The sequence below is a fragment of the Magnolia sinica genome, chromosome 4 (genome assembly GCF_029962835.1).
Source record: "Magnolia sinica isolate HGM2019 chromosome 4, MsV1, whole genome shotgun sequence".
NCBI classification, from domain to species: Eukaryota; Viridiplantae; Streptophyta; class Magnoliopsida; order Magnoliales; family Magnoliaceae; genus Magnolia; species Magnolia sinica.
Window position 1 is genome coordinate 10,561,496 of NC_080576.1, and position 125,483 is coordinate 10,686,978.

The following is a 125,483-nucleotide window of genomic DNA, read 5'->3' on the forward strand; positions in this document are numbered from 1 at the left end:
GACAGGAGCAGTTATCCAACAGGAAAAACTTTATCCACATAAGCGACACATGACATAGGTGACACATGTATAATTATGTCACAATTACTCATAATCAACAAAGGTCATAAAATCATTAGGATAAACCCTCGTTCAATTCCAATTATACCATAGCTAAAAAAGTTTGAACCATGTGTCAAAAAGATTATCTTTTTGCTCATTGCGAAGTGTGAAGTGCGCCTAATAAAGCGCCCAAGCAGCCCTACAACTCACGCCGTGCGCGCGGACGGTGCTTCTCACCGTCCTCGAGGAGATTTGAACCCTGGTTGCATAAGTAAAAACCTCTTCTTTTACCGATTAGTTATACACACTATTTATGAAAGTTTAAATAATTAATATATTTATTTACTTTTTAAAAATAACTTTTATTTTTGAAATTTATTTTTTTAATTCTTAAAAACACAACAATCCCCTACAATTTCAAAAATAAAATCATTCTTGAACGAATGACATATCAGTATAAATAGGTGCATAAGTAAATGTATCTTTTGGATTTGAACATTTACTTTAGTGTATATGTATCAAAGTTATGTCAGGTACTTAGTGACCCATTAGTCTTGAACTAAGGACCTTATATGACTCACCGGACACATAACACACATCTATTCATGTATAACTGGAGATCTTAAAAGTTCGCACATTTCTGACCTTGTGCGTATCCTTATTTCATGAGTATTCTAAAGACGATCTCAATTTCTTCGAAAGCGGCCTCACTTCTCTACTCATATAGGTAGATCTATCAAAGATGATTCTGCTTCATCTCAGCAAAGTCTGCTTATAGATTTATTAAGAGTTAGTACTCAGCCTATAATAAAATGCAGAAACCAAATACTAGACTTTTAGGAATGTGGCTCAAATTTTCTTTTTTTAGTGTATATTTCAGTCATATACTTGACTTGTTTGTCCTTTTGAACCTAGCCTATATTTCAAAACATAGGTAGGATTGCCATCAAGAGTGAAAGTTACATCTTTATGGATCTTAGTCCCATTCCTTTAGTGATTCTTCTTATTTGATATCTTAATAAACCTTTTGTTAAGGGATCTGCTAAGTTCAGGATGGATTTAACATATTTCACTGTGATTACTCCATCTCTGAGCAATCCTTTAACAAAGTTATGCCTTAGACCTACATTTCTAGACTTACCATTATAAGTCTTACTCATTGCACGACAAAGAGTAGCCTGACTATCACAAAAGATAGAAATGACAGGAGTAGGTTTTGGCCAATACGAGATTTTCAACAGTAGGTATCTTAGCCATTCACCTTCTTTACAAGCAGCACCGAGTGCAATAAACTCACTTTCCATTGCATAGTGAGATATTCACGTTTGTTTCTTAGATGCCCATGATATTGCTCCTCCTCCAAGAGTGAATATCCAGCCACTTGTAGATTTAGATTCTATGCTATCTGCATTCTAGCTTGCATCACTGTAGCCTTCAAGTACAGCGGGATATGATTTATAATGTAGTCCATAGTCTATGGTTCCTCTTAAATACTTTAAAACTCTTGAAATCGCATTCCAGTGTACTTATCCTGGATTACTGGTATACGTGCTTAGCATTCCTACTGTGAATGCTATATCGGATTTAGTGCAATTCATTACATACATTAAACTCCCAATAGCACTCGCACATTCTTGTTGTGCTTTACATCTACCAGTATTTTTATCTAATTTAATACTTGGATCAAATGGGGTTGAAACCGGTTTACTATCATAATGATTAAACTTCTTTAACACTTTCTCTAGGTAATGAGATTGTGTTAAGGCTATTCCATCATTAAGATTATAAATCTTAATACCTAATATTACATCGGCTTTGCCCATATCTTTCATGTCGAAGTTGGTACTTAGAAACTTTTTAGTTTCTTTCACACAGTCCTCATTTAGTCCAAATATTAGTATATCCTCTACGTATAGGCAGATAATGATTTGACCTTTAATATATATGCACTTATCTACTTGGTTTACTCCAAAACCATTAGATTGTACTACTTGATCAAACTTCTCATGTCATTCTTTAGGAGCTTGCTTGAGCCCATAGAGAGATTTGACTAGTTTACACACTTTCTTCTCTTGTCCGGATTGAACAAATCCTTCAGGTTGTTCCATATAGACTTCCTCATCTAGATTACCATTTAAGAATGCCGTTTTGACATCCATTTGATAGATTACTAGGTGGTGAATTACTGTAAGAACAATTAAAGTCCTAATGGTAGATATTCGAGCAACAGGAGCATATGTATCGAAAAAATCGATACCTTCCTTTTGTCTAAATCCTTTGGCTACCAATCGAGCTTTAAACTTATTTATGGTTCCATCAGGATTGAACTTTCTTTTAAAAATCCACTTACATCCTATAGGCTTTGAACCTGGTGGAAAATCGGCCAAACACCAAGTGTTATTTGAGACTATGTAATTCATTTCATCGTCTATGCCTTCCCTTCAAAACTGTGCATCAGGAGATGAGAGAGCTTCACTAAGCGTTATTGATCACTTTCAATACTTAGTGGTAGAGTAATCTCCTTTCATATTTCATTTTTATCGCCTTCTATAAGGAACATATAGAAATCTGGGCCAAAAGATGTTTCTTTTCTTGCCCTTTTCAATCTCCTTGGTTCATTTCCTTCTAGATGAGTATTAGATTTATCATGAAAGTTTTTAGGCTATTCGTTCATTGGTTCTATTATATTTTCATCAACATGTCTTTTTGTATGATTATTCATATAGTCTTTGTATACTGTATTTTCAAAAAATATAGCATTCCTAGACTTTATAATCATGTTTTTGTTAGCAAAAGAAGTTTGTTCTATAACCAGGAATCTATATACGAGACTATGAATCCCATAACCCACAAAAGCACACCTGATTCCTCTAGGACCTAACTTTACTCTCTTAAAATCAATAATCCTGACTTCTGTTATACTTCCCCACACTTTGAAGTAATGAAGATATGGTTTCTTCTTTTTCTATAATTCATATGGGGAGATATCTAATATCTTGTGTGCGATAGCATTTAGAATACGGTTTGCTGTTAATAATGCTTCCCCCCACAAATTCAGTGGTAATCCAGAATTTAATATCATACAGTTGATCATCTCAACTAATGTCCTATTTTTGCGTTCCGCTAGGCCATTTTGCTGAGGTGTGTAAGGTGCCGTAAATTCATGGATTATACCATTTGATTCACAGAATTCGTAAAATTCATTAGAAGAGTATTCACCCCCTCTATCACTTCTGAGGGCTTTAATCTTTATATTCAACTGATTTTCCACTTCGGCCTTATAAAGCTTAAACTTTTCAAAGGCTTCATCTTTAAATTTTATCAAGTATACATAGAAAAATCTAGTGAAGTCATCGATAAATGTGATAAAATACATTTTTCCTCCACGAGTTAAGGTATTATTTAAATCACAGATATCGGAATGAATTAACTCCAAGGGTTGTGATTTTCTCATGCCAATCCCAAATGATTTTCTGGTTATTTTAAAATGGGCACACACATCACATTTCCCTTCCTGTTATATTTCATATTTTGGTATAAGTCTCAGGATCATCATTCTTTTCATTGAATGATAATTAACATGACCTAGTCTAGCATGCCATAAAGATACTGAATCCACTATATAAACGGAAATATCATTATTATTATTAATATTTAGTTTAATCATACCATTACATGAATATCCTTTGCCAACAAACATACCATTCTTGGTGATAACCAACTTATCAGACTCAATCACTATTTTGAATCCTCTCTTATTGAGAAGATCGCCTGACACTAGATTTTTAGCCATGTCAAGTACATGCAATACATTTGTTAGTGTCAGTCTTTTGCCTGATGTAAACTAAAGCTCAACTGTTCCTTTTCCAACAATGTTCGCACGAACGTTATTACATATCTTCACTTCTTGTCCAGTTGTAATACCTTCATAGGTCTTAAAGATGTTTCGGTCCTTCGATATGTGAATGGTTGCACCAGTATCTAGCCACCATCCACCATCGGATATTACTGTGTTAGCTTCAGTAACCATTGCTACAAGTTGGTCTTCTGTCATGTTAGCCTGAGCTTTCAGTTGCTTCTTCCTGTGTCGACATTCCTTTATGTAGTGTCCTGGCTTATTGCAGAAGTGACACTTGCCTTTTTTTTTTCCCTTTTTCTTAAACTCTGTATCTTTCTTTGGGGGAATAGATTTGGAGTTCTGAATTTTTGGCTTGTCGTCTTCTACTATATTTGTTTTGGAATGATTTTCCGAAGCACTTTCTTTCTTGTCTCGATTTCTGAACTCTTTTTTTATACGAAGATGTCGTTGAAGCCCTTCAAGATTGTACTTCCTCTCATCATGTTTCAGTTTCTTTTTATAATCAACCCATGATGAGGGTAATTTTGCAATTACTACACCGACTAGGAATTCTTCAGAAAGATTTATACCACCAATCTTCAATTCATCAACCAAGTTCTGTAGTTCGGTTACTTGGGAAAGAATTGGCTGATCATTTTTAAACTTGAAGTGGACATAATTGTCGATCAGAAATTTTTTAATACTGATCTCTTCAGTTTTATATTTTTCATCTAATTTTGTCCACAGATCTTTAGCAGAGAATATTTTACGGTATGAGTTATAGATGGAATTAGAGAGGGCGTTTAAGATATGACCTTTGCATAGAAAATCGTCTTCCTTCCTTTTCTTCCGTTCTGCCTTCACTTGTTCTGAGTCATCGTCTTTTGGCTCGGTCAGAGAAGGCAGATCATCATTTAGGATGTACGATAACTTCAGAGTTGTCAGAAAGAAAAACATCTTCTGCTACCATCTTGAGAAGAATTGACCGTCGAAACAATCCAGTTGTACAAAGTCTTGGTTCATAATTTGAATGGAATGAATTGCCTCCATTGTGACTAGAGTTAAAATCTGTCTTGAATGTTAGAAATTCAATACACAACGGAGGATAGAAGAAAACAATCAGATATATCGAGTTCAAGGCTCGACTTGAATAGTCGATTTCTCAAGACAGATTTGCTGCCCTTTTTCTAAAAATTCCAGCAAGTGCAAACGAAGGAAATCTGCAAATTGTCTTCAGGATACAATGAACTCTCAATCCGTTTTTCAACACGAAAATTTGCACATTTAAGTGTTGACCATATATCTAGTTTTGACACTGATATGCCTTAAGACGTTAAGAAAATATTCAGCAAGAGATTAGATTGAGAGAAATTGCACAGAAGATGATATAATATCAATGATTAAGAGTGTCTTCTTCTGGATTATAGTATATAGGATTTATATCAATTGAAAGGTTATGGATTTCTTCCTTAAGAGGTGCTAAAGTGCCTCTTCATGAAATCCATACTCATTCACAGCAAATAATTGCTTTTTCATGAAAGGATATGACTCTTTGTCCTATGACAGTTATTTCTGTACCCATTCAGACAGGAGCAGTTATCCAACAGGAAAAATTGTATCCACATAAGCGACACATGGCATAAGTAACACATGTACAATTATGTCACAATTACTCTTAATCAACAAATGTCATAAAATCATTAGGATAAACCCTCGTTCAATTCCAATTGTACCATGACCAAAAAAGTTTGAATCATGTGCCAAAAAGACTATCTTTTTGCTCCTTGTGAAGTGCTAAGTGCGCCTAATAAAGTGCCAAAAAGCGCCCAAGCAGCCCTATAGCCTACGCCACGCGCGCGCGTGCTCGAAGAGATTTGAACCCTGGTTGCATAAGCAAAAACCCCTTCTCTTACTGACTGACTATACACACTATTTATGAAAAGTTTAAATAATTAATATATTTATTTACTTTTTAAAAATAACTTTTATTTTTGAAATTTATTTTTTTTATTCTTAAAAACACAACAATTCATTAATTTTTTCAAAGCATTTCAAGTCATGGGTCAAAAAATGAGGTTGATCCAAAACTTTTATAGCCCTTGAAAAGTTTTCAATGATAAACATTCAATCCTCATTGTTTTCTCTAGTGTGGTCTACTTAAGATTGGATTTACGTAATTATAAGTCTCATGAGCTAAAATTATATGAAAAAAATGAATATATATATCGCGGTGAGCCTACTTATTACATTGTTGAGTTTTGCTTGATTTTTAAGGTGAAATTTTTGTGCTAAACTAAGCATGGAGCGTTAGCCATCATCACTTGTTTACCACCACTTATATAGAGAGAAATTATTTAACTTGCATCTTTGCATGGCATATACAAATTTTCGATTTTGCCATTGAATCCATGGTGGATGAAGCATGCCCCAAAACTCTCTTGAAGTTTGAGGATTTAGGCAGCCCCTTTTATATCCCATTTATTTTTTAAAAATCAAGTTTAGGCTGATATTATATTTCTCTTCCTGACTGTCTATCCATAGTCTACGAATTTAACACTTTAGATTCACAAACTAAGGCGAACTTTTATGCAGAGTAGGCCACAGGCCTTGCTTGTCACCGTTGAAAACCCATGTATGCGGTCCAAAGACATGGGCCACATGTCACACAATCCCTCATCAGCAGAGCCGTCTAATTGCCATCTCCTCAACTGAAAATGTATAGGTCATCTACGATACATTGTATGTATGCTGATACACTGAAGCTAGCTAGCAGCATTTATGTGCAGATATGGCCCACTCGATGATCTTAATGTTCAGTCCAAATGCACTGCAGGATTAATGCCATGAACATGTAAGGGGTGGATTCCAAAATTTCTATCTGTCACAAACAGAAAAATCCTGAATCTAATCAGCCACCTTATCATACACCACATTTAATGTATGATAACAACATTAGTGATGATGTGGACCAATCACGATGCAAAAGAATATAATTTTCTTGCTCGTGGCAAGCTGATGATCCGAATTCTCCAGGTGTTCGGGAATGGTATTAGATGGGATTAGGTGGGATGGAATTGCATTTGGTCCCATGCCAGTTCCACTCAATGTTTGGGAAGATTTGGAAAAGCTTGGAATTGGATTAGATGGAATTGCATTGGGTCTTGCACCAATTCCACTCAATGTTAGCAAATTGTGTAGGTCCCACTATGATGTGTGGGCTATTTCCACACCATCACCTGTTTTTCGAGATCAATTTAGAGCATGGGCCAAAAAATCAGGTAGATCTAAAGCTGAAGTGGACCCCGCCATAGAAAGCAGCGGGGATTGTATACACACGGTTGAAAACTTCTTTGGGGCCACATAAGTTTTGGATTTGCCTCATTTTTAGGCTCATGCCATAAAATGAGGTTATAAAACAGATGAACGGTTCAGATATAATACATAAGTGTTATTCTCAATAGTTTCAAATGATGGTGGGTGGGTATATTCATTCAATGTACTATCTTATTACAAACATAACATGAAATTAAGCTTACCGCATGGTAAGAGGGGACAATCCCTTACTATATGTAATAATTATATTTTTTGAATCCCAACCCACCTAATCCTTCCCAATACCATGCGCCAAACACCCCCTAAGGGTGGCAACGGGCTTGGCTAGTGCAAGGCCAAGGTTGACCCATAACTTAGCCATAGCCACTCAAGCCATTTGGCCCCAAAGCAGCCACTTTCTCTAAGGACTTGTTTGGCCTGACCAATCTCATGGGATTAGGATTGGTAGAAGTGTTTTTAAGGTAATGAAGGTGGTGTCAGTGAATGTCGGCTAATCCTAAGGGATGGAACAAATTCTAAGATGGATGGCCAGCACATTTGGAATGGCAGTAGGATTTGATATACACCATTGATTTCCAGGCGGGCGTGTTTGGGTATGGCATTAGACTACCATCATATCTAACGCCCGCTTACTTTTCGTACAGTACGAGGGAAACGGACTGGCTCGTTGCTATGTGGCCCGACCATGATGTATGTGTTTCTTCCATGCCGTCCATCTATTTTCAAAGATCATTTTATAGGATGAGACCAAAGAAGAGGTATATCACAATCTTAAGTGGACCACGTTACAGGAAACAGTGTTGAATGAGCGTCGATTTTTAGAGGGACCATTTCAGGCACAGCCATAAATAGCATCACCCTTAAAAATCTCTATGGTGGTTAGAGCTGGGCAAAAGAGACCCGATCCGGTGGATCCGACCCGATCAGACCTGTTCCGACCCGATCAGAACCGAACCGACAGTCTGGATCGGTGCTGATCGGGTAGCTCCATTCAGATCCAAAATCTTTCGGGTCGACTTTGGATAGCCGCTGATCCAACCCGACCCGACTCGAAAACCCGATCCGAATGGATCCGATCAGATCCGAACCTATCCGATCCGGAGTAGCTCTTATTGATACTTCTACTTTTCCCTGTGGTATGGTCCGCTTGAGCTTTGAATATGCATTGATTTTGGGTTCAACGACTAAAATAATTTTCAAAAACGAATGGATGGCGTGGATAAACCACATGCATTCAAGGTGGGCCCCAACAATACTTACTGTGTACAATAAGAAAGTGTTCGTTGGTGTACCGCACAGAGCTATGTACAGTTGTCTTACCAAGAAGAGTGGTTGGAAAGTGAAAACGAATTCGCTACTCCCCTGCCACCAGCTAATGGCTGGCGTCGATGCTCTGTGGGCCCCCCACTATGATGTATTTGTTTCATCAACGCCGTTTAATTATATTTCTAGATACTTATATGGTATTACACAAAAAATGAGGTATATCCCAATCTCAAGTGGACCACATTATAGGAAACAGTGTTGAACGTATGTCAACCATTAAAAAAATTTTGGGGCCCATAAAAGTATTGGATCAAGCTAATCTTTGGTTTTTCCCGTCATCTGGGTCTTTATGACCTAATCAACAGATTGTATGTCAAATAAACAGTACAGTGGGCCTTAGTATGATTTCAATGATGGATATCCAATCACTATTGTTTCCCTGTGGTGTGGTCCACCCGAGATTTATCTCCCTATGATAATTTAGTTAAAGCACTAAAATCATCTTTAAAAAAGGATGAACGGAAGGGATGAGATACATACATCATGATGGGCCCCACAGATCACCGACCATTGGCCACGGTGCCGGTGTCAGGGGGAGTAGCCAATACGTCCCGTCTTCAGCGCGCTGGCGCTCCTCGAGCTGCGAGTTGTACGAACGGTTCAAAGGTGATCAAAGTTATATGGCCCTACAGTGATGTATTTATTATATCTACACCGTTGATACATATTTAGAGATCATTTTAGAGCATTATCCAAAAAAATGGATCATATCCAAAGATCATCTGGACCACACCACAAATAGCAACAGATAATGATTTTCAGTGTGGTCCCACTACTTTTTCCAGTGTGGTCCACTTGATGGTCGAATCTATCTTATTTTTTGTCTCAAGCCTTAATACTAGCTCGCCAAATGGATGGACGGTTTGGATATAACACATATTCCATGATCAGACCTACATAACTAAAGATATATTTTTGTGGGCAACAAGTTGCCGCAGCTGCCGTGCAAAAGCACGTTCGCCGCTGCAGAGCCTCGTGCTCCGAGACGTACGAACGGCTCAACTGGTATCAATCTCATATGGGCCCCACAATGATGTATTTATTATATCCATACCGTTTATCCATTTTGCATGATCATTTTAAATCATTTGAAAAAAAACAAAAAACATATTTAAAACTAAAATAACCACACCGAAAATAGCAATGGGATAATGATTTTCACCGTTTTTAACCATTCGAATCGCACCCAACCCGACTCGGTTTTTCTGAACGAGTCGAACGCGGTTCGGGTCAGACCAACCGTGTGTCGGGTCGGATTGAGTCCTATGTTCCGGACTCGGTCCCAGATCGGAACGGATTCGGGTCAGCCCAGTTAGATTTCAGACAGGATCGGGTTAGCCCTAATCCGATCCGACTCGGTCCGATGCCCACCTCTAGCGACTCGTCTACCATATACGTAGCATACTTGTGCAACGATATCCACCGTCCAAAATGTTAACAGGCGTATGAGTAACTTTAAAACGACCTTCCTCAACCCTAGTATTGTTCTCGTTTCAATGCTCTCGGAGATAAAACCATTAATACTCGGGCAGTGTGATGGATGATACGCAGGTCCTTAGAAATTACTTAAAAGTTACAAATTGCGCAGTCTCAATTATCGATCTTAGACCAGATGCATCGTAAACCCAAAAATTATGCTGATTTGATTTGCTTAATACCGGATTGGTCGACATTCGTTGGACGGTCAGGAATAAAAAATATCCGGTGGTCCTGTTCAACAAACAGGTGTCCACGAGCCAGAGGTTCGGGCCTTTGTTTCGCTAGGTCGGGCCTCATCCCGGATATGTTGGTATAAGATCTCCGAACACGAAGCTCACGGTATCTGATATTGGCTCATTATGGTCACGATCCTATCTCAGTGATACGAGAGAAGATCCCGCGCTCAATATCAGGAGGACCCTAGCAGCTATAACGAGAAGACCCAGCAGCTATAAAAGGAGGACCCTTGTCACCTTGAGAGGTACGAAACAAATCCCTCCTAAAAACCTTCCAATACTTTGAGACCCCGAGTCCAGGACGGCATCGGAGGGTCCCCCGCTCGAGCCAGGGTCTCCTTTGTTTTCTTTCTGGCATACAAGGGTCTAGGAGGACGAACCAGATAACCGCATCAACAGTAGCGTCTGGGGGAACGTGCAAAAAGCCATCTCGTATCTCTATACCGAGTCCAATGGTGATGACTAGAAGGACGGTCCAAGAAGATTTGAATGAGAACGCGAAAGGCCACCAGTCGCGGTCCCCGCAGCCCATAACCCACCTAACAACCGCCGACGAGGGCGACCGGAACAAGCAACAAACAGCGGGGTCGCGACGATGGGCGGTTGGACAAGGAGGTTCAAGAAATCCGCTCCGATATGAATATGATGAAGCAGATGCTGGAACAAATGTATCAGCAACAAGTGCAGCCCCGAAGGCGGCGGTTGATCCTCAACCTTCAGCGCCGCTTTCCGGCCAAGCCAACCTCAAGGCGGGTCAGAACCATCGCATTCAGCCAACGCCTCCCTCCCCCCGACTGATCTTCTGCACGAAATAGAACGAAGAAGGCGCAATCGCCCTTCCATGGAAGGCACCGCAGAGAACCTTGGAAAGCCGACATTCAAAATTTCAAAAAGAAGTGCGGGAAGAGATGGCAAAGAGATGGCGGACATAAAGCATGGAACGTATATTCAACCGGGTCCGGCGAAAGCATCCCCCTTTGTGGACTCGGGATTGAAAGCCCGATTGCCCGAGAGGTTTCGATTACCTCAAATCGCTCCTTTCACCAGAAAACCGACCCGACCGAGCATATTGAGTGCTTAACCTATATGGAACTCCATGATGCCTCGGATGCGTAATGTGTCGGGCCTTTTCTCTTACATTTACCGATGTAGCTCGGTTTCAACAACAGAAGCCAAAGTCCATCAGTTCATTCGTTGAGGGACGCCTTCCTCACCAACTTCATCGGCGGAAAGAAAAATTAAAGCCCCCGCACATCCGAATAACTTAGTCCAAGGGGAGAGCTATTAAAGATTACATCAAGTGTTTTAATTTCGAATCCCTTCAAGTTCTAAAACATCGTAAGAAACGGCCCTCAATGCACTCATGCAAGGAGTTAGGGATAAGCCATTCCTGGCATCTCTAGACAAAACTCCGCCCGATACTTTGGCAGAATTTATGTCACGGTCCGATAAATATGCCAACGCTGAGGAAGCGCGATCCTGTGTGAAACTAAAACCTCGGCCAAAGAGTCGGCCAAAAAAGAAGCCGACTCGGCCGGGGGAAGGAAACGCAAAGAGGATCAAGCACGTGACGAGCGAAGGTCCGGAAAACGGCCGGATCGAAAATTTTCCATATACACTTGAATAAGACTCGGGAAGAGGTACTGATGAAATAAAAAATGAAGGCTTTGTTAGCTGGCCGAAGCTCAGGAGTAATCCTAATCGGCGGGATAAGGATAATTACTGCCATTATCACCGCGATCACGGGCATAACACCAGTGAGTGCCGTCCCTTACAAGCAGAACTCGACCGACTCATAAACGCCGGCCGACTCCGAGACCATCTGGTCAAAGCTGGGGCATCCGAGGCGCGCCCGACCGAGAGTCAGCCTATGGAAGAAATCCGGACGATTATCGGCGGTCCACAATGTGGGGGCGACTCAAACAACGCGCGAAGGAATCACGCACGAAAACTCAATTATTATAGATCGGCCATCAAAGGAAAAGAAAAGAGAAAGGTATTGCATATCGTTCACTCGAAGAAGACGCCCGAGGTATCCATCACTCCCACGATGATGCGCTGATCGTCTCCTTGGCGATCGCTAACCGAAAAGTGTTTCGGATACTCGTCGGGGTCATCTGCAGACGTGTTATTTACTCAAGCGTTCGACAAAATGGGGATCGAACGATCCGCGTTACGCCCGGTTCGGACCCCATTGATCGGTTTTTCCGGAGGACAAGTATTGCCCGAGGGGACTGTCTCATTACCACTCACTGCTGGCACTGCCCCACATCAGACGACAATGATGGTTGACTTCCTGGTCGTCGATCAACCCTCGGTATACAACGCGATACTCGGCCGACCTTCATGAGTCTCCTCCCGGCCGTGGTATCCACATACCATCTTACAATGAAATTCCCGATGGAGTCGGAATTGTTAAAGGAGACCAACAAGACGCGAGGCTTACATGATAGCTGTAAAAGGAGCCGCCGACAAGAATCCGACCAACATATTAACAATCGAATCGTTGGACCCTCGGGGCGAGAATTATGAACGAGGACAGCCGGTCGAAGATCTTGTCTCAATCGCCTTAGTCGAAACAGATGGATCCAAGACAGTGCGAATTGGCTCATCTCTGCAGTCCCCTTTGAGAGAAAAGCTGATCGCCTTGCCGACGTATTCGCTTGGAATCATGAAGATATGCAAGGGATCGACCCCTCCGTGGTGACTCACCGACTTAACGTCGATCCGTCATATCGACCGATCCGACAGAAGCGACGACCGCTCGGCCCTGAACGATACACCATCATCGAGAAAGAAGTCAACAAACTACTCCAAGCTAGTTTCATAGAAGAAATACACTATCCAGAGTGGGTCGCGAATGTCGTGCTTGTAAAGAAGTCCAACGGGAAGTGGCGAGTCTGTATTGATTATACCGACTTGAATAAAGCCTGCCCCAAAGATAACTTTCCGCTTCCGAGGATAGACCAGCTAGTGGATAGTACAGCCGGACATGAGCTCCTTAGCTTCATGGATGCTTATTCGGGATATAATCAAATTGTAATGCATCAAACAGATAAATCAAAAACTACCTTTGTCACCGACAAAGGCCTTTATTGTTACCGAGTGATGCCTTTGGTCTGAAGACCGGCGCAACTTATCAAAGGTTAGTTAACAAAATCTTTGCTCGACTTATAGGGAACCATGAAAGTATACATCGACGACATGCTTGTCAAGAGCATACACGGCGGATCATGCGAATGATTTGGAAGAAATGTTTCTAATCCTCCGGATCGGATGAAGTTAAATCCAAGTAAATGTGCTTTTGGAGTAGGCTAAAATTCCTCGGTTTCTTAGTCAGAGGAATAGAGGCAAACCCTAAGAAGATAAAGGCTCGATTGATATGGAATCCCCAAAACCATTAAGGCGTCCAAAGATTGGCCACGAGTCGCAGACTCAATCGGTTCGCCCGAGCAACGGATAAGTGTCTCCCTTCTTCAAACAATTGAAAGGAAGACAAGCGATGGGTTGGACGGAAGAATGTGAAGCAACATTCCAGCAATTAAAATTATATCTCGGTTCTGCACCTCTCTTATCAAAACCTGAACCGGGGGAGTCGTTGCTCCTCTATCTAGCTGTATCCGAGGCAGCTGGGTTTATTACGTAAGCAAAGCGTTATTGCCAGCAGAAACGAGATACCCAAGCTTGGAAAAAGTGGCCTTGGCTTTAATAACTTCCTCTCGGCGACTTAGGCCGTATTTCCATGCCCACACCATCATTGTAATGACCGACCTTCCGCTTCGCCAGGTACTATCCGGCCGACTCACCAAATGGGCTATCGAGCTGAGTGAGTTTGATATTCAATACCGACCAAAGGCAGCAATCAAAGGGCAAGCCGTAGCTGATTTTATCGCCGAGGGAACGTCTTCAGCCGAACTCTCAGTGAACGATACGCCGAAGGTCGATGCAGTGCCCACCTCGACCGCTTCCCCTTGCCCTATTCCATGGAATCTGTATGTCGACGGTTCTTCCAACTCGAAGGCCAGTGGGGCTGGGGTAGTGCTGGAAACCCCCGATCACACCTATATACAGTATGCCTTACGACTTGGATTTCAAGCGTCGAACAATACGGCGGAATATGAAGCGTTGCTACTCGGCCTCCGACTCGCGCATGGAGGTCACGCACCTAAGCGTTTTCAGCGACTCTCATTTGAAGTTACCGGTGTATACCAGACAAGGAAAGACCGGCTAAGAGCTTACATGGGGAAAGCGAAAGAACTTATCAAAGGATTTCAACTGTGTAACTCGGATACCTCGGACGGAAAACAGCAAAGCCGATTTTCTAGCAAAGCTCGCCTCGGTAAAGAAGACGATATACCGGTCCGTCCTCGAATACGCCGATAAACCAAGTATAAGGCCAATTAGCGAGGCCGTAATACAATCGACTTAACCATCCTGGATTGATCCAATCCGCCAATTCCTCGACGAAGGAAAGTTGCCCGAGGATCGCACCGAGGCCCGACGAATTAAGATCCGAGCTTCCTGCTACACCATACTCAACGGGACCCTTTATAAGAAAGGATACTACGCCCCGTTGCTGCTCAAACCCACCGAGGCAAACTATGTGTTACGGGAAATTCATGAAGGAATCTGAGGAAACCACTCTGGAGGCCGAGCCAGGTCTTACGACAGGGATACTACTTGCCCACTATCCAACACGACGCTCGTGAGCTGTTCAAAAATGCGACAGATGCCAACGGTTTGCGGCAATTCCGAGGCAAGCACCCGAGGCACGACGCCGATGACTGGTCCTTGGCCTTTCGCACAATGGGGCATCGACCTCATAGGACCGCTCCTTATGGGAAAAGGTCAGTTTGCTGTGGTAGCAGTGGACTATTTTACGAAGTGGGCCGAGGGAACCATTAGCCAAAATAACCGAGCGTAAGATCACCGAGTTTGTATGGAAAAACATTATCTGCCGATTCGGAGTACCGCGCAGTACAGAAAATGGAAGGCAATTTGATAATAGGAGCTTTCGTGAGATGTGCAAGAACCTCGGATGAATATTTATTCATCACCGCATCACCCTCAAACCAACGGACAAGTCGAGGCGGTTAACAAGATTATCAAGCAACATCTTCGAACCAAGCTTGGCCGGGCCAAAGGAGCAGGCCGAAGAGCTCCCCAAAATTCTTTGGGCTTACCAAACTACACCGAACCGCCACAGGAGAAACTCCGTTTTGTGCAGGATTGACGGCCCCTCTTGGTTCGTCTCTTCCCCTCGGGAGGCCGCCTCGCCTCTTCCTCCCTGGAGGACGCGGCCCCGGCCTCTTCTTCCCGACTGGCCGCGACCTCAACGCTGCCGAGGCCCTGCAGCGCCGACACTGTGCAAGAACCGCCGTCTCTTCCGCCTTTCGTCCGGGTCGGGAATCACGACGACGAAAGGAGCAGAGCTGCTGGCTCTTTCTCCTTCCGCGGCACCCTTTGCCTCTTCGGTGGCCGAGGCTCAAAGAAGAACTGACCGCGGAGGAGCCTTCAACTTCGTGACTGGTCTAGGGCAGGACGAGCTCCCGTCATCTCCGGTTCGGGGACAATCCTTAGGTTGGGACGAGCTTCGGGCAGATCTGCAAAAACAAAAAAAGGAGGGGGAGAGTAAGGCGAAGTAAGTCGGTGGAAATTTGGAAAATTAAGATTCGCTCTTAATTACCTCGTAACTCCGAGTCCAGACTGCAAGGTGAAGGCGCTCCTGCTGACACCTTCCAAGACCTGTCCCTCGGATCCAACGACTTCAACTCTTTGATCCGAGCCGAGGCAGTGTTGCCGAGCTTCGGCTTCTTCTTCGGAATATCTGTCAAACATAAGTTCGTCAGCTTCAGGGTATTATAAATAAAATAAAAATAATAATAAAAAAAAAACCCAAGTCACCTGCTCTTTGGCCTCGTGGGACCGGACTCATCCGTCTCCCAGCGACCACATGCCCAAAACCAACGCTCTCTCAAGTGTTTGTTGGAAGTGGGAGGGTCGGTTATCGTGAACCGCCTCCGCCTCGCCAAGCCGCGAAGACGTAGAAGCCGGGGTAGTTCGGATTTACCCGCACTGAAGTGGAGAAATTGCGAGTAAGTGGTGGTCGCTCCATCTCACCACAACACCGCACATCCGAGTAAGTTCCTCCACCCATTCGGGACTATCTGCGCCCCGGGGCAATCTTTATGTGAGACAAAACTCCCCGGACTATGGTCTGAAGCGCAAGCCGCATTGCATCGACACTTGGTAAATCGCGATCGCCCCAGCAGGAGGACCGGTAAATCATTTGGACGGGGAAGATAGGTGATGACCGACTGGGAATATGGTACCCGACTGATTCCGTCCAAGTCCGTCTCCCAAGACTCGAGGGAACCGACCGCTTAAATCTTCCCCGATCCTTCTTCTTGATTCGGCGCCGACTCACTAACAGGAGCAAGATCAGGGGTCCTTCGGCGATTAAAACTTCATCTTCTTCCTCCTCATCCTCCTCCATATCCCTTGGCAAGTTAGGCCTTCCCGGGTGGGTTAATAGAGACGACCCGCCCCGAGAAGGAACGACGGAAGCTGGACGCTCCGCCGGAGCTTCGGTGACTCTCTCCCGGTGGCGTCCACTGCTATCTCCGTCAGTAAGGAAGGCGATTCCGCAACGTTCCAAAAACGTTGCGCTTCGCCTTCGTCTCCGGAAGCTCCCCCCTGGGGACTTTGAGAACTCCTATCCGCCATTATTACCAAATAAAGAGGAAGGAGAAACTCACCGGAGGGAGAAAGGAAAACGGAGATGGCGGAAAGAGGCACCGACGGTAAAGAAAAAGAAAAGGAAGGAGACGAAAGGCTATGTAAACCCTAAAGAAAATGCGGAGCGGGAATGGCAAGAGCAGAAAAGTTTAAAGTGCGGGGCCCCTGACGTTATATAAGGTCACCATACGGCGGAGACAATTAATGAGGAAATGATTCGACGCCTGCATCGATTCCCTCGCTCGACACGTGGCGCACGTCAACTGGCAATAATAATACCTTCGCTACGTGTCCAATCCTCATTGGCGGGATGTGTGATTTGACGGCTGACGGCGCATGGTCAGAAGCTGAACCGGCCCCCATCAAAGGCCTCATGGAATGCATTTAATGATCACGACTCATCTCGGACTGAGTTACGAACCGACTCCAAACTCGCTACTCCTCAGTGTCATATGAAACACACGGAGTAGGGGGGCTTACTGTTGGGGGCAAAAATACAAGTCCGAAGACTCGGACTTAATGCCTCGGGACTCGGACTTGATACCTCGGGTCGCCGAAGGATGCGTCAAATCCGAGGCATGGTTCGCTAAACCGAGACAATGGTTGAGTCGGTTCGAACGACTTATCAGCGTTCCGGGCGTGTGTCGGGCGGACCGCCTTGCAAGACCGACCGTCGCTAGGTCAGATCTCATCCCGGATATCTTGGGATAAGATCTCCGACCCCGAAGCTCACGGGATCGGATGATGGCTCAAGATGGGCACGATCCTATCTCCGTGATACCAGGAGAAGATCCCGCGCTCAATATCAGGAGGACCCCAGCAGCTATAAAAGGAGGACCCTTGTCACCTTGAGAGGTACGAAACAAATCCCTCCTAAAAACCTTCCAATACTTTGAGACCCCGAGTCCAGGCCTAACTTTGGCATCGGAGGGTCCCCTGCTCGAGCCAGGGTCTCCTTTGTTTTCTTTCTGTGCAGGCATACAAGGGTCTAGGAGGACGAACCAGATAACCGCATCAACAGTTTGCATTAATGTATGCCACGTGTACATTTCCGGAGTGCCTGCGTATCAAGCGTCATACGCTGTCAGAGTATCAAATAGCTCCCCACAACGAGACCCTTTTCCCTCCGGACCCAAACCCTCTTCTCTCGTTCTCGCGTTCGAATGAAACGCCTCTCTTCTCCTCCTTTCAGGATCTTTCCTGCTTCCAAAACCACACCACAAATCGCCCAAAACACGATCCAAAAGAATCCAAATAGCGCCAATCCAACCTTCCAAACAGCCTCAAATCGCTCCCATGCCGCAGTTTCATCTACAGGTAAGTCCACTTCAAACCCTTCAAAAAGATCCAATCTGTTTCCATCTTTCGAAACATCTCACCATCTTTCCAATGCAAAAGAACCCATCTGCAATAATCATGACCTGAAAACCATAAATTCGGTTGATCTTGTCCACATTTCTGAGATATTACTAGGAAATGACTGGTTTTTACTGCTAAATCACGCTTTCCGTCCCCATAAAACCAGCTTGAATCCACAGCTCGTCGTTCGAATCTTGCAAAACCAAGAAAACCAATTATTCTCCCTTAAATTCTACATATGGGTTTCAAATGCCGACCTTGAACTTTCGAAGAATGAATCCGTAAAGAGAGTTTTGTCTGATATCCTATTTAGAAAAGGCCCAGTCGTTTTATCCGTTGAATTGATACGAGAGATTCGAGCTGCTGGGTGTCGATTCACAGAGGAGTTGTTCTGCATTTTAATCGGTAGTTGGGGGCGTTTGGGGCTGGCGAAGTATTGCAATGACATTTTTGGGCAATTGTCATTCTTGGGCCTTAGGCCGACCACCCGAATTTACAATTCTGTCATTGATGCATTGGTGAAATCCAATTCGCTCGATTTGGCTTATTTCAAATTCCAACAGATGGCCGCTGATAACTGCTACCCAGATCGATTCACCTACAACACTCTAATCCATGGTGTATGCAAGAACGGGATTGTCGACGAGGCGCTTCGGCTTTTGAAGCAGATGGAGAGCTTGGGGTGGTCTCCTAATGTGTTCACATACACAATGCTGATCGATGGGTTTTTTAATGCGGGAAAGGCAGATGAAGCATTCCAGGTGTTGGAGACAATGAGGAAGAGGAACGTGGGCCCCACCGAGGCTACTTTTAGAGCATTGGTTCATGGGGCCTTTCGATGTTTGAATCCACGGCGGGCCTATGAGTTGTTGACTAGCTTTGTAGAACGCAAATCAGTTTTGCATGAAAGTGCTTGTAGTACCATATTGTACTGTCTTTCGAAGAATTGTATGCCAAGAGAGGCTTGCGAGTTTTTGAGCAAGATCAGCCAAAGGGGTTATTTTCCCGATGCCCCTACGTTTAATATTGTGATGGCTTGTTTGATGAAAGGTTTAGATCTTAGAAAAACATGTGAGATATTTGATGGTTTTATTGGCCGAGGTGGGAAACCGGGATTTAATACATATATTACACTAGTAGCTGCTTTGTACAGGGCAGGAATGTTTCAGGAGGGAGATCGATATGTGAATCATATGTTCTTGGACGGGCTTGTCTGCAATGTGGTTTCGTATAACATGTTGATTGACTGCTTTTCTAAAGCAGAAATGATGGAGAAGGCATCAGAGACTTTCAAAGTAATGCTTGCAAGGGGCATCGCCCCGAGCCTCGTAACTTTTAATACGCTTATAAGTGGGCATTGCAAGACTGGCGAGGTGAAAAAGACACGTGAATTGTTGAAGATGCTCTTAGAACATGGATTTGAACCCAATGTTTTCACATTTAGTTCGATAATAGATGGTCTTTGCCGGGCCCACCAGATGGAGGATGCTTTCAATTGTTTTGGTGAGATGGTTGAATGGGGTGTTGCGCCAAATGCCATTACATACAATATATTGATACGGTCTCTTTGTGTAGTAGGGGAAGTCGGTAAGTCAATGAAACTTTTTAAAAGGATGAAAGCCAAAGGGATAAACCCAGATGTGTTTTCTTTCAATGCTCTCATTTCAAGCCTTTGTAAGATGGAAAGGATCGAGAGCGCACGGAACGTTTTTGATTCCATGTTGAAGGCTGGAGCAACTCCAGATACTTATACTTATAATGCCTTTATAAAAGCTTTATGTGACTCAGAGAGAATTGATGAGGCCAAAGAAACTGTGCTCATGATGGGAGCCAATGGCTGTACCCCAAATTCATATTCATATAACCCCATCATAGATGCCCTTTCCCATGTGGGCCGCTTAGAAGAGGCCCAAGAACTAGTCAGCATATGTAAAAGGAAAGGTATTCACATAAACGATCTTCCAAATTTGAAGACTGCTTCTGAGCTTACAGATGGAGTTGTTAACATCTGAGTAGGTTAGGTTTCACATGCTTCGTTGATGTTTGTGGAATGTAACTAAGGTCATTGTAAAGCATGCAAAAGGGGAACTCTGTGCAAGCAAAAGAGGAGTTTGATTACCAAAGAAGCTTTGGGTTATTTGCATTTGCATGCAATAAATGGACCCATGTTTGTACTTTTCCCCTGAATTTGGCTGAGATTCCCAGTTCCGAAAGCCATCCTTGCCTCTTTATGACACTGAAATTAGTTTTTTGCGAAGGAAAATCTACATGCACACTATCATTTGCCAGTAGACTGTGGGGATGGGGAAGCCGTCTTTCACTTTGTGTAGCTTTCCATAGCTTTTGGAGCAGCAGGGAGAGCATATGGAGCACCCACCTGGTGTTCCGTCTATTGCACATTTTGAAGTGATTAAAATGAAGGTATTGCATGGATGCAACTTATTTTAATTATTTACCAAGTATGCCTTTTATGTTTATAATGGAAGGTATAGAACGAGCTTTACTCAAGGCATATTGGGTGCTATGTTGCACTGATTGAAAATCATGTTTTTGACTAATCATTATCTTGCAGCAAAACTCTCAAATGTCTTCAGACGAGATGCTCATGTTTCATTGCAATGAAATTCTTATCTGTAATTATGGAGTTGAGCTTGGTTATAAGATTGGCCATGTGATTCAGCACATCGTTCTTAGACAGGTATTTTTTTTATTTTTTATTTTTTAATTTTTATTTAAAAGCCACGAAATAAGCTTTTAATGCTTTTGCTGTTTTCTTAAATTAGACTGACCATTTGAATGATAAAGGGGAAGAGTAGGGATGCTCTATTCTTTTTATTCTTTTGCTTAAGAGTGCTTCAAGTTGGAGTTCATATGACAGAAACAAACCATAAGCAATTGGATTTTACATTCGTGGTTTACTTTGAATGTTCTTGAAATCATAATCTACATTGATTCTTCATTATTTATATTTCTTTTTGGAATTTTCCGTCATAATGGGGTACAGAACTGAATTACAGGCATGAATATCGAGAAGATTATCGCTAAATTTTTGCAGTCCTTTTTCTTATGCGTTTCTTGATTATTATCTTATGCTTAAATTTTTTGTCCAAACCAGAACTCACTAACACTGAACTAACAAAAAAAAAACTGCCACTAAGATTAAACTAGATTTTATCTATAAATTGGTCCTGGTACATTCTTTAGCGGCTTCCTTGAAAATTCTTTGCTTGAGTACTGATAAGTGATAACCCACAATCAAAATTAACTCCAAGGTACCCCATGTTCATTAAACTTCAAATTAAAGTGTCGGACATAGCTGTGGCACCTATTTCATTGTGTGGATGTGTTGCTTTCTGACCGCTGATATTCTATGGAAAAACACAGGATGTGTTATTGAATTGAATTGCAATAGGTTCAGTGAAGTGGAAATCACCAAATTGCAGCTACCTTCGTTAGTATTCATAATTTCATAATGAGGCGCTAAGCTCCAAATCACAATTAGATTACTTTCAAGTTGGACTTGAAGGGCATGCAAATGCAATTTGATGGCCTCCTTGTTATTCAATACTAAGGAATATCATCGAGACTTGTCGGACCTGTTTGGTTACCATCAATGTTGTGTTCAGATAGAACTTCTTGAACACATCTGCCCAACCAAGGGTGTTTAAACAGGCTTGTATGAATGGACTAGTTTGTTGTATTGTCTTCTGTTTGTCAAACACCCTATCTAGATGGACACATGTAGCTCTCATATAGATTAGGCACATTGGCACGTGTGGACATGTGGCATACTTGTAGATTAATAATGACATGTGACATATGCAGTTTACTTGTAGATGCATGGTAGCACATGTCGATCTCCTGAACATGCATAGTGGCACATATGGCATATGTGCACATGGGTATTAGAACGTGGCACATGTGGGGTGGTGGAAAATTTGTGGTCTCACTTATGACACATTCACACATGTGGGTTATGTGGTAAATCTGTCACATTTGCCATGCATGCATACAAAAGATTTCCATTCCTTCATTTATTTTATGGAAAGTGGTCAAAAACCAACTTCGCGTATAAATTCCCATTCCAAACTAATGGCTAGTTTTTTGGACAACCCTGCCTTTGTTTTTATTGAAATTAGTGTCACTGTCAGAATAATGATTGTTGACAAGTCATCGACATATGCGTTGTCCGAACAACTGTCCAAATGGAACTTTTTCAGTAACCAATCAGCCCTTTAAGATTGCACACTTCCAAGTTTCAAGCTTTAGTGGAAGTTCCATAAATAAATAAAAAAAGTGCATTTACAATATTCTAGGCCTATATGCAACTAGTATAGGGGTTAGTAAAATGTTGCTTTATTTTTTTTCCCCTTTTGAAATCTGGCACCAAATAATTTATGACAACCGAGTGAACTGAAGTTTCATTCTTTTGGAGATCTTTTGATCACCATGTAGGATGATACTGCCCAATGTTAAATACTGTAGACTGTTATAGATGCAAGATATTATTTGTCTTTACGAATAGTTTGCATCAGAGATCATGTGGTCATGAACGATGATACTGGTCTTACTCCATTTGTGTCCTCTGATTTACTAGAAGAAGCTATAGATCAGAGCTGTTCTCTAACTTTTTGTTCTTCACCTTGAAGCGATCATTTTCTTTCTTACATCACGAGCATACGATTTGAAAGTTTGCTTTTGTTTTGCTTCACAGAAAACGGTAGCCCTGATGGGTGCACAGCTTTTGAAGCCTTTGATAGCATCTGAAGCGACTCATCTTATTTGCCAAAAATCTGAGGGTGCATTTCTCTATCCTACAAAAGAATCAGATTTGGAAGGATTTGTCTTTGTTCATTCATCAAAGAAAAAAAAGACAAAGGATAAATGGTGTGTTAGTTTGACACCTGATCCCTGTTTCCATTTTTTCCTTTATTATTGTTTTATTCTTTTAATCCGATTCTTTAAATGTTTTATAACATGGAATTTCATCATCGTAGTTCTCTTTTTTGTTATATGAGCGATGCATGGTTGTTCCTACATTGTATTGGTTTTAACTTTATGTGAAAAACTCTCTACTTTCTGAATTATTATCAGTTGATTTATACTCACATTAGTAGAAGTAGCATAAGACTAACCCACAAGAAGGCATCATACGAAGATCCATGGCCCATACACCAAGCGGGAAAAAACTCATCTACACTGACCAATAGGATACACAGTTGCCAGTTTGCCTGTGTTGATTTTGCTTCTCCATGAACATGACGATCCTGCCAATTTGGAACACTAGAAGTGAGTTAAAAATCACAAGTATGGTTGAAATAATACATTGTGGATTTGGAGCTGTATTTGTCGAAAGGATGCTGATAAAAGAACATTATCGAGTCTGCAAGGAAGCTGGTTTGCAGTGAGCGTGTGGCTGGGGGACAAGTGAATATATGATCAATATTGAGCGATATTGCTCGAGGTTTCTAGTTTGAATATGTAGACTCCAAGACTGCCAGTATCCAGAAGCCCGTCCCAAAGCACAACGGAGCACAGTGCATCTTGGAAGCTGCTATTAGATTTAAAACAAAATAAGCGTTGGCTTTCCTCAACTATTCTCCAAAAAAAAAGAAAGAGAGGAGAGGCTTGTAAAAAGATGGAAACCACTGATCAGAATAACATGCTTAGCCACCTCCAAGCAGGGTAATTTGAGCTCATCCAGAACCCACGCTTGTTGGACACCCTACCTTGCCCGCTACTAGATTTCTTCAAATGGGGCAATAAGATTAACTAAACAACATCTAAAACAGGTTCGCCATTATGGTCTGGGCTTCATCACCGAAGACGGACCTTGTTCAACACTCAATTCATATGAATAAGGGGAGACATAAAATGTGTTGATGCTTTAATGGGACATCTTTAATTAAAATGCATGTTTCAATGTGTTGCATGTAGACTTTATTCATCAACACCACATTGTCAAAATAAGGGTCTTTTCATATGGTTTTAAAGCATAATAGACATTGGGCATTGTTGGGGATAATTCTTTTTGCAGGGTAGGTTCCAGAATCCAGACTCCATAGGTACTGTATCACCGTAAGCTTACTCGTCCCTTGCATCGGCTCATCTATCGTGTTGTTTGACAAACAAAAAAGGAGATTGCTATTTCTTTTCAATCGGTGAAAAGCATGAGCTTAGCACCAGAAATGAAAATAAAGAATGCTTGTCAATCATGAGGTTGGTACCATCTAAATTCCATTCCCTTTCTGCCAAAATATATTCTTGATTTAGGACTTAAGTCTCCATTCTCTTCACTTCTCCTGGTAAGCCATTCCTCAGTGAAGAACATGGTCTCCAAAACATACACAGAATCTTTCTCCAGAGAGGGGATCTTTCTCTAGAGAGAAATGGCTACCACCTATTTTTCTCAGGAATTGACCACATATACACTTTGTTAGTAGAACAATTGTGGATCCTGAATGATGGATATAATCACAGGTGGGCCCCCAATATGGATGGTTTAGATAATGAATAAAACTTTGTCAGAAGATTTCAACCATCTGTTTTGTTGGATGCTAATTGGGTGGTTAGATGGCAGTGATTCTTGAGAGGAAAAGTGAATCGAAGGGCTGGCCACATGATAAACTGTCCAGATCCATGATCATGTATTCATAAATGATCTGAACTTTCCATTTTGTTTTGCCATGGATGGGATCGCTAGCACCATCAGACCTGGGATTCTTGAGAGGAAGGTGAAGTGGAGGCAGGTCCCACAAGATGGACGGCCGAGATCCATGAATTAGGTGGTTTTTTGTCATCACGATCTAGGCCCTCCACTTTCTGACCATTTATCAGACGGTTAAGATCGCCAAATGAAAGGGATTCTTGAGAGGGATGAGGAATCGAAGGTGGGATCCACAAGATTGACAGTCTAGATCCATAACCAAATGGTTTTTGTTCATAAATGTTCTAGATCGTCCGTTTTAATTTGGCATTTATGGCATGGTAAGATCATGAAATCATAGTTATTCTTGAGAGTAATTGGTATATCAGATGTGGGGCCACAAGATTAGTGATCTAGATCCATGTTTAGATCCTGTTTCATAAATGATTTGGACCATTCATGTTATTTGCCATTTATCTAATGGCTAGGAGCATCAGATTAAAGTGATCCTTGAGAGGAATAGGGAAGTAGAGGTGGGGAACACAAGATTGATGGTTAGGTCAATGATTAGAGTACTTTCATGAATGCTCTGGACTGTCCATTCTGCTTGGCTCTGGTTAGATTGCTAGGATCATCAGATCAAAGTGATTGTCCAGAGAAATGGGGAACTATAGGTTGGGCAGATTGGACCCTTTTTCTAATCATGGATGGCTTGGAATATCTTTTTTTTTTAATTTTTTTTTTGTGTGTGTGGAAATTGATCAGTGGCTAGCATAATGGAATCAAAGTGATGCTTTAGAGGCATGCAGAGTCAAAGGTGGGACCACCTTGTGGACGGTCCACAAATGGTCAGACTTTTTTTGCCACAAATGATCTAGACTGTTCATTTTTGTTAGCTGTTGATCAGATGGATAGGATCATCACATCAAAGTGATTGTTGAGATGTAGGAAGAAGGAGAGTTGGAACCGACATGATGGACCGTCTAGATCCATGATTGGACCTTTTTCTTTTTGTCAAAATTTGACCATCTTTATTAACCATTGATCAATGGTTAGGATCATTTGATCAAAATAATTTTTAGAGCTTACAAGCAACAAAATTAAGTGTCCCACAAAATGCATAATCCAGATTGATGGTTGGACCTTTTATCTTAATCAATTTTAAAGCAAGCCTAGAATTTATTCTTCCATAGCATTTACATCCAATACCATTCTTTCCTACCCCTTTAAAAAAAGAAAAAAAGATGACCATGAGAATGTCATTCTGCCTAGAATATTTTCTAAGCTGAAGCCCGTCACCACACACTGCTGGCCACTTTGATTAAAAAAAGGTCAGAACGAATCCCTGATCTGACTGTCCAAATATAAAATGTGGCTGTCAAACAGGCTCTTGGTCATTTGATGGACAGAAGATAAGCAAAATGGTCGATTTGGCTGTCCCAATTCAAGACATTGACCGTCTAACATCCTCGCGGTTCCTTGATGCACAGATCCATACTTAGAAATGCTAGATCTGACCATCTATATCAAATATCTGTCCTCTGCATGTAAAACCTAGCCCCTGATGATTGGGTCTGGATGATCAGATGCTCAAGCTGATGGTCCGCATACAGACTATCTATTTGTGCAATCTTCTTCAAGTGAGGAAGAGGCATTCGTTTTTACTGTACTTGAATGGAATCTCCACTTGTATGCAACGCCAGCAGTGTCTGGTCAATTTTATCCCTATATTTAAGTCATGGTTAGGTTGTAAACTTTTAAAAAATGTCATGTGCGTGGCCCTTCAACCAAGGGCATTTTTGTCATTTCGGTTTTCACACGAGTAGCTGGCCTCCTTCCCTCTTTCTGTGCCGTGCAGGCGAGGGGCAGTGCTATAGAGCCCATGCAATAAAGCTGGTATGAAACTATCATGATGACGGTGTGATATCCATTCCATATATTTGTTATGCTGGGATGTTTTGCCACAAATGAAAAGGGGGATTGCCTGCCACTGAAATTATTCTTATACTTTTCTCTCTCTTCGTGTAACCTGAACTGCACACGCAAACACACATAATTACTCTCTCTCTCTCTCTCTCTCTCTCTCTCTCCACTAACATGTGCCACACACCTAGTTTCATTCATGTCTATTAGGCATGTGGAATGATATAGGTATAGAAAGAGAAGGGAGAGAAAAAAGGAGAGAGGCCGATGAACCATAGTCCACTGCAACCATCCCACCTACCATAAGAAACACCTAAGTTTGTAGGGCGCCCCATGTTTTAAATTAAAATCCACTGTATTCATTAGGTTCTATACTCAATGGTAAGTCTCGATATAAAAAATCAGCTATATTCACAGCTCAGATACGGCCACACCGCATGGAGGAATAATGAGATGAGATGGCAACCATAGGTTTGTGTGTAGGCTGTTATGTGGTGTATCTTTTCCCTAAAATCATCAACTAAGTCTAAATCACCAAGATGAAGAGAAGATACAAATATCACCCTAGTAAAATACTCAGATGGACCACGTCATGTGAACTTAGCTGCTTTGGGAGCGATTGTACATTGTCCATTGGTGCGATTCATCTGAGTTTTTAATGATATAATATCTTGTGTAAAGTTCAAATAATGGTTCTCACTTGATGGATGGATTGAAGTTTGTTAGTACAATATGATGGACCATACAATCATAGTCCCATTTCCTTTTTGTGCAAGCTACATGCAATGCCAACTCCGTGTTAAAAAAGTGAAGGAAGCAAATTGAATCTAAGCCATCCATTTTGTGGTAAATTCTCAACCATTTCTTGCCAACTGACTACATCTTTATGACAAATTTACACCCTTACCCAATGTTGCGTAGACTAATTGCAAGGGCAAAAATGTCCAAAACTGCCGTAAGTAGAGAGAGACTACAAATGTACTTCTCTAGGAAAATGATAAAACCTTTCCGTAGGAGAGGTTTATATATAAAGGTTTCCATACAAATCCCAACTTAACAGGACAAGATACATCATGATTTTAGCATTGTATTTGGGCCGTCTTCAATGTAATAAACCGTGGACTCGATAGAACTTCCCTTCGTCCTGAAAAGAAGAAGAAGAAGAAAAAAAAAAAAACTCTTAAGATTGAATGTTTCAACTAAATCATTCTACAAAGGTTACAGTGCTCATGTTCCAAGCAAAAGAGCCAGACTATCAAGTGTTTAAAAAAAAAAAACCCATCAAGAGCTTTATTTGTTTTCTACCGTACAAAGTGAGACATGTTATAGGAGGTCTGGTTCATGCAAAGATGACCCAGATTCAAAGGCTAAAGTCTGATTAATGTACACCGGGATGTGATGTATTCGAGCAAAACTCTCCACGCAAAGGGAAGTCTAGTATCGATGGATGTTTAGATGTGTGAGTCATGCATATCAATCAACGGACCAGAATTCATCTGCTCGTTAATTTTTGCAGTGATGGTGACACATGCAGACCTTGTATAGACACCAATCATCGCACATCAATAGATAATAGAAGGGCTCGTATTTGGAAGTAATTGGAAGTAAATGGAGGAATTGAGAGTAAATAGACATAAATGCTTTTTGAGGTGTCTAAACGGAGTAAATGCATGGAAATAAAATGAAATGGAAGTAAGTAGGCCGGTAAGTGAATGGAGTGAAATGCGGTCCTTTGGAGACTCACACTAAGTACACAAAGGTGCTGCTGCACACGTTTACCAGACACGTGGCACACTGATGATATTTTGAGATGATCCAATTATTAAGTATATCACTAAAATCACACCAATATAATGATCCAAATTGTCCAAATATTGACCATCTCAATGAATAATTAAAAAATGTTAGCAAGCTACTTGTTTGTAATCCTCATGTTTATAGCTCACCCTAGGCTCAAAATTTTCTTATTTTTGACAAAAATATATATTTCAATGCGCTTATTACAATTATTTTATTAAATGTCACATATGTACACTAAAATATTAAAGTTGATTTGGGATATCACATACATTCCTACTAATAGATCCATTTAAACATAGTACATGGATTTCAAATGCATTTCATTTACTCTCATCCAAACACAACTAAGCTATTTACTTCTAATTTATTTACCTCCAATTTCATTTTCCATTTACCTTTATTTACTAGCTCCCAAATGAGGCTCGACTGTCTTTTAAATTTTTTTTTTTTTTTTGAACTTGGTGTGAGTGTGTTACAGTTAGGTGATGCAGGATGGTCCTTGTTAGTTAGCCAATGGCCCAAATTTCTTCCGTGCAAAACAACCTAACCCTTCTAAATTTATTGGCCTTGTGTAAACTGCGGTTGTTGAAAGAAATACAGCCATAGTCTACGTTCGGCTGAGAAGGTCCAAACATGGATGGTTGAGATCCTCCAACGAAGAGCATTTCTGGCGCATGGTCCATTCATGATCTATGTCATCAGATCACAGTGGCCTAAACAACTGAAGCTAAACGACAACCTTCTTTTTACCTGCAATTTGGATGATGGAACCATGGCCCTACATATAAATAGAATATTGTAAGAAATCATTGATGTGGTTGTACAAACTAAGATAGTATACATGACCCAAACCAAACATGCAGAAATTGTTCACTCACGTGGGGCATGTGGCATGCCTTGCTTCCACAAGTTTCACGTGCAAATGCTTCCTTCCGGAGTTAGAACCTACAACACTTTCTACATTTTTCCAATGACTTCCGTACCAGTGGCTAAGATTCAAAAGGCCTGTCCTGGGTTGGTTTGGGTCCTACACATGAGAGCCCATCCATGTAATTAACAAATACAGGTGTTGGTCTGGACCTTGTGGTCAGGGCATGTTCATTCTGGGCCCACCTTGTTCCTGCCCCAGACTGTTGCACACGTGTGCCTCAAGCGGCCCTTTGGATCCATCTTTGATCAATGGTTTAAACGGGCCAGACAGGCCTGCGATAATCATAATCTTGAATGTGCCCAGTTAAACAAGCTTCTCAAGATCAACATCCAAAACAACTAGAGTTGGGTACGGGACGACTCGACTCACCTGACTTAACTTGTCCGACTCGTTCAGACCCGACTCGATCTGAACCGAATGGGTAAGTTGGTCCGAACTAAGTAGGCTTCGCCCAATCCAAACTCAAACGGAGCCGAGTCCAAGTTACCTAGTAATTCAATCTGATCAAACTTGACTCAATTCGAAACCCGACTCGACTTGGATTCAAGTATGTATATAATAAAAAACCATACTTTCTAAGCATGTATATAAAAAATACCATAATTTCAAATTTTTCCCCCCCCCCCACCCCCCCCCCCCCCCCATCTCAATGCCAACTTGACCCGACTTGGTACTTTTGACCGAGTCAGACTCGGTCTGGGTTAGTCCAGACTAGACCCGGACTCGGATCGGGTCAGGCATGCTGGACTCGGTATTGAGTTGGGTCAAGTTTGGTGAGGCCTATTTCAAAATCAAATCGAGTCGGATCAGTCCTAACTTGGTCCGACTCAACTCGATGCCCATCTCTATAAACAACCCAGCCCCGCAGGCGCGACATTGGTGGATCCCAAATCCACCGAGGTGGGTGGGATCCTTGATCGTGGGGCCCACCTTGATGCATGTTCCTTATATCCATGCCGTCCATCCATTTTTAAAACTCGTTTTAGGGCATGATCCCAAAAATAAGCAGATCTAAATCTCGGTGGAATAATACAGGAAACAGCGGTAATCGAAAATTAAAAACTTCTAGTGTGCCATAAAATTTTTAGATCGAGGTGATATTTTCTGTGGTCTCTTCATCCAGGCCTTTGTGTCATTATCAACGGCTTGGATGGCAAATAAACACTATGTGGCCCAATGAAGTTTTTAATGATGGGGATTCAATCATGACTGTTTCCTGTGGTGTGGTCAAACTAAGCTTTTGATATGCTTCAATTTTTTGGTAGATATCTCTAAAATGATCTGTCAAAACGGATGGACGGTGTAGATGTAAGGCATATACATCACAGTGGGCCCCACAATTAGGGATCCACCCAGGCCCCGCCCATTCACAACTCTATTTTAGAGATTGAGGTTGGGCCCCAAAGTTCACGTCCAAACAAAGTGACTTCAGAAACAACCCCTTCCGAGAAAATTCCAATTTTGCCAAAAAAAATACTTATAAATCTTGAAAATTTCTGCACCCACACGAGAGATTATTATCATCTTTACGTCACATCCATGTGGATCTCTAGCATGAGAAATCTGCGGTACTTGCATGAGATCGCTGTGATATCATCTAAAACAGTGGGCCCGCGTCTTCTTGTTCAGTCTCGCCTCAGCTTCGGTAAAGCCAGCAAAAGCTGAGAGCGACGTGAAAACGTGGAAACCAGAAGGAAATGCAGATATTTCGTGGGGGCACGTAACGATTGTTGCTAGCAACAGAAAGTTAGAAGCACAAGAGCTTTGCACGTGTGTTAGCACGCATGAGAAGTAATACCATCTACTCGCCGTCAATGCTCGAGCGTGACGGGTAGGTTCAATGATCTTAGAGAGATAGTTTGCGTAAGAGAACTTCGGCAGGGTTTTTCTAGAAGCACATTTGTTTGGTAAAACTATGGGTCGCCCTAGTATCCAGCCATTAGGTGGGCCACGCCATAAAAAATAATGGACAGCCACCTAAAAACCTGCAATTGATGTGAGGCCCACCTGATGGTCAGGTCTATATGGTTTTTTGACTTGTCCATTTTTTCATGGCCAACGCGCGCGCACACACAAAGTGGCTGTATAAAAATTAAAATTTTTCTTAAAAAAAAAAAAAAACAGAGAGAGAGGGGGGTAAAAGCTGCAGTACAGTTGCTTGCGAGGCACTCTCATTCAAGAGTAGAAGTAGAGAAGTTAGGGCCCGGGGGATTAGGTGAGAATAGGTGGAATGAAACTATGTAAATTTCATCTTATGTTTGGAAAAGATGGAAAGAATTAGATTAATTTAGGTATCATATCATTTAGTCCAAGATAAATATATAATGGAAATTTTTTATTTTTTATTTTTTGGATTTTCAAAATCCATTACATCTATGAACCCCCCACATTGATGCACACCTTTTATCCATGCTAGCCACCAATACCTGCCATTTACACCTGACAATTGAGTTGTATATGCATATATGGGCTAGCATCAGTTGTGAAATTCGGTCCATTAATTACAATTCATGCAATTGGACGGTCAAAATACCATGGTATTTTCAAACATATAATCATTATACAATATGGATGTTAATTCCACCTAATGCTATTCAATAACATTTAATCTTCCATTCCAAGTAGGCCTTTGGAACATGAAACACACAGACAAGGATAGCTGGTAAGATTAAAAAAGGAGAGATGGAGGGAAATTGTGCAACTAAACACTATATGAAGATAGATGGAGAAATATTCTCAACTGTGGATAACCCATCTTCACCTTTATTGTTGTGGCCCACTTAAGTTTTATATTTTTCTTGTCTGGAATTATGTCTAAGCATGAAGTGGTACAGTGGATATAGTAAATGTCATATGTACACTCATTTTAATGGGTCTTTTACAACCTTTAGTGCTCGGCTCTTCATCAGTACCGTAGGGGCGAGTTACACACGAGGAAGAGGAGAGTGGGCCTCTCTTGTAAAAGAATAGTTACTTTATGTGTCAAAACTAAGTTACTTAAATGTTTATTTTAGATTAAATTTAGTCCGCTCAGTGGATACCAGTCATATTTTCTAGTTTCCAAAACACCACTAACTTGATTTAAAATGTCTTTCCATACCCTCACTTAATTAGGGAGGAGAATGATTACCTGCGATTTGCTATAGCTTTCTCACGTGACTAATTTATTTTTTTACTAATTTTAGAAACATGTCGTGGTTTCAAGGGGTAAATGCGGATTATTTGATTGGTGCAATTTTGAGCCACATATGACTTACTAGCCATCCCTTTTAAGGGGCATTTAGATTGTATAAGTTACTTAAGATAACCTACATATGCCTAAAGTATTTTATCTTGATTTTTACTTATTAAACTGGAGTGATTAAGTAACTTTAAATAAAAAAGCTACTTATAAGTGAACATAAACCAAACTTACTTATCTCAAATAACTTACTTATCTAATGCTTGTAAGTAGAAAAGGTAGCTTATTTTGTGGTATCTAAACAGGCCCTTAATGACAATTGGTGTTTTCTACTTCTACGGATGTGCATATTATGTCATGCATGCAATTCAATCTTAACCGTCCAAATGTAATTGTCACCGACAAAAGTATAATTCAAAAACAGTCAGAACGGGAAATAATGATACCATATGATCCACAGCCTTTGAGCGAATAGTTGAAAGAAAAACAAGTTACATGTTCAAATTAAGAAGAAAAGGTTCATTAGGTTCTAGTTATGAGAGAAGGCATGACTGGTAGAACACAAGTATAATAGATCCCTTTCCCTTCACAATACACACGCCTAATCCATCACCTTTCTTTTTCACTTACCCACGCCGAGTGTTTGGCCATTATATTGAATATGAGAAATCTACAAGAAATTAATGAAAACCTATTGGATTTTCCCTATATTTAATGTCTATGGATGTTTGGATTGGAAAAAAGAATCACTGATTCTACACATGTAGTCATTATACTTACCTAAACGAACCCAAGCTATTAGATTACCGTTCAGTGCTAAGAAATAGATTTTCCACTTGCTATCGAAACATACCACCATTTTAAGAGTCCACTAGTGAACAATACTGAAAAATGTAATTATTATAGCTGTCAATGTAAGACACAGTAGGAGACAACCGTTTAACTTGTTGTAGCAGCATAGTGGCCTTTTAACCTGGATCCAGATTGCATATAGTGCTCTGTAGACCCACCATGATGTATGTGTTTTATCCATGCTATCTATCTATTTTGCCAGATGATATTATGACATGAGCCTGAAAATGACGCAGATCCATTAAAAGCTTCTCGGGGCCACAAAAGTTTTGGATGAAGTTGTACCTATGTTTTCCCTTCATCCTGGACTGTGTGACCTAATTAACAGGTTGGATGGAAAAAAAACATTATGGTGGGCCATAGAAAGTTTTTAATGGTGAGTGTTCAATTACCACTATTTCCTATGGTGTGGTCCACCTGGGATTTGGATTCCCTCATTTTTTGGGCTCATGCCCTAAAATGATCTCGAAAAATGGATGGACAACGTGGACAAAACACATACATCATGGTGGGGCGCACATGGCATTGATTGGTAGCTAAATCGAGAATAACTTTCGGATTTGTTTTAAAAATATAATTACGTCCAGGAACCTTTTTTATTTTCTTAAGCAATCTCACTAATTAGTAAGCATTTTTGTCATTTAGAAAAAAATATATACCAAAAATTAAGGAAAACAGAAGGCATACCTTTGACAATAACTTGATTAATGAGGTAGTTTGATGAAAACATAAATTAAAAAGGCATCCAGATATAAACACCATATTAATGAGGTACTAGTTTGTTAATTTCCTCTATAGATATCCATGTCGACCGTGTGGGTCTCTTATATTCAATGCCAAGTATTATTTCTACTTTTGAGTTAAAGGCCACGAATGAGATGATCAATCCTTGTATTTTGAGCCATTTGCTATTTCCTATTTAGAAAGAAGATGGACGGTCCTTAATTATAATGCCTCTACCGTATAAAGGAACTGTGCATGCTAGACTATATCTTCACCCTAGGATCATGCATTGTAATTTTTAAAATTTGTTGTTTAATGTCTTGAATTTGTCCGTAACTGAGCCTGTTGATTTTTAGCCTTTATTTGCCAAATAGTTTCTAGGTCCAAATTAATATAATCAAAAGTGGCTTTAATCATATCAACAGACATCGATGACACTTGATATGATTGAAGCTCCCATTGACTGACTTGAGCAATTTTGCGAAATTATGGAATTTATTAATTTCCCATTTTAAATTTAACTTCTTAAAATGGTTTATAATTGAGGATTTATGTGTAAAAAATTGTGTTTAGGGCTTCTAGGGAGCAAGCGGTGAAGAAAAGCTAGGGTTTTCTCTTAGGGCTTTGATTTGTTATGGTTTCATTTTTTGTAACTATGTTATTTATAGTGAATTTCGATGTCCTTTTGTGTTGTGATTTTTTTTCCACAATGATTTTTCTATATAAATTTGGAGTGTTCTTTGTTGGATTTGCTTGTGCGATTACAATTACTTTGTTTAATTCCTCTCCGTGTGCTTTCGCGAGTCTCAACAAAATCCTTAGTGGCGAGTCTCATAAATTAAAGATTTGAATTAAGGTACATATGTGCTATAAACGATGCACGCAATATGTTGAATAAATGAAATTGAGTGGTGGGGCTGAAATTTGGGGTAGCCACTCCCGTCAATTCAAGTCATAATAATAAATCAATTGGTTCATCCATATAAGTTGTCCCTACCTTGGATGTATAGTATTTCCATATGCTGAAATGTATATAGTTCATTGCACTTTGAATCAAACCATAAATGATCAGCTATCTATTCCATCTTCAAGATGAAAATTTTTAATGCCCAAACATTCATTAAAGTAAATTAGAGAAATGTAAAGGCATCCATAATAGAGCCCACCGGACGGGTGGCCTTAATTGATACATCTCTTTGGCATGTGTAGTGTGAAGAGATAGCTCTACCAATCTTCCGCCTCCACCGTGTCATCTGTGTCAAGCCCATTACCCTTGTTCTTGGGGGACTTGGTGACCGTGCCACCATGGACATATGTGGTGACTCTGATCTAGCGGTATTTGATTGAGCAACATGCAACTATCAAAAATAGCCCTGGACGAGTGCATACTCCCGATGATAACTTTCAAAAATACCTTGTATGGCTCCATTTTTCACAGCAACATGTGGCCCAATCAAATACTACCATATCAGGTTACCAAAGATTGGGTCACTATATAACCTACCTTCAATTCTTCTGCCTCTAATATGGATGTAAATTAGGTACTATTATTTATAATGATCATCCTTCTGAATTGATGTGGTGGAATTTAATTGGACAGTATGTCACTCTAAAAAATAGAGCCTATATAAAACATTCTTTTTTAAATTTGGATTGCATTTTCTAATAACTACTTGGCGCCCAATAAACCCCACCACTTCAGGTTAGAAGAGAGGTGTCCGATGGCTCTAACAATACCCAATCTATTATCAGGGTCATGCCACATTGCGTGTTGCTAGGGACACAGATTGAGTACTACGCCGCTCGCAAAGGCAGGAGCTCTGTGATGCATGGGCTTTGCTACATCATTTTAAGATATAAATCCAAAAATAAGGCAGACACAAGGATAAAGTGGATCATATGGCGGAGATTAAATGCTGACCATTGAAAACTTCTCACAGGTTAGAAAAGCTTTGGATCAAGCTGGTATTTATGTTTTCCCTTCATTTAGGTCTATGAGACGTTATAAAAAGGTTGGATGGCTAATAAACATTAGGGGGAGCTTAGGAGAGTTTCAATGGTGGGCGTTATCATCATCTGCTACCTATGGTGGGTCCACTTTATACTTTGGATCTACCGCTTTTTTTTAGCTTATATCTAAAATGCTGTGGAAAAAAAATGGATGGACGTGTGATAAAACCCAAGTATCACAGTGAGGAAATAGAAGCCCGCCAATTCCGAGGTCCAGACGGACGGCGGATTGTACACCGCGTTTGCTGCTAGGAGGTCTGGTCGGGATTGCCTGTTCCCCAGGCACAGATATATATACATGTGTGCCCGGAGCTTTGTGCCATCCACAGAGATGTCAGTGACAAATCCACTCCGTCTATCTGTTTTTAAAGACCATAATATTACATTATAATAAAAATCACTCGTATCCAAAATTTAGGTAGGCCACATAAAACGAAAAAGTGGGAACGGAAATTTTTACTGTTGAAACCTTTCTGGAGCTGATCATGATGTTTATATGCCATCCAAACTGTTCATAGGGATATTAACACTCATATAAACTGTAAGAACTAATATCATACCGATCAAAATCTTCTGTCACCCTAGGCGTTCAATCCCTACTGTTTCGTGCGGTATGGACCACATGAGTTTTGGATCTGACTAATTTTTAGATTCCGTCCTGTTGTGGTCTTGAAAAACAGATATACAGAGTGGATTTGTCATGCAAATATATGTGGGCCCTATGCAGCACCGGGCACAGGTATCTCTCTGTGCCCGGGGGCACTGACAATCTACTTCCTGCTCTAATGCTGTTACGAAAAAAACAAGAAAAAAACAAGAAGGTTTGCTCTGTTGCACACAGCTGTATTTAATAAGGTTTGTCGGCACTCTCTAGCCGTTGGATTTGAGTCTCTTCAATGACACAAACCGTCTATTTGACAGGGCTCCCATTGGATGGGGGATTCACAAAAAGCTTTCAGCTTCATTGTTTCAACCCCTTGATAATACGATGGATATAATTACCGTTCATTTTCAAAGCTAAAGAAGCAAATCAGCTAAAGGATCGAAATAGTCCAATTTAGAGTTCTTCTTTGTGGTATTTTCTCCATCCAAAGGGAGACTCGTGATATAAACGGTCTGGATCATTCGGAGATTAGCCAGATCCAAGGGCTAAAGTTCCCAACGCCGGGATGTGTTTGACCAAACCTCGTTCCTAGTTATCTCCGCATCACTTCCGCGACGCTCGACGGCTGGACGAGCCGCGGTCAGGTAACTCGCGCTAGGGACCTACCGGGGTTACTTTCGCAAACCTAGACCCATTTGGATTATCTTTCATAAGATCCAACCCGTCCATCAGCTACTATGATCCATTTTAACCATGAAACCTAAAAATAACGATCCTCAAAAACTTATTTAATCCATGGTAAAGAAAATAGTTGAAATGGAACGCTGACCAATAGTTTTTTTTAGGACCCACCGTGGAGTTTATATGCCATCCAATCCATTCATCAAATGTAAATCGTTGCTATTAAATAATTTTCCAAAAATAACAATAATAAAAAACTCGTGTGGGCCATACCACATGAATTTAGAGATTTTAGGTATACTTTTTTCTTTGAGGTGGCCCCATGAGTGTGTAATTATACTTGATTTTGAGTTAAGCAGTAGGAAAAGGATCGTATACGTTATGGACGGTGTGGATTTCATGGAAGCTATGTTTTCACCCACTTTGGTGGAAAATAATCCTGTAGATATCCAGCGCGACGTACCCAAGTGTTTCCCGGCGGAAACCGCGGGAATATTCTCTCCGAGTTCTGACCACCGCTCACCCAACACCAACATTAGCCACATTGTCCACCGGTCTGCGTTCACCACCATTTCCTAAATGGTGGTGACTCATCCGGTGCCACGTGGATTATCGGATAGTGGGCTCCACTGTGGAAGGAACATGGCAAAAACATCACAATGATCGGACAATCTTAACGATCTAATCTCCGCCGTTGAATTTGGTATAAACTATCGATTCATTTTCAGATGTCCAGTTGATGGCCACGGGATGGACGGTTGGAATGGTACATCAGTTAATTTTTAGGCTATGCACTATGTAAATCGAGATCTACGGTAGATTGATGTAAATGTGTGGTCCACATGCACAATTGACGGCTCGTAAATACAAGAACCGAGTCTCCACCATTTAAGAAACAAGTCAACGGTTAACGAATAACGCCAATCGTAATCATCGACTTTCTTCCTCTCTCTCAGCGAGAAGTGCGAAGCTACAGCGCGAGTAAGGTTAAAATTACACAAACATACACGCATGCCGGCGAGCCAGAGGTTTGCTACATACAGACGTATTGCTGCAGGTACGCCGGGAATTCGGACTTTGGATCTGGAGTCATGCTTCAATGATCCAAGCCGTTGAGATAATTGGGTCACCTTGTTCGAGGAATGGTGAAAAAAATACAAACTTATTAAAGCCCTTTGATCATTTCTCTCCTTTTCCTTGAATATGGACAGTGACCTTAGCCACTGAGCAATCGAAGGGTTGAAAATATTTTAATCTGAGAGCCTTTTCTCAGTGTGCCGTAGGTGGCTAGCCCTATCACATGAATGGTGCCGATTGTGACGGGCGATATGTAGCACTTCGAAATTATTAAAAAAACTGCACACGTGGCATACAAGTGGTCATATTAAACCACCCGAGTTATAATATCAATGTAGATGGATCATGCATTGCAGAAGCGGATTGCGTCCTGCTTGGACCGGTTTCTGCACAGGCGGGGCAGGACGCAATCGGTTTCCATCGCATCATTACATATCATGCATTAAATATTTGATTTTTCACTGCTAGATTGGTGAGCATTCATGGGGCGGTTGAAAGTGCAAACCAATCAAAGGTTGGGTTTGTTCAACCAACATGACATCGAGGACTATGGCTTTTGAAAGGGAATTTTGGTTTTATTTGAGTTAATATGATCCACGTGTACCAATATTAAGTACCTGCGTATCAAGAGTCATCCACATCCTGAGTATCATATTACTCCTCTTGAAAGAAAGTATTCGCCCCGTCCGGATGCTAATCATCATTCTTTTCACGTGTGGCCCACCAAATGAGATGGCCGGCTTAAATTTTAGACTCGGCCGTGGACCGCAGGACGAGTAGCCTCACGCGCGTGCGATCCTAACTCTACTCACAGGTAGCCTACCAAGTCTCCTTCGTAATTCAACGGAATCATCAGGGGGTTTAAACGAAGGTAACTCACGTGCGAAGCTTTGTCACCGTCCCCTGCCCGGTCCTACTCCTCCCGGGAAATCTGGCAACTTACATATAATCCAAAACAAGGAGCTTCTCCTTGCATTTGATTCGCTTCCCCGAGCTCAAATGCAGTAAAACCTCTGTCTGTCTCTTCCATGGCTTCCATTTCCAGCATCTGCTCTCCATCTTCCACCTTCAAACCCTCCAAAACCCTACCCGGCAAGCCCTCCATCTCTCCCACTATCCGAGCGAGTCTCTCCCCTCGGTCTGATCGCCTCTTCCATCTCCGCCCATTGCAATCCGTCGCCAAGGACATCCCGGCTGATCTATCGACGGCCGGATCTGTTTCAGTCGAGAAAAAGGGGCTAGAGAACGATCCTTTCGCCCTCTGGCGGCGGTATGTCGATTGGCTCTACCAGCACAAGGATCTCGGCCTTCTTCTCGATGTGAGCCGAATAGGGTTTTCGGAGGAGTTCGTGGAGCGGATGGATCCCCAGTTCCAGAAGGCCTTCCGGCACATGCAGGAGCTCGAGCGGGGTTCAATTGCTAATCCTGATGAGGGAAGAATGGTGGGGCATTACTGGCTGAGGAGTCCACGGAAGGCGCCCAACTCTTTTTTGAGGGTTCAGATTGAGAAGACGCTGGAGGCAGTGTGTAAGTTTGCTGAGGATGTTATTGGTGGTAAGGTTAGTTCTTGTTCTTAAGCCCTTTTCTTGAGAAATTTATAAGAAGTTGTTGGGAGATGGATTGATTCTGTAAGTGTTGGTGATGGATTATTTCGATGAAGACATAGCTTAATGGCCTTTTCTGATGGGGGAATTATACTGCAAATTGTGGTGGACCCATCCACGTTGTGCATGGCATGCATGTGTCCAATTCATCATCCCCCGGCACGGGTCATGAATGGGGCAAGACCCAGAAATTGCACTTCATTGGATGATCATACCTTTTCGTCATGCCTGCTGAAATTGTACCATTGGCCATGTCTCTTTTTGACTGCCAATTTGATGGCCACTGATCGGATGGTTGGAATCACCAGATCAATTTGGTCCATGCACCATTTATGATATGGTCTGTGATTTGAATGGTTTGGATAAACACTGATACATGCTTCGGTGGATGTGAAACATCACTTTCCTGTGTGGGTTTATGGTTTATTTCCACCTCCTGAATTATAGTTATACTATTTTTACCGAAGTAATCTGGTTGCCTGTTCAAATTACTCTGTTAAGTTGTAACTTGCTGCTTGTGACTACTTCGAGTTGAACTTTGTCTGCTTTAGAAGCTGGGTCTCTCCATCCTCTTACATTGTGATGAATCTGCAGTTCTTGAGAAGATTCATATCAAAACACTTGTTTTTTTTTTTTTTTTTGTTTGAGAACACTTCTGATGGTGAGGGTAAGATGGAGTTGACTAGTGCTGGAAGTTCTGTTTATGCCTGCTAAGGATTGTGTAGATGTTGATGTCTAGCAGATAACCTTGTGGGCATGCTTGGAAATGGTACATACGACCCATAAAAAAAAAGGAAAAGAAAAAGAAATGGTACATATGAACTGTGCCCAACCTGCTTCTACTCCATGGTAACTGGCATGAGGGCCTGAGGCAATCTAATGACCTTAGTTCAGGGTAAGAAAGCTTCAAGAGGCATCTAATTGTGCTTCCTGGTGCTTTATCAATCATATTAGTAAAACCCAAGGTGTTCAATAATGGTAATGATGAAAAAAAAGGGGTAATGGTGGTCATAATGGCCAGCCTTATGGCCGTTACGATACAGACCATAACTGTCGTTATGCCCTCGTAAGGGTTAAATTTTTTTAAGGAAGAAATGTATTGGTCTGTAGCGGCACATCATGGGCCATTTTTTTCAGAATGGGCGTTATAGCCCTGTATCGTCTAATGGTTTCTGTTGATGCAATTATCTGGTTCGTCCTCCTGGACCCTTGTATGCCTGCACAGAAAGAAAACAAAGGAGACCCTGGCTCGAGCAGGGGACCCTCCGATGCCAAAGTCAGGCCTGGACTCGGGGTCTCAAAATATTGAAAGATTTTTAGGAGGAATTTTTTTCGTACCTCTCTACGAGGCTTCTCTTCCTGGTATTGTGCGCGAGATCTTCTCCTGGGATCACGGAATCTTCTCCTGGGATCACGGAAACAGGATCGTGCCCGTCTCATGCCTTCATCCGATTCCGTGAGCTTCGGGATCGGGAATCTTATCCCAAGACATCCGGAGTGCGGCTTCATCTTGTGACGGTCGATCCGATAAAGAGGTCCGCCCGAAGCATGCCCGAGACACTGACGACTCGTCAGGGCCGACTCAACCTTTGCCTCGGTCTAGCGAATAATTCCTCGGATTTGACACATCCTTTGGTGACCCGAGGCATTAAGTCCGAGTCTGCGGACTTGTATGTTTTGTCCCCAACAAGACTCACTACTCAAAAGTAGTAGTCTTATGACACTGAGGAGTAGCGAGTGCTGAGTCGGTTCATAACTTAGTCCGAGACGAGAAGTAGTCGTTAAGCGCATTCATTGAGACCTTTGATGGGGGACGGTTCAGCTTCTGACATCGTATGCGCCGTTAGCCATCAAATCGCAGGTCCCGCCAATGAGGATTGGACATGTAGTAAAGCTATTATTGTTGCTAGTCGGCGTGCGCCACGTGTCGAGTGGGGGAACCGATGCAGGCGTCGAATCATTTCCCCATTAATGTCTCCGCCGTAGGGCGACCTTATAAAACGTCAGGGGTCTCGCACTTTGAACTTTTACTGCTCTTGCCATTCTCGCTCTGCGTTTTCCCTGGGATTTGCGTAGCCTTTCATCTCCTTCCTTTCTTCTCTCTTTACCGTCGGTGCTTCTTTCCGCCATTGTTCCTTTCTCTCCGGTGAGTTTCTCCTTCCTCTTTATTAGATAATAATAATGGCGGATAGGAGTTCTCAAAGCCCCCAGGGGGGAGTTTCCGGAGACGAAGGCGAAGCGCAACGTTTTTGGAACGTTGCGGAATCGCCTTCTTTATTAACGGAGATAGCAGTGGATGCCAACGCTGCTTGTATGCCTGAGAGAGTCACCGACGATCAGGCGGAGCGCCCTGCTTCCGTCGTTCCTTCCCGTGGCGGGTCATCCTTATTAACCCGCCCGGGGAGGCCCAACTTACCAAGGGACATGGAGGAAGATGAAGAGGAAGAAGATGAAATTTTAATCGCCGGAGGAACCCCTGACCCAGTTCCTGCTGATGAATCGGCGCAGGCCGAGTCTGAAGGGGAAGAATCGGGGGAAGATTTAAGCGGTCCGGTTCCTTCAGTCTTGACTGAAGCGGACTTGGACAGAATCCGAGTCGGGTATCATATCCCCGAGTCGGTCATCACGTATCTTCCTCGCCCGAATGACCTGCCGGATCACCTGCTGGGGCAGTCGCAATTTACCAAGTATCGATGCAGTGCGGCTTGCGTCTGCCCTTTAGGCCATCGTCCGGGGAGTTTTATCTCGCATACAGATTGCCCGGGCAGATAGTCCCGAATGGGTGGAGGAACTTACTCGGATGTGCGGTGTTGTGGTGAGATGGAAGCCACCGCTCACGATCGGCGAGTTTCTCCACTGTACCAATGCTTGGTAAATCCGAACTACCCGCTCTACGTCTTTCGCTTGGCGAGGCGGAGGCGGTTCACGATAACCGACCCTCCCACTTCCAACAAACAATGGAAAGAGCGTTGGTTCTGGGCATGTGGTCGATGGGAGACGGACGAGTCCGGGTCTTGCGAAGCTCGTGTCCCTCGGACATTTCAGAGAGCAGGTGACTTGGGTCTTCTCTCCCTCGCCCTTTTTCATTTTTTTTTTTTTTTTTTTTTGTCGACACGTGTTTGGCAGATATTCCGAAGAAGCGGCCGAAGCTTGGCTCCAGTGCCTCGGCTCTGATTAAGGAGTTGAGGGCATTGAATCCGAGAGATAGGTCTTGGAAGGTGCTTCTACAACCGGAGCGCCTTCATCTTGCAGGTCTGGACTCGGAAGTTACAGGTAATTGAGAATGAGTTTTCTGGATCTTCCGAATTTCCCCCGACCTGATTCGCCATAACTTATTCTCTTTTTTTTTTTTTTAAACAGATCTGCCCGAAGCTCGTCCCAACCTCAGGATTATCCTCGAACCGGAGATGACTGGAGCTCGTCCTGCCCTCAGGCCAGTCACGAAGTTGAAGGCTCCTCCGCGGTCAGTTCTTCTTTCGGAGCCTCGGCCGCCGAAGAGGCAAAGGGTGCTGCGGAAGGAGAAAGAGCCAGCGAGCTCTTCTGCCCCTTCCGTCGTGGTGATTCCCGACCCGGACGAGAGGGCGGAGGAGACGGCGATTGCTGCTTCGGACCCTCAGACGGCACCTGACTCGACACGCGTTGAGACGAATATTCCGAGTCGGGAGGAGGAGGCCGGGGCCGCGTCCTCCAGGGGGGAAGGAGAGGCCAGGACCGCGCCCTCCCGAGGGGAGGAGACGAACCAGGAGGGGCCGTCGGTCCTGCAGCAAGTGGTGTCGGGGATGGTTCCTTGGGCCCTAGCCCACGGGTGTGAGAGAGAGTTCGTGAAACTCTACAACGCCCCGTCGTCGCAGACCGTCAGCCACGCTGCTCGGATGCTTTTTGAACTTGCTCCTTGCTTAATCAAGGCCAGCAAGGAGCTATCCTCAATTCATCGGCTGCAGGCTCTTCTATCTGAGGCCGAAGGTCGTCGCGAAGAGGCCGAGATCCGAGTCGGCATCCTGACAGGCGAGGCGGCCCTTGCCCGGAAGGCTGCTGAAGACGCGAGGGCAGAGGCGGCTTCCTCCAGAAGAGCCCTGGACGAGGCGAAGGCTGAGGTCGCTCAAGCACTGGCCTTACTCTCCAAAGCTGAAGAAGAGAATCAGCGAGTTCTGGCAGCCCATGCTTCGTGCGCGGATGACTTAGCTCGGGCTAAGCTTGAGGCGGCGGAACACATTCAGCGGGCCGACGAGGCAGAGAAGTCCAGGGACCAAGCTGTCCAAGCTTTCCTTGAGTCGGCCGAGTTTGAGGACGAGAGGGATCGCCTGTTCCAGAGCGGATATCTGGAATGCGTCAAGGATATAAAGAAGTCTTTTCCTGACCTTGACCTTTCAGAAATCGAAGGCAGAGTCCGAGAATCCGGACGCCGCCGCTGAAGACACAACTGCCGGGGACGGGGCCGACGCATGAAGACTTTGGTTTTTTATATGTATATATTTTTTTTTTGCTCCGATGTATTCGGTTGCTTTTGTACTTACACATATTCGGACGAATGAAAAAGAAAAGCATGTCTTTATTCATTTGACTCGGCTTTACTCTTCCTCAGGGTCTTTAAACATCAAATAGCAAGCTAAGGATAGTAGACCTTGAGGTGTTCAGCGTTCCATGGATGAGGCAATGACTGTCCGTTTAAGTCTTCTAGCCGATATGTTCCTGGTCTAATGGTGCCCGAGACGATATAGGGTCCTTCCCAATTGGGTCCCAGTGTACCCGACCCAAACTCCTTAGTGTTGGAAAACACTTTCCGAAGAACCATATCTCCCCTTCGGAATCTTCTAATCTTAACTCGGGTATTGTAGAACCGAGTCACTTGTCGTTGTCGAGCCTCCGTGCGCAGCCTCGCCCTTTCCCTTTGTTCGTCCAGAAGGTCGAGTCCGAGTGCAAGGAGTTCTTCATTCTCTTCTGCATTGAATAAGGTGATTCGAGCCGAAGGTAATCCGATTTCGACGGGAGTGACGGCTTCGCCGTAAGCGAGTGAAAACGGAGTTTCTCCTGTGGCCGTTCGGGTTGTAGTTCGGTAAGCCCAAAGAATTTTCGGGAGCTCTTCGGCCCATGCTCCTTTGGCCCGACCAAGCTTGGTCCGAAGATGTTGCTTGATAATCTTGTTAACTGCCTCGACTTGTCCGTTGGTTTGAGGGTGATGCGGTGATGAATAAATATTCCTGATCCCGAGGTTCTTGCACATCTCACGAAAGCTCCTATTATCAAATTGCCTTCCATTGTCTGTGACAATGGTACGGTACTCCGAATCGGCAGATAATGTTTTTCCATACAAACTCGGTGATCTTCGCTCGGTTATTTTGGCTAATGGTTCGCCTCGGCCCACTTCGTAAAATAGTCCACTGCTACCACAACAAACTGGTCTGCCCTTTTCCCATAGGGAGCGGTCTATGAGGTCGATGCCCCATTGTGCGAAAGGCCAGGGACCAGTCATCGGCGTCGTGCCTCGGGTGCTTGCCTCGGAATTGCCGCAAACCGTTGGCATCTGTCGCATTTTTGAACGAGCTCACGAGCGTCGTGTTGGATAGTGGGCCAGTAGTATCCCTGTCGTAAGACCTTGTAGGCGAGGGATCGCCCTCCAGAGTGGTTTCCGCAGATTCCTTCATGAATTTCCCGTAACACATAGTTTGCCTCGCTGGGTTTGAGGCACCGCAGCAACGGGGCGTAGTATCCTTTCTTATAAAGGGTCCCGTTGAGTATGGTGTAACGGGAAGCTCGGATCTTAATTCGTCGGGCCTCGGTGCGATCCTCTGGCAACTTTCCTTCGTCAAGGAATTGGCGGATTGGATCAATCCAGGACGGTTCCGAGTCGATTGTATTGACGGCCTCGCTAATTGGCTCGTCTATACTTGGTTTATCGACGTATTCGACAGGGACGGACCTGGGTATATCATCTTCTTCGGCCGAGGCGAGCTTTGCTAGCAAATCGGCTTTGCTGTTTTCCGTACGAGGTATCCGAGTCACACGACAGAATTGAAATCTTTTGATAAGTTCTTTCGCTTTCTCCATGTAAGCCCTTAGCCGGTCTTTCCGTGTCTGGTATACACCGGTAACTTGGTTAACAACCAACTGAGAGTCGCTGAAAACGCTTAGGTGCGTGACCTCCATGCTAGCGGCGAGTCGGAGGCCGAGTAGCAACGCTTCATATTCCGCCGTATTGTTCGACGCTTGAAATCCAAGTCGTAAGGCATACTGTATATAGGTGTGATCGGGGGTTTCCAGCACACCAGCCCCACTGGCCTTCGAGTTGGAAGAACCGTCGACATACAGATTCCATGGAATAGGGCAAGGGGAAGCGGTTGAGGTGGGCACTGCATCGACCTTCGGCGTATCGTTCACTGAGAGTTCGGTTGAAGGTGTTCCTTCGGCGATAAAATCAGCTACGGCTTGCCCTTTGATTGCTGCCTTTGGTCGGTATTGAATATCAAACTCACTCAGTCTCGATAGCCCATTTGGTGAGTCGGCCGGAAGCTTCTGGTTTTTGCAGTACCTGGCGGAGCGGAAGGTCGGTCATTACAATGATGGTGTGGGCATGGAAATACGGCCTAAGCCGCCGAGAGGAAGTTATTAAAGCCAATGCCACTTTTTCCAAGCTTGGGTATCTCGTTTTTGCTGGCAATAACGCTTTGCTGACGTAATAAACCGGCAGTTGCTTTCCTTCGGATTCTCGTATCAAGGCCGAGCTAACCGCTGCCTCGGACACCGCTAGGTAGGAGCAACGACTCCCCTGGTTCGGGTTTTGATAAGAGAGGTGCAGAACCGAGATATGATTTTAATTGCTGGAATGCTGCTTCACACTCTTCCGTCCAACCCATCGCTTGTCTTCCTTTCAATTGTTTGAAGAAAGGGAGACATTTATCCGTAGCTCTGGACAGGAACCGATTGAGTGCTGCAACTCGTCCGGCCAATCTTTGGACGTCCTTAATGGTTTTGGGGGATTCCATATCAATCAGAGCCTTTATCTTCTCAGGGTTTGCCTCTATTCCTCGTTGTGACTAAGAAACCGAGGAATTTTCCGGAGCCTACTCCAAAAGCACATTTACTTGGATTTAGCTTCATCCGGAACTTCCGCAGGATTAGAAACATTTCTTCCAAATCATTCACATGATCCGCCGCGTGTATGCTCTTGACAAGCATGTCGTCGATGTATACTTCCATGGTTCGGCCTATAAGTCGAGCAAAGATTTTGTTAACTAACCTTTGATAAGTTGCACCGGCATTCTTCAGACCAAATGGCATCACTCGGTAACAATAAAGGCCTTTGTCGGTGACAAAGGTAGTTTTTGATTTATCTGTTTGATGCATTACAATTTGATTATATCCCGAATATGCGTCCATGAAGCTAAGGAGCTCATGTCCGGCTGTACTATCTACTAGCTGGTCTATCCTCGGAAGCGGAAAGCTATCTTTGGGGCAGGCTTTATTTAAGTCGGTATAGTCAATACAGACTCGCCACTTCCCGTTGGACTTCTTTACAAGCACGACATTCGCAACCCACTCTGGATAGTGTATTTCTTCTATGAAATTAGCCTGGAGGAGTTTGTTGACTTCTTTTTCGATGATGGCGTATCGTTCGAGGCCGAGCGGTCGTCGCTTCTGTCGGATCGGTCGATATGACGGATCGACGTTAAGTCGGTGAGTCACCACGGAGGGGTCGATCCCTTGCATATCTTCATGATTCCAAGCGAATACGTCGGCGTACTTTCGGAGCAGGGCGATCAACTTTTCTCTCAAAGGGGACTGCAGAGATGAGCCAATTCGCACTGTCTTGGATCCATCTGTTTTGACTAAGGCGACCGAGACAAGATCCTCGACCGGCTGTCCTCGTTCATAATTCTCGCCCGAGGGTCCAACGATTCGATTGTTAATATGTTGGTCGGATTCTTGTCGGCGGCTCCTTTTACAGCTATCATGTAACATCGCCTCGCGTCTTGCTGGTCTCCTTTAACAATTCCGACTCCTGACTCGGTCGGGAATTTCATTGTAAGATGGTATGTGGATACCACGGCCTGGAGGAGACTCAATGAAGGTCGGCCGAGTATCGCGTTGTATACCGAGGGTTGATCGACGACCAAGAAGTCAACCATCATCGTCGTCTGATGTGGGGCATTGCCAGCAGTGAGTGGTAATGAGACAGTCCCCTCGGGCAGTACTTGTCCTCCGGAAAAATCAATGGGGTCCGAACTGGGCGTAGCATGGATCGTTCGATCCCCATTTTGTCGAACGCTTGAGTAAATAACACGTCTGCAGATGACCCCGTATCGACGAGTATCCGAAACACTTTTCGGTTAGCGATCGCCAAGGAGACGATCAGCGCATCATCGTGGGGGTGATGGATACCTCGGGCGTCTTCTTCAGTGAACGATATGCAATACCTTTCTCTTTTCTTTTCCTTTGATGGCCGATCTATAATCATGAGCTCGGACCGAGGCTGACTGAGTTTTCGTGCGTGATTCCTTCGCGCGTTGTTTGAGTCGCCCCCACATTGTGGACCGCCGATAATCGTCCGGATTTCTTCCATAGGCTGACTCTCGGTCGGGCGCGCCTCGAATGCCCCAGCTTTGACCATATGTTCTCTGAGTCGGCCGTCTTTTATGAGTCGTTCGATTTCTTCTTTTAAGTGACGACAATCACTTGTGTTATGCCGTGATCGCGGTGATAATGGCAGTACTTATCCTTATCCCGCCGATTAGGATTACTCCTGAGCTTACTGGGCCAGCTAACAAAGCCTTCGTTTTTTATTTCCATCAGTACCTCTTCCCGAGTCTTATTCAGGGAAGTATATGTGGAAAATTTTCGATCCGGCCGTTTTCCTGACCTTCGCTCGTCACGTGCTTGATCCTCTTTGCGTTTCCTTCCCCCGGCCGAGTCGGCTTCTTTTTTGGCCGACTCTTTGGCCGAGGTTTTAGTTTCACGCAGGATTCGTGCTTCCTCGGCGTTGGCATATTTATCGGACCGCGCCATAAACTCTGCCAGAGTATCGGGTGGAGTTTTGTCTAGAGATGCCAGGAATGGCTTATCCCTAACTCCTTGCATGAGTGCATTGAGGGCCGTTTCTTCCGAATGTTTCCGAACTTGAAGGGATTCGAAATTAAAACGCTTGATGTAATCTTTCAATAGCTCTCCCTGCTTCTGGACTAGGTTATTCAGATGTGCAGGGGGCTTTAATTTTTTCTTTCCGCCGATGAAGTTGGTGAGGAAGGCGTCGCTTAGCTCAACGAATGAACTGATGGACTTTGGCTTCAGCTGTTTGAACCACAGTCGAGCTACATCAGTCAATGTAAGAGAAAAGGCCCGACACATTACTGCATCCGAGGCATCATGGAGTTCCATATAGGTTCTGAAGCACTCAATATGCTCGGTCGGGTCAGTCTTGCCGGTGAAAGGAGCGATTTGAGGTAATCGAAACCTCTCGGGCAATCGGGCTTTCAATACCGAGTCCACAAAGGGGGATGCTTTCGCTTCGGACCCGGTTGAATATACGTTCCGGCCGTGCTTTATGTCCGCCATCTCTTTTGCCATCTCTTCCCGCACTTCTTTTTGAAATTTTGGCTTTCCATGTTTCGCTGCTTTCTGCCGTGCCTTCCATGGAAGGGCGATTGCGCCTTCTTCGCTCTATTTCGTGCCGAAGATCGGTCGGGGGCAGGGAAGCGTTGGCTGACTGCGCCGGAGATGGTTCTGATCCGCCTTGGGGTTGGCTTGGGCGGACAGACTGCGGCGCGGGAGGTTGAGGATCAACCGCCGTAGTCGTAGCTGGAGCCCGTGCGGATGCGGGAGTGGCTGCATTTGCTGCTGATACATTCGTTCCAGCATCTGCTTCATCGTATTCATATCAGAATGAATTTCTTGAACCTCCTTGTCCAACCGCCCATCGTCGCGACCCCGCTGATTGTTACTTGTTCCGGTCGCCCCTCGTCGGCGGTTGTTAGGTGCGTTCTGGGCTGGGGGAACGGCGATTGGACCGGGTGGCCCTGTAATCGCGTTCTCATTCAAATCTTCTTCTGGGACCGTCCTTCTAGTCATCACCATTGGACTCAGTATAGAGGTACGGGATGGCTTTTGGCACTCACAGACGGCGCCAAACCGTTGATGCAATTATCTGGTTCGTCCTCCTGAACCCTTGTATGCCTGCACCGAAAGAAAACAAAGGAGACCATGGCTCGAGCAGGGACCCTCCGATGCCAAAGTCGCCTGGACTCGGGGTCTCAAAATATTGAAAGATTTTTAGGAGGAATTTTTTCGTACCTCTCAAGGTGAGGGCCCCCTGCTTCTTTTATAGCTGGGGCATTTAATCGTACGAGGATTCTCTTCCTGGTATTGTGCGCGGGATCTTCTCCTGGGATCACGGAAACAGGATCGTGTCCGTCTCGTGCCTTCATCCGATCCCGTGAGCTTCGGGATCGGGAATCTTATCCCAAGACATCCGGAGTGCGGCTTCATCTTGTGACGGTCGATCCGATAAAGAGGTCCGCCCGAAGCATGCCCGAGACACTGACGACTCGTCAGGGCCGACTCAACCTTTGCCTCGGTCTAGCGAATAATTCCTCGGATTTGACACATCCTTTGGTGACCCGAGGCATTAAGTCCGAGTCTGCAGACTTGTATGTTTTGTCCCCAACAGTTTCCACTATTATCATTATGTAATGGCCGTTATATCACTGTTTTTAAATACCATGGTAAAACCACTAATGGTATCTTATGTTCTAGATAGCCATGAGTTTCCTAGGATTCAATGGGTTCAGTCGATTCAGCCCAATATTAAATGGCCTTGATTGTAATTTGGAGCTTTGGACCCATTGGATGTTCAGATCATGGCTTGACAACTTGTCCTAGTTGACTTGGACTGTTACATAACTGTGTTTTGAATACCATGGTCGAAATCTATATTCAATTACTAAATGGGTCAGGTTTTCAACTCCCGTCAAACCAACCCAACCAACCTATTTGCATCCCTAGTGCCACTCTTTAAGAACTATTCTCTTGTATGGGTCATGTGCCACGTTTTCTAACAGTGCCAGCTCTGGCACATTGACTCAACAACAAGGACTTGCCCATGCCATGATACCCATTGGAAAACAATTTTATGCAATGATTCCAACAGTGAGTGCAAAATTTTGACTGGCAAAAATGTCAATTGATAAACATCTTGGCAATCTAGAACTCTACTTAAATACGCCATCAAATCAATGCATCAACTGAAGATTGTAGGTCGGAAACACTGGTCGTGTTTCTGATTCCAAGCCTCAAGAAACTACCAAGCAGTTAGAGCAATCTTATATTAGAAATCAAAGCAAGTGATTTTGACAGTGGATGTTGTTCACAATTAACAGTGTCCAGAATGCAGTCTTCTGCTCTACCCTGTCTGTTCAAGCAAATAGTCAAGGAGGATGAATATAAAAATTCATATGGATTAAATTGGCTGTCTTAATCCATTCACCAATTTTCAGTAAAAATGGTTGTTTAATGCTTAGAAAATGGTTCTCTTATCAGTTATTTAAGTAAAATGTCTTGCAATTTATTAATTTTCCTATAAATCTTTCTGCATTTATTCGGAAGTTTGTATTCTTCATCCTGTTTTTTGACATTTCAAAGTGAAACAGATTAAGCCTCCATCATCTCCAGCTGGTCGCTTTACCCAAGTGCTCTCTGTGGGGATTGGAGGTTCAGCTCTGGGTCCACAATTTGTTGCAGAGGCATTAGCTCCTGATAATCCTCCTCTCAAGGTGTGTTTATGATCTTTCAAGCAACTTTCACATGAATATATTAATTTTCTTGTTCATTTTTTTTTTTTCGGAACTAATGGGACTAAGAAGTCGGTGGATCTCTGCATGAAGATCTGTCTTCCCTCTCAATCACATGCCTCCTGAAGTGCACAGGAGATGCCAGGGCCTGGCTTTCTCTTCCTCCCCAAAAACTAAGAATATCGCTCAAATGCCCTTCCACAACTAGGCAACCTTCCGAGATCTCCTTGAACAAATAAAACCAACTAGAAATTATTTTTCTTCGTAATTTGCATTTTCGCTACATTTGGACCAGAGAAGGCAAGCCTAGCCACTCAATCATCTCTAAGGACACTGCATATGCTAAACGGCTCTATGTTACTGACATAGAAAGTGATTTAGTGGGAAATTTAACAGTAGAGCAAGCAAAAGGGAAAACACAGTGTAAGTGAAAGAGAAAATAAAGAAATTCCCTTCCATAGGTAGCCTTCGAGATCTTTATGAACGATTGAAAAACACTAGAAATTATTTTTCCTCCTAATTTGAGTTTTCGCGACATTTTGATGGGAAAAGCAAGCCTAACCATAAACCACTCCCATCATCTCTAAGGGCACTGCCAATGCTAGATGGCTTTAGGTTACAGACGTAGAAAGCAATTGGTGGTAAAGTTAACACAGTATGCGAAAGAGAAAACAAAGAGTAAGTAAAAGAGAAAACAAAGAAATGGATAAAATCATATAATACAACTGTATAGGTGGTTGTACTGCTTGGGATGAACAATAGGAAGAGAGAAACTCTCACACGTCCTCTATTTGAATAATAGAATAGATACAAAATCTCCCCTCACTTCATACATAGGCTTTTATAAAAACCCTTTGCAACTCAATCAAATTAAAAAAGCAAGTTTAATGAGGATTCTAGGTAGAATAGGCAACCAGATTAAAGAGAACTTGATAATCAACTTGAGAAACAAAAGAAACTACCAAATAATCCCTATTGTTGTAAACAAGGAAAGGTTCCTATTATTTCTTTAAAACCAACAATAGAAGAGTTCAATAATAGTATGACTCTCAATATCTCATGCATGGTACTCTCCCAAGCAAGTGGACAAGGGGCTTAGGATTCACATGTCTGGAAACTTTCCTAAATACTCTCCTCCCTTCATAATACTTCTCCACTGCATGATGTCAGCCCCCTCCCTTGTCCATTTCTTAACACATGGAGATCTTGTTTACGTGGGGCCACTTAAGACTTCAATGATTGTGATGTCTCCCCCTTTTAAGGTTCTCCTTTTCTGCCATGATGATAATGAACCACCCAATCCTACATCAGTTACCCCACCCATCTAGCTACCATCAAAATTTTGTCCATGCCACCTTGTGTGGAGCAGCCCAATGTATGTCTATTTCTTTGTTTACCTCTTGGAAGAGCAATTTAATGTTCTTTGACACTTAAGTAAATTAATATATTTAGTCAAGTTTGGTACTCTCTCTCTCTCTCTCTCTCTCTCTCTCTCCCGCTCTCTCTCTCTCTCTCTCTCTCTAACATGATATCTGGTTCTCTAGCTAATATGCTATTCTTGATCTTTTGGGACGTGGCAGATCAGATTTATTGACAATACAGATCCTGCTGGAATCGATCATCAAATTGCACAGCTTGGAGATGAGCTGGCTTCTACTCTTGTCATTGTGATTTCGAAGGTCCACTAATATTCCAGTATTTAGCTTTATTTTTATTATTATTATTATTATTATTTGGTCTGAAATTTGAATGCATTGCTCATTTAATGTCACAACCAATGCTTCTGTATGTTCAGAGTGGAGGCACCCCTGAAACTCGAAACGGTTTATTGGAAGTACAGAAGGCTTTTCGAGAAGCTGGCCTGGATTTCTCAAAACAGGTTTTGATCTCAGGTTTTTGTTTCTGCTTTGTTCTACTCTCTTATTTGAATGGATTTAGAAGTCACGTATGACTCAGTGATCATAGGAGTGCTCACAACACAATGTTTCATGTGCAAAACATTTATGAGATGGCTTAATGAGAAGTAACTTGGATAGTAATCTGATAAGACAAACTTGCTCCAGTGTCATCTCACCTTTTCCAATCATTATGGACTTCTCTTTTAGCCTCTTCATCTGTTTAGTAAGAGGCTTTTTCTTGGGCAGTGCTAAGCTGCTGCTCTCTTCAGTTAGTTTCAGTATCTAGAATGAATACCGGTTATTGGGAACTTGAAATTTATATTGAGATAAAAGTGTAGCCATGCTAAAATACTCCACGAAGAAGATGGTGAATCCCTTTTAAGTACATGTACGAGCTCAACACATGTACGTGAGGTCTGGTCCACTCATGAGGGATACTCCGTGAACATGCCCTGGCCCAGAAATCCTGCCAGTCTGCTCATTGAGAGGAATGGACTGGATGTCAAACATGTACAGTTGTCAATGGCTACCTGGATTTGTGGATCCCTGAAGTACCCAATATGATTTAATCAAATCTGGATCTAGATTTTGGGCTCAGTTAATAATTAGTTAGGACTCGGGTCCACCAACTTGGGTCCAATTATAGATTGGGCTGGGTTACATCGGATATGAGTCCATCAAGTATCCAAGATTCCAATTACTCATATTTGTCATTTAAAAACCTTAGAAAAGGCATGTTTAGGGGTTGCAGTGCACCGGGCTAGTTTGGTGTTGGGGCTGGCCCTGTAGCTCGACTCTGGTCATAATCAGGCTGGGAAGACCTTGTCCCGGTCCTGGCCCTGGTCCTGGTCCTATAGGGTTGACCCAGCCCGGGCCAGCCTTGTAAGCATAGCTTTACAAAACAGTTATGTAATGGCCATAACCATATGGTGGTTGTAACGGCCACCACTGTTAGTATTGTGATATGGGTTGTAATGGGTGTTACGGCTTTGTAACACTTAATGGTTCCCACCATTACCGTTGCATAACCCTTTTTTAATACCCTAGCTGTAACAGCCGTATCGGGCCCATACAGGGCTGATCCATTTTTGTCCTTCAGATATATATATATATATATATATATCCATTGCAGGGCTGTAACAGCCATAACGGCCTGCATGGACACTATCATGGACAGCGTTACTGTTATTGAATACCTTGCTTGTAAGATCAATTGGTGCAAAAATTGATTTTGGTGTAGGTTGTCTAATTAGTGGACCATACTGATTTTCATTCCATGTGATTTTTATGTTGTGACCCGACATTTTGCATGGCTAGGATGTTCTAATAGGCATAAACTACCTTAGGGCCCACTATTTGGACCCAGGCTCAGCCATTCATCATTGGCTCGGACACAGGCCCAGATTTCAAGCTTGGGTCCAGCCCTCAGGTCAAGTTTAGGTGCCTAAGTGCCGGCCCTACAGGGCTGGCTTTCTCTGCCGGTTGCTACCCTAGGCATGTTTCTATGATGGGCCTGAATATGAATTTGGACCTAATTGTAAACCCGATTTGGAAATTGATGGGATCAAATCTTTTTTTTTTTTTTTGAAAGGTTGATGGGGTCAAATCTGATTCCCTTAGTCCAGTATGTAGTGAGTAACACCAGTATCTGGCCTGAACCAGACCTGCCGACGACCCAACAAACAAGTCCACCACACCTGCACGTCTGAATGGGTGTGAACTTGCAAACGTCCTTCACTGCAATTGCAATCCAGCAGAATGCCGTTTTGTACAAATGGCCTTGGACGAATTACACTGTTTGGATGGTCCAATACCTGACTTGAAAGGCCATTGAGGGCCCTTAAACAATAACTGTTAGTTTCTATTCCCAGTGGAAATTTGAACTGCACTATAAAACTTTTGGGATACATTCTCATGTTTCATCCCTCTTCCTCCAAAAGTGCTCTTCCCAAAACCCCTCATTAAGTCACAAGCTACTGGCATTCCTGTTGTTGGATTGCTTTGTTGTCGCTGCTAGATCCCTGCCTTTCATGGAGGTATGAATTTCTCCTTCTTGCGGCAATCTCACTGCTGTTGGAGGTCAAATGAGGAGATGCTATTCATAAGTTTGAGTCGCTACAGAAATATGAGCGAAACAGCATTGTATTGAAATAAGAGAGGAGGGGTGCCGTGTAGTTGTTGTCTGAGCCTAACTTGGTGATGCAATTGCAAGCAGGGACTTGTCAAAAATGTTGGAGAATGAGGTGGGCCGCCTTGGATCTTGTTGACAATGCAGCCATCTCGGCTTTAAGTGGACCTTTCTAACAGGCATGAAAACCAAATTGCAATTTGGTGACAGTTCTATCTAAACTTATTAAATGTAATTCACAATTTACTGGCAAAGCTGTCAAGTACTTTTTGGAACTCAAATACCAATTTTCACCTGTGCATCCAAAAGCTTGTTATACTACCAAAGGTTTCTTTTCCTCTTGCAATTATCTGTACCTAATAAATGAATGTTGTTTGGTTATGTCATCAATCTTGTTTCATTTTCAGCCATAACTCCATTCGGAATTACCGCAACACAACAGGTTGGCCCTTTGTTAGTGTCATTTTATACAGGTGTTGAGAGTTCCAACTCCATAGAAGCAGAAACTTGTAATTGAGACACCTACCCATTTCATGAAGATGTGTTTTTTTATTTTGTTTCTTTCAGCTCAATCATCCGGATAATTATTCTACTGCCTGGTATATAATGTTCTGGTTTCTACTTAGACTGTCATGGGCATATTTTTATCAAGGTGTATTCAATTCGGCAAACAACAAAGCAGTTGCTTGAAAATTTATGTTAGTTTCAGGCATGGTTTATTTGATGTTTTCAATTGACTGCAGCCATTAGTTATAATTGTGTCGTCATGGACTTACTTTTATGGCATGCATTTTTCTTGTTTATAAGCTTAAAGAATGGATATAACTTCTTTGTGCAACTTTGAGAACCAACAAATCCTTCAGAAATGTGTAGATAATTAGCTGCATTTTACATGCAACAAATGCACTCTCCTCTGATTGTCTTAACTTCTTTTCCCCCCTTTTGCTGCCCACTGTAGAGAGAGTACTTCTTACTGGGTTCTTATGCAGGGTGTTGCTATTACACAAGAGAATTCTCTGTTAGACAATACAGCAAGAATTGAGGGTTGGGTTGCAAGATTTCCAATGTTTGACTGGGTTGGCGGTAGAACCTCCGAAATGTCTGCTGTTGGTTTGCTTCCAGCAGCACTCCAGGCATGCTAATTTTATATTTTACCCTGAATTTGTATGCATTTTTTGTTTTTGTTTTTCCCCATAATGAAGATACCAATTGCTAAGCAATGCTTACTTCAGGGAATTGATGTCAAAGAGATGCTTGCTGGTGCAGCTTTGATGGATGAGGCAAATCGGACCACTGTGGTAAAGATCTGCTACTGTTCATCCTTCTTTTTCTCTGTATTGAAATACTAGGGCTTCATTATTAGAAAGAGGGATAGGGCAGAAACTCTGTTGCAAGACTGGATACTGATATACTGTCTGTCAGTAGTTAGTGTTTTATAAATACTAGTGTTTTAAATAGTGGTAGCATGTTGCGTAGCATTCAGCCCTTTGTAGCATGTAGTGTAAGCTACACGATAATTTTATTTTTTAATTTAAAATTAGAAAAAAAATATGATAAATAGTAAGAGAAAACAAAAAATATAGAAATGCCTAAAAGATGATTCATTTTTTCAAGTATAAGCATGTTCAAACAAGTTATTAATTATCATTTATCAAAAGCCAATTCACATATATAAACCAAATTAAATCATTATCACATCAAGAACTTTCTGAGCAAACCACTTTAATTAATAATGTCTAATTGAAACCACAAGTCACAAGTACGAAAAGAAATTAAAATCCCACAGGGTGAGAGTATTAAGTACAAAATACAAAATACCATTATCATTTATAATAAAAAAAAGTAGCTTATGTGTACATTACTTTCACTATGCGTATGCTACGACGTTACATACGCAACAATCCCTATAGCATACGCTACAAGGGACTTACGCTATATGCTAACACTACACTGCGGATGCTATTCAAAACACTAAGAAATACTTGTTGCATCTAATACATCAATTATGTAAAGAGTAGCTTAATTGAATTAAAAAAACAGCTTATCTTGCCAACATCATGTAACACTGCATTTATGTTATTGATTTTTATTTTTATTTTTTATTTTATAAATATTGTCTACATATCATGCTATCTACTACGTCTGGTTGAAACATTGGAAATTCTATGGTTGAGCTGTTGCTTTTCCTTGTTTGACTTTTAAGAGATTACTTGAAGTTATTCACAATCACTGTTTGTTTCTTATTTTTAATCAATAATTCTTGCGCAGGTGAAGAATAATCCCGCCGCCTTACTAGCTCTAAGCTGGTATTGGGCTTCTGATGGAGTGGGATCCAAGGTCCGCAATTTTGTTTCGCTTCTGTATGAAGTGTCAACCTTTTTTTTTTATACAAATTGTTTTTATATGTTGAGGTTCTCATCAAATATGATGTGTGGCTTTCACAGGATATGGTTGTACTTCCTTACAAGGATAGCCTGCTACTATTCAGTAGATATTTGCAGCAGTTGGTCATGGAGTCACTTGGCAAGGAGTTTGACTTGGATGGGAATCGGGTATATATGTGGAATATTTTTTATTTTTTTATTTTTTTCTTCCTGAAGATGGTACGTACATAGATAGAAGTTGCAGCCCCGAAAACTGAAATGCTTTTGTCGAAGTATTCGTGTATCTTAGTCAGACAAATTGGGTAAAACTGAATGAATGTGAAGATAAGGATTCTTACCATAGTTAAATAAGAAGTGGATATATACACAAGTGAACTAGGTTTTATAGACCCTGCAATAAGTAATATAAGTTATCTAGTGAGACCATATGCAGTTTATAGTGAAGTACTTGTACCCTTCCATGGTTCAACTATTATTTTACCAGAGCTTCCTACGCTGATGGTGCCAGTTCCGATACCTGTAACGGTCCCATGCTAACAATAGTAATTTATCAAATTCAGCAAACAATTACATTGTAAAGATGAAATTACAAGCATGATTTAATGATGTATTGCAACATTGAGCAGCAGAAAATTTGCTTTGCATATTATAACACAACGCGCTTACGAGAAAACTGTTTCTCATATGCTAAACTTCAATGACCAGTTTTAGTTTGCATTGGCCAGCCTTATTGCATTAAAGTTCCACTAGCATAGGTTCATTTTCTATACAGGCATATTATGGTTTACGGCAGCTTCTCTGTCAACATTCATATTCCTATATTAGATCTTTCCCCTATCATCCGGGTTTCTGTGGGCTGTAACTGTGGTGTATCGGCTGTAAAGGGTCCAGTTTACTTTTCATCAAAACTTGAATGAATTATGTTTTGCTGGTAAAGGAAGCTGGCAATAGGAAGATTTCTGCTCTGGATAATGCATGTGTGATAATGAAATCACTCCCTCTTTAATGTGGGAAATCAGCTCCAATCGTATTTAGTCATACTGATTATGCATAAATTTTGAAGCCCTCAGCAGTTCGGTAATCAAAACAGGTAGTTTGAATTATGCATCTAACTTCTTGACCTCTTCTCTCTCACATGGTTTTTTTGTTATGTTTTGTTTTGTTTTGACAGGTTAATCAAGGACTTACTGTCTATGGAAATAAGGGGAGCACAGATCAACATGCGTACGTTTTGGCTAATGCATTCTGATTTTTTTATTTTGAGAGGAAACGACATTTTATTCAAAAAGCCCGCAAGGCGGAAAAGAATACAAGGCAGAAGGAAGAGAAGGACAGCTACAGCGCAGCCTTAGCTGCTCCCACATGAGGAACCCGGCCCAACAGATGATTAATGATTTTCTAATTCATATCTTTAGATTAAAGGATTATTAGACCTGACATTCTCTATGTTTTTGTTGGACAGATATATTCAACAGCTGAGGGAGGGGGTACACAATTTCTTTGTTACCTTCATTGAAGTATTGCGCGATAGGCCTCCAGGTCATGATTGGGAGCTTGAACCAGGCGTTACATGTGGTGATTACCTGTTCGGAATGCTACAGGTCTGGTTTCTAGCTTGCGACTTTGGAAGTTTAATCATTTGATTGTTAGGAGCGTCCCTGCACATATGCACGCGCATGTGTAAAATTTGTCATCGATACCTGTCATTGCATGTGGATGTGGGCCGTGGGTTGTCCCATTTTTCAACCCATCTAGGTTTCTTTTCTTTTATATTTAGTGTTTATATTGGAATGGGACTTGTTTGGAATATGAACATTAGTAGTGAGGGTATTTTTGTATTTTTTTTGGTTTTTATAGTTAATATAAAGGGTAGAGTGAGAACTTTGAGCCCTAACTCTTTTTCCTGTCATCTCCCAACTCTATTTTCTATTTTCTTTTCTTCTTGTCTTCTTTCTACATCATTGGTCCGAGATCGCTTGGGTCACATGAGATCGCTTCTGACAACATTGGTCCGAGTCACCAAGTTAAAAAACCATGATTCAATCTTCTTTCTCAATCAAATATAGTTCTACTTATAGTTGTGTTGTGACTTAACCTTGATCTATAGACTCTTTTTGAAATTAATGAGCTAGCCATCATATAATCAAAATATCTTCCAAAGTTTAAACTTGAGGCTAGCGTTTTAAGTAGCTTCACTATGGAGCGTGTCGCTTTTGCTACGTAGCGGAGCTTTGCCTTAATGTCATGCATCTCATGAAAATAGCATAAGCCACATGTGGCCTATGCTACATGCTAAGTTTGCATATGCCACACGCTACATAGCCTATGGTACACACTATGTAGCTTATGCTACAAGTTATTTTTCACTAAAATATTAAAACAAATAATAATTTCAATGATTTGTTATATTTTTTATTTTTTAATAAAATTAGTTAATCTTTTTTAAAAAAAAAAATTAAAAGAAGCAACGGATAAATTTTATTAAGAAACAGAAAAAAGAGAAAACAAACAGAAGCAAGAAAGAAACAGAGATCTGCTGAGGTAGCAGAGCAACATTAACCCCCTAAAAAACAAAGATCATAGCCTTTCAAACCCTTGACGTTAACCGCCCATTCAACCAGCAACCTCTTAGCTCTAGACCCGACAACGGAAACTGAGGACGAAGAATCATTGAAGCATCTATCGTTCCTTTCTATCCAGACTGACCACCAAATTGCCAAAATGGCCATTCTCCAAACGGTAGTTCTGGGTTTACCGAGCCTAAAACCATACCAAGTAGATAGGAGATTATGGGCCGAATCTAGGATACACCACAAAATGTTGAAATGCAGGCAGAAGTCGTTCCAGGTTTGAGAGATGAAGGGACAATGCACCAAAAGATGATCCACTGATTCCGCTTCTCGCATACAACGTAGACAGATATTGACAAGCATCATACCTCTCTTTCTTAGATTATCTATAGTCCGGATTCTGTTACGGCCCACAAGCAAATTAGTTAATCTTTTCAATGATTTTAGAAAAATTATGCAAGTAGTACCATTCAATCAGTTAGGTTGCTCTTTCTTTACCTTTGCACTTAATCTTTTGCCTATTTTCCCTATTATTTTATGTTGTATTCATTGCACCAAATGCCATTAAATTTCATTAAGACAAATATGATGCGAAATGTCATGAAATTTCATCATATTTGGCGTGACCAAGCACAACCTTAACTAAAAATCTATAAGTAGCATGTAGCTTATGTTACATGCTATGTAGCTTAAGCCTCGTGCTTCAAAGGTGTGAAGGCAACACTACACGTTATTTGATATTTGAGGCACATCTCCATAGCATCAATCCTAAAACATATCAATTTCTTAATTCTTGAGCACTTCAAGTATGTAAAGTACACAAGTCAAGCCTGGAATTAGGGTGCAACTCGGGCAGGTTGGGTTGAGTTGGGCTGTGTGTCAACAGAGACCAAGATGACCTCAACAGGACCCAACCGGCAACCCAACCCAACCCGAGGTGCCTAACCTGAGGTCCTCTACACTCAACCCAACATAACTTGATCAGACCCAAATTCATGTGATTATTCCCAACCCAACCTGAGCTGTCCCGAATTTGCTCAACCCGAATTCAAGTTGGGTTGGCATTCTCCAACCTGAACCCAACCCGAGGACCTTGGTAACCTGACCTGACCTCGGGTTGGGTCAATCAGGCTCAGTTTGACCTGAACCCAAGTTGCAGCCCTGCATGGAATGTCGAAGTTAGAAACATTGACAATTCCAAAATATCCTATGAACATTAAACAGTCCAAGATACTGCAAAATGAATTTGATGTTCTCCCACACTCAATTCTCTGTCCATATGCATTCCTAATGGTCTAACCCAACACCTTGAAGCTGCAGTACCAGTCACAGAGTTCCAAAGCATTGCTACAGGGCATTGAAGTAAACTAATATCTGAAAAAAAAAAAACATGTTGTTCTAATTTTGATAGTGTAGAACCAGTGGTCCTTATCTTGTAGATATCTATTATCGGTCTAACTTCATGTGACACCTTGAAGCCGCAGTATCAATCATAGATTTCTGTAACCACAGGCTGTAATCTGGAATTTTGAATACCCTGTGCTCTGAAGAATTTAAGAAAATATGCAATTCATTCCGAATGTATGATCACAGTCATCATCCTTTTGATGTGGTATTTGGCATGTGATATTGTTCCATAACAATTGGAAGCTGCATTTGTTTCTAGATGTTGGTTAGCTTCAAGACATTTTTGCTTTGCTGAATGCTGAACGCGTACTTGTGCAGGGAACACGATCTGCACTTTATGCAAATAACCGTGAATCCATTACAGTCACTGTGCAAGAAGTAACTCCGAGATCAGTGGGGGCACTAGTAGCCCTGTATGAGAGAGCTGTTGGAATCTACGCATCTCTAGTCAACATTAATGCTTACCATCAGCCTGGTATATGTTGCATTTATCCTTTCACTGTTATCAGCTCTAGATTGACAGCTGATCTGCATTTTTGGGAATTCATGTGCTACCAATCATTCAGCTGCCCCCTTCTATTCTTTGTTAATATATTGTAATTTCAGGTGTTGAAGCTGGAAAGAAGGCAGCGGGAGAGGTATTAGCTCTTCAGAAGAGGGTCCTGTCTGTTCTGAACGAGGCCAGGTTTGTAGTTAGCTTTCCACATTTCAGCTCTATCTTTTGACAGGTTATACTTACCCAATTTGCTCTCACAGTTTGTTTCATATGTAGATTGGGTACGTTTTTTGTTGTTTTTTTGTTTTTCCTCTCTCTAAAACTGGCACAATGTATTGGCGTAAATTAGTGATTCTAAAATAGCAACATGCTGTTGATCACTCAAGAAACCTCAACTTTCATGTACTTAGAATTGGCTGCAGTCTCCATGAACATCAAAAGAAAATTTTAGAATTTATAGATGAAGCATTGTAGTAAGTTCTAAGAACCATTGACCAGATCTTAAGGGGTTTGGTCGCAGCGATATGCAAATGGGGGAATTGGTCGATCTTAGGGTGGCAAATCATTTGGATATGGCTTTGGGGCCTTGGAGTTTTGGTTTGGGAGCTGTTTTTGGAGGTGGGGGGCTATCTTGGTGAGGTCCTTTTCATTGATCCGATGATGGAGGGGTGTGCAGAACTCCGGGTTGCTAGAATCTGCATTAGTAAGGTACTCGAGATGTACGTTGCGGCTAGCAATGTTAAGGTGGTTGTGCGGGTCAAGCAAGAGTCAAGCACTGTCGATCTCCCTAGCTTGGTAGGTGATGTTAAGGGTGGTGTCTTGTCGGAGAAGTGGAAAGGGGGCGACGTCGATAATGAGGATGAAGGTGTTTGAGGGGTTGGTCCGACATACCATTAATCGGCCACTTGACACCTGTAAGGTGCCAAGTGAAGGCAAGAAGTAGGTGGTCATGTAGGTGGAGAAGCGCCATGTGCGTAATGCTTGGAAACAAAAGCGGCAAAGTGTTGTCGATGGCGGATGCGTGTCCTGAGCAGACAGGGCTGTGTGGCATTTATTTTGGGTGGGAGAGGTGTTATATCGATTGGCAGCAATAGTGGCGAAGTGTCACTTACAACGGATGCATGTTTAGAGGTGTCAAAGGGCAGCATGACAATTAAGTCAGGTGGGATAGGTGTCCCTACTCTTGTGAGCACCGGGGATGGAGAGAGACGTTGGATGCCATGAGTTTGAAGCATCAGCTGGAGCAGAAGGAAAGGGGGGGGGGGGGGGGGTGTGGAGGCACATGTTATGGTTGATGGCTCTTTGGTCAACATGTCATTGAATTGTGCAGTGGTCTCTTGTGCATTATTTTCCATGGTGAAGACAATCTCTTCAGTTACTGACTTAGTTACTTAAGCGCTCGCTTGCTCTCCCCCTTTTCAGTTCGAGACTTGGGTTTGGAGGGAAAGCTGTTGCCGGCTCTCTTTCAAAGAACCCCTCTTTGATGGTGAAGGGAGACAGCGTTGGTCATGTTCGTTTCGTCCAGGGAAGGGATGGAGGTGTGCAAAGTTGACCAAGGGATGGAGCCTTTCTTCATCGAAGATTTATTCTTTGTTGCTCTGGATATCTCTCCTCTATAGTCCTCAAAGGGTAAAGACGAGAAGGTTCGACATCTGTGAGGGCTGTGGCATCCGAGTCAGTTACTGTTCCTCAGGAGGGTGATAGTCACACTCCAATGGTGAAAGGTATATGTTGGATAAGGGATGCAATGGGATACTCAGGGAGTCTGGTTGGAGTGACATGAGGGGATTGTGAGGAAGATTATTTAGCTCTCTATTCAAGTTCGTTGAAGAGGGGTTACTGGAAGGCTGGCCCGGGTTTCTGGAGAGAAGGAATGTCCCAGGGCAACGAAATGGAATAGGGAACTCAAGAGGGGTGGGTTGTGGGTGGGGGGCGGGGCTGTGGGGCTATAGATTGGACCTCAAAACTGGATTGTTCTCTTTCATCTGTTTCTTTGGCAGGTTTGTAAATCTTTTGGCCGCTTTGGCCTTCTTTGATCAATAAAATCATAACCTGTATTAAAAAAAAAAGACAGCATTATAGAAAGTTCAACTTGGACCAGCCACAACGAATTACATGTGGCGCAAGGTTCTGTGATCCAGACTTCCATCTGCTGCCCCCTATCATTAATGGGCTATGGGAGGAGGAAAAAAAGGAGGAAATTGTAGCTAACAGACAGGGCTAGCCATATTGTCAGCTTACTTCGCCATTACTTTATTCGACTTGACCGTTTAAAAATTAAATTTATTAATTGGAAATATTTGGAGTAATATTTAGAAGTTTAATCGTAATGTAAAATGTCTAGCAAATAGACAGCTTGAAGTGTGTAGCATGCTGGTTGAAGGCATTGCTCCTCATAGAAGACAAGGATCCTCCTTTTGACTTTTAGTAATGAACACTTTGACCAGGTCTCTCCTTGAGTCGTGTTGAATTGCGTCAAGGTGACCAAGTTTGCGGGTCGACTGAGTGAGTCATGTTGAGTTGGGATTGAGTCTCTCTGGAGTGTGGCAGTGACTTGGCTCGAGATCTCACTGAGCCAAGTGAGTTGTAGAACTATGGGCTGTACCACTTTACAGTAGCCACTGAGTTCTGCAGCTAACCACAATAAGCATCTTTATCATTTCAGAGATGATTACAGTGAACAATATTTTACTTACCCCAAGCCTGAGGTTCCTGACGGACACACCCTTGGAGAAATCCAGGTTACTGAAGTCAGTTCCCAGTTAGTGAATATCTGCACAAATTTCATGGAGTGTGGACATGTTTTCCAAATATTGGCTTACCGTTTCATGGATGTTATCATTTATTTGCCGATTGTTTCTTAATGCATGGTTGTGTTTGCAGCTGCAAGGAGCCCGTTGAACCACTGACATTAGACGAAATTGCAGATCGTTGCCATGCTCCCGAACAAGTATGGCTTTCTTGGAGTGCCTTGGATTTGTATAATATTTTGGTGTTTCTTACTGCTAACTAAAGTCGCTAATTTTTCTTGTGAGCAGATTGAAATGATTTACAAAATTGTTGCCCATATGTCAGCAAACGACAGAGCACTCATAGCTGAGGGCAGTTGTGGGTCCCCTCGAAGCCTCAAAGTTTTCCTCGGAGAGTGTATTGTCGATGAATTGTATGCATAAACTTGTCAAATTCAGCTTTCGTGTGCTACCACAACAATGCTTTGGTTGTGGTAATAAGAAGAGCTTCAATGGCTTGAGCCTTGAACTATCTGTGAAACATCTAGGCATGGATTTGAGGATTCAGATTGCCCAGAATCCCTCCGATGAAGGGTTTCATTCAAAGAAAAATAAAAAAGAAGTTTTGGGTCTTCTTTGTTGTACTTGTAGTCTCTCAGAAGCCCAATGGTGGGTTCAAGGCTGGCAAGAGATAGACTACTGCCGCATCATGGTTGATTATCTCATTGTGCTGGTGATTTGGGGTGGGAAAGTTGTAGGAAATCTCCCCTAAGAGAATTCCACTTTTTCTGCATCACAAACATCAAGTATATGAAGTTTGGTTGGGGATTCCCACCAAATGCTACATGAAGTGGTATTTTGAACATGTTTGGATCAGGATCCTTCGCAACAAATATGCATCATTGTATGATGTGAGTGCAACATGAGGCCTTCTTATGCAGGCCCCGCCTTGTTTGCGGTGAAAGTTTGCATTTGCAGGAAAGCCACTTCCGTTCGGCAATCCTCCTTGACCATCAAGGGAAGCGGATTGCTAGGGTTTATAGGAGATGTGAATTAATAAATGTTGTATGCGCCTGTTAGATATGGGCCAAAGTGACATTTCACTTGAGAATCTTTAGGCAATCTGGTTGCACCGTTAGGTACCTGCAATTGGCCTATCAAAACAGGGAAGAAGAAAAAGGAAAAAGAGGTTACGCATGATTGTCCATATTCAATAGCAAAAAATTAGCGATGCTCCATATTCAATGGCAAAAAACTGATGAGTAGGAAAATTTCACAACTAAGCTCTCAGACCTAGATCCACAAAAGCTTCAACTGCACCATGCTAGCTTGACTGTGTGGTCAGAAATGTAGTACTTTATTATGATTTGGAGGGTCTTATCTATGATGCAGGCTTATAATATCTCATATGCTAAGTGTATGAATGCTAATACAAGAGACTGCCACGAGGTAGCGTGATTGATTTCTCTTTGGGTTAGTGAATTGGGGTTGCCTACAACTAATTGATCACTTTGTGGGTAGAATGTAAATCAGATCCACTCCGTTCATCAGGTGCGCCACCACATTTTTCACCATATATCCTAAAAATCAGTCCAATGCAAGACTTGGGTGGGTCACACCACATGGAATGGTGTAAAACCATGCCTAAAAACTTTAAATTCAGAGCCTTCGAATGTCCTGACCTTTTGAGGAATCCATTCATCCAAGTGTGACACGTCAGACTAGTGGATTGGATGGCATATACGTACCATGGTGGCCCGACACAATTTGGGCGATTTTAATGATGGGACTATCCATCTCCAACTGTTCCCCACGGTGTAGCCTACGAGTTTCAAACCCGCCTGATTTTTGGGGCCTGGCCTGATGGCCAGGTCAGATCTAATCCGTATGAAGTCCTCCATCCACGTCAGCAAATAGTTACGCTCCCACATGACAAGAAGTAGCCACGCAAGCCTTTTTAGCTTTGAAATCCTTCAATCAGTTTTGAGAAAGTTGGTAGAATCTGTTAGCCCTAAAATTCGCATCCTTTGGGCTGTACATACATACGGCTTCTAATTTCTCTAGACGTACGATTATTCCTACTTGATGCCCTTTGTTTGGGACATCCAATGTATGGCCCCCCACATGGCTGAGGGATCAGATTATTGCGACCATCCACCTGGTGGGCCCTTGTTTGGCATAAAAAGTCAAATTTACAATTGGAGTGCAGTTTCCCCGCTGTCAGATTAGAGTCTGTCCAGATCAACAGTCCACATTCAATTGGAACAAGTCCATTGTTCAAATGGTTAAAATTGTCTAATTGGTATAGATTTGTAGCGTCCACCTGTGGGCCCTATCCTCAAATACCAAAACTCAGTCTGATCCCTAACTCAGGTGGGCCACACCAAAGTAAATGGTGGAGAGGGAACATCTACTTTAGGTGGAGCCTACCATGTTCTTTCTATGCCATCCAACCCGTTGGACCCCACCTGAATGAAAGGGGTTGTGGGCCCTGACCAAAAAAAGGGTGTGTATGTATCAGAATTGTGGGTGTTAATATCAGTAATGAGAGAGGAATTTCAATCGATGCATGGAAAGCCATAATGAGATAATTTAAAATAAGGAAAGCAAATTAAAGCAAAGGAAAGAATTCAAGTAAGTGGGAACCAAGAAAAAGAATAAAGTGATGTTGTTAGCAACATGACTTTGGGAGGTGGGTCCACTTGATTCGACCGTTTATGAGTTGGTAGCAACTAGCTAGTGAAGGCCCACTTCTCGTCACCGTCCAATTTTAATAGACACTGATTATGGTTCACCACTAGTAGTGCTCCAATGCTGCAACCGTGCTTGGGCTGTGCCTAACATATGTGCCAAAATCGTGACCCACTTATTAAAGCCGTTGGTCTAGGTGGGCCATCACATAACATTCTAAGATTAGAAGGTGAGTGGAATTACAATATACTTGCCGTAGGCAAGCAGGCTTTATTTATTTATTTATTTTACACATGCACACACACCATGGGATTTCACCACCTACGGATACTTGAACCCTAGACTGGGTGTTGAAACTCCTTAGAGTCTACCACCGGATCAAGAGTAAAGTTCCAGGCAAGCAGGCTTTGGCTCTTGGGAATGTATGCCTTACTGATCATGGCCCACTAAATTAATGGTCCCGATACGGTGCGATTTTTTGGGTATGCAGCGTCTATGCGTCCTGGCTGGAAACGGATTGGGTGGTGACTCCAACATCACCCAGCTAGGTGGTGTTGGGTACTGTGGGGGACATTTTTTTTAACTTTTTTTTTTCGCATAGCTTGTTAGTACACCCAACTGTCAGTTCACACTTCACTGTTAGCCACCCCCACCAGTGAATCGATACCATGACCTCAGCGTTGAAACGAGATATCTTTCACTCAATCTCACTGTGGGGGACATTGTGATGTATTTGTTTCATCCACTCCGTCCGTTCGTTTTGCCACCTCATTTCAGGGCATGAGACACAAAATGAAGCAATAAAAACCTCCAGTGGACTACACTAAAAGAAGCAGTGTTGATCAATCGCCCACCATTAAAAACTTTTGGGGTTCATAAAGTTTTGGATGAAGATGATATTTGTGTTTTCCCTTCATCGATGCCTGCGTGACCTTATCAACAGGTTGGATGGTAAATAAACATTACGGTGGGCCATAGGAAGGTTTGAACAACGGTGGGTGTCATTATCCTCACCGTTTCTTTCGGCGTGGTTCACTTGAGCTTCGGTTCTACTTCATTTTTAGCTTCAGTCACTAAAATGAGCTGGCAAAATGGATGGCTAGAGTGGATATAAAACATATACATCACAGTGAGCCCACAGAACCCAACACCAACTACCTGGGTGGTGTTGGATCACCACCCAATCCCCTTCCTCGTGGTTCCACCCGACCCTGCCACACGTGCCAATTTTTGTTTTGTGGGGCCTCAGCTGAGGGAATAATGGACACGTGCCCACAATCACTGTGAGCAGAACCCTGTCCTAGCTTGATCGAAACCAGACATCCCTGGGAAATGTGCCTCACTTGCCAAATAAGTGGGGCCCACTTCTCATTGATATGACAGTCATAGGAATCACCCATAGCAAATAAAAAAAAATGTTTGACGCAAGATCATTCGATTCCCATATGGACGCTGATTTGTGGAAAAGGACCCAGACCGAACGGTTCAATTTGCTTCAGTTGCTACTAGGATTCCAGTCCCCTCTAGGGCCCACATGATGAGTGGTCCGATGATCCAAACCGTCCATGTTGTCGAATCTATAAAATAAGGGGGAAATTAAGAAGCGTAAGCTGAACGGATTATTGTGACCATCACTCTCTGTAGACGAATTTAGAACAATAAAAAGAAACTCTTCAACGGTTCATATTCAATGATAAAAATCGAAGGTTAGGATCATTGATGAGGCGTTACTATAGGATAATAGCTTACTTATGGTAGCAAATAGAACATGCACAGTCCAAATTATCGGACCATCTCATCATGTGGGCCCCATCGTGTGGTGACACACGGTGGGTTTTGAGTCGCGACAGAGGCAAAACGAACTGCAGAACCAGTGGCATTCTCAGTGACTAACGCGAAGATCCGAAAAAGACATCTCGCTGCCAACCTTTCATGCGATCGAATCCGACATGAGAAAGCTAGAAGATACGCGCGCGGAGAGATTGATCACGAGATCTCGACACACGTGCAAAAATTGGAACACGTTTGAAAATCCGAACCATGTACCAGGCTACCAGCTCCTAAGTGGAGCTTTATATGAACACGCCTCATCGCAAAATCTATGCTGATCATCTCATCATTAGGTGCCACGTGTATTTGTTTCTACCGTCCAGTTTCCTTATATGAGTGTGGCCCACTTCATCAGTACGATAGCATGGTTTACGTGTTATGAAATTTTAGTACTTGGCTTCACCTAATGATTGGCCCGGATCTTGTACACGTGTACCACATTATCACAGGTGATGCGATTCACTTCTTTATATTCTCCTAGCTCGAATTACCGTAGCATTCTTAAGTGCGAAGAAAGGGACGAGGATGGGTCCCACCACGACATGTGACCACGTCTACCTCATGGAGAGTGAGTAAGCATGCAAGCAGTAGCACTCTCCCGCTCCATCTTGACCGTTAGAACAAAAGCTCCCCTCGCTTGCCGCGTCAGCTTCCGTAACTCCAATCCCGATGCCGAGACTACGTGCCTTCTTTTTAGGCCCTCTCTCGGAGGGGCGCGGATTGCGTGCTACCTCCGATTGAAGGAAGGCAGATCGTGGAACACACGGATTGAAGGAAGCGCGTGCAACACCCGATGGAGCCCACCATGTGATTTTTTTGTCAAATCTACTCCGTCCATCAGTTGAGCCACCTCATTTTTACGGTGAATTGGAAAAATCAGCTTGATAAACTCTCACGTGACCACACAACGGGGTAGCGCATTTGAGTTTCGGATCTGAAAATTTTCGTGATTTCGGTTCATCATGGTGTGGACCTGATGAACGGGACGGATGTCATATAAACAACATGGTCTGCCCAGGAAGATTTCTATGGTGGGCATCTACATCCCTACCGTTTCCTGTGGTGTGGATCACCTGAGTTTTAGATCGGCCTTACTTTTGACATCGCATACTAACTTGATGTTTCTTAACAGATGGACGGAATGGATGTCATACATCCACCACGGAGGTGAATGAATCTAAGGTGTTGCCCGTTCCGGTCCCCTTCTTTGTATCTTTATTGTTTTAGAAGAGTTCGTTTTACATACGTTTCGATTCAGATCCAGCCTATGTCGAGATGATCTGACCGTCCATTTTCTCTTTCCTATCGCGCTTTAATGATAGTCACCTCCTCTGATCTTTTGAGTTGATTTCGAGCCATTGAATATTTTTTTTTAATTGTTCTCAATTCATCCATATATAGTTATGGTAACAGCCATCTGTTCCGATCATTTTTATTATGCTAGATACTATAGCACATTTTATTCAAAATGGACGGTCCCGATCATTGGAAAACTCTCCACGTTGTCCACAGTGGGCGGTGAAGGAAGCTTGATTATGAGTCGCGACATAGGCTAAACGAAAGTACGCTTCCCCCTCCCTCTTGCCACCCGGTCCGCCGATAACTGAAAGTGGAAAACGATATGGTAGAGACAGTAGTACCGGATTATGTTAGCGCAATTCCACTGACTACACGTTACATGGCAATGCATCAATCTGAGCCATTCATCTAGCGTTCTCTATCATATGGACCATCTTTCAAAATTACAGTTGCGAACGATACTTCTAATCATGATTATTCCTTTACCTTCACTAACATATGTACAGCTGACCATCTTTGGCTTTTATCGTTGCTCTGAAGGTCAATGATCAGATGGACATAATCATCCAATCAATGTGTGTATAAAAAATCTATCAACTATAGTAGGATAACTGAATGGACGGTCCCGATCGTCTGTGGAAATTATGGATGAGCACCGTACACGTGTGCGGGTCCCACAGACCAACCAACGCAGCTCCGAAGAATGAAAGCGACTCTCTCTCTCATTTTGAAATATAAAAGCAGAGGGAATTCCAGACGTGGAAAGGCCAGCGCTTTGAGTGCATACATCAGTAGTAGCAGCAGCAGTAGAGATTTTCTACAATTTCTATAATTTCCTTTTTCAAGTCATCAAATCTCTCCCGATTCTGTCTTGTTATCTGTTTTTCCTCGATTTTTCGTTTATTTTCCCGCATTTTTCTGTGTAGATTACGCTGCTGTTTGAGAAGAAATCCAGTTGCGCCCATCTACCTTCCTTTTTAAGTAGTACCTTTGGTGGAAAATCTATCAGAATCTTCGATCATAAGAATTTCTGTTCTGATTTTTATTTTATTTTTTCCCTACACACTTATTGGTTTTGATTGCTGCAGTTGAGATTAATTATCCTTTTTTTTTTAAAATCTCAAACAGGAGAAGTTAGAAACCCTAACCTTGAATAGAGAAAATGTTCTCGCAAGGCCTCAATCCAAACACCGTTCGATGGGCTCGAGAGGTAATCTTTTCAATTTTATCAGTTTTCTTATAGAGAATTACAGCGTCGATGATAGTTTTTTTTTTTTATTCTTCTTCTAATAGTGAATTCTGCTGCATTTTCCATCGTTTGTGTATAATGTCGTCCGGCATTTCATGTTAAGATGATTTCTATAATCTTGAATTAGGGCCCCCAAATCAATCCCATAAGGAATGGAGTTCGTAACTTCGGACTTCCTCCCCCAGCAAAATTCAGAAGCGGGCATTTGCCGCTCAGGTCAATTCCCGTCTCCTGCCCAGATGATGATGGTGCTTCTGGGTCTGACATGGAATTGACGGACTCTGAGGAAGAGATTTGTGGTGGGAGGCACCCCCTCAATTCACTGCCACGGGAGGGAGTGTCGAGTCGGGTCCCCAGCAGGATGGCTAATGGGCAGCTGCACTACACGAGCGACTGCATTGATTCGGATTTCAGCACGTCAGGGGACGCAGTTCAGCAGCATCGGGTTCGTATGACTGAGAGAATGGGAGCAGGATGTTGTAGGGACCCAGTAGAGGTGACTGGCTACACTGAAGATGAAATGTCAGATTCTGCAAGGAGTTCTGGATTTACTAAACGCATGGAAAGCAACAATGGAGGGTACTCTGCGAAGGGGCACCCTACGAGTGTTCTGTTGCAGCCAGAGAGAAAATTTGCCACTGAAAAGGTTTCCCTTTTTGGTGTTTTTATTGTTTCGTGATTTCACTAATTTTTGTAGTCTTATAATAGATAGTCTTCTAATGTGGTAGTGTGGTGGCAAAGAGTGTTGAAAACATTTTCTGGAACAATCCCCGTATATGTTTAGTTCTTCACCATACAATCGCTGGTTCCTATAGTAGATCAAGTGCTTAGAATATATTGATTTCTAGTAGGATTCAAGGGTAGGTAGGTTGAGTTGTTTTTTTTTTTTTTTTTCCTGAATGCTCATGGTAAGACTCCATCCTGGGTGTATGCCATGTCAGAAAAGTATACACTAATGGGAACCGAGCTGCGGTTTTTATGGACTTTTATGTTATCAAGAACATAGATGCTACTATAAAGCACATACTTTATGGAAGTCCATCAAGTGTGCTAAAAACATCTCTGTTTTATGCATGGAACTTGCGTATGGTGATCAGGACAGTTGATTAAGTGGGCCATCATGTGGATTGGCTATACCCAAAAAATCAAAGGGATTATTGGTCAATGGTAGCCATGCAATCAGTGGCCCGCAGATGGAACATAAACTCAAAGTTGAACCGAAAAAATAAATAAAAGAAAATGTACAATTGATCACAAGGAATGCTTAACCACTGATGATTTTGGGTTTTGGCCCATCCATGTAGTTGCCCACCAGATCAGCAGTCCTGACCTCCATATACATTTGCCATGCGTATTCCTAACACACATAATAGAACTTCTGTGAAACAGTCATCATAATAGCATTTCTCGCCATAAGAACACTTCTTCATTGTGCACCATTTATTAAAGAATTGTTGAATATGTTCCCATTAGTTTCTGCTTCCTAGAGCCTAGATCTTGCAGTATTTATAACTGGGAGGGTTGTTTTCATGGTTGAAGTCAGAAGTGTGGTAGAATTCTGTAATTCAGTATAATTTGTAAAGATACTATAACTGTATTACATCAACTGGTCCTAAATCTGTTATACGTGCATATGCGAATAAATATGAGATGTAGAAGCAGGAGTATGTTGATGTGGCATCAATGACTTCTATACTTGCAGAATTCCTATTCATTGTTGTTGGTTGCAGTTAATACTTAAAATTCATGTTTACAGGATAAAAGAGGCTTTCTGAATAATAAGTTTCATGAAGTTGATGTCCCTAGTGCACCTCTGTTTTGTGGCTCTAGTGAGGAAATTAACCAAGCTGTTGAGGAAATTCCATTCTTTAATCCACGCGCAGCTGATTCAAATGGTTCCTCCATCAAAAAGGCTCCAAGTGAATCCAAACGCATGCACTCTGGGGTTGGTGCCCAGTATAATATAGGAAATGGGCTACCTGAACCATGTATTAGGTCTGTATGGTTCCTTGTTATTGTTATTGTTATTGTTTTTTTTTTCCTTAATGTTGGACTTGTGATAAAACATAGAAAAACATTTTGACTTGTATATACTCTGTCATTTGTTAGTTTAACTCTCTTCTGTTAGACAGGACTAATTCTCTTGGTGTGGAAGCTGCTGTATCTTTAGGCTCTTTGCCACTTCATGTTCCTACTTTCCGTGCAAGGTACGATCTCATTAAGCCTGTGGCTGGCATTTATCTTGATTCTAGACTTCATTTGGTTCTGACAAAAATTCAGGTCCTTCGAATTGTTATGTAGCATTCAACATCAGCACTTACATTTTAATCACGCTATTCTCCATTTCATTAGCATTTATTGGCTGTATTATTAATTGGATTCAGTAGACAAGGGCCTTGGCATGCTGTGCTTGCATACGATGCATGTGTTCGTCTTTGTCTTCATTCTTGGTCCAAACAGTGCACAGAAGCTCCCATTTTTCTGCAAAATGAGTGTGCACTTTTGCGAGATGCTTTTGGGTAAGTTCATTCTGCCATGTTTTATTGCTCTTGCCTTTTGATTTCATAATCCCTAAAAATAATTATTTGTAAGATCAACTAATCTAACTCTACACAAGCATAGAATGGACTCTAAGGGCCTGTTTGGTATGTGGGCTTAGGAGGGATTAAGTGGGATGGAGTTGCATTTGGTTTCGTGCAAATTCCATGGGACGTTTGGAGATGCGGGAAGGAATGGGATTAGGTGGAATGGAAATGCATTTGGTCCCATGCGGGATTTCTGGTGGATTTTGAAATCCACTGCATCTGTGGGCCCCACATTGATGCATGTGTTTTATCCATGCGGTCCATCCATATGCATCCTTTACATGTGACATTTGAGTTGTATACGTATGCAAGTGACCGACATCAGTTATGAATCTGGTATGTTGATTACAATTCCATAGTCCACCAGACAGGGTTTTGCTTAATACGGTGGTTTTGACTGAGGAAGAATCTGATCCCAAACATGGGGATTGGATGGTCAAAATCCTATGGTATTTCTAGACATGCAATCATTATGCAATAATGGTGTTAATCCCATCTAATGCAATTCCATACCAATTAAATATTGTGGACCAAACAGGCCCTAAATTTCTAACATGATGCTGTCAGAGAATTCAGCAGTGTAAGTAGTAAAGTGAATATGATCCAGATGGCAGATCAGTTCATTCACAGCATTCTCATTGAATCCCTTTTTTCCTATGCTCATATGATAGTTTGCAGCGGATCTTGTTACAATCAGAAGAAGAACTACTGACAAAACAATCTTTAGAGCTCGTCAGTGAAGGAGCGGTACCAAAACCCAAGAAAACCATTGGTAAAATGAAAGTGCAAGGTACTACTAGATTTCCAGTGATAATAGACAATCTGTTTTCTCTTTCAGGAACACTTTGCACATGTCATATGTGCACTCAGGCAGCCAGCCTACACCTTTTACCGAATTTATGAACATAGTACGGTATGCCTTTGCTTTGTCATGTTGGAGTCTTGAATTTCAGGCCTAAATTTCTGCTCATGGTGCAGTACGGAAAGTGAAAATGTCTCCAGACATGCCTTCAGTTTGCAGTTTTTCATCTTTGAAACCACCAATGATAAGGTTGAAATCTCTTCAGTACCGTATGTCCAATTTGCAGTCAACTCTTTCCTCTGGATGGGAAGCAATTCAGAAAGTTAGTGTTAAGCCTCATGTACCTGCCAACAGTTCTTTTTCCCAGCATAGCCTAGCATATATGCATGCTAGTACACGGTATATTAAGCAGGTCTCTGGGCTTTTGAAAATTGGAGCAACTAGTCTGCAAAACACTTCATCATATGAACCAGTTCAAGGTATATCTCTGTAACCTCAGAAGTTGATTCTTGCTTACCCTTCATTTAAACTCAGGATGGAATGGTTAATTGGTTCCAGAAACATACTATTGTCTGTTGAGATTGAAAAGTTCAACTGAAGAGGATAAAGTTAGAATGCAGCCTGGGTCTGGTGAAACACACATCTTGTATGTATTCTTGTGCCATTTTCTTCTTGTGCACTGTAGTCTCATTCATGAAAATCCTGATCTTTCTCCATATTTTTCCTCTTTTCATCTGCTTTTATTAAAGAAACATATTGACATAGTTTCCTATGTTCAATACAGCTTTCCGGATAGTCTTACAGATGATCTAATCATTGAAATTCATGATTCCAAGGGAGAGTGTTATGGTTGTGTCCTTGCGCAGGTGGCTAGCATTGCAGAAGACCCGGTAAGCATTGCTGGATTCTCCTGGCTCTCTTTATCAAGAAAGTTTCTTGTGACAGGCCGCTTACAAATTCAATTTCATGCAGAGTGACAAGCTTCGCTGGTGGTTCATTTACCGTGAGCCAGAGCATGAACTTGTTGGCAGATTACAGCTTTACATTAATTACACAACTAATCCAGATGAAAATAGCTCTCTTAAGGTACGGACTGATTTAAAGATACTGCGTGTACTTGTTCTCTCTGATTGTTTTTCTGAGCAAACCCTGGAAAATTGGAAACTAAAATGACACGATAATCAACCTTTAACCTTATACTGGGTGAGACACAAATGCAACTGGATGTTAGATGGCTTTGATAATTGTGCCAGTGAGTTTAGCTCTCTCAAATGTGTTTTCCAAATCTATAAATTGGTGTGGTAGTGGTATAAGTTTCGAGCTATAACGGGCATGGCACTTTAAAATTTTCTGCCATGTCAAATGCGTCCGTTTGTCCACACTCTTGGACATGGCTCATATAAATAAACTATATTATTATGTAGTCTTTTTTCTTCTTTTTTTTTCTGATGCTTTTTGTGGGGATTATTTACATCTCTACTACATATAATGCGAGGAGCCAAGGACATTTTTGGCCATGTAATTAGTATTAAGAGAATCGAGGCCTTTGAGATTTTACAAGACATTAAATGAGATTTTCAATATAGATAAGTGTTATTTCTGAAAATTTGAAAATCTGCGAGCTTATAAACAGATGACTTGGATTTTAGCCACATCAGTGGATGGCTTGGATTTTACCTGCTTCTTTTCTGCGACTAGCCTACTCTGATCTAACTTTGCGTTCATGTGTAGCCTGCACAACGAGCGCACCCAACGAAGTCTCTTTGGGATCCACTGTGATGACTGCGAAACATCCCTTTGTACATATGTTGCCCAGCCTCATGTTATGACATCATCCCAAACAAGTGGCAGATCTAAAACTTAAGTGGGCCACAAAACAGGAAAAAGTGTGGATGGGTCGCCTACCATTGGCGATCCTTTCTCTCTCTATCATGTAGCCACATCCTTTCCTTCCAATTTTTCTCTCCCCGTCCAAAAGTATCTCTACTCCCATTTCTATCTCTCCCTTCCTCTCTCCTCGTGTTGCACGTGCCAATTCCCCTAGCATAAATAACTATCATATACAATTAGGATACAATACTCTAGTATTTAAATTATTTGTACGGATGTGCTTTTAAAAGTCATCATGTCTGATACTGGCACATGTTTTAGTGTCCAAATTACAGTTTTTTTTTTTTTTTTTAATTATTTTAAAAAAAGAGAATAGTGTTTGTAAAGTTAAAAGGGAAGAGAACCATCAATATAGATGGAGCAAGCTCCCAATACAAAGAGCTGTGTTTCTTACAACCTCCTTAGCAAGATTACCCGCAACATCGTCAGCTCGTTTGCCAACATGGAAAAAAAAAAGAAGGTATATTCCACAAGCAACGTCATGGATTTCATTAGAAACAGAAGAATCTTCCAAGGCTATGGCCTCTCTTTGGAAGACCACTCAGCTGTAGATACCAAACTTAATATGGTTGTTTGAACTAATTGACCCATATATACTGAAGGAGAGTTGTTTTCCTTCTATAATTTTGCAGGAATTTGGTTGAGTACTCTATCCTGAACCCAATCTCAGCTTAAACCCAACTTAACTTGAGCCTAATTAAACCCAAACAGGAGGACCTAGGAGAATTCAAGAGGTGTTGGACTCAACCTAGCCAAGTCTGGGGCCCATGCCCCTTTTGTTTGTTGGAGATGTCTCTAGGAAGCGGAAAAGCTTTTTCCACTTTGCAAGGAGCTTCGTTTTCTAATGTACGCTTTGGAACAAGGTATTCAAAAAACAGTTACATAACGGCGATGATAATAATGGTGGGAACCGTCTGTTATGCGTTACAGGGCTGTAACGGCCGTTAATGGCCCACTACGGGGCTGATATGTTTTTTTTTTCCTAAAGAAAAAAAGAAAAAAAGAAGAAGAAGACCATAACGGCCTTTGCTGGCTTATGGCCTGTATCGTAACTGTAACGGTTGTGGCCGTTACGGCCACTGTTGCCGTTTTTGAATACCTTGCTCTAGAACATGGAAAAACTTTGTTCGTGTCCCAAACAGTACACATTGCAAACATTCAATCTTCTCCATTTTGGGCTATATTTACTTGGGTTTTATACATCAATTTTCGTATCTTAGGTACTATTTTAAAGCCCGTCAAACAAGCTCTCCAACAAGCCCAAGATAGTGACTCGGAGTTTTGTACATGAGGTTATATTTGTTGGATGTGGGCAACCACTAGTGGGTGGGTCCACATGTATTTCCTTCCAATTATTCTTTCTGCTTTATTTTTTGGAATTCGAAATTGAATTTTAAATTCAATGGAGATACAATTGGAAAGAGGGAGTGTTGAAATTTGGTTTTTGAAAAATCAAAAATTTTCTGGATTACCATTTACCTTTGCTCTTTGGCATGGTTGGGTTTGATACAATTTCAGTGACGGAACATAATGATCCATGGGCCTGTAATTCAGTACAAAATCTTCATACCTTATTCCCTTTCAAATTCCTTTACAAGACCCAGGTTGGCTCACCGAAGATCATGGTGGTCCAATGGATAGGAATAGTCCAGCATGGATTACAGATGACCCTATAATCACCATGATTGCAGATCAGATCCGTTAGATTAAGCGCCAGCAAAATGGATGTTATTACCTTTTTTACTCTTTTACTCTACCATGCATTTTGCATTCCTTTGATGGAAGGGCTTGGGTCATCCTGATCATGGTGATTTTAGGGCCCTGAATAATCCATTTTGGACGGCACCCATCCAACACACATTAGCGATCATAGGTGGCCCTCACTGGAATCCGCACCAGAAAAATGCACGAAGACTCAGCTGGACTATGACTCATTACCCATGAAATTTTCCACTCCTAATATTATCTTTTTTCCTCTGCAAATCACATTTTCATTAATAGCCATAATCCCTTCTTCTGTTTCTAGTGTGGCTCTGTTGCAGAAACTGTGGCATATGACCTGGCTCTGGAAGCTGCAATGAAAGTTCAGCGTTTTCATCAAAGGAATTTGTTGCTGCATGGACCATGGAAGTGGTTACTGACAGAGTTTGCATCCTACTATGGGGTTTCAGATACTTATACCAAACTAAGGTATTTTGACTTGTTTAGTTGTGAGGAGCTTCTCCGTGCTAAAATTTGCTCTGGATATTCTTGACACATATTGTTGATGATCCACATTTAGATTTAGTATTCTTTATTTGCCTTGTGTGGATTTCTAAAATTTGACTTATTTGTTATTTGCAACTTTCAACAGATACCTTTCTTATGTTATGGATGTGGCAACCCCAACAGCGGACTGTCTCGTCTTGGTGCACGATTTGCTATCACCTGTAATTCTGAAGGGCCGCAGCAAGAACACTTTAAGTCATCAAGAGGTACATGGCTTTCTACTGAACATTTATGTTAGAAGCTTCGAGAGAATACTGTTTTTAATTCTTAGGGCATGTTTGGGCACGTGGAATCTGAGGCAAAAAAGGGAGTAAAAAACAATAACTATCCAATGATGATTTTCATGAGAACTATTGAAACATATATTCCAATTTTGAGTTTTTCTTTGGGTAGGAAATGGAAATCACGTATTCCTCTCACAATACTCACCTTGTTTCCTTTGCCTAGAATCCAAATTATAGAAAAGTGTAATAATTGCTTGGTGGAATCCACCCATTTCTTTAATATCAAAACAATACAAATCATCACATCAAAGGAAAACCCTTTTCCTTTTCTGCTGTTTGGCATGGAATTCATGGTTTCCAAACATGGCCTTAGGGAGATGCGCAACTAGTATGCTTCTCTTTTTGCATCAATACATATTGCTGGGTACAGTCATGATTTCTAGTCTGTGCCTTGAATTTTTGGCTGGTCATCATCATCTAAGCCTTATCCCAATTAACTGGGGCCAGCTCACATTTTTGGATGGTAACACCGCATAATGTGAAATATGGCATCGTTTCTTCTTCTGCATGCTTATGTTTTGATTGCAGAGAGTATTATGCTTTTCAAAACACTTATGTGAATTAGTTCTAGGTGTCCCCCATTAAATCTTTTCTAAAATAACATGAATGGTCGGTGGTTGTTCAACAGAACCGCATCTTAGGAGAAATTGAGGAACAAATTGAGCAGATTATTGCACTTGTCTTTGAGAACTACAAGTCACTGGATGAGTCAACACCCTCAGGAATGATGGATATCTTTAGGCCTGCAACGGGATCTCCAGCTCCTGCTTTGGTACCTGCCATAAAGCTGTATACTCTTCTTCATGATATACTTTCTCCAGAGGCACAATTGAAACTATGCGGCTATTTCCAGGTTTAAAAAATGGTGTCTGTTTTTTTTACTTTGCTTTCTCCACTTTTATTCAACACTGGATTTGTTTCCATATTTCTTTCTGAAATGCCATTTATCTGTCCAGGCTGCTGCAAAGAAGAGATCAAGAAAGCACCTGGCAGAAACTAATGAGTTTGTTGCCAGCAATAGTGAAGGCAGATTGACAGATCCTGTGACTCTCTCTACTGCTTACCTGAAAATGAAAGCACTTTGCTTGAATATTAGAAATGAAGTTTGCACGGACATTGAGATCCACGATCAACATGTGCTACCTAGGTAGGCATAGGCCATCTTCTTCTGGCTTTTTATCGTGTTCCTGTACAATGTAACAGATATAGTGATACTCTACTCACTTCTTATGTGTAAGCTCCTGCTTATTGCTAAAATTTCATCACTTGAGGTGGCGTATTTGTGGTGTTTAATAGAAACATGAAACTATCTTACTTTCCTAGAGTCATTATTGAAGTCTGGATCTTCCCTAATCATATCTTAACATCCTCACTTGGTACTAAATAGAAAAGCAGTGGCCTTCACTTGGTACTCCAAGCAATATCAACTTAATCACAAAATAAAATAAAATAAAAAAGAACAGAGCAGCACCATTTGCATCCTGATATCAGATAATCCAGCTTCATCCATTGATAATTTCGATCTAATGGAAGAAGGCGAGAAGGATCGCTCTCGGAAGGAACTGGCCAAAGAAGCACAACCCCACTTTGTGTGACTATCCGCCACCTTGTTACTTTCCCTAAACATTGAAGAAAAGAGGTTCTTAACTCTTTCTGACATTTCTTCAAGTCTGCCCACCAAGACAAGAATTCCATTCACTAAAATTATCAGCATTAATCATATCTTGTAGAGATTTAGAGTCACACTCGACATTAATACATTAGATAATTGAGGGTCAATGCCTCTTCTACCTTTTTTTGTCTTTCTACCTTCATCACTAAAGTGAATTGGGAATCTGCTAGTCTATGAATATGAGGGACTGCAGTTGTGAATGTGATTATATAACATGGGCCCACTATCATTGTTAAATGCTAAATTGCTAATGATGCATGACAATTAACCACTTGCTCTAAAAGCTTGAACTGTTAGAGCATGGCGAATTAATCCCTTTATCTCATAGCCCAGGCCCCATGTCCATGGGTTAGGTTCTCGGCCGAACCCTCCTCATGGGCCCCAAATCCATGGGTTTTGCCCCCCAAATCACATGGGTTCCGCCTCACAAGAGCCACCCACCTCACACGGGCCCCAAATCACATGGGTTCCGCGGGCCGCCCACCCCAAGTGTGCCCCTGCATCCCACAAGCTATCCCACTCGAGCCCTGTGTGAAAATGCCCCTGCATTAGCTAATTAGTGGCAACATCAAATTTGAAGTTTAGGAGACAACTTTTGCCCTTGGGAAGTGTACTTCAAAGTTCGATGTTTAGTGCTTTTGTTAGTTTCCAGTTAAGAAAAGAATTGATGGATTGCATTTATTGATCCGTTTACTATGCACCTCTACTTGATTTCTTTTTTAAAGAACATTATTATTTTTCTCGTTTCTTTTATATTGCTTTTTTATAACCTTTTTACACAAAAGATTTGCTCAAAATTGTCTTCAGAGGTCAACTGAGTCTTGAATCCTCTTGATAGAACCCAAGTTTGAGTCTTGAACCATCTTTTCTATATCAATCACTTGTCATTAGACCATTTAGAAATATTGCATCTAACCATTGTATGGATACCTCCTTTTAATTTTGTTAAAAGAAAAAAGGAACAGTTAATACTTAAGTCTAGCTTCCAAAACACAATAAGACATGTACTAGGCAAAAACTCTCTCTTTTTTCATACGTTTTTCTGGCAAGAGATACAGGATAGAAGATAGCAACAGGAAAAACAACTATTCAACATGCGCACTTGCATCTGTTGAGTCCCTTCACCGGCCTACACCATCAGAAATGTACCTTTAGGGGTGTAGATATCCCCCGCACTATCATCTAAAATTTACTGATGCTAATAGCAGTTAATATTGTTTAATCAAGCTTAAAGAATACTTTAGAAATATCTGTTAAGACTTAAGACAACTACAGCCAAATATGCTTTTAAGTGGGTCATGGTTTTCTTGTAACAGATACAGAGATGGGAAATTAAAAAAATCAAAATAGTTATTGAATTCCGTATTTGCATTGTGTAATTCACCTCCATACTTACTGGATGTCCCCTCTCCAACATTCAGAGATCTGCCTTGACTTCCTCTGGCACAGGGTTTTGCCTCCGACACCCTCCACCAACTATCGTTGTATCTGCTAATGAAAAATCTCACTTGAAATCAAACTACTACTATGTGTATGGCCTAAAACCCTATTGAAACAAGAGAATTGCAGAAAAACCATCAGAAACACCTTACCGGTAATCGCTTTGTTAAATTTTTGTTATGATATTTCACACAAAAGAGCATGGGGGTAAAACCGTGAAACTTCTGTGTGAAAGATGGGTTCAGCAATTTGGCTGCTATAGGAACTTAATGCATAAAGGTTTTGGAGCTATTTAGCTCGAACAAGTTCCAAGTCAAGGCCTTTAAAATCATAACGCATGCATAGACGCATGTGTTTCATGACATAGACATAGAAATGAGCTACCACATGTCTAGCCACAGAACTGCATGTGCGTGTATGCAATATATGGATGTCTGTATAGGTAAGTATGTATTCATCCATGGATTTTGTAGTCTTTGTTCATGTATATGATATGGGTGCATGGAAAGGTCAGTATGCATGCATCGATGTGCAGATTTGTTCATCGGTGTATCCATACTGATGCTTGTACAGTCTCCATGCTCGCATTTACACAGTTCTTTTCTTAGTTCTTTGGATGTGATATTCCATTACATGCATGTTCAGCCTTACAGTTTATCAGTTTTTCTCGTCTGTGTGTGTAGTTTTATAGACCTCCCAAATATCTCTGCCTCCATATACAGTGCAGAGCTTTGCAATAGATTACGCGCATTCCTTGTTGCATGCCCTCCCACCAGCCCTGTATCGCCTGTAGCAGATCTGGTAATTGCAACTGCAGATTTTCAAAGGGATCTCGATAGCTGGAATATTTGGTAAACGATACATTGTGCAGTTTCCTTATTATGTTATTATATCTTTCTTTTTGTGCCCCTTCACTCATCTTTCTCATGATTGTTCAGTCCTGTCAGAGGAGGCGTTGATGCAAAGGAGTTGTTCCACTTATACATTGTTGTCTGGATTCAAGATAAGCGACTTTCATTGCTTGAGTCATGCAAATTAGATAAGGTACTGATTTTGTGCTTGGATCTTTGTATGTTTTGGGTGTGTTTATGAGCATGTAAAAGTATGTGCAATACTGACTGGAAAATGTTGGAAAGTTAGTTCTTGGAGTGCTAATTTCACACAGCTTATCATCCATCTGATTAAAGACAATTCTCTGTGGGCCATGTAGCAGATTCTTACAAGACAGGGACCATTCATTTGGCAGTCTCCACCGTGGATTGGCCGTGGCCTAAATTCAAGCCAGTCAGATGATCCTACCACATGATTCAAGGAAAAAAAGCAGCACCACTCATTTTCCGGCCCTGTTCCAAATCAAATAGTTAGATTCGTCCAATTGGCTTATATTTGGATGATAGGTCTGATGGCCCATCCGTTGTGGGCCCTGCTGGATGATTGGTGCTACTAAATTGAAAGAAACTGATTGTAGAATTTTAAACAAACATATGATTTTGAAGCCACAGATAACATTAAAACAAAGGAAAACTGTGGAGTCACTCTACACAGGTCCTGATGGATTCACACTAAGAAGTTTCTAGGCATCACACCATCAAGACAAATTCCTCACCAGAAGTCAATGAAAGAAAGTAACTTCATTCGAACAACCACAAAATCTATCATTTGTAATGGCCTGCATGTCTATTTATAAGACTAGTACATAGCAATTCTTCTTGAACTCAAATTATTGCAAATTGGCTTAAATATATCACCAACTTCAATCCTAATTACATCTGTTAAAGTCTGCGAACATCCTAGGAAAGAGTGGAAAGAACAAGTAAAGACTTCAAATTGCATTAAAAGCCACACCATACTATTCACATGCAACATATAAATGAGCTGTAGGGTTGTCATAAATGGAATAAACATTCACATGCAACATATAAATGGATCATTCATTGACAACAGAATGGATGTGTGAAGGCTACTTTGTACATGCATGAGCAAGCCAGCCCACTTTAGGTCCCTTTTTAACAAGACCTGTCACACATTTTGTTAGTGTTGTGTGCCCTGAAAAGCCAATACAATAATCTTAATTATTGAATTGATGATCTTGTCTGTAAATCATGATGACCATGGGTCTTGTGTGGACAATGCCCTAACTAATATGCAGGTCTATCTTAAATATATGTAAACATGGTGCTGAAAGAGAGGGTTTTCTTTGTGTACCTGGTAACTTGAGTTTGGGCTCAACGGTCATTGACCATGGATCTCAGTACCATGTTAGTCCATGACCAACTAGCAGATTTTAGGACGAACCCATGGTTATTCTTATGTGGTCATCCTGATTCTTGTATGAGGGAACCGGTGACTAGTCAGGATGGAAGGTCTCCACCATTGGGGTCCACGACGAGTTGGTGCCTCTGTCCTACCCCGCATGGGAGTAGGAACGCCAATAGATATGGGATCTTGTTATTAGGCCTGTTGAATACTTACATTGGAGGATCAATTCAAGTCTCTGGACCAAGAGACCCATCATGTTTGGTCGAGATCAACTTGTGTATGTATTAACTTTGACCAGTCCTTAGACCTGAGGACGTATGGGGAGTTCAATTTCGTAATGTAATGTTCTTTGGATCACCTCAAAAAGTCAACTGCAATGGTTCCTGTGTGAGTGTTGTTGGTTGCATGTATTAGGATACGGTTGAGGTCCATATGATCCAAAAATATCCACTAGTTGCCTAGGATATTCTTATTGCTTAATTCTGGTAGATTGGACCATCCATCAAGTGGTTTTTCGTTGGGCCTAACACTCAAAATGTTTATATGATTTTATTGATGTTTTCAATCGTTAATATGTTGTTTTAACCGTTAACAAAATTTCAATCGCACTTGATGGTAATTCCAATGGTTATGGTCTTGTGGTCCATTACTTGATTTGCTTGGGTATTGGATCAAGGGATGACCATGACTAGTGGAGGGATTAGGTCAATTTGGGTACATTTATAGGTAGGATAATAGGCTTTAGATGTAAGGCATTACCAAAGTCTGTAAGGTGGTGGAACACCATACTATTGTTTCTCTTTAAAACCCAAACTTCTTATAAATATATTCTATGCCAGAGGGAGTAAGTAGGGGTGTCAATGGGCCTGGCCAGGGCCGGGCCAAGCTCTGTCCAAGCCCGACCTGCATTCGTCAGCCTCAGTCCCAACCCAGCCAAAATATTTCAGCCCGAGCCCGAAATAAATTTTGTAAAATAAGAAGCATTTTTGTTGGCCCACACTTACCTTTGGCACGTTCCAATATGAAATTTGATGAGCGCTGAGAGAAGAGAGATGGGAGGGGTGGGTTGGATGTGTGTGTGTGTGTGTGTGTGAGAGAGAGAGAGAGAGAGCAGCGGGGGGGGGGGGACTCTTGGGTTTGAGGCGTGCAAGAGTGAGGAGGAAGAGGGAGCTGGTATGGAGGAAGGGTGTTGCTGATCTTGGGCATTTTTATCTAGAAGAAAGTTCAGCCGAAGGGGTTGCTGTCTTAAGTGGGCCCCACCTAGTGTTTATATTTTTATGTAGAAACTTGTATATATCTAGATGGGGATCCATAGAACTAGGTTAATAATAAATCTGGATTTTTCAAAATTTTTTATTTCTGTTGCGCTTTGAAAAACTCTAACATGTGTGACCCTACATATGTCCTGCCACACGTTTGACCCTATACACAATGCATGGTCATGATGCATCAACAATCTTGATCTTGTACGTCTCGCATGCGTCCTCGTGTAATTTTTGTGTAAAAAGGTTGTCTAATTAACATTCCTCCTTTTTGTGGGAGTTTATGACAGTTGTTATTTATCATAAATAACTATTAAATATTGTTATGATGGTACTACTTATGGCTCAAACACTTTACCAAAAACATTGAATGTGTTTCTCACACTAAAAACATTCTCTGTCTTTATTTTATTCAAAACCAAACGGAAAACTTGTAAAATGCATAAATAACTTTGCTACCTGTTATAATGATGTTTTGTTTACTTCAAAAAACTTTCTGCTTCTAAAACTGTTTGAACTAATTAACATGCAGCTGAAATGGTCAGGGGTTAGAACGCAACATTCTACTACTCCGTTTGTTGATGATATGTATGATCGGCTGAGAGACACATTGAATGAGTATGAGATCATCATCCGTCGGTGGCCGGAATACACTTTTGTTCTTGAGAACGTATGTCCAAATCTAAGACTTTTTAGTCCTTAAGTCTCTCTACGTAATTTATTTCTCTAAACTTGAAATCATATGCATTTGACTGTGTTGATTTATTATGTTGCATGGCAACCTAAAGGCTGTTGCAGATGTTGAGAAGGCAGTGGTGGCTGCTTTGGACAAGCAGTATGCGGATGTTTTGGCCCCACTGAAGGATGCTCTGACACCTAAGAAATTCGGCCTCAACTATGTCAAGCAAATTGCTAAACGCAATTTTGTGAACCTTTACATTGTCCCGGAGGAGGTGAGCTGTTTTCATTAGGACTCTTTTAAGTCTATTTTTAATAAGGGTCTCTTTGTAATGTAATTGTTTTGGCTTGAAAATTTTCTTCTTGTCTGCAGGTTGGAATTCTTCTGAACACCATGAAAAGGTTGATTGATGTGCTGCGGCCCAAGATAGAAACACAGTTGAAGTCATGGGGTTCTTGCATACCAGATGGTAGAAACTTGGCTTCCGGAGAGCAACTTAGTGAAGTAACAGTGATGCTGAGAGCCAAGTTCAGAAACTACCTACAAGCAGTTGTGGAGAAACTTGTAGAGAATGTGGGTACATTTCTGAAACACTGCATTTGTTTGAAATCTCATTTTGTATTGATTTTGTTTTCCTTTCTGAAATATTTATATGGTTTTCCATAAAGGAAAGTGTAAATTAAATTTTTTTTAAAAGCTGGCTGAAACACAGTAACAAGGACCCACCATTTAGGTATTAGTGCCTTTTATCTTGAAAAAAAATGGCACCCAAGAAAGGTTTGGAACCAATTTCCTATATAGAAAACCCATTTCCTGAAAAGGCAAGAAAACATTAAATGTATGATGAAAATAACTCAGAAAACATAAATGTATCAGGAACTCTTTTCTGGATGATGTACTCTTACCTATATGGCTATACCTGCTTTGGTTTCTACTAATGAACATCATAATAGCTCTAAAACCAGAAAATATTTGCCTTCACCTGTATGGATATATTTGTGCAATTGCACTGTAAAAGTTTATTGTATAAATGTGTATTTTAAATTGAGGGCTGATCATTGTGCTACAACCCGTTGTTGTCTGCAGTTTTTTTTTTTCCAATTTTTTGCCCTTTTTGAAAGGAAAAATGCTTGTAAATAGTGCTTGGATAATAAGTTCCCCGCAATCTGGTTGTAGGTGATCAAGTCACTTTAGGGCCTGTTTGGATTCATGGAAAGCATAGTAAAGCAAATATTATTTCCTAGGAAACCTTATTTCCAGGGAATTGTGGTAAAGGAAACATTGTTTTCCTTTTTTTGTTTTTCAATAAGATTTTCCTAGATATTTAGTATCCATTTACAAATTTGTCGTTTGGCAAAAGAAAACTTTTTTCTTGAGAAAAATTTCTAGGTAGTCACTATCATATGCTCTATTAGCACGTGGCACGTGGGATGCCTAGAGATGGATAGTGCCATTGGTGGCATATGCAGCATATGCAGGCGTTTGAAGCTGAATTGTAGCACACATGGTACATGTGAGGTGCTTGAAGCTGTACAATGGCACATGGCATAGGATGTGCATTGGCGCATTTGACATGTGAGCACTTGAAGCTAGATAGCGGCACTTGTGCACATTGGCACCATTGGCACATGTGGCATATTTGGAGTGATTGAAGATGGGCAATGGCACGTTAGCACATGTGGAGTGCTTTGCACATCTGGGGCCCAAGAGAAGATGAATGGTGGTATATGTGGCACATTAGCACAAGTGGGGCACAAGAGAAGATGGATGGTGTCACATGTGGCACATTAGCACATGTGGGATTCTTTACACATTTGGAGTGCAAGAGAATATGGATGGTGACATGTTACACATGGGCACATGGGGCATAACCGAAGATGGACAATGGCTCATTTACTATATGTGAGGCTATTGAAGATGGATGGTGGTACATTTGGATTTGACCCTTGAGAAACCTATTTTCCTTCCATCGAGGGAAAATGCGTTTCATATGGGTGGAAGTGGGAAAATAAATTTGTTTATTTTCCAACGAAGATAGAACGTAGGTATGGTGTTTCCCACAAATTCCCACAAAGAAAGGCTTGGCAGAAAATGGAAAATGAGTTTCCTGGGAAACAATATTTCCTTTCCATGAATCCAAACAGGCCCTTAAAGATACACACTCTCAAGACAAATCTCTTTCCTTTTGCATGCTCGATCAAATATTTCCTTTGCAAATAGTGAAGAACTGTATGTGATCCCAATGACATGTCGCCTCTTTCCTTTGTTATTTTTACAGAGTCGACTACAAAGTACAACAAAACTGAAGAAGATCATCCAAGATTCAAAGGAAACTGTGATTGAGTCCGACATTCGAAACAGAATGCAGCCTTTGAAAGATCAACTCTCGAAGACAATCGATCACCTTCATAGAGTCTTCGAGACCCATGTCTTTGTCACGATATGCCGAGGCTACTGGGACCGGATGGGGCAGGTCAGTTTATCTAAAGATTCCGTTCAACTTATCCACTTGTGGTATAGATCACACAACTCAAACTTGCTTATTGTCTGGCTGCAGGATGTGTTGAGCTTCTTGGAGAGTAGGAAGGAGAATAGGTCATGGTATAAAAGTTTGCGAATTACAATGGGCGTAAGTGCACTGTATTTCTCCCCAACATGAGTACTGCACCTTTTAATTGGACATTAATGTATATATAATTTGGGTTTGCAGATTCTGGATGACACCTTTGCGTCACAGATGCAACAGCTGCTTGGAAATGCACTACAAGAGAAGGATTTGGAGCCACCCAGATCAATCATGGAAGTGCGTTCAATCGTCTGTAAGGATGCACCAAAACACAAGGACATGAATTACTACTATTAGTCTTGATATGTGTGTACATATATTGGGAGGCAGCTTTTTTTTTTTTCCTGCTGTAAAAGCTCAAGAGCCAATATCGAAATACACTGTGATTGGATCAATGATCTTGGCAGTGAGATTGTACATGTTGATTCTTTGATTTGTAAGTAGGGGAGAGATTCCAGCATTTTGTAAAGGGACCTGAGAGTATAGTTAAGGTTTTTAAAAGAAGATTTGCCCTACCTTGGCATCTCATCTTCAAATTAGTGTCTTCAAGTAATCGATAATCAATCACACCCGACTATCATCTCTATCATTGATACTCATTCAATTTAATCTTTCATCCTTACTTTGGTAATATACATTGGATTAGATCCGGTATTGTTTTCGATTTTGAACCACATGGGATTGGCTTGTCTCAATTAGGGTTGCAACCATGCTGCCTGAATCATATGCCGTGTCTGGTCCATGAGTCAAACAACTGAATCCAGGCCCAGACCGGCCCATGATTCAAGGTATCAAACTCGGCCGGAATGGACCCAACCAACCCAAATACTCTGACCGCCAGTGTCAAAGAAGTCAGTGTGGGTTAGGCCTATTTGTCAGGCCTCCTTAGAAGCAAGCCCTGGCCCAGCTTTATAAGCCATTCTGCCTAGAACTCGCAGTCAGGCCCCAACCTACGGGCCTCAAAGGTCCATCCAAACTAAAGCATTCTGGATCAGGCCAGGATGGGCCATACCGCTCCATAGACCAAATTGGCTAGTCTCAGATTGAATACATAAGCATGGGCGCCAATGTCATGTGGCTGCATGACTATTTGACATGCAGTGGGACTATACAAAATTGGTATTTTTAGACAGCAGATGCTGCCACCTTTTTTTTCTTTTTTCTTTTTGCGTTTGGGAAGAATTCCACACTAGTGGACGTATCTATTGCCTTAAAATCAGCGACAACCAGCTGCATTACCTGGGATAAAGCGTATTCAGATGAACGACCACGCACAGCTGTAATAAACAGCACTCACCTCCAAACCAAATTAGTGAAGCCCACTTTAGATACACCCCAAAATTTCAGATTTTGATGAATGGTCGCTTGTTCATCAAATCTGGACCAGTTCCATACCCCAAAATTTGAGATTTAACTAGTCTTGGATCATCCAGTTCGGACAATTTCCTGCTCTATGTTTCTCCCGGACATCCAACCAATCAACCAGCAAGGCTTTCAGTCTAATTCCTGGGTTAGACCATATTCAACTCCCATTTCACATTCAAGATCAAGTCAAGCTTCAATCCATCCAATTGCAATCTCTTTTTTTCTTTTTTTCTTTTTTTCTTTTTTGGGTGGTGGAGAGGGAATATATAACACGTAGGAATGAAAGTATATATACACATTGAGAGAGGTTTAATTGAGATGACAATCAATTGACCACAATGGGACTCCCCCAAGGAATAATAATGTTACATGTTTAAGAATTCCATTGAGGAAGAAGCCCGCATCACCCAAACGTAACCCACAAATCACAAGAAGCAGATTTTCCAGAAACAGCGTGGTTGGAAGAATTCACAAGAGCTTCGATATAACCCGACAAGATGTCCAGAAGGCTGCCGATGCTGCACTAAACAGTGCTGGATTTTGGTATATCCTGTCAGCAAATGGGCATAATGAGATCAACATATCAGCATTTGATGCTGAAATTGGTATAGCAGCTGGCATATATCAATAGAAAGGAGAAACACAATCCGTAATATAGAAATGGAAGCCAAGCAATCACCAAAAAAACACCACTGCTGAGGATTACAAAACTAAGGGGAGAACAACCTACCCAATAGCAGTGGCGCCCCAAGAGGCAACATTGTAAATAACTTTGCTTCCATCCCATGCCTTTCGAAGTTTTCCCTTTCTCTTCTTTACAGAGAAAGTTTTGCTGAGTGCTGGAAGAAGGTGAAGAAATAGGTAAATGTATCTTCAAAATTGTTTCTGAACTGAATGTTCAGCAATCATTAGAAGAACAAAATGCAAACTAGCTTCAAAGATATTCAATGTAAGTTTTTTTCAGAATGTGTAAGGGAAGGAGAGTTACACGGTGAACTTCTGAGTGAGGTTAATAAAACTCACCTTCTTGGAGTTGAATGGGAGTTAATTCCTGCAAAACCAAGTCCAAAATCATGAATCTCAATGAATAAACCTTTATAGTAACAATATGATATTTTTAGGAATTGATAGAAGCAAAATAGGAAGGAACAATCTGATGGAAATTGGTTGTTCGATTTGCATGCACAAGTTCTTTCTTTCTTCTTCAATGAATGAAAGAATATGCATCCCATAGGATGCCTGATGTCCAGAAATATGTACAAAAAAAAAAAAAAGGGAGAAGAAGAAGAAGAAGAAGAAGGGGCAAACTGCATTTTAACAGAACACAAATTTCCACGGTGAAGTTAAACTAGGAACCTTGGATCACTCATCTTATTGGGAGACAAATGGGATGGTAAGCAAGTAATCTTACAGACAATTAACTTCAGTCTGAAGTAGCTTATCTGAGTTTGATTGGCTTATACTGCAATCGACCAAACGTGGTCAGACACCAAAATCCAGTGTCATATGTCTGCTGTTTTTTTTTGTTTTTTTTTGGTCTGCTGAATTTTTATTTGAGTATTTCCAAGTATCGACCAAGAGAAAATTTGAAGGCCTCATGGAAACATCGTATCTATTCATTTAACAAGAACACTGCACAAACTATTCGAAGGACGCAATATGATTTTAAAGAAATATCGTATGGATTTTATCCAAGATGACCTTCATCAGTCTAGAAGAGCTATAATACCAATGCAGATATTGCAGTGCTATATGAACAGGAGTATATACAACTGTCTTCTCCAGCTGGGAAGAAAAGACGAAAAAAGAAACGTGTAGTCATATAACATAAATATATGAACTACCCAAATCAAATTCAAAGAGTGGTGTGTCGTGCTGATAACATCCAAAGGCAAATGGTTTTGATCTTATTTTAGAAAGCAATTGATGTCAATCTCAAACATTGTGAAAAACAGATATTGCACCTGTGTGGTTTCTTTCACAAAGAAGGAAAAAGGTTAATCCAGTGAAAGCTTCAAAGTTTTTTTTTTTTTTGAAGGATCAGTGAAAGCTTCAAAGTTAAAAACAGAGAATCATGAATACCTTAGTTTGATTTAGTGACAATAGATATGCAGCCATGAAGCATGCAATACCCTCTACTATATCTTCTTGTTTAACAACAACATAATCATCTTTGTCTGAATCTTCATCCCAATCAGTCTTGCTAACCACATCCCAAGAGCTGCCTTCTTCTGCTGCAACAAAAGAAGGAATAATGTCAGCAACTGTCACTAGTCACAATCTTCGAAACAGACTTTTCAAAGGATCTCAAATATGGTCCACATGAATATTGTTTCAAACATTTTGTTATGCAATCAATGCAACAATAGAGAGTAGGGAGTAGGTCGTCCTTGGATGCGTACCAGCCACATTCTGAGGAATTGACATGTGGATGCTCCCAAGCTTTTCAAGAAAGTTGGGTGATTCCACTCTAGACTTGAGAAGATCGCATAGCTACATAAACACCAAGAAACAAGTACTAAATATTCCAATGATTAAGCTTCCAAAATATAGGAGTGTTAACACCAGCTGGTGAACAATACATTAAAATCATGAGACATACCACTGAACCCTTTAAAAACTGGTGCACATCAGATGCCCTTCATAGATGTGCATGAAAAAGACAGTTGATTGTTCCATATGTTTCAATTATGCGAACAATGTTGTGAAAATTGGTAAGAAATCTTTTGTCATAATACTTTTTCTTGTTTTAAATAATAAATTATATCATAATGAGAGGCAAGGATTGTAACACCCACACAAATGGAATTCATAATTATGTTGTGTTTACCATCATCATCATGATGGAAGCAGATTGCCCAGTGATTTAATCACCGGGGATATCCTTGGTGACCCGAAGTGGTGGGATTTGATTGGGCCATGTGCTGCTGCCAGAGATGGGGCCCAGGCAAAGCATGTTTGAAAGTTGTTAGATCAAGTACCGGGCCCCACCTCTGACAGTGACACAAGGCCCAATCAAATCCCACCACGTCCCATCACCAGGCAATCCGCTTCCCATAATCATCTGAGCCTTAAACCAACTAATTGGGGTCGGTTACATGATTTCTGTTCTGCCATTCCACTCTATAAATGGCCATATCCTCAGTTAAATCATAGGTCATCTGCAAGGAACACCCCAGCACGAGCTTGAAACACTGTGTCAGGAGTCAGGACTCATTAGAATGATATGCCAAAAGTCCTATGCCGGCTGCCTATATGACACAACCCTCGTTTATCCAGGCTTGGGACTGGCAATGAGAGTGCAAAAACTCAGATTGGTGGATTTTTTTTTTTATTGTTAATTTTGTTGAAAGGTAACGGTAATTTTATTAGAGAAGTGCCAAGATGGTGCAAATTACATCTTACAAAAAGAAAGGGACAATCAAACACCCCAACAATTTATAAAGAATAATTATGCTGTGTATATATGAGAGAGAAAACACACAGAACCATCCAATTGAGCAAAGCTCAACCACAGACTTAAGACATCATGGCATGTTGAATCTTGATTTGGCGATGGTATGGGGTATGTCTGATATGTTATTCATCTCTAAGCAACAATCATTAACTACGCCGCTACTAATAAAGAAAAAGCAAACCCACCACTCTCCCTTGCAGATCCTCCTCTGATGACTTCCAATCAATTGCAATTTACTAATCGTTCTCAGCCGACCCCAATTAGATGGGACAAGGCATAGATGATGATGATGATGATTCGAGGAAAATCAAGAACGACAGAAAATTTTACAAAAATAACAATTGAGAAGTCAAATATCAACTTTCATCACATAATTTAAATACATCAGAAGCTCTGCATCAAATCCGAAGAAGCCTCGTCCTCACCTTGTGCAATTCCGCAAGATCAAAACCCTAGACTCGATGAACAAACAAAACCCTAGAGTTAAGATGAGCAGAGTGGGCAGACTTCCCTTACCTCAGCGGTTTCAGACTCGCCGCTGCCGCACTGAGACGACACAGATGACGCGGACGAATCATCATCGACCTCCTCCGGAAGGTTGTGGCCACCGCCGCCATCTTCATCAGCGTTCTTGAGCAATTCGAGGGCTCTCTGGCATTGCTCGAGAACGGCCTGCAACGTCTCCCTCCTTACGCGAACCTGATCTGCTGATTCCCGCCTCTTCCCTCCGATCGGACCGTCGCCGTTGCCCGAGGGTTCAGGGCCCTCCATCAAACCCTAGAAATTTCACCCTCTCTGTTTTTGTCGCTGCATTTTTTTCTCTTCCTTTCCTTTCCTTTTCTTCTTCTTTTTTGTTAAAGAGAGAAGAAAACGTCTCGGAATTGGAGTCGGATTAGAATATTGAAGCTTCTGCGAGAGGTGGAAATAAGAAGACGCGTCTGCGTGGGGAGGTCTGTTTTACCGGCTGGAGGTTACCGGCAATTGCCGGTCTTGTTTCAATCATTGAACTTGAACTGAATCACTATGCTGGTTTTACGACCTTTAAACAAAGGTGTGACTCTTTACCCGTGTGTATCGAATAGGTGTACAGAAATCTAGACCGTTCAAATCTCTGACCGACTTTGGATGGAGCATAACCTGATATTTGCACTGATCAGATAATAAATAAAGCACTAGATTTTTCTCGCTATTTAACTTTTAACCGTACATTTAATAGAAATTAATCTGTTGTTGTTAGGATTGCTGATCAGTGTGATTTTAGATATATGGCCCATCAACGACGGGACCCACGATTTGGATGGTCTGGACAGTTTTACATCAGTTCCACGTGTTAGGAACATAAGTCCCCACCGTTTTACAAAACGGTGCAAACTTACAGGCGTCCGTTGTTGAATGTGGCAGGAATTGAGTTTTCAGGTGGCGTGTTCTGGGTTATACTTCCCAAGTGCGTACGTAAATTCCAGACGCTCCCATCTTCGGACAAAACGCATCACTCATGTTAAGTTAGCACGTGTGACGGATCCGGCACGTTTATTCCCCGACGTAAAAACATGGCCGTGCTAATCAGGCTAGAAAGAGGACTCGAAATTCCTGCAACATTTTAGGGAGAGCACGTGCAGCGATAAGGTCTGTGGGGCCCAGCCTGATGTGTGTGTAAGACATCTGATCCGTTCATCATTTATGCCAGCTAATGTTAGAAACCGAGCCCAAAAATCAAAGGTCCAAAACTCGAACGAGCCACACCACCGGGAACAGTGGGATGGGGGCGTCCACCATTATACGCTTGCTATGCCTGCAGTGATCTTTAATCGCCATCCACCCGTTCAAATGCTTGGCGTACTGAGTAAATTATTTTTATCCACTGTTACCACACCACCGGGGACAGTGGGAAGGTTTCGGTGATACCGTTCGGAAGCGGATTGCGTACTGCGTAACTCACTGTGCTTAGCGTACTGAGTAAATTATTTCAGGTTCACCGTAATTTATATACTTTATCCGCTCCGTCCATCCAGTTTAACAGATAATTTTAGGGCTTTATCTCAAAAAAGAAGCATATCCAATGTTCAAATGGACTACACCACAGAAAACATTTGAATTGAACATCTCCGTCGAAAAATTCTTGAGAGCTACGAAAGCTTTGTATAAAGCTTTTTTTCTTTTTTGTTTCCTCCCTTCATCCGTGTCTTTATGATCTTGTGAACAGGTTGGATGACAAATAAACATCCCTGCGAGGTCTAGGAAGGTCTCAACGGTGGAAATCATTATCCCCACTGTTTCCAATGCTATGATCCACTTGATCTTTAGATGCTTCAATTTTGGACTTAACCCCTTTAATTATATGGATGGATGGACGGCATGGATAGACTACATACATTTAAGGTGGCCTAACTGAGTTTACTAAGTATGGTAATAGCGCAATCCGATTTCATAGGGTTCCCATTCTCACCTTTTCGTGTGGGGAAGCCGATTGCATAGTGAGCGAACTGAGTAAGCTCTGTGGGATCCACCGTGATTTATATATTTTAGAACTTAATCCCTAAAATTAAGCATATACAAATCTCAAATGGACCATACTAAGGAAAATAATGTGAATTAAACGTCTACCATTGACAAATTTTTGAGGGCCACGTAAGTTTTGGATTGAGCTTATTTTTTTGTTTTCCTTTCATCCATGTTTTTGTGATCTTTTGTAATCTTATGATCAGGCTGGATGGCTAATAAACATCACTGCGAGGACTAGCAAGTTTTCACGGTGGAAATCATTATTCCCACAGTTTCTTATTGTACTTAGTTTTGGATATGTTTGAATATGAGAAAATGACACTGCAGACAAAACCTTTTATCCAGTGGTTTTTATGGAGGAATACAAACTTAAGTGACCAACTTAGACTAGCACGTGTGGGGAGTGAATTTGAGGACGAAAATACCCCTGTTCTCTATTGGTACGGATTTAGTGATCCCTATAGCTACGGATTATAACCGTAGCCATATGCACTGTAGCCGATCCCACAACTAACCCCAACATTGGGACAAGACATTAAAATGGGATCGATGGGGTCAGTGGGATGTGGATTTTTAGGCCATGCTCCATCCATATTAAGTTGATTCAAGTAGCATTTTTCTACTACAATATGAAAAGTGGCAGTTGCGATTTGAATATCATTTTTCTAATGCAAGATGAAAACAACATGAATTTGCGAATCTTTTCTTTCAAAATCATGCATCATGACGCATTCTTCTTGCATTGGGCATCAAATACAATAGGGCAAATTTCACATGATCATTTATGGAATCACCTTTGAATCTAAACACATATTGAACAATCATTCCTGTAAAAGAAATAAATTAGAGAGGCAAAGAACAAGAAGCAATTAATTTCTTAAAGAAGAAAATGAAAAATGATCCAACATTCTCATATGATGGTTAAATGATTTAACATGCAGAAAATTCATCCCATCCCTTAGGTAGACCATTCCTTATTTGGCTTTGATCCAAAAATCAACTGATTCAACAATCGACCTATTTAAAAGTATACAGAATGTCAGAAACCACTAAATTCTCATGGTATAGCCAATACTGAGAATCGAAAAAGAATATGAAGAAGAAGAAGAAGAAGAAGAAGAGACTTCTCTATCCATGACACTCTCATTCTAAAAACTTAGATTCCATTGAACTTAAGTGGGGAGTTCCACACATCCAAACAACCCCTAAGGCACTTCATTGAAACCAACTAACCATGTGAGACACCGAGGAAAGGAATTGATGGCAGGCCAGGCATACTCATTCAACTAAACAAATAGAATAAGAAAACCCAACTGATCATGGATACAGATTGTATAAATGAAAGATAAGGAAGCATAAGATTTACTAATAATGAGAGCAACAACATACAAAGTATGTATTTTAGTACTAGTTAAAGTATGTTTTTTAATTAGTGGTAGTTAAAACCATATCTCTGCCTAAAGTTAGAACAGCCAGTAGTTGGGCACAAGTAACCATCCACCTGTGAGATAACTCAGATTCCAATATAACCAGCTAAAAGTCAGTGCAACTAGAACCAGCACGGTGGAAGCAGCCTTCCAACAAAAGGTTATGTTCAAATTGGCACAACAACTTAACCCATTCAATTAGTTTGTAATAGCCTTAAAAAATTACTGAAATAACAGTATTCTAAGCATGCTATGAATTGGACTAAGCCATGTGGCATATTGACTATTATCTTAAATCTTAGAACAGTCCAAAAGGGTCATACCTCAGCCAAAGGTGCATCTAAAATCTTATTCAAAATTAGGACCACACACTCCTAGGAATTGAGTGAGGCAACCTAGGAATTGAACGAGGCAAGATAAAAATTGAACGAGTGTACCTCACAATTGAGTGAAGGAAGCTAGAAATTGAGCAAGGCAACCTAGGAATTGAGCGAGAGAACCTCACAATTGAGCGAGGCAACCTCAGATTGAGCGAGGGAAGCTAGAAATTCAGTGAAGCAAGCTAAAAATTGAGCGAGGGAACCTAGGAATTAAGCGAGACAACCTAGGAATTAAGTGAGGGAAGCTAGAATTTGAGCGAGTGAACCTATGAATTGAGCGAGGCAACCTAAGAATTGAGTGAGAGAAGCTAGAAATTGAGCAAGGGAACATAGGATTTAAGGGAGACAACCTACAAATTGAACGAGGCAACCTAGGAATTGAGAGAGGGAAGCTAGAAATTGAGCTAGGGAAGTTAGAAATTGAGCGCGGCAACCTAGGAATTGATCAAGGCAACCTAGAAATTCAACGAGGGAAGCTAGAAATTGAGCGAGGGAACTTAGGAATTGAGCGAGGCAACCTAGGAATTGAGAGAGAGAAGTTAAAAATTGAGCGAGGCAACCTATAAATTGAGCACAGCAAATTAAAAATTGAGCGAGGCAACCTAAGAATTGAACGAGGCACGCTAAAATTGAGCGAGGGAACCTAGGAATTAATCGAGGGAAGCTAGAAATTGAGCGAGGGAGGCTAGAAATTGAGTGAGGCAACCTAGGAATTAAGCGAGGCAATGTAGAAATTGAGTAAAGCAACCTACAAATTGAAGGCGAAGTCCATCTCGGTAAAGAGTCTACATACTTCGAGTCCTGATACACCTTTAGAGTCTACATACTAGTTTGAAGGCATGCCTATTACAAATGTAATCAAAGATCAATATAAGTAGAAAAATTATGAATTAATCTGAAGTAGAAAAATAGATTAGCGATAATCTGAAGTAAAACGACAATTGGGTCAATTAATGGAACCTAAAAATTGAACGAGGCAACCTAGGAATTGAGCGGGGCAAGCATGAAATTAAGCGGGGCAAACTGAAAATTGAGCGGAGCAAGCATGAAATTAAGCGGGGCAAACATGAAATTCAGCGAGGCAATCATGAAATTCAGCGGGGTAAACTACAATTTGAATGGGGCAAGCATGAAATTGAGCGGGGCAAGCATGAAATTCAGCGGGACAAGCATGAAATTCATTGTTAATCAATGGTAGGTTAATATCATTCCTTGCCTCTACAATTGAACCATACAAGTAATAGGCAAAACTTAGGAAAATCCCACTATTTGGCGTTTTGGAATTAAGGTAGTTGCCACGGATACGCATAGTTCCAACACTTGGATCATCTTCAAAACACAGAATACAATGCCAGGCTCTGATTCTCTAGCCTTGGTAAATAGATATCTAGAAGAGATTCTGGTTATTGGAAATCCCATATAATTAATGTGGAAATTGTCATTAATGTCCTTAGTTCTGATATATGATAGCAGATGAGAAAATAAAAATGTGGAGTAGCTGGACATTGAATGATTAAAAGCATTAAGCACCTCTGTTGCTTTTCTGCATATACACAAGATTCATAAGCTGAAAAATTACCATTGAGTTCGTGTTTTATGTTCGATTAGTAAAGAAGGACAAACTCTTTATACCAAATGACTTATGACTGAAGAAAATTTTCAAGTAAATTGTACGAGGTTTACAGTAATCTTGTAGTGCAGAAAATTATCAAGTATGTACATTTCAGTTTGAGTTCTTTCTCTAATCACGATAGCCTTGAAAGGGTTGATCCAAGGGATGAGTTGATTGCAAAATAACCGAATAAAACTATATTGGGTTATTTTGCTGGCATAATAATTTCAGGACCAGCAAGATAACCCAATATAGTTTTAATCAGCCCTTTTGCAGTCAACCCATCCTTTAGATCTACCCTCCCAAGGCTATTGTGATTAGAGAAGGAACTCGGACTGAAATGCACAGACTTGAAAATTTTTTACACTCCAAGATTACTGTAAACCTTGTACAATGTGTACTCAACGATGTATATAATACAATGTATATAACATGAAATGGTACATGAGTGAGACAACAATGTACAATGTATATTCAACAATGAAATTAATACAATGTATATAATACAATATCTCTTCAAAATTCCTCCCATGCCCTTGACAAATATCATCTACAGACTAGAGACAAGCAATTATATGTTATTGACTTCCTTCAATCGGTGGTGAATTTTTACATATCTGTTCTCGTTAAGGTGAGACCGCTACACAAAATGTCGATAAATTTCATTACGAATATGCCGCAATTATAACTATTGTCCTGCTTCGACGCCGATTCATCAACTCTGACGGTCCACTTATTCCCTTCAAGCGCAGTGTTGTCTCCAGTGGCATGGAAGAGAATGGGGAGTGCATCTGTCATCTTTTTCATCTTCTGCTTGTACTTTAGTAATGGATTTGTGCATAAATTATCCACAATAACGATTTCTCTTACTCTAGGATAGATGACCAACAAAAATCAATGTGAATTTTCATAATTTATGGGCGGATACACCTGTCCATGATTCAAAAAATAATATATTAGTCAAAACATGGTAGAACACATAACAGTCAGAGATGATATGATGTGACGAGTGCATTACCCGTTCATAACACTAAATCGCTTTTGCGTATAGTTTATCTCGCTGCTTGGCAATTGCGTAGGCCGTGGTCAGCTCGCCTATTAGTGACGCTTGTTCTGACGCTAATTTGGAGGTCATGTATGCAATTAAAACCGGCAAACACCCCTCAAGGCTTTGCTGTTACAAACATGATCAAACTTCAATACATGTAAAAAAAAATAAAAAAGGAAAACATATTAAGGAATGTCTCTCTTAATGTACTCATAGTGAAACGATTTTTCAGTACAGTAAGATCTACAGTCTTAAGACCCGTAATAAGGGCAAAGTCCATCTCAGTAAACTGCAATTGTCTCCCCCTGATCTCAAATACTAGACCACCTTTGTATCTTAGAAAAAGAAAGTGAAATAGCGCCCCTATAAATCTAAAAGATGTAACATGCAATAGGAATTGAGTAAGGGAAGCTAGAAATTGAGCAAGGGAAGCTAGGAATTGAGCAAGGCAACCTAGGAATTGAGCGAGGCAATGTAGAAATTCAGCGAGGCAACCTAGGAATTGAGCGAGGGAAGCTGGAAATTGAGTGAGGGAACCTAGAAATTCAGCGAGGCAACTTAGGATTTGAGCGAGGCAACCTAGGAATTGAGCAAGGGAACTTAGGAATTGAATGAGGCAACCTACGAATTGAGCGAGGCAATAAAGGATTTGAGCAAGGCAACCTACAAATTGAGCGAGGCAACCTAGGAATTGACCGAGGGAAGCTAGAAATTGAGCGAGGCAACCTATAAATTGGGCACAGCGACGTAAGAATTGAGCGAGGCAACCTACGAATTGAGCGACGCAACATAGGATTTGAGGGAGGCAACATACAAATTGAGCGAGACAACCTAGGAGTTGAGCAAGGGAAGCTAGAAATTGAGCAAGCGAACTTATAAATTCAGTGAGGCAACGTAAAAATTCAGCGATGGAACCTAGAAATTGCTCGAGGCAACGTAGAAATTGAGCAAGGCAACCTAGAAATTGAGCGAGGCAATTTAGAAATTGCACGACGAAACCTAGAAATTAAGCAAGGCAACCTAAAAATTACGCAAGGCAGCGTAGAAATTGAGTGAGGCAACCTATAAAAATTCAGTGAAGCAACCTAGAAATTCAGTGAGGTAACCTAGGAATTGAGCGAGGCAACGTAAAAATTCAACGAGGAATCCTAGGAATTGAGCGAGGGAAGCTAGAAATTGATCAAGGGAACCTAGAAATTCAGCGAGGCAACCTAGGATTTGAGCGAGGGAAGCTAAAAATTAAGCGAGGGAAGCTAAAAATTAAGCGAAGCAACATAGTAGGAATTGAGCGAGGCAAGGTAGGAATTCAGTGGGGCAACCTAGGAATTGAGTGAGGCAACCTAGGATTTGAGCGAGGCAACCGAGGGAACCTAGGAATTGAGCGAGGAAAGCTACAAATTGAGCGAGACAACCTAAGAATTGAGCAAGGCAACGTAGAAATTGAGCGAGGTAACTTAGGAATTGAGCGAGAGAAGCTAGAAATTGAGTGAGGGAACCTAAAAATTCAGCGAGGAAACCTAGGTTTGAGCGAGGCAACCTAGGAATTGAGCGAGGGAAGCTAAAATTTGAGCGAGGGAACCTATAAATTCAGCGAGGCAACCTATAAATTGAGCGAGGCAACCTAGGAATTAAGCGAGGCAATCTAGGAATTGAGCGAGGCAACACGAAAATTCAGCAAGGAAACCTAGGAATTGAGCTAGGGAAGCTAGAAATTAAGCGAGGGAAGCTAGAAATTGAGAGAGGGAACCTAGAAATTCAGCGAGGCAACCTATAAATTGAACGAGGTAACCTAGGAATTGAGAGAGGGAACCTAGAAATTGAGTGAGGCAACCTAGAAATTGAGCGAGGCAATGTAGAAATTCAGTGAGGCAACCTAAGAATTGAGCGAGGGAAGTTAGAAATTGAGCGAGGGAACTTAGAAATTCAGTGAGGTAATGTACAAAATTCAGCGAGGTAACGTACAAAATTCAGCGAGGTAACCAACGGATTGAGTGCTAGTTAAATCATTAGCAAAGATGAGAACGACTTTTTTTGAGAGACTATCTATCCTCTCATAGATAGAAGGGAGAAGATCTCTATATATTTTCTCATAGATATAATATAGAAGAGAGATCCCTCTCATTTTTTATCAGGAGAGAGATCTCTCTTCTCCAAGGGCTTTGGATTCAATAATTTTTAAGAGCAAGACAGAGAAAAGAAGCATTGAGATAATACCTTTCATTCTAATCTCATCTACTGGAAAAGGGGGCCCTCTTGATCACTTGAAGAGATTTGTAGGCAGAATTAGCATAATTATGACCGCGAGGATTGAGCTGCGAAATGACATTATCCTCATTCCTTGGCGGGGGTTCTGGAAGATAAGATTTATGCAGTAAATAAAAAAAAAGTCTTCTGAATTGAGCGAGGGAAGCTAGAAATTGAGCGATGCAACCTAGAAATTGAGCGAGGGAACCTATGAATTGAGCAAGGCAACGTAAAAATTCAACGAGGCAACCGAGAAATTGAGCAAGGGAAACATGAATTTGGGTGAGGCAAGCTTGAAATTGGCTGAGGCTAACATGAATTGGAATGAACTTTAAATGTAATTGAACTACCCTAACAATTTGTTCTTTGGTGAATTTGACTGAGCAGTTAATGAAATTGACCGAGCTTTACATGAAATTCTCTTCGGTGAATTTAACCAAGCAATTAATGAAATTGACCGGGTGGTTCATAAAATTTTCCGTTACATTACATGAATTCATGGAAGTTCCCCATCATATTTTTATGATATCTCCGTCAAATTTATGAATTGCTCGGGGAATTTCACCAATCATGAACTGAGAAGTAGGTCAAATGGACCAAAACATCTCGCAAATTGGATTTATTGTTTGCTCAATACGCTCTTATAGTGCTGAGTTAACTGAGTTGGGCACACCCAGATCCATAGCTCAATTGGCAGATTGAGTGGAGATAACTCGTGTCAACACTTGAGGTCTTGGTATCGATCCCTAGCGGGGGTGGCTAACATGGAGTGTGCGTACTGACATGGGTGTGTACTAACAAGCTAACCCAAAAAATAAAAAATAATAATAATTAAAAAAATAATTAAAAAAAATAAAAAAAACTAAGTTGGGCCCACCTTGAATGTATGTGGACTATCCACGATGGTTGAAATGGTGGTATATCGAAATATCAAGTGGATCATACCACAGGAAACAGTTGTTCCACCATAGAAACCTTGTCATGCCTCCACAATGATGTTTTATTTGTAATCCATCATGTTCATAGGATGATTTTTGTATGGATGAAACGAAAACCAAGATGCGAGCTTCATCCAGCAGTTTAATGGGCCACAAAAAATTTACAACATTTAAGTAAATATACTACATTATACCTATGGTGCGTGCTTTCTTTCATGGAGGGACCATTTTTAGAAAAACGAGATAATGCTGACGAATAGAGAGGGTGGGATCCAGCTAGAGGGTGGTGCGATCCAAGCAACAGAAGTAGTGCTGGTTTTTTTGTCTTTTTTATTTTTATTTTTCTGAAAATGGAGCGAGGGAAGGGAGGGAGAGGAAACGCAACAGCAGTGGAAAGGAGGGGTAGTTTCATCCTCAAATTCCCTGTCCGCACGTGCTAGTCTAAGTTGGTAACTTAAGTTTGCATTCCTTCATAAAAACCGCTCGACAAAAGGTTTTGTTACAGTGGTCATTATCTCCTGAATTTTGATTTCAGCCCCTCAAATTAGCTGGAAACGCGGGGAGTAAATCGCATTCATTCACGGTGGGCTAACAGAATTTAGAGCCTACTGAGTAACTCAGTATGCAATCCGATTCCGTGAGGGCCACCGTGATGTATGTTCCTTACATGTACACCATCCATCCATTTTAGCAGCTCATTGAAGGACGTAAAAAGAAAACAACGCAGATCCAAATCTCAGATGGATCACACAATAGGAAACAGTGATGACTAACCATTAAAAGCTTTTTATGGGCCACAAAAGCTCGATCAAGTTAAAACTTTTGTGGATATGCAATCACCACTGTTTCCTGTGGTGTGTTCCATTTGATATTTGGATCTGTTTCATCTATAATAAGCTATCAAAACGGATGGACGGCGTGGATGTAAGGAAAATACATCACTGTGGGCCCACAGTCAGAGATCCACCGACCTCGGATCAACCGGCGTCCCTTCTGTTGTCGCTCCGCCCAGTCATGATCCGATGCAACGATGGAAAGTAGAGGATGTCACACGCATCACGGTAGCCCAACATAGCATTTTTTTCCTGAGGCAGATTCACTGGAGACCGGTCACAAGGGTGACTTGACGGTGGGATCCACCGTTATGTATATGCTTTATCCACTTCATACATCCATTTTGTCCCCATCATTTCAGGGCATGAGCACAAAAACTTCAAAGGTTAAGTAGACCACACCTTATGAAATATTGGAGCTAATGACACCCATGGTTGACCACACCTCATGATCAAGTAGACCACACTACATAAAATATTAAAGATTAAATGCTAACCATTTAAATATTCTTTTTATACCGTAGTTTACTTTAGTTCTAGATCTATATCAATTTTAGAAACATGCTTAAAATGATTTGACCAAATAAATTAATTGCTTGTGGCCAAATGATTGAACGGCATGGATAAAATATGTATATCATGGTGGAATACTTCGTTCCTAAAAATTGCTGCTGTCAATGTCATACAACATCGTGTGAATTACTTAATTCTTGGCACTTATACATTTTGTTTTTGGCACATGAAGATGAAGGGCTACTCTCCTTGTGAGTTTTTCACCACTTAAAGAATGGTGGTGACACTCACCTGTATGCATGGCATAATTTTACGGCAGTCGAGACTGTCCGATCTCTACGCAGCTGTGAATGGACCATAACTGAAAATGGTCACTGAGAAATAATATTTCCTTGTAATTTTTCCACCTTCCAATGTGAACCATTCACTATTTTACTTTTAACCATTTATTTGACAGCTTTTAATCGATTGATTATCATTTCTTGATCACAAGATCACATGCTCTATCTACAATGGGTCTCACAATTTGGATGGTCTGGATAGTCTTACGCGTGCCATGCCGGAGAGGAGGATTAGTCACCACCATTTTGAAAATGACATAGAACCAAGGTGGCCCGAGTTGTAAAGTTGCACTTCCATAAGTTGCATTCATGATTCACGTGGCTTAGTTACGGCCGCCAAAACAGTCCTGAGAGTAGGAACACCATGGTTACGGTAGAATTAGTGGGAGCCAGCGATGCCATGCGATTTATAAAAAGAACGAAAAAAAAAAAGAAGGAAAGAAAAAAAAATTTAAAATATGATTCCTCGACAAAAGGCGTGGATTTCGCTTTCAGGCAGCCGGACCCGGGTGGTCGGGTGGTTGCATGTGTAAATGTAAATTGAATTGGGTCCGCTGATCACAATCTGCAAAAGATTATACGTACATCTGTGGCCCACTTTACACACGTGACATTCATGTTATTTAGGGAAAGGGTCGTTCCTCTGGGGCGCAGATTGGGAACCCCGCCAGGACCTAGGTAGATATGGACAGCCCTGGCAGGGGCTCTATGGGGATCACAGTGTCACATCCCGAAATTCGGTACCCGAGTTGGCCAGGCTTGAACCTGAATTTCACGACTGTGAGTTATACTTAAATAAAATATGCATCGCAACCCACATTATTTTCAAGTATTTTCAAGGCAATCAAAGCAACTAAAAATGATCAAAATAATTATCATTAAATAACATATACAAATCAATCATTAAATATTTAGTTACATTGATATTTAAAAGTAATTAATAACAACATACATTGATCTTTAATTAACTTTTAAATAAATAAGAGAAAAAGTTTTCAATCTTGCATAACCGATTCTTCATATCCAAACCTTGCAAAATAATCTATATGGGTGTGAGTGCAACATCTCATAGGGTCACATCCTTCACAAAATTGAAAATTCTACGTTAACACAAATAAAACTCAATAATACAAATATGATTAATTACGAGTATCGAATCGTCATTTTACATGACAACAACAACAATTTATTTTTCGTAATAACAAAATAAGACAATGTAATCATCTAAAATCCTTTTTGGGTTAATCCAGGGCAGAGCACCTGTGTATGTTGATTCTTTTAGGAAATGACCCTCAGCAGAGCACCGGTGTTGATCCTTTTAGGGAATGACCCTCGCCAGAGCACCTGATTAATAAACTTTTAGGGTAAATACCCAGGGCAAATTACCCGTATGTGTTGATCTTTTTAGGGAATCGCCCAAGGCAGAGCACCCTTGCCAATCCTTTCAGAAATGACCCTTAGCAGAGCACCCCATAAAAATAACATAATAGTCCTTTCAGGGGCAGAACACCCATAATATAATTAAAAACATTTAACAATAATCAAATGAATTTATTTTACATATTAGAAGTCAAATAAATGCATTCTACATCACGTAAAACCAAAATCAAATGACTTAAATCAGCAATATAAAATAAATAATTAATGAAATGAAAGTATATAATAATGTAGTCTTTTCAATCGAAAAAATCACTCACCTGGTGTGTTGAGTGGAGGTTGAATGGCATAGTTTGGACGTTGCAGATTGAATATGGATCCAATGGACAGTCGAGATTTCCCGATTTATAGGTTGGCTCGAAAAAGGAAAGAGAAGGGACGAAAAATCGGAGAGGTTTCAATTTGCGTGGATTGCATTGTGGAAGCCTTCCAAATCCCTTACTGCAACGCAAGCTAGGTGGGTCCAATGAAATGTTTGTGAGAAATTCATTCTATCCAGCTACTTTGTTGGGTCATAATAATATATGATTATGAAGGTAAGGCAGATTTGGAATTTAGGTGGGCCATAAGACTGGAAACAGTGGGGTTGAACGTTTGCCGTTAAAATCTTCTTGGGTTGATGGTGAGCGGTTTGGATTGTTTGGTGGGTTCCGCCGATGAAGAATGGTGAAAGAAGAAAGAGGAGAGTTTGAATGAGAGAGGATATTGGGGAGTGAGGTTAAGTTGTGCGGTGACATGCACTAGCACGTCACTGCATTATTTTTATTATTTTTTTTTAACGACAGTGGGCCCTGCAGAGAAGGCAATATAAATCCACTCCGTCCATTATTTTTGCTCGATCATACTAGGGCATGGGCCCAAAAATGAGGTCGATCCAAAGTTCCAGTGGGCCACACCATAAGAAACAGTGGGGAGTGAGATGACCACCATTAAAAGAAATGAGTTGTTACACACAGTTAATCCACGCCGTATATCCATTTTAGGGCATGGGGTAAAAAATGAGGCAGGTCAAATGATCTAGTGGACTAAACCACAGAAAACAATGTGGATGAATGCCTAATGAAAACCTCTCAAGAGCCGCAGGAAGTTTCGAATTATGCTGTTATTGATGCTTTCCTTTCATCATGGTCCATGTGACCTTATGAATTAGGGCTGAACGTCGGGCGGGTTGGGTCGGGTTGGTGCTCAACTCTAGCCCAACCCAAGGTTCCTATAACCCAACCTAACCCAACCCAACCCAACCCAAGATGTCTCGGTCCAGTTGGTCCAGCAAATACATGCTAATATTTTCATTATTACATTAGTTTATTATATTTCAATGCGTGTTTTATTTTTTTTTAAACCTTTGATTTTATTAATTATATATGTATTTATTTATCGTCAAAAATTTTATTTTTTTAAATAAACAAGTTAAAATATAAGACAACCACTCCTTTAAAAGTCGTGTTGTATAGAACACAATTTATTTGGGAGAATGAAATTTGGCGTATCTTGTTAGCTTGGGTCATCAGAAATAACGTGGACTAATGAGACCCGATGGCATTAGAATTTTTGGTGCCTTCAACACAAACAATCTACACTCAATTATATATGGATCAAGTCCGGGTTGGGTTGGGCAACCCGAGACCTCAACCCAAGCCCGACCCAAGTTTTATCGGGTTAGTGTTTGTACAACCCAAGCCCAAGACCAAACGCAATACATCTTGCCCGAACCCAATGTCGGACCGGTCAGGTTGAACCTGCCAGACTTTCAGCCCTATTATGAACAGGTTCGATGGAAAATAAACATTACTGTGAGCTAGGAAGGTTTCTACAGAGGGGTCATTGCCACCACTGCTTCCGATGGTGTGGTCTACTCGAACCGATCTTTCTCTTTGCTAATATCCTGCTCTAAAATGACCTTTAAAAATAGATGGACAGATCTGAACAGATAAAACACATATATCACAGTGAATTCCACGTAACCCCTAACATGACCATCCATCTCTAACTAGCTCCTGTTGGGGTAGCACCTAATCCGTGTCCGTTCTTCTGAGGAGGAAATTAAGTGTGGCCCCGGCCTCACTCAGGATGGTGCTGGTCTTACCATCAGGCCCACCTTGATGTATTTATTCTGCAACTACGTGGTACATCCGTTTTTCAGATCATTCTTAAGGCACAAACAAAAAGAAAAGGTAGATCTAAGTCTCACGACACAGGAAGCAGTAGAGATTGATTAAAAACTTCTTATATATCATAAAATTTTTACAGGAAAAATTAAGGTAGGCCTAAGAAGTTTTCAATGGCGGGATGTTCAATCCCGATGTTTCATATGGTATGGTCCATCTCAAATCTGGATCTACTTCAATTTTTTTGGTCTTACAACTAAAATAATCTGGCAAAAAAGATAGACGGTGTGGATATATAATACACACATCAAGGTGGGGCCCAAGCGCTGCACCGAATCCTCTCAAAAGGGTGAAAATGGGAGACGGATTGGGTACTGCCCCACCACGATCCAGCTAAAGACGGATGGTCCTCAAGGGTGCTCTCTGGGCCCACTGTGATGTATGTATTTTATCCACGCCGTTCATCCATTTTGATAGTTGATGAGCTAAAAAACGAGGCAGATCAAAGGCACAACTGGACCACACCACAGGAAATGGTGAGGATTGAACGCCTATTTATGTTTTCCCTTCGTCTAGGTCTATGTGACCTGATGAATATGTTAGATGGAAAATAAACATCACAGTGGACCCTAGCAAGGTTTCAACGGTCAGCATCATTGTCACCATTGCTTCCTGTGGTGTGGTCCACTACAGCCTTCGATCTGCCTCATTTTTAAGATAATCACCTAAAATGATCTCTCAAAATGGATGGACGGCGTGGATTAAAAAATACATCATGGTAGCCCCACAGAGCTCCTACTAAGATCTTCCGTCTCTAGCTAGGCCCTGGTGGTGGTAGTACCCAAGCCGCGTCCGACCATGGGCGAGGTAACCCGCCCAACCTGGCTTTAGGCTAAGCTTGGACCTTGGCTTCCGGGCTGCAGTTGGGCCGAGGCCCAACTAATCTATGAGTTCAGATAAAGCTGGAGTCATTTTAGCTTGCCCAACGTGACCAATCTGGTCCAACCTGACTTTATATGTACGATGTTATATTTTACAGATGTGACATCCAAATCTTCAGTTAGGTAACCCATCCGTCTCAATTAATGTAAATTAGTTTCATTCTTCTAAATGCTTATTTCTTTGCCCATACGTGGCCCACTTGATCAACAGCTATATTAAGAAACATTTAAGAGAGAAATTCGGATTTTAGCCACTTTTGAGTCGAGCTGGGTCAGGTCCGGTCAATTCGGGCTGGACCCATCATTTTTGGGCTCATTGTTGGTCCTGTTGTGGCCGGCCTTCTGGAAATTTTCAAAAAATGCTGTGGAATTTTCAGTTCTTTTTCATTATTATCTTTTCATATTAATGAATTAATGCCAATATCCCATCTTAGTAATCTCAAATATCTAAAGCTTAAGGCTCTATGATAAATAGTTTGGATTTTCTTTATTTTTCGGCTCATGTAATAAAATAATCTGGCAAAACAGATGAACAGCATGATATAGAATAAATACATCAAAGTGGGCCCCATGGTAAGGGTCACACCATCTTGGGGGAGGTCAAGGCCGTCCCTATTCGGCTCCCAACAAGGTTTAGTGGACTTCGAAGCTCAGTCAAGTTTTTACTCAACCAGTAATTATTTAGTATATAAACTGATAATATTTAGATTACTAATAAATGATTAAAGTAGTTGTACTTAACATAGAGGTTTGCCCGAATACATCACAGCGTATCACAGTAAGATATGTTGAGACTGGCTTGACTTTGGATTTTTCCCTGTGACCTGAGCTACTTATGTGATAGGCCTTCCCTTCGATTAGAGATGCCTGAAATAATTCTCAGATTAAACATTGCAATCCTTTGATTATATAAGACTACAGTGCCTTCCATATTCAAGGCAAAAATTAAAAAGAAAAAAGAAAAAGAAGCAAACTCATCAAATGGTTGAAATGTGTTATTTGTTATTTATCCACTGTACAAAGTGAGAGATCATATAAATGGTTTGGATCATTGGAACACAGACCAGATTCAAAGAATAAAGGTTAGACATCTTTCCTCAATAAGCCTAGCGTATTCCAAGATGATTGGATAACTTGCCCAATAACCAGTTGAGTCTTGGTGACATAGCTCAGTTCTAAGTAGAATCACCCTGTTTCAGTAGCATGGGCTGGTGTTCTTTCATTAGCAACAACCTATTTTTACGAAGGTAGATGATACTGTAGACTTGAAAGAATCCTAGATTTTCAATGATTACCCTTTATCCTGTACTAAAAATTCATTTGTTTTCACAATCTAAATATATAAAAAATATGATTTCTTTGCAGGGTTCAAAGTTTTTTTTTTTTTACAATCTAAATAACAAAAAATGTCAAATAAAGAAAAAGTGAATTCTTTATATTAAATTTTAAGTTAGACAAAAAAATTTGATACTCCTTTCCACTATCAATCTTAGTGGTTCTTGTTCCCATTTTTTATGAGAATCACTCATGTATTTGAATATAGGTGGGGTCCATTCTTCTCCATCAATGGAAGCCATGAGCACCACCTAAATTGGAAATTTGGTGGTCCACCCAATACGACCCCTTCCAATATTTCAAGGGTTTGCAGAATTTTGCTTGAGATGTTGCTTGGGTTCCACGTCCCACCAAAAGGAAAACCCAAAATCCTTTTTGATAATTAACTCAACCCTTAGTATATATTCTATTGAGAAATCACCAATTTCATCAACAGCCCAGCCACCCACATCTCACTTTTTTTTAGAATGAGGTAATGCTCTGGGTAAGGTGATGGATGATACGCAGGCACTAAATGAAGGTTTGTACATGCACCATACAGCTCAAATCAAACCATCCAAATTGGAGAGCCCAACTTTAGAGGGATTATAAACCAAAATTCACTTAAGTACAATTACTTAACTGGTGGATTGGTGGGTATTTAATCATTTATTGGATAGTTGAGATGAAATGTGGCAAATGGATTCAGAAAACAAGAGGATGCAAATGAGAAGACAGTTCAACTGATCTGATTTTGGTACGATGACCTATCTACAGTGGGTCCCACAAATGTGATAGTTCAATTTGAGTTCATTTATCCCGCGTGTTATAAATTCCGAATGCTTATGTATCAATCGCTTATTTGGAAATGGCTGGGCCAACTATGGTGATAGTCTATTGACATCCTTGAAATGGCGAGTGACTCATTCCGTGCATACATGGAAAACACATGCAATCTGAACCATCCAAAACATGGGGCCCATTGTGGATGGGCAGTCCTAACTTCATATTAAATATTTTATTTTTAAATAAAAAATAAAAATAAGTCAATAGTTGAATTGGTAAAGACATTCTTAATTGAAAGAGAGGAGGATGAGCTTATCTTATCAAGAAAAGTTCCTTTAAAAAAGGATAGATAGAGATAGGAAGCCCTCAAGAAAAAGGGATAGTAGATTCTAAGAGGGATTGATCATGCAAGTTCGAATCCTTATATCTTTTTAATTTTTTATTATGTTGTTAATTTCTTCCCGATCTATACAATGGATGTAATAGATCATCCACACGATCATTGTATAGGTGTGCGGTGAAAATTTTAGCAAAGTAATGCTTTATGATTTTAGATTTCATCAGTAATATTTTAGAAATAAATTTAATAGATGGAATTTGATTTTGTTAAGATAGATCTGAACGGGTCATTTGATCCTAAGCACCAAAAGATAACAGTGCCTTAAATTTTAAATCGATCTGACCATTGGATGAGCCACACTAGTTAGATCTATAAATGTTTAATAAGAAAAGTTTAGATTTCTGTACAACTGATTGGTATCACTTAGCGTAAAAAGTCGAGATGGGCCATCGATGTATATGTGGTTAGATCCACACCATTCATCCAATGTGTAGAGGCAAAATATGTCAAGACTTCAAGAATCTGAATGATCCAATCATCCAGTGGGTCACTCCGATTAATCATTTGAAATTCAATTTCAAGATTTTAAAAAGAAAATCTAAATTTTGGTAATTAAATTTAATAAACATACAATTTTAATTATTTGATCATTTAGAGTTTAGCCATCTAGAATGTATATCAAAGATGGACCCTACCATGTAAAATAACCAGATGAATAATAATAATGTTGATATAACTGATAGGATCTCTGAATTTAAACCAACTTAATTACTTTGTGGAATCTACACTACCAGACTCAGGTGAGTAACTTAACGTGTCTCATGATTCATTGGAATTAAAATAAATTATTTGTGATTGTTTAATTAATTGATATATTTATTTGAGTGTTTTATTGCGATATTTCATGCTACGGTAAATCACTTGTTAATTTGTGTCAAATTACATGACTATGATAATTGTACATTAAATTCACATATGAATGTTCTTATCAAGATAAATAACTATGACATTTATGAAAATGATACGTTCATACATTATTCATTATTTATTACATTTACGTAATGTATGATCGATCCTAGGGGCCCTTTCTGAAAGAAATGTCAATTCTGGTAGAGCGTTACCAGATGCGGGATATGCTCAAGCCTATCGAAAGGTGGAAGCCTATCCAATGGGTGTTGCGGGTTGACGACCTCCAACCTAAGCAGATAGACGATAATCATATCTGATGCATTCATATATTATTGTATCCATATCATTGTGCATACATGATTACATTCACCGCTTGTATTATCTTAATTACTATGATTATGAACCATACTAGGTTATTTCACTAAGCCTGATCAACTTACCTTTTCATTGATGGAAAAACCGTACAGATAAACAATTATTTGATGAGTTGACGTATGAACAAAAAGTTGTGACTAAACTGATGCACGACACACGTGAGACGTGGTCGTATCTGTCAAGAGAGGAATTGAGCACATTTGGACCGTTCCTAATTAATTAATTAATTAGAATTTCCTTTGTTATGATGATCTAATTTATATATAATGAATGGTGGTATTAGTTGTAGGGTTTGTAAGTATTTGATTAGTTTTATTTAATTGAATTGTTCTAGACCTGTAGCAAGTAAGTTGTATTGACTGATGAATGATGTCTAATTTATGCAAATCAGATGTTTATAGATGTTGATAATGAACGGATGTTGTTGCTTAAATAATTTGTATGAATGATTATGAATGAACTTAGTTGGAATATAAAAATAAATATTACATTTGCCTTTAAATAATCGTATGATGGAATGAAGTTAGTACATTTTGTGTATGAGTTACAATTCGAAACTCGGGTTTAAAGGTACACGCTCTGTACTTAAATTTCGGAGTGTGATATGTAAAATATTATATAGGAGGTAAATTATTTTCCCCATTATTTGACTTCTTTTTTAAAAAATATTTTATTCTTTAATAAAGTAAGAAATATAAAGGTAAGTAGTTTCCTACGACATCTTCCATTTTCCAAACCAATGCAAAAATCCTGTTAATGGAGCACGGTTGCTTTTCTTAGCTTTCATTCAATGCAAACAAGACGCAAACTCATCACTTGGTGGTAGACTCGTAAGAGTTTCAACAAAGAGGTCGCGGGTTTGAAAACTTGTTATAGTGTGCGTGGGCTAAGGTCCCTACTCATCTTATTACATTAAGTTCTGACTCAAAACTCAGATTGAACCAAACGTGCAGCCAACCATTTAATCAATTCATTAGACATGCCCCACCACGATGAAGGGACACAAAATAATGCCAGTACAAAACCCAGATAGGCTAAACCATATTAATTTAGAAGTCTTCAGGAATGATTACATTGTTCCTTGAATTGTGACCCCCCGGAGTTTTGTATTGGGCTGATCTTTGGTTTCTACGTTTAGCACGAGTATTAGAATACAATGGCTGGGGTTGATCAGATATGCAGTTGACGCGAGCCCCATAACAGCCTAGTACACGACAAACTTGTTATGGTATACCATGTGGTACACATCAGTGCCCCTATAAGCAAAATTCCCTATCGGCACGCGTGTATGGTCCACGTGCAAACCACGTGACGCCAACTGAAGGATCTATCAACAGCAAGCCATATACACGAATAAAATAATCAAGAGACATGTCCACCACGACATAGAAAGGCGGATAGTGTATCAGATTAAAAAATAACGTCTTCTTGTAAAGGAATGTATTTTGTGATATAAGATTCCATTGAGAGAGTCTCCTCACCACCCAACACGGTTAATCAAGAGGAATCAATCGGACTTTGTATGTGTTCTCGCCTAACACGTGGGAACAAGGCACGTGTACGAAATCATAGCCGCTCATCAGTCCATTCCCATCATGCAGATGTAATTTCTGTACAATTATTATTGTCAGGTGGGCCAGGCATGTATGGGGAAAAAATGAACGGTTTAAAAAAATAAGCAGTTCCAAATTTGATATTCGTACGTAGCCCACCTGATAATCAGCGGCCTAGTTTCTTCAGACAAGAAATCTACACGGTGGAGATTTCCTGACGAACCACTCCGACATCACACGTGTGCATTTCCAGGTGTGGAGGCGAGTGCGCTTACCGGAGTTAGTGGAGCAGAGTGCACTAAACATTTCTCGGCCCATTTCCGGATCTGGTGCGTCTCCTGTGCTGCTGGGCTGTAGAAAATCTGGTGCGTCTCAACGAGACCAAATTTTACATGTTTGCCCTTGGCATCCCGCGTAGATTCCTTTGAGGTATGCTAATTCTACACGCGTGTACATCCGTACATATACGCAGACACACGGTCAGAATTTTCTCTGGCCATTCATTTGATACGATGTGGCCCACCTGAAGTGTAAAGTTGTATGATTTTTATGAAGAAAATCTAAATAATGCATCGCACGTGAGGGAGAGCTCCGATGTCACACATGCGTGGACTTCCACAGCAGGTTTAAACCGTTCTAGTGGCACATGTACATGGTGATCCTAACCATCAATTCTCCATAAATGGACCATGAACAAACACCATATGTACTAATGAAGATCAAAGGCTTGTGTTTAGGTTGCCACATGGTGTAACTTTTATCAAACTCATCATGATGATGAAGAGAATATACAAAAATAAAAAATAAAAAATAGGCCAAATAAAAAACTCAAGCAAGCCACATAGCGTGAACTTGTCAATTGTGAGAGCAATTTACATTATTCTCATTGGTGTGGTTATTGTGATTTTGTAGTTTAACCAAACTTTTTATATTATTATGGATGAAGTGGATTATACATATACAAGATGGTGTGTTTTGTAACATCTACTTTGTCTAAATTACACCTATTAAAAAAGTAAATGAAGTGGGTTTTTTTTTTTTTTTAACACACACACACACCACCACACACTCACACTGTAGGTAGATTTCATCACCTATGGGTACTCAAACCCTTGATCGGATGTTTAAACTCCTAAGAGTCTACAATTGGAGCAAGAGTAAGGACCAATGAAGTGGTTTTAAATCTAAATGCTAATTTAACATCTCTACTCTAATTGAATAAAAGCTTTTTCAATAAAAGCTACTCTAATAAGCTCTTTTTTATTGTAACTATTGTTTTAAATAAGTTTATCTGGTAAAATTACTTTTTCAAAATCGAAAAAATTATTATTTGAAATAAGCACATTTGGCAAAATATTTAAATAAAAGTTTTTCTTAGGAGTAATTATGTTATTTTTAAAGATTACAAAAGCTTCATTATAAAAATAATCTAAGCGTTTATTTTAGTGGATTTCACCATAGATGGACCGTGCCCCAAATGACAAAAGATTGAATGGTAACATACAATCTTCATGTTGGATGTGGATCGTCCATCATTTGGAGCTCACCCTTGATGTGGACCATCCATCATGTGAGCCAAACGTTTAAAGTGGTTGTCTATCATGCAAGGTCTGTCTGGGATGTGGACCATTCATCATTAGGGGCCACCTTGATGTGGGTCATCCATCATGTCAGGTCTACCATCAATGCTAATTATCGTTTATGTGGGGACTCTTAATTTCCACTACCCATCACCCATCACATGGAGTCCACATTTGATGTGTCCATAGTGTGGGCATTACCTTTGAAATGGATTGTCCATCATGTGCCCCACTATAGATATGCGTCACCCATCATGTGAGACCTTGGATGTGGACCGGCCATTTCAAAGGGCCACACTTTGATGTGGACCACCATTTCAAAGGACCACACTTTGATGTGGACCATCCATCATGTGAAGCCCACTCCATCCATTACGTGGGCCTACCTTGATCTAGATCATTCATTGTGTGGGGCCACACCTTCAATATGGGTTGTTCATCATGTGGGCCCACCTTTGATGTCAACTGACCATCATGTGAGCCCACCTTCAATGACCATCATCCATCATGTGGGTCCCACCTTTGATGTGGATCACCCATCAAATGGGGCCCACTTGATGTATATGTTCCGGCCACACTGTGATGCAAGTCATCCATCATGTGAGGCCCACCTTTGATGTAAACCGTTCATTATGTTGACCATATATCATGTAGGGCCCCACATTCAATATGGGTCATTCATCATGAGGGGCTCACATTTGATGTCCACCATCTATCATGTGGGTCCCACCTTTGATGTGGATCGCCCATCAAATGGGGTCCACTTGATGTAGATGTTCCGACCACACTTCGATGCAAGCCATCCATCATGTGAGGCCTATCTTTGATGTGAACCGTTCATTATGTGGATCATATATCATGCGGGGCCCCACATTCAATATGGGTCATTCATCATGAGGGGCCCACATTTGATGTCCACCATCCAACATGTGGATCCCACCTTTGTTGTATACCATATGTCATGGTAGGCCACACTTGATGTGGATAGTCCATCATGCGAGGTCCACTTGATGTGGATAGTCCATCATGCAGGGCCACATTTTGATATGAGCCATCTATCATGAGGGACCCACCTTTGATGTCCACCATCCATCATGTAGGTCCCACCTTTATTGTGGATTGTCCATCATGTGGGGCCCAACCTTCAATATGGCCATTTATGATGTGGGCCTACCTTTAATGTCAATCTTTCATCATGTGGTCCCACATTCAATGTCCATCATCCATCATATGAGTCCTATCTTTGATGTGGACCGTCTCTCAGATAGGCCCTGCTTGATATGGATCGTTGATCATGTGGGGCCACACTTTGATGCTGGTCATCCATCATATGAGAGTCACCTTTGATGTGATCGTGCACTATATGGGAGCACCTTTAATGTGGACCATTCATCATGTAGGGCTCTACCTTTAAATTGGTCATTCATTATGTGGGCCTATCTCTGAGAGACTGTAAAGAAAAGAAAAGAAGGTAAGATGGGAATTACTTAAAAAGTTTAAGGACAAACTTATCAAAAAATTAGTAAAAAATGTCTACCCCTTAAGTTAAATAAATTCGTTTTAAAAAAATCAACTCCTTTCCAACTTATAAAATTGAAATTTATTGACTACTTTTTAAATAAATAAGCTTCTTAATCATACTTTTGTTAAGAAGTCCATTTTGTTTTTTAAAAAAACAAATAAGCCTAATAAACTCTTATTTGGAGAGATGCCAAATGCTCCTTAAGTAAATTATCTCTTACCAAGCAACTGAGTTTTTATGATGAACTTATTTTCTTCTTCTTCCTTTTTTAACACATGCACCCATGCCCCACCCACACCCATGCACCCACTACACGAAGTAATCCAATACATGAGCTCGTGTTGAAACTCTTCTTAGCCCACCACCGTGGTATGACAAGGACCCATGAACTTATCCTCTCTTAGCTTAGTGTTGCGAAGACTATTTGTGGAGGTCAAAATATCCAAATCCTTTCACTTTACAATCAATGAGAAGAGACACGATAGAGGCAGAGGTTGAAAGAAACTCAATGTTTTCATGCAAATTAAGGCATTTATACACATATTTTCAATAGCCAAATGACCTCCCAGAATAAGAGTGAAATTCTCCCAGAGATAGAATTGTATGGGCATGGTTTAGACGGGAAAGGACATGGAAATGTAGAGATTTAAAAAATGAACGTTGATACTCTGGCATATCATAATCTACAATGCTTATACAAATGCACTCCAAAAATGCATTCATTGTAGATACATTAACTCAAAATAGACGGACTAAATTGTGGAACCCACTGTCCCTAGATCAGATCCATGGAGCAGTTCCAACCTCCATTCATGGTCACTTGTATGTTCAAATAGGATCATTGGTTTTTTTTATTCATGACCGTCTCATAAATATCATAAAATCCAATGGTCAGATAATCAAATAAGCTTACACTTTGCCTTATTGAACAGGTTAATTGGAATTACTTGTATGCCACATGTGCAATTTGTTAGCAATACTGTATCATCCATCGCACCAGAGCATAAAAGATATCTTCTATGTAAAGCATGTAAAGCTTATGGCCTGTTTGATTTTCCGTGATCTTGGTAAATACCCAATAAAGAAGTAATTATTACTTTTTCACTTGTTTGAAAATGAGTAAGTAATTCAACCTAAAAAACCGGTTTAAAAATGTTGACTTAAATCTATGGCCCCACCATAATGTATATGATATATTCTTGTCATCCATCTGTTGTATTAGAATATTTTAAGGCATTATCTGAAAAAATGAGGAAGATCTAATGCTCAATAAGCCCACATAAAAGGAAATAATGGACTTAATTTCTCTATCATGGAAAGTAGAAATTTTTTATTGAACCCACATTGAGGTTTATTCACCATCGAACCCGTTCATAGAGTCACATAGACATGGATAAGTGAAAAGTATAAATATAAGCTTGATGTAAAACTTTTAAGGGCCTCGACAAGTTTTTAATGGTATAGGGTCACATAAACATGGATAAGTAAAAAATATAAATATAAGCCCGATTTAAAACTTCTAAGGGCCCCGGCAAGTTTTTAGTGGTAGGCATTTGATTCTCACAATTTCGTGTGGTGTGGTTCACTTGAGCTTTGGATTTGCCTAATTTTTTAGCTCATGTCTTAAATTCATTTGGCATGATGAATGCGCAGTGTAGATGGTGTAGATAAGCCACACACATTATGTTGGGCCCTATATGTTTATTTTATAAATTTCTCAATTGAAGTGTTTAAAAAGTAAATACGTTTGAGCCAGAAAATCAAACAGGCCCGTGTAAGTGGAAGCAGATAAATTTGAATTTTCGCAGGCACTATGATTGAACGTAAAATCCGGGTTTCCACAGGGAAGGGTGCCCCTGTACCGCAGTACCGTATGCGTGGGTTTGCACCCCAGCTTGTATCTTAAATGGTGATCTGAACCGTTCATTTTTTCATTGCTGCCTTATAGAAGGTATTGCGTTGTAATCATGCTCAACTAATGACCTAAATCTTTTAAGTCTTGGATTTGAATTTGAACCATTGGATCCTTACTTTTCTATATTCCTAATTTATCTTCGCACACAGTCATCCATTCAACTAACGTTTGTTGATATGCCCATGTAATTCAAAACATGAACGTTCGTATCATAATCAAGATGCAAATGAAGGGTGAAAATTAATTCCCGTACGGTAGCCGTGGTAGGGTGGGCGTTGATGGGCTGTACCCTATCAAATTCCGCAAAATCCCAAATAACACTGGATGAGTTATTCTATGTGCTGGCAGTCGCAGATTACTATGATGACGGACACACGTGCACTCCACGAAGTAGACGTGGCATGGACGCGGTTTAGCTAGTGAGGCGGTGCTATGTGGATCCAACCAGGATGTGTGTGTTTTATCCACGCGGTCCATTCGTTTTGAAAGATAATTTTAGGACTTGATGCCAAAAACGAAATAGATCTAAATATCAGGTAAAACAGTAGTAGTGATGGAATGTCCACCATCAAAAACCTCCTAGGGCTACTGTAGTGGTTATTTGACATCTAACCTGTTGATTAGGTCATCCAGACTTGGGATGAAGGGAAAAAAAATTGTATATCAGCTGGATTCAAAACTTTTGAGCCCCGAAGAAGTTTTTAATGGTGGGTGTTCAATCAACACTGTGCGGTCTAATTAAGATTTGAATACCTCATTTTTGAGCCCATACCATAAAATGATATGGAAGAATAGTTGGACGGCATGGATGAAACACATATATCATGGTGGCCCATGGAGCACCGACCACTAGGAATTTAGCAATTCGAGTAGTCAATCCCTTTCCGGCATAAACGTTGCCTCGGGCCATTCGAGTGGAAGGGGAAAATGGGTAGTGACCCAGCCCCACCTTCGCTGGTGTTTAGCGCCGTCCACCCGTCTCGCCAACTTACTTTAGGGCATAGCTCAAAAATAAAGGGATCTAAAGCTTAAGTGGACCACACTACAGGGAGTGGTTGGTGATTGAATGCCCACCATTAAAAACTTCCTATGGGTGACCAAAGTTTTGGATAAATTGGTACTTCATCTTGGTTTGTGTTATCTTATCGACAGATTGGATGGTAAATAAACATTTCCACATGCTTAAAGAGGCTTCCATGGGTTCATTAGCCCTACTGTTTCTTACGCTGTGTGGTATGCTTCATAGTGCCCGACTTCTCTTGTCCATTGAGGTGGGTGGGATGTCTAGGCCCACTATTATGTATTTACCTTATAACCATGATGTGCATCCATTTTGAAAACTCATTTTTGGGCATCATACTAAAAATAAAGCCAAATTCAAATATCAGGGGTATTATAATATATGAAACAACAGTAATCAGTTATTAAAAGGTTTTCATAGGTGTGACAAAAGTTTTGAATCAAGCTGATATCCGTCTAGTCTCTTCATCCACGTCACCATTACCTTATTAACAAGTTGGATGACAAGTAAATATTTCGGTGACTCCATGAATAATTTAATAATGGGGATTCAATCACTATTGTTTTCAGTGGCATGGTCTTCCTGAGATTTTGATTCACTTCCCTTTTTAGATCATGCCTTAAAATGAGCTTTGAAAATGGATGAACAACGTGGATATAAGGAAATTAAACCGTAGTATTCTCCACATTCAGGGATCCACCGACCTCGGTGGATCTAGGGATCCACCCAAACCGCACCCGCTTTTATGAATAGTCGGACATGCCATATATTCACAGATGGGACATCTTACATTGAAAGATCCCCGCGCTGAGTGTTTACAGTTGTTGTATTTATCTCGGTAACAATGATCGTCTGCCATCAAACTTTGTTGTATTTATCTCGGTAACAATGATAGTCAGCCATCAAAGGTTTCATCACGGACCCCGATTAGCTACTGAAAGGTATTCGTTACAGAAGTTACGTCACTAAGTTCTGTGGGGCCGGTTCCTCCGCAGATACTTGTAGTATTACGAGGGACACGGATTCCCTACTTACACTGGCAGTGGTGAGATGGCTACTGGATACTGCTCTATGGGCCCACCATGGTATATGTTTTATCCATGCTGTCCATCTATTTTTTTCAGATCATTTTAAGGACATGAGCTAAAAAATAAGACGTTCAAATTTCAAGTTGACTAGACAATAAGAAAACAATGGTGATTGAACACCTACCATTAAAAACATTATAGGTCCACTAATGTTTATTTGCCATCAAACATTTTAATTAGGTCACACACACATGGAAGAGAGGAAAATACCAATACCAGCCTAATTGGAAACTTTTGTGGCACCCAGGAAGTTTTTAGTGGTGGTCATTTAATCACTGCTGTTTCATAGCACGTGGTTCACATGAGATTTGGATCTACTTCTTTTTTGGGCTCATGCAAACCCTAAAATGATATGGAAAAATAGATGAACAACATGGATAAAACATATACATCACCCTGGGACTTATAGAGAACAGCCAGTAGCTACTGCCTCCTAACACCATCAGAAGGCAATCCAGCTGGAACCACAAGAGTTGTGCTAGGCCCACTGTGGTGTGTGCATGGCATCGAATCAACACGGAGATAATTGGATGCCTAAAAAATAGGCTGCTCCAACCATTATGCAGACCACTGTGAATTTGAAAGTTTTTGGGTGGTCAACTGTTTTTGATGGTGTGGCTCACTTGAGGATTGGATAGCATGATTTTTGGTGAAAATGATCATCCTTGTGGTATGGGTTTAAGATCTGGACAAGTTTGCCTGAGTCGATTGAGACAAGTCTGATTTGAGATTCATGCACCTTGCACTTGACCTGGGACCTGGCTCAATAACCTGTAGAATAAGGTTGATTTGCCTGATGTGGATTGTGTAGTAACAACGGTGGTGTGAGTAGTAAACTCCATTGGGCCCACCGTGATGTATGTGTCATTAATGACATTGTCCATTTATTTTTCCAGCTCATTTTAGGGCATGAATCCAACATCGAGGCATATCCAAATTAAATTCCATCAGGACACGCAGATAATGATAATAAAGTTGTCAGAATAATGATGTCCACTGTCGAAACTAAGGGCCAAAGTAATGTTTATTTTTCACCCAACTTGTTTACGAGGTCACAAAAACATGAATGAAGGGAAAACATAAATATCAACTTAATCTTGTGGACGTCGCCTTTGTCAGAGCGCATGTGCCCAACTAGCTTGGGTTCACTTTCGCTTTGTTTTGTTTTGTTTTTTTTTTTAATTGTGCTATGTCATGGGATGTGACTTAGGCATGGATAAATAATGTTAATTTTTTGAGTCATTACTAGTCGAAATAAACCTTAGAATCTACTGCCGATTTAGAATCGTAGAATCACTCACAGGTTAGAAAATCGAAATACTGTCTAGCTTAAATGACTCTTGCGTTGACTTGCGATTATAGATTTCTAGTGAGGGTTTCCATGAT

General features: G+C 41.1%; 4 protein-coding genes across 10 annotated transcripts; 3 read left to right on the forward strand and 1 right to left on the reverse strand.

Annotated features, from left to right (window-relative positions):
• Positions 1-18,096: 18,096 nt before the first annotated feature.
• Positions 18,097-23,390, forward strand: LOC131242413 (putative pentatricopeptide repeat-containing protein At3g16890, mitochondrial). Its single transcript, XM_058241014.1, has 2 exons — positions 18,097-20,772; positions 23,066-23,390. The coding sequence occupies exon 1, from the start codon at positions 18,156-18,158 to the stop codon at positions 20,361-20,363; it is 2,208 nt and encodes a 735-aa protein (XP_058096997.1). The 5' UTR covers positions 18,097-18,155; the 3' UTR covers positions 20,364-20,772; positions 23,066-23,390.
• A 16,316-nt stretch (positions 23,391-39,706) lies between these two features.
• LOC131242415 (glucose-6-phosphate isomerase 1, chloroplastic) lies at positions 39,707-66,405 on the forward strand. Its single transcript, XM_058241015.1, has 14 exons — positions 39,707-40,338; positions 52,020-52,142; positions 53,741-53,839; positions 53,956-54,039; positions 57,176-57,319; positions 57,419-57,484; positions 58,455-58,523; positions 58,631-58,738; positions 59,742-59,794; positions 60,033-60,171; positions 62,866-63,022; positions 63,154-63,232; positions 65,927-65,993; positions 66,082-66,405. The coding sequence occupies exons 1-14, from the start codon at positions 39,808-39,810 to the stop codon at positions 66,214-66,216; spliced, it is 1,854 nt and encodes a 617-aa protein (XP_058096998.1). The 5' UTR covers positions 39,707-39,807; the 3' UTR covers positions 66,217-66,405.
• Positions 66,406-72,328: 5,923 nt separating this feature from the next.
• Positions 72,329-91,101, forward strand: LOC131242416 (uncharacterized). 6 transcript variants are annotated; one of them, XM_058241020.1, is made up of 24 exons: positions 72,329-72,585; positions 72,721-72,802; positions 72,969-73,487; positions 74,598-74,836; positions 74,974-75,048; positions 75,226-75,360; positions 76,098-76,216; positions 76,405-76,477; positions 76,583-76,707; positions 76,787-76,874; positions 77,013-77,118; positions 77,201-77,314; positions 80,145-80,308; positions 80,472-80,592; positions 81,299-81,523; positions 81,627-81,817; positions 84,466-84,633; positions 84,721-84,826; positions 87,836-87,973; positions 88,092-88,256; positions 88,355-88,555; positions 90,261-90,455; positions 90,540-90,611; positions 90,693-91,101. In XM_058241020.1, exons 2-24 carry the CDS (start codon positions 72,755-72,757, stop codon positions 90,843-90,845), a joined length of 3,540 nt encoding a protein of 1,179 aa, XP_058097003.1. In that variant the 5' UTR covers positions 72,329-72,585; positions 72,721-72,754; the 3' UTR covers positions 90,846-91,101. The 6 variants fall into 6 exon arrangements, with proteins under 6 accessions (XP_058097003.1, XP_058096999.1, XP_058097000.1 ...); XM_058241016.1 differs by having other exon boundaries at positions 76,405-76,707; XM_058241017.1 differs by having other exon boundaries at positions 72,329-72,546; positions 76,405-76,707.
• Positions 91,102-92,165: 1,064 nt separating this feature from the next.
• On the reverse strand, positions 92,166-96,306 carry LOC131242417 (uncharacterized). Of its 2 annotated transcripts, none has more exons than XM_058241024.1 (6): positions 95,887-96,306; positions 94,316-94,406; positions 93,996-94,144; positions 92,937-92,964; positions 92,644-92,752; positions 92,166-92,463 (listed from the first exon to the last, which is right to left on the reverse strand). In XM_058241024.1, exons 1-6 carry the CDS (start codon positions 96,139-96,141, stop codon positions 92,382-92,384), a joined length of 714 nt encoding a protein of 237 aa, XP_058097007.1. In that variant the 5' UTR covers positions 96,142-96,306; the 3' UTR covers positions 92,166-92,381. The 2 variants fall into 2 exon arrangements, with proteins under 2 accessions (XP_058097007.1, XP_058097006.1); XM_058241023.1 differs by having other exon boundaries at positions 93,996-94,147; positions 95,887-96,304.
• Positions 96,307-125,483: the final 29,177 nt, after the last annotated feature.

Bases quoted from the DNA above. Each gene is read 5' to 3' on its own strand.
- LOC131242413 (XM_058241014.1), top strand. From the start codon at position 18,156: ATGAAACGCCTCTCTTCTCCTCCTTTCAGGATCTTTCCTGCTTCCAAA.
- LOC131242415 (XM_058241015.1), top strand. From the start codon at position 39,808: ATGGCTTCCATTTCCAGCATCTGCTCTCCATCTTCCACCTTCAAACCC. The intron at 52,143-53,740 runs GTGTGTTTATGA...GGGACGTGGCAG, and splicing joins CTGATAATCCTCCTCTCAAG to ATCAGATTTATTGACAATAC. The intron at 53,840-53,955 runs GTCCACTAATAT...CTGTATGTTCAG, and splicing joins TTGTCATTGTGATTTCGAAG to AGTGGAGGCACCCCTGAAAC.
- LOC131242416 (XM_058241016.1), top strand. From the start codon at position 72,755: ATGTTCTCGCAAGGCCTCAATCCAAACACCGTTCGATGGGCTCGAGAG. The intron at 77,315-80,144 runs GTACGGACTGAT...TTCTGTTTCTAG, and splicing joins ATGAAAATAGCTCTCTTAAG to TGTGGCTCTGTTGCAGAAAC. The intron at 88,556-90,260 runs GTGGGTACATTT...TTATTTTTACAG, and splicing joins TGGAGAAACTTGTAGAGAAT to AGTCGACTACAAAGTACAAC.
- LOC131242417 (XM_058241023.1), bottom strand. From the start codon at position 96,141: ATGGAGGGCCCTGAACCCTCGGGCAACGGCGACGGTCCGATCGGAGGG. The intron at 92,965-93,995 runs GTATTCATGATT...TTGGTTTTGCAG, and splicing joins TGTCACTAAATCAAACTAAG to GAATTAACTCCCATTCAACT. The intron at 92,464-92,643 runs GTAGGTTGTTCT...ATTTGCTGACAG, and splicing joins TGGGGCGCCACTGCTATTGG to GATATACCAAAATCCAGCAC.